This window comes from Tetrahymena thermophila (genome assembly GCF_000189635.1).
Source record: "Tetrahymena thermophila SB210 genomic scaffold scf_8254786, whole genome shotgun sequence".
NCBI lineage: Eukaryota > Ciliophora > Oligohymenophorea > Hymenostomatida > Tetrahymenidae > Tetrahymena > Tetrahymena thermophila.
In genome coordinates, this window is record NW_002476542.1 from 1 (window position 1) to 144,179 (window position 144,179).

The following is a 144,179-nucleotide window of genomic DNA, read 5'->3' on the forward strand; positions in this document are numbered from 1 at the left end:
TTTCTATTAAATCTTATTAGAAATAGCACAAATTAAAACAAAACAATTGGCTAAAAATAAAAAAAATCCGAACTCCCGGGTTCGAACCGGGGACCACCGGATGACTACAAACTTTACAGTCCGATGCTCTTCCAACTGAGCTAAGTTCGGTTCGTTAACTTTTTTTTTATTAAATTCTTTTTATTTTGAATTAATTAAATATTTTAGCTGAATAAATATTTATTAACAGAAAAATTATTCAAAATCTAATTTTATTAACAAAACCAACTAAAATTATAAAAATAAATCAAAAATTTTCAATTTGGTAAAATATTTTTTAAAACACAAACAAAAGGCAATAATAAAATTGAAACTTTCAAATTTCACACGCTTTAACTTATTAATAAAATATTTTGAATTATTTTATCATTTAATGCTATAAATTAAATTAAGTTAAAAATTCTATTCAACTTTTGTTCTAAATTTTTAGCGAATATCTTATTAACTTTAAAAATATCAATTATAGTCTTAATTACAGAATTGATTTTCATTTAAAACAATCTTTATTGAAAACTAAATAGATTATTAAGTAAATAAATGTTTTTTATTGGATTAATATATTTTTTTTTAAAATAAAATTACACTTTTAATATATTTATTAGAAGACTTTGAAATAAAAGAGCTTGTTGATGTATATTTTCCACATTTATTCTCAATTAAATACTTTTTAGAATTTTTTAAATTAATTTTAGTTTTTTAATTTTAGCTTAAATTACTTATTTCTTTCTTTCATGTAGATTTCTAATAAATAATACGTTTAACATTTTCAAGATTTTATTGAATTCAAATTGTCAAAATATGAATTAAAAAAATAATTTAGACTAAATCATAATAAAGGAAATGTGAAATCTTCCTTGCATATTATTGTGAAAGAAAAAAAGAAATATTATTCAGAAAATGAAAGAAGAGATAAGGAAAGAATTTAATTTTAATTTATCATAAATTTCTTATCCAGAACTGGACAAAATGAAAAAGGAGTGTTTGTTTAAATAAATACTTTTTTACACTACAATTGAAATTTCTTAGATTAATTCAGAGGAGGAAGCAGAGTGTTAAAAATAGTTCTACATAAATATAAATTTATTTAAATTAATGTAGAGTCTTAGCGTATCTTTTTAATTTTATAAAATATCTGATGGGACTAAGATATTTTTATTTTTTACCAAGTAAACCAAGTAAAAAAGCTTTAACAAAAAAATTCAAATAGATCTCAAAAGTTTAAGAAAGCGGGGAGAAAAGTACTTAAAAACATAATGCTGGAATTATTTTATTATCATTATCAAAATATTTTAGTTTTAGAAAAATGATTGTAGCTTACTGCAAAGACTTTTAAAAAGAAGAACAAGGATCAAGCAACTGTAAAAAATGTGTTATAGTGGCAAAAAACAAAATTAATTTTTTGCAGATAGCTCGCCTTGAAGGATTTTCTGATATGTCGCTTAATGGAAATAAGAAATAAGACAACAAGAAAATGAAAAGTTAAAAAAGAAAGAATTAAACAACTAATATGAAAAATGAAGCTAGATGAAAAAATAAGATTTTTTTACATTTAAAAGGTTAAAAATAAATAGGGTAAATTATACATATAATTTTTAAGATGGATAATTATTAATTAGAGCAGATATGAATAAGAATAAGAGAGAGCTGGATATTTAAAGTACGCCAAATATTTGGTGAAAGGATAATAAAAAAATTAAAAAAACAAAAATTAAAAAATAACAAGTAAGAGTTAGCTTTCAAAATAAAAAGAGCTAAAACAAATATAAATTAAACAATATACATACATCTATAATAAGAAATGGCTGAGCAATTAGTTCAAATTATTCAAAATTTAATTGGTGATATTGACCAAACCGTCCAAAAGCAAGCTGAAGCAGCTTTGATTACCTTGAGTGAACAAGATCCTAACACTTTCAGCATCAATCTCCTTTAAATTGGTAATTATTTTGTTTGAATCACTACCTTCTCTTTTATTCATATCACTAGAAGTCGAATTCTTGAGAAAAAATTTATCTTTTGAATCAATTAACTCATCTTTTCTTTAAAAACTCATGTGCACAAAGCTCATTTACTTGATAAAATTTATGATTATTGAATTTGTTCATGATTCTCTTTAAAGCTTTCATAGAACTTCTTCTTATCTTTTTGGTTCTCGCCTTCAATTAACTTGGCGGAATTTTTGAATTTAGCAAAGGAATAGAAGATCTTAAAGTAAAGAAGAAGTTATGGACAAAGAGTTAAGGTAGTTTGAGCAGCTTATGTGAAACATAGTTTAAAAGAGAAAAGATTTAGTTATTGATTTGATAAGAAAGAGTAATAGTGAGCATATGTAATACTTTATGGTAGTTCTTTATTGCAACTATGTTTTAAATAAATATCTCACTCACTCTACTTAATCGATCTTTGTTGATCTAACATTCATTTTTAGAAATCATATGATAATCCTAAATTGTTTATTAACTTATTGACTTTTTAAATAAAATAGCTATCCAACATACTCAAGATAATATTAGAATCTTTGCTATCAGTCACTTAAGAAAGAGAATTAGTAAGTTCTCTGAAAAATCTTTCTCTCTTATTTGGGATAAGCTTGCTCCTTAAAACTAAAATACAATTAAGACAGCTTTATTCGAAATGTTAACTAATGAAAAGAATAATACTGTCCGTGGCTTGATTTGTGATTGTATTGGTGAATTGGGTGGTTCTTTACTCGAAGATAAGGATGCTGGTAACCAATGGCCTGAATTGATCAGCATCGTCTGGTCTCTTTTCATGAAGGAAAGCGTTGAATTATTGGAATCTGGTTTCAAGATTCTTACTAACTTACTTACATATGCTCCTGACTCTTTCGATGGTCACAAGTAAGAATTAGCCACTCTCTTCCAAAATGGTGTCAAAAACGTTAACGCTAAGATTCAAGTTGCTTGTATCTAATCTATTGGTGCTTACATTTCTATGCTCGACCCCAAATAAGCTAAGTTATTCCAACCTTTAGTTCCTCTTATGCTCGAAAGTTTCTATACTCAAATCAAGTAAAGCCCTGATGATGCTGAAGAAATTTTGATTGTCTTCACTGATATTGCTGAAACTGAACCTAAATTCTTCAAGGAACACTTCGAATACCTCTTCTCCACCATCTGGAAAGTCAATATGGAACACGAAGATGTCGAAACAGATGTTAAGCACATGGGTACTGAAACTATTATCTCTTTGATTCAACGTCTCCCCTAAATTGTAAGAAAGAACCCTGCCTATATTAGCAGACTTATTGAAATGATCTTCAAGCACATGATCGAAATTGATGAAGAAATTACTGATGAATGGAAAAAGCCTGCTGAAGGTTTCAATGAAGATATCGAAGAAGATGCTGATTTCGAAACTACTCGTTTTGGTATGAATGCTATTGATAGAATCATTGACTCAGTTGGTGACGCTGAAACTCTTCCTATCCTCTCTGCTACTGTTGAAAAGCTTCTTTAACACAACGACTGGAGATACAATTTCTCTGCTATCATGGCTCTTTCATAGGTAAAGATATTAAATGATTATATATTTAAAAAGTTAGTTTGGCACCTTATTGAAAAATAAACATAAAACAAGTATGGATTAATATGTATAGATTTATTTATTGGGGAAAAATTAACAAAAAAAGAGAAGCAAATAGATGAAGAATAGCACAAATATGTTTATCAAAATATTCTTTAGGAACAAAATAAAAAAGAATCAGTCAAGCAATAAAGCGGAGTTGCGCGAATTATTTAAAAAAAAAAGACCAATAATTAAAGGATATTAGATAAAAAATCATAGATAAGAAAAATAAAAATTAAAAAGTGTTTGCTTCTTGCTTCTTGCTATTTGTTTATATGAAATGTATAAATAAAGCATAAATAAATAAGAAATAAAAAGTGATGAACGACAATACAAATACAACCAAACAGCTAATTCAATATAGCAAGCAAAGATTTTAGAAAGAATTAAACTAATAAATAAATAAATTGGCTGAGTTAATTAATTAATTAAGTAATTCCCCCACTTCAAGCAATTTATTTAATAATTTTTTCTTTCTATTTTTTACTGAGAATCTATTCAATTATTATTAGATATAATAATGAACATTCTATTGAACATAGAATGTTTAATTAATAATTTCTTATTCTAAAATTAAAAAGTCTAAAATTTCATTCATATTCATTAATCATAATAAGTGCCAAACTAAAATCAATTAAAATTTTATAATTAAAAATATTCTAAATTAAATTATTTTAATAAAAGGTCGGTGAATACATCGATGATGTTGCTACTGTTCAACCTATTGTTGACACTGTTCTTAAATTCTTGAACAATGAAAATCCCATGCTCAGATATGCTGTCTTCCACGCTATTGGTCAAATTTCTGATGACATGAAACCCGACTTCTAAGTTAAATACAAGGATAACATTATGCCCATTCTTTTGAAATACTTAGATGACCCTGTTCCCAGAGTCGTTTCTCATGCTGCTGCTGCTTTAACTAACTTCGTTGAAGGTTTCTCTGATGATGATATTACTCCCTACTTGTAATAAACTTTACAAAAACTCTTCACTTTAGTTAACACTGGATGCTCTATTGTCAAGGAAAATTGTATGACTGCCATCGCTTCTACAGCTGAATCTGCCAAGGCTAAATTCCACGACTACTTCAATGAATGCATTCCTATCCTCTTCAACGTCTTTGAAACCTACACTAGCAAAGAATACAAGCAATTGAGAGGTTAAACCATTGAATGTATCACTTTGATTGCTCATTCCATCAACAAGGAAGTTTTCTTACCCCACTTATAGAAAATCACCTAAATCATTGTCACTGTCCAAAACTCCAACTTAGACAACTAAGATCCTCAAAAGAGCTACGTTCTTTCTGGATGGTAACGTCTCTGCCTCAACTACTCTAACGAATTGGTTCCTTACTTACCCGAAATCGTCCCCGGTGTCTTCAGATTAGTTGAATAAATCACTAAGAAAGACGGTGAAGATGGTTATGATGTTGATGAAGCTGAAATTGCTCTTGCTATGTTAGAAGTTTTCATCGATTAATTCAACAAAAACTTCGCTCCTTACGTTGAAAGCACCACTAGACTCATTTCTCCTCTTTTGGACTTCAAGTATGCTGAATCCATCAGAGAATCAGCTTCTAAGTGTGTCCCTGGTCTCGTTAAGTGTGCTGGAGATAACCACGAAATCTAAAAGAACATGGTCAGATACTTCCTCTAACTCTTACTCGATGCCACAAGCACCGAATTCGATTCCACCATCATGATTACCCAAATCAGTGCTATCAGAGACTGTATTGACTCTGCTGGTAAGTTCATGACCCAAGAAGAACTCCAAAGTCTCTCCAACAAGGTTATCAAGCTTCTTCTCGATTCTGATAAGAGAAAGGCTGAAAATGAAAAGTGGAAGAATGACGAAGAAGTCGAAGAAGATGAAAAGGAAATTCTTGAAGATGATCTTGAAATGGAAGAAGAATTATAAGTCGCTATTGCTGAATTAATCGGAATACTCTTCAAGACCCACAAAGAACAAACTCTTCAACTTGCTGATCTCATTTACACCCAAGTCCTCCCCAAGGTTTTGGATCCTACTGTTTCTGACAGAATGCACAAGTTTGGTCTCTTCTTGATTGACGATATGGTTGAATTCCTTGGATTCGAACTTATGTCAGTTAGATGGAATGAATTAGCCACTGCTTTGAAGATGTTCGCCCAAGACAAGTCTTGCCAAGTCAGATAAGCTGCCGTTTACGGTATTGGTATATTTGCTTAAAACACTCCTAATGCCTCTTTCACTCCTTACGCTTAAGACCTTATCTCAACTTTGATCCAATCTTCTAACATCCCTCAAGGAGAAGAAAAGGAAAAGCAATACGGTCATGCTCGTGACAATGCCATCGCCTCTATTGGTAAAATCATCAAGTCTTAAAGCATTGTTGCTCCTGAAGTCATTACCTACTGGATTTCTAACCTTCCTCTTAAATATGACAAGCCCGAAGCACATATCCAACATTAATTATTAGCAGAAATCTGTATCTCTAGACCTGATCTCCTCTCCACTGATCTTATCACTAAGACTATTCAAATTTTCGGTTAAATCTTAGAAACCAAGTATTTAGATCAACAAAAGGGAGCTCCTCTTGTCTCTCAAGCCCTCAAAGTTTTGGCCCAAAATCCTCACGTCACTGCCGAATACAACAAAATTATCTCTGTATTGACTGAATAACAATAAGAAAAACTTAAAAAGGCCTTCTAAGCTTGAGAAATAAGTATTCAAGAAGACATTCTTCGATGAGAAATGATTTAAAACAAAAATCGAATAGTTCTTCTTTGGAAAAATGTTAGTTAAATAAACTTCACTCATCATCTCTTATTAATATTAATCTTAAAAATATATACTAAAACATCCATCATTCATACATTCATTAATTATTTCCTATCATTAATACCATAATGGAAAACCATAAATTAATTTCTTTAAAAACAAATTTGATCACAATTAAACATTATTTTCTCGTCGTTTCAAATATCTACATATTATTGTTAATATAAACAATCTTTTATTGTTATTATGATTTCATTTTTCTCACATTATTTTTTAATTAAAAAATATCTTCAGTTTAATAATTAATATTATTTTTCTTTTTATAAAAACTCTTTTTTTCTTAAAATAATAAATTTATATTAAAATAAATTAAATTCATTTAATATTCAATAAATTTATTTATTTATAATCAACAAATATCAATTCAAATTTAACATATCAAATATTTTGAAATAACTACTACTTTTTGAATTTTTCTATAAAGTTATTACTGAAATCAAAATAATTAGGCAACACAAAATATGAAAAATACTTTAAATTATTTTTGAATTAATTTATTTTTAAAGATATGGAAAACGAAAATTCTTTTAGTTACTTTAAATCCTGTCTATTTGATATTTAAAACAAATATTTAAATATTTAAAATATTGAAATACAAACTTTGATATTTTTAAGCCAACCTTATTATTAAGTAATTAAATATTTTAAAAAATACTACATGATATATTTTATGAAATATTTATATCAACTTTTAAATTGTATTTTTAATATTTAATTATTGCTATCAAAGTATATTTGATATTTAAAATACTATTTTCCTTTTTAAACTTAAATATTCCTTAAATGCTATTGAAAGTAGATTAATTTATTGTTCTAAGGTTTTTGTATTAATATGAACATTCATCAATATAATTTTTCCTTTTTGATTATGGCATATTTTCAGTTAAAAATAAATTTAAAATAACTTGTCCAGTTAACTTTTTACGAAAAAATTAAATCTTATAAATACATTTAAGTGAATAAGTAAATCAAAGAGATAAAATTTATTTATTTCAACTATAAATAAAATTTAATTTACTCTTTACTGGTTTTTTGATCAATTGATAAAAATAAATAAAATTACATATTGATTTTTAGTTTCTTGTATCACTTTTATAATAAATTATAAGAAAAACATAAATAATTCGAAGGGTTGATGTTAAAAAGCATATTAAATTAGCTTTATTTGTTGTGGTTCTGTCTTTCCTTTTAGCAATTAATAAAGTAAAATTAATTAAGGAATAAAAATTCTATAAAAATTATACCAAATATTATATGAAAATTCAATGAAAGATTAAATAAGTAATATTTTAAAGATTAATAAGGGCTTTGAAAGTAAAAACGCGATCTATTCCCAACGCCTATATTAATAATTAATTAATTTTTTTTATTGAGACAGAAGTCGCTAAAATCTTGAGAAAAACTAAAGATAAATTTTTAAATTACAAAAAGACTTGAATTGATTGATTTAAAATCGCATACATACATTTTTTATTAAAATCAAAGCTAACAAAAAAGTAAAAATTAGCTAATTATGTAAGATAATAAAATTGAAACAGATAGAGATACTTCTCCATTCTAAAAATCTTGTTCGAGCTTAGACAGCTAAAACGAGATGAATACTAGCAGAACTAACTTTAAAGAGCCATTAAGTAATAGAAATGAGTAAAATGAGAATGAAGTAAGCATTATGAAGAAAAGATTGTCAGAAAAGTAGAATAATCGATGTGGACCATCTCACTTTCAAAGATTCAGTCTAGGATCAGTGGACTTAGCAAATGTTGAATTCAAAGAAACTAAGCTCTAATAATATAATGCTCATATGTAGGAAGTTTAAGAATTATTGAATTAAGAAAGACTTTATTTAAGTCAGCCTGCAGTGTAGCAAGTATTCTAAACGAATTTTTTTTTCTTTGGTTTTATATACAATAAAAAAAATAGTAGTTCGCGCTATACAAGTATATTATTAATTATTATATAGATGGCTATAAAAATTTTCAAAAAGCAATTGAAGTCAAAGTTAGAAGTCCAATTCATTTACAAGCTCATGCAAAATCTAGAAATATTTGAGCAAAACACTGAAATTATGAGCTCTGAAATAGTGACAAGAGATTTAGTAAAATACTTCTAAATTTCATTCTATAAGAAACACCACAAGCTATTTGATGTTGGTAAATTAATTACTATCTTAAGGTGATTATTTAATAAGGATAATTTAACATATAACTAGACTAGTATGGAGACAAGTTTTACATCATCTTATAAGGTAAGTATTTCAAAAAGATTCTTTTTAGAGAGCATTTAGTTTCATCATATGACTTAAATTAAAGCATCTCATCTATTTCATCAATCAAGCAAATATAAAAAATAATACTAAAATTAATTAAGATCTAAATAGACTTTTTATTTAGTTTTCAAATATATTTCTTGATTTTTCAAAATCTCAAAGAAATTAATTAATAAATTAATTAGCTGTTATTTTCAAAATATTTCATAAAAAATCTTTTGAAAACCAGTATTTATTTTCCTTACAATAGAAAATATTTCTTTTGTAATTCAGCTCTTCAAATTTATAGCTTAATTTACTTAAATAAAAATTTCTTTTATATTATAAATAAAGGTTCAGTTTACTGTCTTGTTCCAGATGCTGAAAAAAGCAAAGCTTATTAAAAATAAATAAACAATCAAGCTAATGACTAAGAAAATGGTATTAAAACAAAAAATTAAGCTATTATAAAAATTGTAAAATCCTAAACAGAGCGCTAGTAATTTATATAAAAATTATACATTTTTAATTAATTTTTTCATTTAATTTAGGAGAAGAAATTCAGGAACTATATCTGCAATGAACTCTATCATTGATTTGGATTCCTCCCGATTTGATAATAACGATGAATAAGAATAATAATTTATTGAATAGAATTATCCTTAGTTCAAGCTAGCTAAAATAATGAAATCTGGAGAAGCCTTTGGTGAGATAGCTCTGCTGTCAGAAGAAAGCAAAAGGTAAAGAAATGTTTTAAATGCATAAAATTAATTTAATGTTTTTGAATTTTTAAATAGGACAGCAACTGTTGTTTTTAAGGAAGATAGTTGGGTACTTTCTTTGACAAAGTCTTCATTTGAATAAATTATGGGCAATTACAAGACTAATATTATACAAGATAATTTAGAATTTTTAAAGACTTTTGAATTCTTTAGTAGTATTCCAAACTAAAGACTTTTAGGTCTGCTTCATTCAATGGCTAACCACTAATATAATAAAAAGACAGTTATTTATACAGAAAAAGACCCAAGTTCTCATATTTTTTTCATTAAAAACGGATCTGTAGAAATTAGCTAACAACAAAATACATTTGAATAAGGACCTGCTACTTCTTCTACTACTAATATTAATCAAAAAATTAAAATAAGAAGAAAAACTAATTCCTAAAGTATTCACATAGCAGAAAACCTCAAGCAAGGAAGAAATAAAAATAGTAATGGAAATAAAAGTAATAATAGCACAATGATAAAAGCAATAAATACTGAAAGCTCAGATTCAGAAAGCAGCAATTCTCTAAACAACTCAATCAAGGAAAGAGAGTAGCAAATTATTTACTTTATTAATAAAGATAAAAGCAAGTCTCAAAAAAGAATTGCAATTGCTTCACTCGGAAAAGGATCTTATTTTGGTGAAGATGAAATACTTATTCACATTTCATAAAAAAGAAAATCTCAAGCAGTATGCCAATCAGGAAAAACTGAAATCTTCTCAATTGAAAAAAAGGTAAGATTATTTTAATAATTCATTAATATAATTTGAAAGTTACTAAAATTTCATTCTAAATTTATCAATCATATAAATGACATTTAAAAAAATTAAAACAAATATTGAATTTTTAAGAAAAATATTTTTTAAGAATTTTAAAATTTTTCAAAAAAATTAATTTTTTAAATATTTTATTTGAGATACTTCATTTTTGATACAAGCTATTTTTATTTATATTAAGATTAAACATTTTAAAAATCATAATTTATTTGCTGGTATATAAAAAAAACTTATTTATCTCAAATTTGAAAAATAAAACAATAAATAAATTAATTAATTGATTATTTTATTTATTTTGAAAAAGAAATATTTCATTCAAAAAGTATATTTTAATTTTATCATTGATTTAATTATTTTTTTACTTAAAAAAAATAATAAATTTTATTATTTTTAGAATATTTATTTCTTTTTAAGAAAATATAGAGCTAAAATTATTTTAGCATTTTTGATATTTAAGTGAATGTTTAATATTAAAATAGAAATTATTTGATATACTGAAGGAATACGGATAGAAATAAAAGTTTATATAGGATGCTCAAGTACGTAATGAAATGAGAAATAGTAGAATTAATAAGATGCTTGATAATGAGAGGGATTAAAAACTTTATAGTACAAGTGTAAAATATTACTAGAAAAACTATGAGTAGATGGAATAAGAAAAGTTTATTAATCTTCCAGTTCACAATAGATAACAAGAACAATCTCTTTATTATTCCTCTAAAAATATATCAACTTAGGCTATAAGCTCTTCTTAGTCATCTATCTAACAGATTAAATCAACACTTCATATTCCAAGTAGTACAAATATACCTCAAAATTCTTCTAGTAATATCAATGGAAGCTCTTATTAGAACAATGTTTCAAACAACTCTTCGAACTAGGTTTTTCATCCTTATCGTAGACCTTCGTTGACTTTTGTGCTAGATGAAGTTGAGAAAAGCGAAGAATTTTAAAAGATATATCAAAAGAAAAAAAAAATTATGGAAACAAAGAATAATGTGAAACTCTTTACTATGAAAAATGATCAATACGTCTTTACCATCAATAAAATATTGAAAGATGGAAATTTTAATTTAAGAAATGGCTCTCTGCCTCATTTTTAAGAGAAATTCTAGTTTTAGCATACTGATCACACCAAAAAGAGTGGTAAGATGAATAAATACAATATCCCATTCAATTCAGTTCTGAAGGATAGCTAAAAGGAAAATAATAATTCTATATTACCTTTAGGTTCTACTTCTCCTAATATTACTTCAAGATATCTCTCACCAAATTCAAATCATTCCAAAATGTCGTTTTTGTAGTAAAGCAACAATAAATCCACTTCTGTTCACATGTCTCAACTTACTTCGCCAAAAAACAACAAAAACAATTATCTCTTTTTGTCTAAACAGAAGATTGATTCTTCTTAAATTTTCAATTCCCTTCTGAAAACCAAGTAGCAAAAATTCGAAGAGCAATTTGCAAAAAGCTCAAATAAAAACGAAGCAGGAAACAAAAATGCCTTTAAAGTAATAATTACACCAAGCCAGTAGAAATAGCAGTAGTAAGAATTGCAATAACAACAACCATAAGAAAACAATAAGATAAATATCTTCACAAAAAGTGTTTACAACATTTCTTCAAGATTAGTGCAACCTTTGCTTCCTTCTTCGAATAAGCATATAAATATTTGAAAAAAAGTAAACTACAAAATAAATAAATAACTTTACATTATTCTTTTATATTATCTCATAAAAATAAGCTATTTATAAAATTCAATATTTAATATTCAATGTAAATAAATATATGCATAAAATACAGTAAAAAAATCTAATCGATAAATTTAAATTATTTGAATAATTCATCAATAATCAAATAATAATAATAATAAAAGAAAAAACCTCAATTTCTTTTTTATCATCAAAATTACATTTGTTTTTTTGTTAGTATTTTTACCGTATATAATCGACACAAATACAGTCCATCTATAAAATAGAGTAAAAGCAAAAAATTCAAAATCCATTAAGAAGGCTTCGTAGTATTTAGAAGTTGTCACTAAATAATTTATTCCATTTTCTAGTTGTTTCTAAATATTAATAGAGATTTATATAGGTCACAAATTTATGAAATATGTATATTATAAAATTTTGTTGTCTGTTTTGCGCTATAGGTGTTTTAGCTTTAAAATTATTTAACAAAATGCAATTTTTGATGTAGTTTTTGTGAGTTTTACTAGGCTTTTTTTGAAAATTTTTAACAAAAGGGCTCTGTATTAACAAAAGAAGTTGAAAAAATAATTTAACGTTTATTAAAAAAAGGTAATTGTATGTAATTATATAAGTTAAGTAGAGAATACGAAAAATAAAGAATAATAAGCGTTATCCTAATTAAAAAATGACAGTATATATTTATGTTGCTTAAATCAAAGGTGATTTAAAGATTCTTTTATATAAGTTTAATATAATAGTCAGATAGGTTGTTGAATGAATTATTTATTGATAGAACGAGTGATTGAACTTGAGTGCGCGTATATGCATATATTTGTATGTATATATGTATCATTGGACTCTTTCTGCTTTTCTAGAATTTTTATATCTACTATCTTAAATATAATTCAAGTTTCTTCTAATTATTGCATAAATTAAGATGATTCTCCATCTAATCAGTAATTCCAGCTCATTTCTACTATTTCCTTTACTCTACGAATATATTCTTTGCGATCTTCTTAATACAATTTGGCTGCTTCGCTATTGGCAGGACTATTTGGATTTGGATCACAAAGAAGTGAACGTATAGATGTGAGGATGGCCCAAACATCGTAAATAGGACTCCATTAGTTTTAAAGAATGTCTAAACATATAGATCCATCGTTGTATACATTAGGGTGGAATATGGTAGTTTTAAATCTAACAGTAGGTGGCTTATTGGGATAATCCTCAGTGAACTCTAATGTTAATCTGAATGTTGCACCTTCCCAAGGTGTGTCTTCTGGACCAAAAATTACTGCATCCCAGTTCATTATATTATCTTCCATAGGAGTAGCAGTTAATCCATTTGGTGGATCATCTTGCAATTTCTTGAAATCTCTAAGTAATCTTCTCTTAGCAGCTGTTGTCATTTTATATAATTTATTTAAACCTTATTATTTTGCTTCTTACTTTTTTTTCTTTTTTTTACAAAATTTGATTTTTTTTATTATTTTCACTATTTTCTGACACTTTTTCTCCTATTTAAACAAACCCGCAATTAGTTCATTAATTAATAATTCACTAATTTTTTTTTTTTTTGCTTGTTTGTTTGATTGTATTTTTCGCGATCTTACTTGATAATATATCACCCTGATATCAATTATTTTGCTTATCCCTATATTATTTTTTTTGTTTTTATTCCTAATTTGTATAAAATTCAATAGACCCAACTATGTTCACAACCTAATATGAAATGATTAAAACAAGTCTAATCGTTCAAAAATTGAGATTTTACTAAATTCAAACATTTCTCAAATAGAAAAAAGAAAAACTATTTAGAAAAAGAATAAAGAAAAAAGAAACACAGCTATTTTCTCTATTCCTAATCTAATTTTTGCTAGAGAATCTTATGAGCCTACTTATAGTTAATGTAAATTGAATTTTTTTTTACTTTAAAACATAGAATTAAATTAAATCTGGACTTATTAAAAAAAATGAAATATATTTTTGCATTTATTTCCTACATGAAGCATCTACATATATTTTAAAATAATTAGCTGAATCAAATTTAAATTATAATTTCACTAATATTTTGTTTGCAAAATAGTTGGATTTTAATCATTATTTAAGATTTTAAAGTATATTGTGTTAGTAAAATGAAAAAACAATACTTTTATTTTGATATTTGGTTAGTTTTATAATAAAAGCTTTTAAATTAATATTTTATTTAAATTAATCTATCTATTATTTATATTTTTTTTTACAATATTTTATTGATAGACATAAGTAAGTTTAATTCAATTTAATTTTTGGAACCTTAATAGACACATAAATCATTTTTAAATTATTTAATTGAAAGAGGAAGTTAATTTTTTAATGCAATGTAAAAATATGTAAAAACTAAAAATTAATATTTTATTTTCAAATTAAAATTTTAAAAAATAAAATATTTATTAAAATTTGCTGTTTTGATATTTAATTCTAATTTAAAATCTTTATTAAAATTAAATTTAAAAATAAAAATTAAACATAGATCTTTTATTTTATTTATTTATATTTATTTTGGATTTAAACAATTAAACTATAAATATTGATTGAAAAATGTACAAATATTATTACCTTTAATTAAATTCAAAAGCAAAAGTGAATATCTAATTCATTGATATAAAATACCCTTTATGTTAAGAATTTTCTTAATTATTTTCTATGATAAATATATTATTCTTGGTAAATAAATATTTAGATTTTGTGGGATGCCTCTCAGCTTACAACGTAGTCAAAATTGAGGTTTTAGGGTATTATTAATTTACATACTTTATTTTAATTTGATATTTATTTCATGATTCTAGTATATGTTAATTAAATTGAATCAACTTGTATTTTTTTGATAATAAATTATTTAGCATATTTTTATTTCTATATGAGAGTTATTAATTTTATTCACTATATCTATTTGTAAACAAGAGAAATTTATATTATTGAGTTTGATTTACATTTTTAATTATTTAAGAAAAAAAAACTTAATATGTAAAAAAATTGAAAAATTAGAAAGAACTTTTAAGAAATAGTTCATGCAATAGATATTATATTAAAGATAAAAGTATTGAATACGAAAAGGATTATAAATATTAATTATATAAGTATGTACAATTGATCAGCTGTTTTAATATTATATACTTTTTTTAGTTAATTTAAATATACTATTATTTTTTTAGATTGTTAATCTTAATTTCTTATTATTAGAAAAAAAAGTGTTTTAAAGTTAAAATATATTTTTAATACTCTACCTTGGTTACAAAATTGTTAATTTTTTAAATTGATTTTATTGAATTGGTGTGTTAAATTGGTTTTATTTATTTATTTTATATCATTTGATATGCTTTTAAAAGTAATACTCTAAATTTTTTAATCCTACTAGCACAACTGTTACGTTGTCATAACTTTTTTTCATCATACTTTACCTCATAGTATTTTCTATTGCTCTTCCTACAAATTCATGTTAATTTTTACATTAATCTGTAATTTACCAACAACATTAAATAGCTTCTTTACTAGTCATCTTATCAAAAATACCATCACCTAAATTTATAAACAAATATTAATTTAATAATTGTGATATTCTTTTTGAAATTTACATCCAAGAAATACAAAATCATGATTATCTTGTATTTCAAAAACTTGAATTTCAGGTTCTGCTGAAATAACTCCTTTTATTCCACCATATTTAGGTAGTTTTGCTTCTGCATCACCAATAGTTCTTGATACCTGAAATTTTTATCAGAAATAAAGCTTTTTAAATATTATTTTTCCTTTTAAAATACTGCTAGTCTGCCAGGAAAAGCTCTATGGGGTCCTTTTATGACATCTTAAATTTGTTAAATATTATTTCCATTAACTGATCCATAAATAGGAATGACCGACCTTATTAATATTTATTATTTTAAAATAAATTGTTTTTAATTAAAAATGACCTATGTTTACTAGTAAATATGCCCACCAAGAGATGTTATTCTTTATTCTTCACTTGGAAGAGAAGGTTTGTGATCCTCAGATAAATCCTATTAGTTTTTTCCAAAATTGCTGCTCAAAATAGCTCTACTATCTCCTACATTAGCAATGTACACGGTCTTTTCTTTTGTAAAAAAAATATAATAAATTTTATTATAAAATTTAAGTAGGGTAAAATAAATAAGTAATTATTGCTGTTCAAAAAAACTTAAACTTTTTTTAATATTTTAATATTTAAAAAAATCAAAATAAAAAATTTTTGATTACCATAAAATAAAAATATTTAATTTATTTTAATTTAAAATAATAGTAAATAAAAAATTAAACTAGTTTAGTTTAAATAATTTTAATTTATTTAGAAAAATTACCAACAAAAAGAGCTACAACTGCACAACTACCAGATTTGTCTAAAAATGGACCAGAATCAGCTTTTTCTATGTAAGTATCTTCTATTTTTTCAAAACCTTTTTAAATTGCGAGTTTAGGATTAGAAGGAAAATTTTCATCTCTTATAATCTATTGAATTATATTAGAATAGTATTAATTATAAACCTAAATTTTGATTTATTAGTTACATAATAATGAAGATTATCTCTTAAAAATTCAGCACAAGAGCTTCCTCCGTGACCATCGTATACTGCAAAAAAAGAAACATTTGGCCATACTAAATCTTCTGGTTTATCCTTAGGCTTGGCCATGTTCAAAATTATACTTACTCTATCTTCATTATAATTTCTTACAATTCCTTAATGAGTATTTGCACCATAAGCAGTAATGATACCTAATGACTTTTAAGAAGTTTTGGAAGGATCAATATTAGGTATTTGGTTAAATTCTAAATATTCTTCAACAGAATCATCCATTATATTTTAAATACCTGTCGTTTGGTTTTATGCAGATTCTTAATTAGTATTATCATTTTATGGAATGCTAGATGTACTTTATTTACGCGAATTTAAGATTGGATAGTAACTGCTTACATTCTGATTAAATGTATTTGATGGATTTTAATTATTATTTATAACTCCATTTGTATTAGAATTACTTAATGCGGATACTCCCTAATTGATTGATTTATTTTCTACACTTTAAATTTTGAATACGTTTTAACTTTTATTTTTTGTTGGGCTTAATACTTTTGGCTGCTCTGCTTTTTGAATATTTGTGTTGTTGTATATATTCTTAACTATATTATTTAAGGAGTTTTTTTTAGAATTTTTTCTCATTTAAGAAGAAGCTTAAGAAGAGTTGAAACTTAACCCGTTCTAAGATGTATTCATATTGGTTTGTCTCTCGTTTGTTACTGATTTATCAGCATCATTATTATTTTTATTCAAATTGCTTTAATTATTCATACTTTATCTTGAAAGACTTCTAGTTTAAACTTTATTACTTAAATTACTTCTTGAATTAGATTAACTCCTTGGTTAACTAACACTATTACTAAAATGGTTAAAAGGAACATTATTTTCAGAATCAGTAGTATTAGTATTATTTTATGGTATGAATGAGCTCTAAGCTTGTTCATCTAATTAATTATTTACAAAGTTCTATTCCTAATGATTTTTTTCATTACTCTAATCTATTAAAGGAGGTAAAAAAGCTTATTGATCTGCTTTCAAACCATTGAAATGAGTCATTTGAGATGATCCAAGAAGTACTTTTCTAGCTGATTTAGGAAATTGCATTCCTTCTATTTATTATATATTTATCGAGGACGATAAGTTATTGAAAAATTTCTTTTATCCTTCTGGTATTTAAAATGATTCATTCTGAAATAATTTATTTACTTATAATACTCGAGAAGAGTTATTTTATTATTGCTACTAACCTTATGATTATTATTATTAAGAAGAAGATTAGGGCTTTTGATATATTCTATTCATAGACCTACGGAACATATTAAGATCACCACTATTATTATTATTATTAGAGTTATTAAAAGAAGTATGTTTACCATTAGAAGAGTAATGAGAATGCTGCTTTGACAATTGATTATGAGTCTTATCATTTAAATTATTTTAGCTATTCCTGCTAGTTGATGCAGATTATCTATAATTATTTACATTGCTAACCTATATCTGTTAGTTAGTATTGTTAATATTATTATTTACATTCTATATATTTTAACTACCATTATTGGATTGAATATTTTCTGTATTTTCATCAGAAAAGCTGTTGTTATTTGTATTATTTAAACTAAACGAATAAAAATTGTTTATATTTTTCGATTTTACATTATTTTAGTTTGTTTATTAATGTTAATTGTTAGAATTATTATGAATTTGTTAAATATGATAATTTCTTTAGGTATTAGATAATCTAGAACTCATTATCCCATTTTGAAGAGCATTAACCAAAGCCATATTATGCTAATTTATCATATTACTATTATTACTGCTATTAAAACTACTACCTTAAATTTGCTATTAATTCTATGAATACACATTATTCTAACCATTTGGTTATGCTGCAGAGATAATTTATTTCTATGTTTATTACGATCTCATTCTTTGTAGTCCTATTAGCTTCCCTTGCGATTTTAATCTATGACTCAAATTGCTAGAAAATAACTCCTCACTGAATTATTATAATTGCTGATTTTATTGTTATACCGAATCAGCCTAGATTTAGTATGTATCATCAATCTAATGATGGCTATTGATCTAGCCATTAAAACTTTTATTATTATTATTCAAATTGTACATCTACTAAGGCCTAGCATTTTCATCTTATTTTTACCTAATATCCCCTTTTAAATTTTAATTTATTGAAATAGCAGGTCGGTAATTTCTTAACTATGAAAGACTCCTATTTTTTTTACTTTTTTTTTACTATAACTTCTCAGAGGCTATAAATGATTCCTTTTAATTTTATGTAGCCATTAGTAATTCCTGCTTTTCATCAGCATGCAGATGCTGTTAATCCTAAGAATGAATTTAATTTTAATTCTATTAAAAAGGACCGACCTAATAGTTATTCATAATCAAGTTGACTAAATGTATAATTAATTAATTATTAAACAAAAATTGTTTTGAGAAATCTTTAATAACAATCTTCTGTTATTCATTAAATAGAAGCTTAATGAATTAAGATAATAACTAAAAAAATATTCAAAAAAGGTATAATTAATAAATGATAAATATTTCATAAACCACAAATCAAAAAAAGCTAAATAACCACTATATTCGTATTTACAAATGTTATGGTTATCTATCTGAATTTACAAATTGATTAAAAATCTTTATTTTAACTTCTTAGATATAATTGATTTGTGTTAAAAATGTCATTTAAAAAAATTTATTGACAATTTAATTTTTATTGAGGTTTGCCATTCAAAAAAAGGTTTTATAAAACATTTTGTTATTTTTTATTATATATAGGTAAACATATAGTTGAAGTATTAAAAGATTAAATATTATTGAAATATATGAATTGATTCAACATGTCTAAATTTTAATTTTCATAAATTAATTTCAATTTCAATTTCATTTTGCAAGTTAGTTAGAATAAACTTAATATAAAAATTACATACTTTATGAAAATACATAATTCATTTTTATTTACTTGATTATATGTAATTTATGAAAAGTTAAATATATGCACACTCACCTATTTAAATGAAATAATAAATATTAGTGTATTATATTAATTTAAATAAAAATTTTTTTCTTCTACTTTTAAGCTTATTAAGTAAAATATGCTTTTCTAATAAATATTTTTATTTATATTTACTATTACTTTGCAATAACAGTAAAACAATCATGTTTTTTTATTGATTTTTTGCAATTATGAAGATTGGAGAGAATTATTATTTACATAAATTTTATATAAATTGTAATAAATATTTAGGAATAAATATAAAATATTTAATGCATCAAAAGAGAACCATTCAAAGTACAATTAATTAATTATAATAATTGTGTTACTAAAATTTGTATTAATTTTATAAAAATAGAATCTTATAAGGCAATTAAACTATTATCTAAGTAATTTTCATTTACAGACATAACAAAATTTCAATTTAAAGCGGTCTTAGCATTTAACCTAATGAGTATTCCTCAAGAAATTTAACAAAAACTACCAACTATGCCAATATATATTTAGCAAACTAAAAAATCAAAACAGAAAAATGTAGAATCTGATAGATACAGCTTTTATGATCCATAACAATCACAAGAAAGTTAATAATTTTATGACATTCAACCAAAAAGGGCACTTCGATCTAGGGATGTTTCTGCAGGAAGTAATGATTTTACTAAATCTAAGCAAAGTAGTTCATATAGATCAATATCAATTGATAATAAATTTCCTGGACCTGGAACTTATATGCCTAATTATGATTCTATTTTTCCAAATTCCTCAAGATCTACTATCCCTAGATCTCCTAGAGAATTATCAAAGCATGAGAAAAAGCCAGACCCTTGTGAATATAATCCTAACTAGGCAGATATTTATAGAAGGAAAAATTCTGGAAACACTAAGTTCTCTCTAGATAAAAGAAAATTCTTTACAATTAAAACAGAATATGATCTAGGTCCAGGCTAATACAATTTAGATAGTAGTTTTACACCAAATAAAAGCTTGTCAAGTGTTAAATAAATATCTTTCACTAAATCAGATAGAAATTTAACAAATTTACCATTATCAGAAGAGCCTGGACCTGGTTAATATAATCCATAAAAATAGTAACTATATAAAAACACAGTTTTTAGTTAAGCTAGGTTAGATGATAAAACTAGCATGTATGCAATTCATTAAGTTAATCCTGGAGTAGGAACTTATAATGTTGAATTAAACTAATAGTAAAAATAAAGTCCTAGAGCTGTATTTTCATCTGAAAAAAGATTTTATGTCTAAGAAAAAGCTATCCCAGCTCCTAATGCTTATCATATACCTTCTAAATTTGACTCTTACATTAGAAGGGAAAATAGTTTTCACCATAAATTAAATTCAAGTAAAGATAATCTAAATGATTTTTAAATTCAAGAGGATCAAATAAATTTATAAGATAAAACTAAATAATAAAAATTATTTTAAATTAAAAGCATAGCTTTAAAACATAAGAAAAAGTAATAATTGAGTTATGAAGCAACCAAGAATTGATTTAAATATACCAATTTATTTTTTATAAATGTAGATTAATACCTTACTAAATTTTATTATGTATTTAGATTGTAAAATTTTTATTATTAAATATATTACTTTTGATAGTTTAATATATATTTTTTAAGATTTTATATAAATTAATCAGCTATCTTTTTAGATGATAAATAAACATAATTTTTTATTTCATTGATATTTATTTTCATAGATAGGTAATTAGGTTTTTAGATTTTTGGTGAAATATGCTATTTTTCTAAAATTTTAGATTTTTTAATGAAATTTTTTACTTAAAAATTTAATTAGTAAATTTCCTTCAACCTTTTTTTTGAATTATTATTAGATTTTTGATTGAATAATAAAATTATATATGATTTAATAAAAGGTTTTCAAATTTTTCTTTAAATTTAATTATATATTTTTTTAATGAACAGAAACTATATTAAAATCAAATTATTAATTTTAGAAAATTAATTTTTTATGATTTATTAACAATTTTTTTTAGCCAAAATTTGCTTATTAGAAATAAATTTAATTTATTTTAGTAACAGCTAAGTATTTCTCAAAATTAAGATAGAATTTCTTACTTTTATTAATAAATACTATAAATCCTCATTTGATTTAGACCTATTCTTTTGAAATGAAATTTGGTGCTATTTAAATAAATTATTTTAATTCTCAATGTTAATGTAATTGAATAGGGTATTTATACACTAAAATTTATAGCATATTTATATTTAATTATAATTAAAATACTTACTAACTTAAATAGAGAAAAGATCATTTAATATGTATTTTTTTATATAAATTTTAACAATGATAGGAAAAAAAAATTTTTAAATTTAAAAAATAAATAAATTAAATGATATTAATAACTAATATTTTTCTAATTGATAAAAGAAGTAAACCTGTTCAGTCAATATTATATCTATTTTTTGGGAAATTAATTCCTTTTCTCATTCCTACTCCATAAGAAAGATATGTAGGCTTGTATACATCTATATTAAAATCTTATGGAATGATTTTGATTTATCCTGAGTGTAAATTAAACGTTGAAGCTTTATTCTGATCTGCTAATAAAATATTTAAACGACGCTGTTTTTGGGTTAATTTTTACTTTTTTAATCTCTTTTATTCTGATTAAATACTTTTTAACTTGTTTATTACTTTATCAAAATTGTTATGAGGGAAAAATTTTTTAAAATTGAACATTTTGTCAAAAAACTCCATAGATTAATTGTTGTTGATTGTATTTATATCTTTAAAACTTAAACCAGATGTATACTAAAGAAGTAGAGGTAAATTTCCTGATTAAATTAAACGAGAAAATCTATCAAGCTACAATTCATCAGTCTTTTATTAAAGAATTTCTACTTATTAATTTTTAGTAGCTGCATTTGAAAAAGATCTACTATTCTAATTAGTATTATTACTGTTAATTTAACCGCTAGAGCTACTTCCTTAAACACAATTAAGATTTGACAAATTTTTAATAGATTTCTCCTCTTTTTGATCTTTTATTAACTTAATTGAGCTTTATTTTTTTTTTTTACCACCTTCATTCTCTACATCTTTCATATTTTCATTTTTAGATTTTTAATTATAATTTTTTTCTAAAATATCCTAAAAAATATTTGAATGAACACTTCCTTTTTTTGATGTGATTTAAGATTGTCTGTGAGCCTATAAAATTGAATTTGCAATCATACCTTAAAGTAAAATTTAATCGATAGAGCATCTAATATCATTACTTTCAAAATTAATAGTCCTAGAACTATTTTACGTATTCATTTTTTTTGAGTTATTATATGACGATTAAAATTGTTAACTCATAACCTAACTAAATCTTTCAGAGCTATTCTACTATAATTAATTATCAGTAGCTTGTATATCATTATCTTCAAATAGTTTTTTTGATACCCTACTGATATTGTACATGTATTATAAATTATTGTTTGAATTTTTTTTTTGTGACAAATATTTTTAAGATTTTCTATTTGTTTGATTTATTTATTCTAATTCTTCTTAAATTTGTTTCTGCTAAATCTCAGTAAAATTCGTATTCAATGATTCAGAATCTTATTTTAAAGTTTGTTTGCATTCTCCAGATATATTATTATTTGAATAATTAATTTTATTACTTGATTCACTGTTTAAATGGTTACTTTAACCTTCACTAATTTCTACAGATTTAAGCTTATTTTATGAGAGATTAATCATCTAGCTTTTAGGAGAATCCTGCCTTTCTAATTACTAGTTCCCTCCTGGTTTATTTGTTATTTATATTTCTTAACCACAATTTTAATCGCTTTCGATATGATTATTGATGATGTTATGTTTTAAAGCAATATCTTTTTTTTAATTTTTATTTGATTTTTTAATTAGAAAAGAATTTTTTTTATTAGAAACAGTAGAGCCTTCCTAAGATTTATTATCTGCTGCATACTATGATTCTGATTAAGAGTCTTCTTCATCTTCTTCTTCTTATTCTTAATCTTCTGAGCTAGTATATTCAGATCCATTAACATTTTCTTCTGAATTAAACATTAGATATACTTCGCTATTAAAATTTTATATATTTTCTTTTAGCATTTTGGACAAATCAGAATTTTTTTAAATTTGTGTGCTAATTTATTTAAATAATTTATAAAAAAGAAGGTTAGTAATATTTTTATTGTTTTACCATGCTTTTTATTTAACTCTAATCTGACATCTTTCTTTATCTTCTCTTTCTTAAAAAAAGGAAATTGAATTTTTTAAAATTGTAAACTGTTTGTCGAATTATTAATGTGTCCTTGGACAGGATTTTGCAAGGTGACCTGACTATTTACATGTATAGCATTCTGTATATAATATAGATAACTCATTCTAAAAAATTAATTGCTCTTGCATCATTTTAAATCTTTAATAGTCTTCATCATTTTCATTCAAAACATCTATAAAATCTTCTCTGCTTATTTTGTATAAGGTAGATAAGTTTACGCTTCTTGCTGAAGCTTTCCTTGAAAGACCTGAAAAAAATGAAATTTCTCCAAATAATTGGTTATCTGATAATGTTTAAATCACAGTAACTTATCCTTATTTTATTGCTGATTGTTGATAAATTTCTATAATACCATTTTGGATGAAATAAATTGATAGATCATCATATTATTCATCACTAAAAATAATTTCATTTGGACTTACTAGTACTTCTTTCATTCGAAAAACAAGTTTTTTTAATGTTGTTTATGAAAAATTAGAACTGAATATATGATAATTGCTTAGAATTCTTGAATTAATTTCAATAGTTATCTCATCTCGAAGCTTATTTGATAGGATTGATATAATTTAATCCTCTTATTCTTTATCTCTATCTTTCTATTCCTGAGCTAAAAATGATAAGTAATGTCTAACTCTACTTTTTAGTGATACATTGACATTTTTTCTATTAAGATATCTATAAAATTAAAAATAAACAGTTCATTAGGATTATTTATTTTCTCAAGTTAATTAATTACCGCTGAATTGTAGTTATATTATCGTTTAATTATTTTGAAGATTTCTCTATTTCCTAGAGTATGAAACCAATGTTATTAATTGAATAGGCAAATACACAACTAAACAATATCATATTGATCGCTATGAAAAGTGCTTCAATATAATTTGTTGCTGCAATATCACCATATCCCACTTTAAATATAAGTCATAAATAAATCTCTTATTTAAATTTATTCTCAAAAATAATTTACCAGTTGTCATTGTTGTTATTGACCAATAAATTGAATAAATGTATTTCTCATAGTACAACTATGAAGATATACCAAGTTTATCAAGCCAATTAGTAGGATAATTGTTCACTATTTCTTGAATTCCAATAAAATACCAACCTATAGCAGCTTTTTATTAAATTAAATACATTAGTTTTATTCTATTTTAAAATAGTTTTATAACATACCAATGTGAGCAACAGTTATGACACTTATCAATTGATTTATGAGCTTTATTATGTGCTTTTAACTATCTTTAAGAGTAAAAACATAGTAAAACCGCTTCTACTTTGGCGACATCCCATTCATTTTAAGAAATATTAGTATATTAAAACCATATACCATTAGATTATGATTTGGGTTATAAACTATAGAAGAGCTTTTGTAAATAACTTTAGAAGCTTAAACCATTAAACTAGTGCAGTCAGTAATAAAAAGAGTAGAAAAAATATACTACTTTGCTATAAATTTTCGTTTCTAAACGATGGTATCCTTATCAAAATAAGCAGTATTGAAATTAATTAAAATATCTAACAAAAATAGGAAAAATGCATAGAAGAAAAATGTCTCGATAAACTACGAGTCAGGGTTATCTTAATTGAAAAACATAAGTATTGAGTAGAAATAAAGAAAAATATAAGTAAATATTACTTGGAATACATCCCACATTACTCTGATTGTTCCTGTGGGCATGAAAATTGGTATAGATTGAGTAAATTTAAATACCAAATTCAAATGCTTTTAAAAAAAGCTATTCTACTTTTTTTTTTAATGCTGTTTGTAGAAGAAACACAAATCATTTATAGCTGTATAATCTTTAATTGACAAATTATCAACTTTTTTATTTGGCATTCTAGATTTGAGGATAGCAACAAAATTTTAGACATGTTGCCTTATTCTCATAATCCTATTCATAGAATTATTTAGTAATTTATTAATTATGTTAGTAGCTTTTTGAAAGTTCTACTAATGCTTATCTAAATTTAAAGTAGCATTTTTTTATATTTTCATAACAGCTAAAGTCATTTTTCGATTTAATTGCTTTATATTTTTTTCATAAATCATATCTTCTTAAATCCAAGTCTCTTCTTTTTAGTAAATTTTACTTTAATTTTCTTTTACCTTGTAGTTTGTTCCTCTTTTATTGGGACTACATTACATTTTTTTATTCAATGAAATATCAGAATAATCCTTTTAAATTTAACTGCTTTCAGTTTTAAAATTTATACATTAGTTATAACCCATTGTTGCTATAGGAAAGCTTATTTCTTGGACTGAGCTGTCACCTTAGTTTTTTATTTAGGAAGTATAAGTTTAATTATTATTATTATTTGTTGAAGTATCTAGCTTAGAATTTAATATTCTCTTTGACTAAGGTTATTTAAGAGGATTTGATTCAATTTAGTTGTAATTTTCAGTTTACATTTATTGCGATTAAATAGTTTGATCATCTTTTACATTAGGAATTGATACATAATAACTATTTTAAGAGCATTCAGATACATCTTAATCCCCTTAATGTCCTTGTTCTAATTGATTTTGCTTTTATTCAAATAAATATCTTTAGCATGATCTATCTATTTTTTCATCACTTTAGAATTATAAGTTCCCATTATCATCTTCTTGCTATCTACTTTCCTAAGAAAAATAAGATTTTTATCTTTTCATTTTACTTCTACTTCTATTTTCATGCAAACTACTCATCTATTATTCAATTTACTTTAATTAAACTTGTTTTTATATATAGTAATTAGTTAATAAATAAATAATAAAAAACTAATCAATTTACGTATGAAACATATTTATTTGTATGTATAATGTAATTAATTATTAAAATAAATATTAATAATTCAAAAGAAAAATGAATTCTTAATGGTAATTTAAATATATTGTATTATATTAATTGTTTAAATTTAAGGATTGATAATTCATATATATATTAAGTTAATTACTTTTAATATAAAAATGACTTAAAGAATATTCTCAAGTTTAAATTACTGCAAGTTAGTTGTAGTAGTATAGTTGAAATAAGAAATTATTTTAATTAATTATTTATCATATAATATACACAGATTACCAAAATTTTAAAACAGTTAGTTTATTATTAAATGTATTTTAATGATAAGGATAAAAATAAAATGATCAAATCAACATTAAAATTTATTAATAAAAGTTTTTTTATTATTTAATATATAAGACTATTTAATCAAATAAAAATTATTAAAATTTTAAAATTACTAAACAAAGGTTAAATATTATTATAGCTGAGATAAAAAATTTAATTTAAATCACTCTTGAAATTGTATTTGTTTATATAGTTTAATATATATAAATATATGTAAAGTACCCTAGGGTACTACTGCCTTTTTCAAGTCTATATACACTAATAATAACGAGTTATTTTATTCTTTTTCTTCAATATGAAAAATTTAATTAAAATATAATCCTACTTAAATTTCTGATAAATTTTCAATTATTCTAAATAAAAAAAGTAAATATAATTTTTTGTTAAAATATATCTTTAAAATCGGCTTTAATTGTGGAAGTTTTAATCTTGTGAAATAATTAAATTTATGAAAATAAATTATAATTATATTTTATTTCCCTAATATTTTCTTTGATTAAATTAATTTTCATTAAATTTATAGAAATTTTTCTGAAGTAAAAAATTCAATTTAGCAAACATTAATTAATACAACTTTATTAACTTAGTAAAATAATTTTAACACTAATGTTAGTTTTTTACAGCAAATGAGGATGATTTGCAAATGTTTAAATTTTTGATTATGTATTTTATATAATTTTTATATATTTTCAAAACAACAAACAAAATCTTAAAATTTAATAGAGAGAGATTTTATTTCAATTAAAGTTATTTTTAGGATAAGTCATGCCATTTCTCATTGATACACCATATGATAAATAAGTTGGTTTGTATTTGTCTATATTGAAATCTAATAAACCAAACTTAATTTAACCAGAATTTAAATTAAAACTAGAAATTCTAGTTTAATTTTATGGCATTACAATATTTTAACGTCTAGATTTCTAACATAATTTTTATTTTTTTATTTTTTTTTATTCTTGTTGAATAAATTTGAGCTAATTTATTACTTTTTCAAAGTTATTTTTTGGAAAAAACTTCTTAAAATTTTACATTTTTTCAAAATAATCCATAGAATTAATGTTGCTCATAGAGTGCATCTCTTTAAGACTTAATCCTGATGTATATTATAATAGTAATGGTAGTTGAGTTGTTTGCATTAATCTTGAAAATCTTTCTACAAATTTCATATCTTCTATGATTTAATTGTTTTCACTTAATTTCTTTTTATTATTGTTATTATTTCCGTTATTTATATTAATATTGCTGTTAGGGATGTTGCTATTGTTATTATTATTGTTATTTATATTTGAAGAATTGCTTCTAGATATTGGGTTCAGATTTGATAAATTTTTGATTGATTTTTCCTCTCTGTGATCTATTATTGATCTATTGGATCCTTATCTTTTATTTGTATTATTATCAGCTTCACATATTTCATTCCTCGATTTTTAATAGGAACACTTCTCTAAAACATCTTATAAAATATTTTATTAATTATTAGATTTTTTTTAGATAAGAGACTATCTTTATGCCTATATGATTGTATTTGCTATCATACCTTATAGCAGAATTTAGTCAATAGAGGTCCTAAATTCTGTGTTTTCAATATTTAGCGTTTTGGTGCTGTTTTGTGAGAACAATCTTTTTGAGTTGTTAAACGATGATTAGTATTGACTTATAACCTAACTTATTTTATCTGATCCAGGTTATTATTTTTAAAAATCAATACTTTAATTTTCTTAGTTAACATCCTCAATAAATTTGTTAGATACCTTGTTAATATTAAAGGAATATTAAAAATTATTAGACCCAACTTTATTTCTATTTGGTAGATTTTTTTATTTCTTATTTCTTCCTGGGCTCCGAGAACCTTAATCAATACTATCATTACTTTTTATTTGCTAAATATCTGTAGGATTTGAATTTTATGATATTGAATCTCTTTTTTGGGATTGTTTATTTTCTTGTTAGGGTGAATTATTTAAATTTGAGCTATCATTACTTTATTCTGTAATTAAATGGTTAGTATTATTTTCTTTTATTTCCATAGAGTTTAGTTTATTTTATGAATAAGAAATATTTTTGCTAGAATCTTAATGTTCGTTTGGTATGTTTGAAGTTTGCTTATCTTTTTACTATGCTTCCTGTGGCTGTTCATTTTCGTTAAAAAAGGTATTTTTATTTATTTTTTATGGACTTATGTTAACATTTTTAGTGCCTTTTATTGTTTTTTTTTTCATCAATTAATTCTTTTATGATGCAGATGCACTTTTTTATGATTTAAATGTTTATTAAGATTTAACGTCTGACTCATCGTCATCTTCCTCCTCCTCCTCATCTTCTTCTTAATCTTCTGAGATAGTAAATTCTGAACCATTTAGATTTTCTTCTGTATTAAACAAGAAATATATTTCTGTATTTAAATTTTCCAAATTTTCTTTAAGCATGTTACAAATATTTGAGTTTTACTTAACTAGAAAACTAGTATTTAATAAAATAATTTTTTAAATCAAAAAAAAAATTTTTAACAATTTACGATGCCTTTTATTTAAGCCTGATTTATCTTCTTTCATAATAGACTCTATCTTAGAAAAATGAAATATTACTTTTTAACATTATAAATTATTTATCAAATAGATGATGTGTTTTTGGGCAATTTTTAGCAATATGACCTACTTATTTACAGGTGTAGCATTCTGTATACAAAATTTATAATTCATTTTAAAAATTTATTTGCTCTTGCATCATCTTAAATCTTTCAAAATCCTCATCATTTTCTTTTAATACTTCTAAAAAGTCCTCTCTGCTTATTTTATAAAGAGTTGATAAATTTACACTCCTTGCTGAAGCTTTCCTTGAAAGCCCTGAAAAAAATGATATCTCACCAAATAATTGATTTTCTGTTAATGTTTAAATCACACTAACTTTTCCTTGTTTTACAATTGATTGCTGATATATTTCTATGACACCATTTTAGATGAAATAAATTGATAAATCATCAAATTACTCATCACTGAAAATAACTTCGTTTGGGCTTACTAATACTTCTTTCATTCTGAACACTAGCTTTTTCAAAGTTGTTTATGAAAAATTAGAGCTAAAAATGTGGTAGTTGCTGAGTATCTTTGAGTTAATTTCTATTGTTATTTCATCTCGAAGTTTATTTGAAAGAATTGACATTATTTAATCCTCTTATTCTTTATTTCTATCTTTCTATTCTTGAGCTAAAAACGACAGATAGTGTCTTACTCTGCTTTTAAGTGAAATATTAACATTTTTTCTATTAAGATATCTAATTTACAAATTTCAAATATTTCTATTAATTCTGTATTTTAAATTATTTATTTACCTTTATATTGTTGTAATGTTATCATTTAACTGCTTAGAGGATTTCTCAATTTCCTAGAGAATAAAACCAATATTGTTGATAGAGTAAGCGAATACACAACTAAATAAAATCATGCTTATTGCTATAAAAAGAGCTTCAATATAATTAGAAGCTGCAATATCGCCATACCCCACTAAAAATTAATTAGTTTATGAAATAAGTTTCTTTTTAATTTTCTTCTAAAAATTTATTACCTGTTGTCATAGTAGTTATTGACCAATATATTGAATAAATATATTTCTCATAATATAAATATGAAGATATACCAAGTTTATCAAGCCAGTTAGTAGGATAATTATTCACAATTTCCTGTACTCCAATAAAGTACCAGCCTATGGCAGCTTTTTTTTTGTAAATTAAATTAAGTAATAATCAGATTAATAATTAAACATCAAACTATTTTACCAATATGAGCGACAGTAATAACGCTTATTAATTGATTAATAAGCTTAATTATGTGCTTTTAATTTTCTTTTAGAGTGAAAACATAATAAAATCGCTTCTACTTAGGAGACATTCCATTTATTTTTAGAAATATTAATATATTAAAACCATACACTAATAGATTATGATTTGGATTATAGACTATTGATGAACTTTTATAGATAACTTTGGAAGCTTAAACCATTAAGCTTGCACAATCAGTTAGAAAAAGTGTAGAAAATATATATTACTTAGCTATTAATTTTCGCTTCTAAACGATTGTGTCTTTATCAAAGTAAGCAGTATTGAAATTAATTAAAATATCAACTAAAAATAAGAAAAAAGCATAAAAGAAAAATGTTTCAATAAACTATGAATCAGGATTTTCTTAGTTGAAAAACATAAGTATAGAATAAAAGTAGAGAAAAATATATGTGAATATCACTTGGAATACATCCCATATAACTCTGACAGTATCTGTAGGCATGAAAATTGGAATAGATTTACTAAACTTAAATATCAATTGAAGATTCTTTTGCATAAAGCCATTCTACTTTTTTTTTAGTGCTGTTTATAGTAAAAGCACAAATCATTGATAGTTGTATAATCTTTGAAAGTGAGATTTGTAGCCTCTTTAAGTAGCAATCTTTATTTAAGTAGAATTATAAAATATTATACATGCTATTTTACTCTCATTACTCTATTCATTGAATTATTTAATAAATGATTTATTATATTAGTAGCCTTTTGATACCTCTACTATTATTTATTTTGTGTTTTAGTTGTTTTTTATTACATTTTATTAACAGCGCTAGTCATTTTCTTACTTAAATTATCTATATTTTTCTCAAAAATAAAATCTTCATAAATTAAACCTTCATTTTTTTGGTATTTTATGAGGCTTTAATCTTTTTCTTTGTTCTCTTTTTCATTTTTTTTTATTTGGCTTGGACTGCTAACAATATTTTGGTTAATTGATATATTAGTATGAAGTCTTTAAGCTTAATATTTATCTGTTTTATCATTTGGTATTTCTTAATCCTTTGTGTTTAGTTCATGAAAAAGTATTTCTTATGGTGTATTTTACTCTTTATTTTATTCAATTAATGACGGCTAGTTATTAAATGACATATCTAGTTTAGATACCATTAGTTTTTTTGATTGATCTTAGCTAAAAGGAATAGCCTCACTAATGTTGATTTTTTGGTTTATAGTAGGTATTTCTTATTTTAATTGATTTTAGATCTGCTATCCTTAGTTAATTTATATTAATACATTTTAATCGGCCACTGAACCATTATCTGATATATCTTAATCACCCTGGTGACCTTACTCAAGTTAGTAAGATTTTATTTCAAATAAATATCTTTAGCAAGATCTGTCTATCTTGCTATCACAGCTTTATTAACAATCACTATTATCATCTTCAAGTTGCCTACTCTGCTATGAAAATATAGATTTTTATTTTCTAAATTTGCCTTTTTTGTTACTTTCAAAAGAGGTATTCATTTCAATAATCTTTTATTTATTTTACTTGTTTTATTAAATTTTAATTTATTATTTATGAAGTTCAATTAAATGCATTAGAAAATTAATAAACAGTAAATTCTTTCTGAACAATATTGCTATATTGAATTATTTACAAATTTTTTAATAAGACCGTAATATAATTGATCTAACCTAAATATAAACATTTTTGATTCAATTATTTGCAACTCATAAATTATTTATTTATTTAATTGTAATTTATATTAATTAGTTAAGAATAATATTTTCTATAAAATAAAATTAAACAAAGTTAAAAATATAAATCATATTTTTATTGCTAAAGGCATTTATTTTCTTTGCCTTCATTTAACAAATATGCTAAACAATACAAAAATAGCATCACCATCAAATATACTTATATAAAAGAGTGTGATCATAAAATAAAAAACATGAAGAAATAGATATCCCATTTTAGTGATAAAAATAGGAGGTTATTCTAGCTCTGAGTCAAAACATCTTAGTTAATACAACTACAGTAAATACAACACTAGTATCACAATAAACATCATCAGTAAAAATAATTATGTAGAGTAGCTTATACTACCCAAAACACTGAGGTCACATTAAACATCATCAGAAAACATATCCATATAAAATATATCTACTTCAAAAAAATCTAAATCAAATATAACAAACATAATCATAACACTTATCATTATTCATATTGATAGAATTACAATAAAAAATCATTTATATTGATACAATAATATCTAATATCAATATATACAAAAAGGGCGCAGATGCTCTATTTTAGATACAAAAATAGGATTATCTAGCTCTGAGTCTATGTATCAAAAATAACAAATTTTTATTTTATTTCTTTAAATAAAAGAGATAAGAGATGAAAACAGCATAATCTTTACACATAAATAAACAATGGGTCATAATACACAATTAAACTATAAACACAAAGTAAAAAAAGCTTTATTTTATTTCAAAGGAAAAATACTATTTACTTTTTGAAATTAAATTTAATTATAGTTTTTCTTTTTATCATTATATAAATTTATATTTTATATATATTAAAGTTAATATTTTTATTGTTTTACTATAAACATTTTTAATGAAGAATACATTGTACATCTTTCTAATTAATAATTAAGAAGAAATTCTTCTTCTAAAAATTTGATAAAATCTAAAAGTGTTACAAATCTGATTTTCTAAAAATCCAAAATCAAAAATTTATAAAAAATAAAAATAACAATAATAATAATTTAGATAATAGACTTTGTAATTTAGAAGTTTATCAACCAAAAATTAATAATAAATCCATTGGATATAACATTATACATTGCTATTTTATACAAATATCAACCTTCCATCAAATTAAGTTTTGATATAAATTTAAAATATATAAAAGTAACTATCATTCAATTTGAAATTTATTTTTTGGAAATACTACACCATTTCTAATTCCTACTCCATAAGAAAGATAAGTTGGTTTATATAGTTCAGAATTTAAATCAAATTTCAATTTACCAGAATTTATTTTACGATTGGAAGTAATCGTTTGGTTGGCAGGAAAAATTATATTCTAACGCCTCGACTTTTAACTTAACCGTTTTTTCTTTATTCTTTTTTATTCCTGCTACATAAATCTAAGCTTATTTATTACTTTATCAAAGTTGTTTTAAGGAAAGAATTTCTTAAAATTACACATTTTATCAAAAAAATCCATAGAATTACTATTACTCATAGTTTGGATGTCTTTAAGACTTAATCCAGACGTATACTAAAAAAGTAAAGGAAGCTGAGTAGTTTGCATTAATCTAGATATTCTTTCAATAAATTAAATATCTTCATTTATTTATTTACTTTCATTTAGTTTCTTTTGATTTACAGCATTATTGTTACTTCCATTATTATTGTTGATATTATCATTGGTATTGCTATTTAAATTTTCAGAGTTGTTCATAGAAATTTGGTTTAAGTTTGGTAAATTATTAAATGATTTTTCCTCTCTTAAATCTGTAATTGATTTGTTTGAGCCCACTTTTTTGTTTGGATTGTTTTCTGCTTCATTGAATTCATTTTTAGATCTAGAGTAGGAATTTTTCTAAATAATATCTTGTACAATACTTTATGGAGCACTATATTTTTTTTACATAATGGATTGTCTATGTGCTTATAGAACAGTGTTTGCAATCATGTTTTAGAGTAGCATTTAATCAATAGAACATCTAAATTCGGTGTTATCAAAATTTATTGTTTTTGAGCTAGTTTATGATAATAATCTTTTGGAATTGTTAAATGATTATTAATATTGGTTTATTGCTTAACTCATCTTTTCTTATATAGTCGGTTATTTTTTAAAGTCTTAGATTTTATTATCTAAAATTTTTTCATCTACAGCTTTATTTGTTGTTTTGTTCAAATTAAATAAATATAAATTAGATAATCTTCGATTCTTTTATATTTAATTTTTTAAACCCTTAGACTGTACTGGACTATGTGTGTTTTATTCAAAATTTTCATTATTTTATACTTATTAGATTTCTATTATATTTTAATTAGAAGACTAAAAGCCTCTCATTGAAGATTGTTGTTATTCTCTTTCTTGTTGTGTTTAATTATTTGAAGTTCCATTACTATTACTATTTTCTGATACTAAATTATTTATTTAGTTTTCTTTTAATTCAATTGAATTAAATTTATTTTAAGAGTATTAATTTTTTTTATAATTTAGATCTTATTATTATCTATTTTATGCATTTGAAACTTGCTTATTATTTTATTACATCTCTTAACTTTGATAATATTCATTTTAGTTAAAAAAATTATTTGAATTTAATTTCTATGGACTCATGTTACTGCTTTTATCTCCCCTTAAAGTTTTCTTTTATGATAAGCTTATACTTTTAGATAAAGATTAGCTTTTTTACATTGTTTTTTATGACTGAACCATTGACTCATCTTCTTTATATTCTTCTCCTTCTTCACTTTCTGAGCTAGTAAACTCTGAACTATTTAGATTTTCTTCAGTATTAAACATGAAGTAAACTTCTGTATTTAAATTTTCTAAGTTTTCTTTTAGAATTTAACACAAATTCACATTTTTTCTAATTTAAGACCTAACAATAAAATATAAATTTATATTATTTAATTCATGCATTGAATTTTTTTTATTAAAAAAATGATTTAATATAAATTAAAAACTTTTTAATTAACCAATTACATTGAATTTAGTTTGAACCTCTTTATATTTCTCAAGTTATCTGCTCTCTCTTAAAAAAATGAAATATTATTTTTTAAAACAATAAATTATCTATCAAATTATTGATGAGTCTTTGGACATGTTTTAGCAATATGACCTATTTATTTACATAAGTAGCATTCTGTGTACATAATAGATAGTTCGTTCTGAAATATTATTTACTCTTACATCATCTTAAATTTTTAATAATCTTCATCATTTTCACTTAACACTTTTAAGAAATCCTCTCTGCTTATTTTATATAGAGTTGATAAGTTTGTGCTTCTTGCTGATGCTTTCCTAGAAAGACCTGAAAAGAATGATATCTCACCAAATAATTGATTTTCTGATAATCTTTATATTACGGTAGTCTATCCTTATTTTATTACTGATTATTAGTATATTTCTATAACACCATTTTAGATGAAATAAATTGATAAATCATCATACTAATCATCACTAAAAATAACTTCATTTGGACTTACTAAAACCTCTTACATTCTAAAAACTAACTTTCTTAAAGTTGCTTAGGAAAAATTAGAGGTAAAAACATGATAGTTATTCAAAATTCTTGAATTAATTTCAATAGTTATCTCATCCCGAAGTTTATTTGATAGAATAGATATAATTTAATCTTCAGATTCTTTATCTCTGTCTTTCTATTCTTGTGCTAAAAATGACAAATAATGTCTTACCCTGCTTTTAAGAGAGATATTAACATTTTTTCTATTTAAATATCTTGTTTAAAAAGTTTATTTGAAATTTAAACTTAATTTATTAAAATTTACCTTTGTATTGTAGTTATATTATCATTTAACTATTTTGAAGACTTTTCGATTTCCTAAAGTATAAAACCAATATTATTGATTGAATAAGCAAATACACAGCTAAATAATATCATGAATATTGCTATAAAAAATGCTTCAATGCTATTTGTAGCTACTATATCGCCATACCCAACTAAAAATAAATAAAAATTTACTAATAGTGATATCTTTTAAATAATTACCTGTTGTCATAGTTGTTATTGACCAGTAAATAGAATAAATATATTTATCATAATAATGTTGTTGAGATATCCCATTTTTATCCAGCCAATTTGTAGGATAATTATTTACTATTTCTTGAATTCCAATAAAATACCAGCAAATTGCAGCTATTTTTTTATTTTAATATATTAGTATATTTGCCTTTATTATTTATTTACCAATATGAGCTACTGTAATGACACTTATCAATTAATTTATGAGTTTAATTATGTGTTTTTGACTATCTTTAAGAGTGAAGACATAATAAAAGCGCTTTTATTTTGGAGATATTCCATTTATTTTAAGAAACAAAAGTATATTAAATCCATATACTAATAGATTGTGGTTTGGGTTGTAAACAATAGAAGTGTGCTTTTATATAACTTATAACCCTTAAACAAATAGACTAATGCAATCAGTTATAAAGAGAGTAGAAAATATATACTGCTTGGCTATCAACTTTCGCTTCTAAACAATAGTATCCTTATCAAAATAAGCAGTATTAAAATTAATTAATATATCAACTAAAAATAAGAAAAATGCATAAAAGAAAAACTTTTAAATAAACTCTGAGTCAGGGCTATCTTAGTCGAAAAACATAAGAATGGAATAGAAATAAAGAAATATGTAGGTAAATATGACTTAGAATACATCCCATGTAACTCGTAGTGTATCTGTGGGCATGAAAATTGGAATTAATTATGTAAATTTAAATATCAAATGTAAACGCTTTTGTAAAAAACTATTTGATTTTGTTTTTTAGTTTTTTTTGTAGAAAAAACATAAGTCATTGATAGCAGAATAGTCTTTAAGGGTAAGACTACTTACTTTTTTATGGGGTAATCTCTACTTCAATAAATTAACAAAATTTTAAACATGCTGCTTAATTCTTAAAATTCTATTCATAGAGGAATTTAGTAATCTATTTATTATGCTTGTACCTTTTTGAAAGTTCTACTCATATTTTTACTCAGTAATTATTGCTCTTTATTACAATTTATTTATTGCTCCTGTTTTCCCACGATTTAAGTTATCAAATTTGTTTTCATAAATTATATTTTCATTTATTTATCTATCATTTTTCATAAATACTTTACAACTTTATGACTTATCTCTGCTAGCTTTTCCACTTATTTTATATTTATTTTGGCAGATTTAGATATTTTTGTTAACTACAATATTAGTTTAATTTTATGATATCTCTGTTTTTTTAATTTTAGTATTAGTAGCATCTTAATTTTGTATATTTTCCCTAAAAAAACTCATTTCTTAAGGATCTATTTCTCCATACTCTTTATTTTTAATAATTTATGATGATCCAGAATTAGATGACATATCTAATTTAGAATTTATTTTTTTCGAATAAGATAAACTGCAAGGAAAAGCCTCTCTGGCCTCTATGACACTACTTCTTTGATCTGAAATAGGTAATTCTGTTTATAGCTATCTATTTGTTTCTTCTCCTTTAATATTTTATATTGATACACTATATCCATCTAAAGAATTAGTATCTGATACATCTTAATCACCTTAGTGCCCTTATTCAAGTTAATGTTGCTTGATTTCAAATAGATATCTTTAGCAAGATCTATCTATCCTTTCATTATAACTTTATGAACAATCATCATTATCTTATTCTAGATGTTTGCTATGCTGTGAAAATATGGATTTTTATTTTTAAGTTTTGCTTTTATTTATTGAATCAAAAGACACTTCCATTTTAAATATGATAATAACAATCTTTAATATAACTGACTTATTTTAATTAATTTTATTTATTTTTATAAAAAGAGCTGATACTTAATTTATAAATAGCTGATTCTAGTTTGATTAATATAGTTCATTAAAAATTCACTATTTTATTATATCAAAGTAATCATCAACCAATAATTTATGTATTATTATCATTTTATGTTAATATTAATATCAATTGGAAATTTAATATTAAAATCAAAAAATTATATAATGTTTATCACTAATAAATAAAGGAAAGTTTTGATAAATATATAAACAGAAAATTTAAAATATATCAATCAATATATTCTTTTCATAAACTACTTTTAATTTAGACATGGGAAATTTTTAAGATATTTTAGATTTTTATTATTTTATTTAAAATTCTTAAAGTATTAAAAGGCAAGGCTTGTAAAAAATGTGTGGTATTTAAGTATAGGATATCCAATACACCTTAATCTTTCCTTATAAATCTAAAAAAACATAAGAACGAAAATAAGATGGAAAACTAGGAGTTTAATTGAAAATATATTGTAATTTTATAGGAATTAATAATTATTTACTATATTTATTTATTATCTAATAATGCTACATTTAAAATAAATATTTTTATTGATAGAAAACTAAGGTTATATAGATAATATGTGGTTTAAATATTTAATAAAACTAAAATTAAAATGAATATTTTGAATTTAAGAATATTAAATAGTTTAATACATAATATTATCAATATTGATAAATTTATATTTATCAAACAAAGTTAAAATTATTAATAGGAAAGGTTACTCCTTTTTGCATACGAACTCCATAAGAGAGATAAGTAGGTTTATATGAGTCTATATTTACATCTTTAGGAATAGTTTTTATGGCATTAGAAGTTCCTTAAATTACAGAAAATCTTGTTTAATACATAACAATATTTTGGCGACGTACCTTTTATGTGATTTTACGCTTTTTTTATCTTTTAAACTCTTGCTAAATATTTTTAAGTTTGCTCATAATTTAGTCAAAATTATTGTGAGGGAAAAACTTCTTGAAGAATTGAATTCTATCAAAGTAATCCATAGAGTTAGCTGGGTTTAGAGTAGTTGTATCCCTAAAGCTCATTCCAGATGCATACTATAAAAGTAAAGGTATCTAGCTATTTTATAAAAGACGTGAAAATCTATCAACTAATTTTTCTTCTTCTTATGCTTAAAGACTTTTACAATCAGTTTGAGTTTAGTTCTATTGTTATTAGTTTTAGTTGCTATTAGGTTCTAAAGCTTTCTAAGTATTAGAAATATTTTCAACGATTTTTAATGTTTCCATTACAGAAGTATTTGCTATCCTTTAAGATCCTGCATCTTTACTACTTATATTATGAGAAGTCTTTGAATTTTCATTTATACAACTCACTTTTCTTATTTCATTTATAGATTTATTTAGACTTTTCTCAAAAATTTCTTAAATATTTGATAAACTACCTTATACTTAGTTTTTGTTAAACTAGTGTGATAATCTATTTGTTTAAGAAATAAAATTGTTAGAAATAATTCCTTATAATAATATTTATTCAATTGAGCTTCTCTATTCAATCATTTTTTATTGAGAATTTTTATCGAGGATGAATTAATTTATATTTTTTATTGAGTTTTTTTAATCAAATTTCCCACCTTTATGGTGATCTAATTTAGGTGATGCTTAATGTGATTGTCTTTTTACTCCTGAAATTGATTTTTTATTTGAGGAATAGTTATTCTTATTGGAGCTGTTTTACCTTGGTCTATTTACTATATCTCTTTACTAATCATTGTCAACTGTTATTACTTCTGAATTTATTATATTTGATTTTTTATCGAAGATTTTTTTAGAGACGGGTTCATAAGATTATTGGAAAGTATCTTCATCTAAAAATCTATCATAATTGTCACCTTAGTTGTTATTCATAGATCCATTTTCTTTAGGTTACATTTATTTTAATTATTTATCAGATTATTTACTACTACCTTATCTAGAAATACTACTTGAGTCTTATTTTACAAAGTCATTTTCGTTATCAGTTGTTTTTAATGAGTTTGATTTCCCTTAAGAAATTTTAGCCTATGATTTTAGAAGATCTTAATTATCATATACTAAATTTTATTGTTAAGTATCGTTTTGTTACTATGATTAATTTTTCCACATTTCATGCTCTTCTCTATCAAAAATTTAATTTTCAGGATTTTATTTATTAATACTTTTTAGCATCTTGCTTTATTTTTTACTTTTCATTTGTTTTATTTCAGTTTTTTGAGAACTAGTATTGCTAGAAATATCACTTTATGAAGCAGATTAAGATTAATCTTCATCTTCATCATCATCGTTATCATAATCATTTTCGCTAGAACAGCTGCTATAATCTGAATCTAAGATATTATCATTTGTATTGAACATAAAGTAAATTTGTGAGTTTAAATTTTCAAGATTTTCTTTTAAAATATTACACAATTATCCATTATTAGATATAAATTTACTATATTAATAGAAAAAAAATAATTTTTTTTTTTCAAAAAATATTTATTTACTAAGCTTTGATCTAGCGGCGGCGAGTATTTTTCCTCTCTTGGGAATTCCTTTCTTAAAATAATGAGAAGTTTTATTTTAAAATGATAAATTATTTATCAAAATGTTAATGAATTTTTGGGCATTACTTCGAAATATGCCCACTTTATTTACACACATAGCATTCAGTATGAAGAATAGATATTTCATTTTGCAATGAAATCTAGTCCTACATCATTTTGAATCTTTCGAAATCTTCATCATTTTCTTTAACTACTTCAATAAAATCCTTTCTTTTAATTCTGTATAGAGTTGATAAATTAACACTTCTCGCAGATGCTGTTCTAGCATTTCCAGAAAAAAAAGAGAGTTCACCAAAAGATTAATTATCGGTTAATGTTTAAATGACATGAACCTACCCTTATTTAGCTAAGTGTTATTGATAGATCTCAATTATTCCATTTGAAATAAAATATATTGATAAATCTTCATATTATTCATCTGTAAAAATAATTTCATTAGGGCTAACTAGAACTTCTTCCATTTTAAATACTAATTTCTTTAAAGTATTTGAAGAAAAGTTTGAGCTAAATATATTGTAATTGTTAAGAATCTTAGTATTTATTTCAACAGTTATTTCATCTCTTAACTTATTTGATAAAATGGAAATGATTTAGTCTTCAGCTTTTTTATCTCTATCTTTTGATTCCTGAGCCAAGAATGATAAATAGTGTCTTACTCTGCTTTTTAAAAAGATATTTACATTTTTTCTCTGCAAATATCTTGTTTTCATAAAAAAATTAAATTATTTAATATTTAAATAAATAAAAAAAACCTTTATATAGTAGTGATATTATCATTAAGCTGTTTAGAAGATTTTTCTATTTCCTATAGTATAAATCCTATATTATTGATTGAGTACGCAAAAACACAACTAAATAAAATCATGTTTACAGCAATAAAAAGCGCCTCTACCCAATTCGTAGCGGCTATATCTCCATACCCCACTATACAAAAAATTAAAAAAAGTTAATAATAAAATATTCAATAAATAAATAGTTTTAATTAAAATTATTTTTGGAGTTTTTACCTGTAGTCATAGTTGTGATAGACCAATAAATTGAATAAACATACCTTTCATAATATGGTCTATTAGAGATTCCAAGCTTATCTATCCAATTAGTATCATATCCACTTAGCTGTTCTTAAATTGCAATAAAGTTCCACCCTATTGCAGCTAAATAAACAATTAAATTATTAATATTACTAATAAGTATTTTTCTCCAAAAAAACTACATATTAAGGCTTTATTTTTTTTAAGATTTAAAAGTCTTTAAAATAAATAGAACCTATTAAAATACTTTTAGAAAATGATTTATTTTGGAGAAATTAATTTGTAAATAAATATTTATTAAGATTATAATCTTTACCAATATGTGCAACGGTGATAACACTAGCTAATTGATTTACTAGCTTTATTATGTGTTTTTAATTTTCTTTTAATGTAAAGACATAATGAAAGCGTTGCTATTTTGGAGACATACCATTTGCTTTCAAAAAAATAAGAATATTGAAGGCATATCTTAACAAATCATGATTAGGGTTATACACAATAGTTTGGCTTTAATATATCACTTTTGCTGAAAGGACAGTTAGACTTGTACAATCTGTTATAAACATTGGAGAAAAAATATATTGCTTAGCTATCAATTTACGATTAGTGATTATAGTATCTTTATCAAAATAAGCTGTATTAAAATTAACTACAATGTCAGCCAAAAAAACAAAAAATGCATAGTAAAAAAATTTTTTGATAAATCCCGAATCAGGATTGTCTTAATCAAAAAAGATGAGCAAGGAGTAAAAATAGAGAAATAAGTAAGTAAAAACTACTTAAAACAAGTCCCAAACAACTCTAATCATACCAATAGGCATAAAAACAGGTATATGCTTTCCATACTTAATAAGCTAATTTAAATGCCTTAGAATAAAGTTGTTGGATTTTTTTTTCATTTTCTGCTTATAAAAATAAGATAAATCGTTAATAACTAAATATTCTTTCTCATTAAGATCTTTAATGCTTCTGTTATTTTGTCTATTTTTGAGTAATTCCACAAAATTTTTTGTATGTTGCCTTATTCTCATAACCCTATTCAGAGATGTATTCAACAGTCTGTTAACAATGTTAGCAGCTTTCTAAAAATTCTACTAGATTTTTGATTAGACTGTAGAATTACCTTATTAAACAATTTGATTTTTAACAGCTATTGTTACTTGCCTATTCAATTCTTTTAAATTTTTTTCAAAAATAAGTCCTTCATTAAGCCATGATTCCTTATTACTTTTTTCTAATTTGCTTTCTTATTTTAAGACTGTGTTTTATTAGCTTTCTTAATGTTGATGTTGTGATTAACTTCTACTTTTCTAAAAAAATTAGTTCTAAAAATCTTATTAAGCCCTATTACTAGTACTGAATCTAGTCAAAAAAAGCTATGATTAATTTTAGTTTTCTAAATTTACTTTTTGATAATCATCTTAATAAATCTATTCTAAATTCTCATCTTAATTATATTTTTTTACTTCATAGTTGGATTTTGCATTATCTATTAATGGATAAATAAAAAATAGAATGATTTGAAAGTCAATATTTATCAAAAAATTTTTATTTTGCTATTATAAATCCTAATTACGATGATCAATGTTTGAAATATGATTTTAAAATTCTAAATTAGAACTATTTCCCATATTTTAGAAGCTACTTTCTGATATCTCTTCATCTCCAAGGTGCACTTGATTTATACCATCATTATATTACTTTTCAAACATTTGTTTCTAACAGGACCTATCCAACTAAATTTCACTTAGTATCTTTTGGGGTAAGCTTTCCTCAGCGATATGACTTTTAGAAAACATAGATTACTTTTTAACTCTAGCCTAGATGTTGGATTACTGAATCATGAAATTAATAAGTTTAATGCCTCCTAAAATATTATAAAGAGCTTATTTTATATTATTAAAATAAATAAATAATTAAAAAGTCTATTTTGAACTCTCTTTCTAATTAAAAGTTAATTTTTTTGTTAATCTTAATATATTTATTTGTTGGTAATTGATTGATAATAATTAATTAAATTCAAATTAATTTATCAATTCTTTTATTTTAATATTTTATTTTTTAGAGCTATTTCCTTCTAATTTTACAAATTTCATAACCTGTTATAATAAACATTTTTTTTAAAGATAAATTATATTAAATCTTCATTTTATAGTTTTTAATACAATTTAAGTTTTTATTGAACTAATATAATCATTATTTATTTATTTGTTTTTAAATATTTATTTTAGCAAGTAGAAAATACATACATATTTAGTAAAATAATAATCTTTTTGAAAAATAAAATGAAGATTTAAAAGAAATAAAAAAGAGGTTTTGAAGCAGTAAATGACAAAATAAAAAAATAAAAAAGTTTCAAACAAAATAGATTATATTTAAATATTTTTATTATTCTAACATATAAATAGCAGTTATTGATAAATATATCCTATCTTATATTTTTTTTTATTTTATTGTTATTAATTTTAAAAATTAATTAATTAAGTTATTTACTCTTTTTTAAGAGAGAGCTTTTACTATTTTCAATCTCATAAATTTCTATGAATACTATTTAAATTGAATAAATATCTGTTTATTTATATAAAATGGTTGGTTGATTGATTGATTGACTTTTATTATAAAACTTGAAAGAACAAGAGTATTTAACAAGATATAAAAAAATATCTGTTAACATGTTGATTATCAACAAAAGTCTTAATACTTTACCAAAAAAAAATTAGAGTATTTAAAATTTACAAAAAATATTAAAAAGCTATGTATTCATTCAATATTTCTTTTTAAAAATTCAGAAAAATTTCAAAAAATTAAAGCAAATTTAAAAAATTTCTCAATCACAAAAATTTTGCCCTTATTATCTCATACCAACTTTGATTGGTTATACTATATTTAGTTCAGTTTTTATTTAATAGATTAGTTCAATTTTTAATTAGTTTTCTACCTTGAAAGTTTAAGTTGTACTATCTAATAGGGATATTGTTTCCTTCTTTAAAGCCCACCCCATATAAAAGATGAGAAGGTTTATTATATTAATTTAAGTGATTATCTAAAGCTAAGCTTTTTTGAAAAATTACTTTTCCACCAGATTAAAGTGTGTGAAATGTCTAAATCCTAAATGCTATATTTTAACGGCGAGGTTTTAAAGCTTTTTTCTGTTTTTTTTACCTTTTTTATTCTTGTTGTATAGTCTTTAAATTAGCAATCACTTTATCAAAGTTATTGTTGGTAAAAAATTTCTTGAAAATTTACATTTTGTCAAAGAAGTCCATAGATAAATTAGGGTTTAATATGTCAGGATTTCTAAAACTCGTGCCAGGAGTAGTAAGCTATAAAAGTAGAGGTATATTAGAATTTTAGATAAGCTGAGAAACTCTCTATAATATTTATGGATCAAATTAATCTTTTATGTTGTATTAATTTTATATATTCCTTTAGCTATCTCTAGTATTTTTATTTTAAGGATCATTGATAAAGCTACATGATTTTGTATTAATAGATTTTTATGAAGATTCTCTTTTAATTTAATTTAATTAGTTTAGTAAATCCAATGATAGCAAACTTGGCTCTTTTTATTGCTACTCAGATGGGCTTATTTAGTTATTATTTATTTTTATCTACTAATGAGATAGTTTATTAATCTGTGTTAAAGTATTTGATAGAATAGCTTGCAATACCATTTATTCTATAGAGCAGCGAGCAACTTTTTCAAATTGATCATTGCATTAATACTAAAAAGAATTTTTTTACGTTGTTTTAATTTGATTATCATTTGCTTGTTAAATTTACTGACTTTAATATTCTTGATAATTATTTTAATCTTCTTTACTTGATATTCTCGTATAGCTTTTGCCTTTCTATATAGCAGGGTTTATGGAATGAAAAGACATTTTATTTTTTTATTTGCTTTTCTCTATATCTTAATTAGAGTTTTAAAATTAATTTAACTAAGATTAAATATTCTTTGTTAAATTCTTTTTTACAATCATTTATTATTTTGCTTCTTCTGATTCATTATTATTTTAAAGATGATGATTTAATTCACTTGTGCTAAAAACTAAAACTGAATCGTTTTTGTCAACAACTTTATTTAATTAATCTAATTGCTAAACATTAGATTAAGAAACAATATTATTTTGATCTAAATTACTACTATTGTTATTACAATTATCATCAGATTAAGTTTTAGCTTAGGAACTTGTTGTAATTTTAGAATTATTTACTTTTGTTTCTTTAACTTCATACACAAAATTTGAATTTTATGAATAAACTTTGAATTCTTAGCTGTTTTATTATTCTTTTTCTTTATTACTTTGTTTGTTTGCAAGAGTTTTTCTTTTGCTAATCTTAATTGTTTTTAATGATTTTTAAACATTTTTTATTTGACTTTATTCTTCTGATAAAACTTATGAACCTGAGCTACAATCATCGTCATTTTCATTTTCTTAATCTTCAGAGCTACTAAATTCTGAATCTTAAAAATCTTCATAACTATTAAACATTTTGAAAATATAACTATTTAAATTTTCAAGTCTTTCCTTTAATTATATTTTCAAGTTCTTATTATTCTTCACAAAATGGCTTTGATTTATAAATTTTTAAGATTAAAATAATAAAAAAATAAATATATTTACTAAGCTCTCTGCTTAAGACTGCATCTCTCTTTATGAAACCTTTCCTAAAACTAAGAAAAATTTTGCTTTAAAGCAATAAACTGCTTATCGAAATACTGATGAGTTTTGTGGCAATCCCTTGCTACATGGCCAATTTGTTTACAATTATAGCACTCACTATGAAGAACAGACAAATCATTTTAAAAGATAATTTATTCTTGTATCATCTTAAATCGTTCAAAGTCCTCGTTATTTTCCTTGATTGTTTAGATAAAATCTTCCCTTTTAATTTTATAAAGAGTTGATAGATTTACACTCCTTGCTGAAGCTTTTCTTTAAGTTCCAGAAAAGAAAGACAACTCTCCAAACATTTGATTATCTGAAAGTGTTTAAATAGCATTCATCTTTCCCTGCTTAACTAAATTCTTCTAATTTATTTCAATAATCCCATTTTATATAAAATAAATTGATAAATCTTCATATTCTTCATCTGTAAAAATAATCTCATTTGGACTAACTAAAACTTCTTCCATTTTAAATATGAGCTTGTTTAAAGTTGATTATGAAAAATTAGAGCTAAAAATTTGATATTCGTTTAGAATTTTAGTATTAATTTCAATAGCTATTTCCTCTCTAAGCTTATTTGAAAGAATTGACATAATTTGATCTTCTGCCTTTTTATCTCTGTCTTTTTATTCAGATTCTAGAAAAGATAAATAGTGTCTCACTCTACTTTTTAATGAAATACTCACTTTTTTCCTATGGAGATACCTACATATTTTGAATTAAGACTATTTTAGATAATCTATGATTTGAGAGTAATTAATTAATTAATACCTTTATATAGTAGATAAATTGTCATTGAGTTATTTAGATGATTTCTCTATTTCTTACAATATAATTCCAATGTTATTAATCGAATAAGCAAATATGCAACTGAATATTATCATTATAATAGCTATATAAAGAGCTTCAACATAATTTGTAGCAGCTATATCTCCATATCCAACTATATATAATCAATTTTTTTTTAACCATTTTAATGTTATTAGAAAATATGTATTTATTTACCTGTGGTCATTGTTGTGATAGACCAGTAAATCGAGTAAATGTATTTCTCATAATATAAATTTGAAGAAATTCCTGCTTTATCAAGCCAGTTATTAGGATAGCCACTAATTTTTTCTTATAAAGAAACAAAATACCATCCAATAGCAGCTATTTCATAATAATAAAATATAAAATCTAAAATGTAAATAAAATTTTTTTTACCTATATGAGCAGCTGTAATAACACTAGCCAATTAATTAAAAAGTCTGATTAAATGCTTTTAATATTCTTTTAAAACAAAGACATAGTGAAATCGCTGCTGTTTTGAAGACAAACCGTTTAGTTTTAGGAAAAGAAGAATGTTTAAGCCATATTAAAACAAATTATGATTAGGATTGTAAATAAATGATTCTTAATATAAAATTTTGATTGCCAAAACAAAAAGACTCACTTAGTCTGTTACAAATTTAGTAGAAAAAATATAATACCTAGCAATCAATTTCCTTTTGGTTATGATGCTATCTCTATCAAAGTAAGCTGTATTTAAACTTATTAAAAAGTCTATTAAAAATAAAAAGAAAGCACATGAAGAAATTCTTATGATGAATTAAGAATCAGGATTTTCTTAATCAAAAAATATGAAAATAGAATAAATATATAGGTAGAGATATGTAAATGCGACCTAGCTCAAATCCCAAATAACTCTGGCTGTGTCAGTAGGCAAAAATATAGGAATGATTTTAGTGAACATAAAAATGTAGTTTAAGCATTTATAAAGCTAGTTATTTTTTTTGCTTTTAATTTACTTTTTGTAAAAATAGCTTAAATCATTAATCAAAATAAAATCTTTCTCATTTAATTCATTTATGTCCTTGTTACTTTTTCTCAGCTTTAAGAATTTCACAAAGTTTTAAACATGCTACTTGATTCTCATCACTCTGTTTATGGAATTATTTAACAGCTTATTTATTATGTTAGCAGCCTTTTAGAAATTATTTTCGAAAATATTTTATTTATTAAAAGCAAGCGTCATTTTTTTGCTTAAACATTTATTATCTTTTTCATAAATAAGCTCTTCGTTAAACCAAATTTAATTACTTCTACTTTCTATTTTTTATTTTTGTTCCCAATTATCATTTTCATTTTCATTCTCATTTAGTTAAATAGTATTTTTTTGGGAATTTTAATTGCTGTTTACTTACTAAAGCTAGCTCTCATTGATTATTGACTAAGAAACCTATTTTGATTAATTTTTATTGTCAGTATTACTTTAAAATATTTGTAAATCATTTCTCATAATTTATTTCTACTGGTCATCGTTAGACTTACTTTCCAATGAATAATTCAAACACTAGACTTTAATTTCTTAATTATTGTCATTTACTAAAGATTAATTGTTAGTACTTTAGTTTTTTAATTCCTATACCGAGCAATACATATTCATTTGAAAGCTATTTTCTGATAATCCTTAATCTCCTTCATGTAGTTATTATGATTTATTATCTTTTATTGTAAAATATTACCTTTAGTTAGATTTATTGTCATACTCATTTTCAATAGCATCTTAATCATAAGAGTTGGAATCGTTAATATTTCTATTAGAAGACTATAAAGGCGAGTTAAACATGGAAGATGGCTCTCCATTATCTATATATTTATTCATTATCATTATCTATTTTAATAATACGCTAGTAATTTAAGTATGTTTATTATAATAAAAGAATAACTTTATAACCTTTATTAAATAATAAATTTTACTGAAAATTTAAATAAAGGAGTTAATTAAAAAGGAGTGAATCTATGATTTTAAATGTTTAAGTCAATAAAATATAAATTTCTATAAAAGTTATGCCCACTCAAATAAATCTGTAAAAATATATATTATGAGCAATTCAAAATAGTAATATTACTTGTTTAAAATTACTAAAAATAACACAGTAAATTTTTTTATGAAGCTATAATGTTTTAATCTGACTTTTAGTCAACATTTTTGAGCTAATCTAAACATTTATGTTGAATAAATAAACTTTAAAATATCTAAATTTATATTGTGTGTTTAAAAACTGTTAAAAAATTTTTTTATCTTCTGTAGTAAATTTATTTGAATCAACCTATTAATAATTTTTTATTCTGTAGATATTTTTGAGCAAATATTAATTATAGAATTATAAAATTTGTTTTTACATAATGATCTTATTGTCTAATATTAAATTTATCATTATTTAATAATATTAATGTGTCATTTATTTATTGTTAATCTATATATATAAATAAATAAATACATAAAACTAATTTAACTTTGTTTGCTGTTAAATTCACTTAAAATAATTTAAGAAAAATTCAAACTCGTTTTTAAAATTAATTTAAATTCAAAGATTTATTTTTAAATATATATATTATTTACAAAAAATTGAACTAAATTATCATAAATTGTTGTTTATTTAATTATTAATAATATTTACGGATTATATAGGATTTAAAAACAATTTAAAATTAACTTTTTTAATTAAAATTAAAAAAAATAATTTTATTTCGATTAGTTTGTTTGATTTAAAATAAAAAATATTAGATATACATTTTGAATATAATAATTAAGGAAGTAAATTACTACCAATACTTGATATATTTGATAAAAAATATATATAATAATTATGATTGCTTTTTTTACCTCTAATATTTTTTAAAGTATAATTATAAAAAATTTTGTTTAATGATAATATATTTTTTTATTCTTATTTTTTGAAGTAAGGAAAGAGTAGATGTTATTTGTATTCATTTTGAATGCCATAATGAAAGACTTTTGTTAATATTATGCATTCATTCGCAAATAAAAAATGAATAATTTATAAAATATGAATACAAAAAGAATGTGTTAAATACAAAATTTAAGATATCACAGAATGAAAAAGTGCCAAAGAGGAAAGAAAAAAGAGAGAGTACAAACAAGCTCGCATAGCATGATTTGAAAGGAATTTAGATATTGACAAATTTCATTAATAAAAAAAAAAAGTATAAAAAGAAATAAGAAAACAAATATCAAGCAAGTGCAAAGCAAATAAAAAGAATATAAAGGTACGTATAAGCATCAATTAATTGAATATTAAACAATTTTAGGAACAAAATAGCTCTGTAGATGATCTCTCTAAGTCATCCTTATTAGATGAGGATAGACATAGACTGATTTTCTAGAGAATTAAGAAGAAAATATAGCCTTACAAAAAATAATTATTTATTTTTAAATATAGCTTAAGCCACTATAGTTCGATACAAAAAGAGATCAATTCATCCATAATTAATTAGGAGTAGAGAATTCAAAGCATAAATAGTTAATTTATAAAAGTTTGAAAAATGTTAAGAGTTGTTCACAATTTAGGAAAAAGCATTAAGATCAATTTAACTTCCAAGAATATACTACGTGTAAGCTTCTCTTCTGATCAAAAGGTCTCCACAGAGCCTGAATCAGGATTGACTTTCGAATAAAAGGCTGAGATTTTCGAAAGATTTTCTAATAGTTTTGTTGGTATTGACAGATTTAAAGAGACTTAATAAACCTTAAAAAAGATAGTTGAAGCTAATTACAGCTAGTCTGCAATTAAAGAAGAACTCATTTAGGAACTAAAGGAAGTTTATGGAAAAAATTATGAAAAGATTCTCAATTTACGTTTTGCCGTCGAATACGATGGTCACAAGGATGGTGTTGCAGTTGGTGAATTCGAGTTATTCCCTAAAAATTTACAAGATGTTAATAAATTTGAGAATTATTCAAAGAATGGCGATTTGATCAAGCAATTATAGCAAACAACCTACATTTCAGTAGATCCAAAGGAAACTCATAAATATGTAGTCCCTAAAGACTCCCATTTCTCTCTTTTGTTGGATGAATACATTGCTGATGAGTATGTCTCTGAGCTTAATGACAACTAAGTTTGTCTTTTCGGATTCCCTTTAACATGCGATGAATCAGATATCACAAATCTTTTAAATAATGAATTCAAAGGAAATTTTACAAGCAGCGTAATTGGTGAAGACATATTATCTCTACCTGCATACGTAGTTTTGACCTTCTCTTCACCCAAGGAGGCAGCTGAATATAAGCAAAAAGTAAATGCTCTCTAATACACAATAGAAAAAAGACCCATTTACGCTACTACTTTTGAAGATTCTAGAAGAGAACATTCTACCAACCGTACTCTTCTTGTTACAGGATTTAAAAAAAATGAATATATCAATGTAAGGCATTAATTTTTTTTTTTCATTAGCATAGCAAGTCAATAAACAATTGGATAAAATAAGTGGGATTTAATAAACTAAATAAGTAGAATGGAAAAAACATATACAATCGTATAAAGAAAGTGTAGATATGAACATAGTTTTGTTAGTGAGTGAGTGAGCAGATAATTTAATTAAAAATTTATAACTAAATTTAGATAGAGCTAACAAATCCAAATAAACACAAGATATCTTTTTAATTGTAAAAATATAAAAAATTAAAATCAAAAAATCTCTACGTTTCGCTCTTATTCTTTTTTTTTCTAAAATTTATTAAGCCCTAGCAAGTCAGCTATTTATTTTTCACTAATTTAATTTTTAAATCTTAATTTAAAAATCTAACATATCTTATCAAATGTGCACCTAACCTTTAAATTATCAACAAATCTAATTCTTCTTGCTTTTTAATTATTTTCTACTAGAATTATTTTAAATTAAATTTTTTTCTAATTTATTTAAGGACATGTTGAACTTATTCTCCAGCTTTGGTAGTGTCATGCATTTCGAAATTGTAGAAGATCCTGTCCACTCTAAGTTACCTACAACTGAACAAGTTATTGAATATCTCAAGAAAACCATTAAGGAAGGAGATGATTCCGTAATTTATGAAATCACTGATTTCTCTGACGGTGCTCCAAGCATCACCGAATATCCTCCCTTCAATCCTAACACCGAACTTAGTAATTTTTAAATTTATTAAAAAGAATTATCTTAATAAATTATTAAATTCAATCAAGATAAACAGCTATAATAAATACCTCACTTTGGTTTCTATCCATAAAAATTAACATAATAAATCTAATATAATATAGTTGCTGTTTTTTATGATAATATTTAAAATTATTTGATAAATTAAAATTAAAATAGCTATTTTTAAGAAACACAAAAAAATTTTACAACAGCAATTTTTTGTTAAAATTGATAAAAATTCATCCCTAATTTATTAATTAAATCAATAAAATCTGTTTAATATGATTTTATAATAATTTAATGTTTAAAAACTTTTAAATTGATTTAAATTAAAATTAAATTAAAGTGAGAGACGCTAAGAAAGTTCATGAAGTTAAGGATGAAATTGAATTAGAAAAAGAAAGACAATAATAACTTGCTAAGAGATAGCTCATTCCTAGAATTGTGCTTTACAGCTGGGATTCTGAATCTCGTGTTCCTGAGGAATATAGAATGAAGAATGCCTCTGAGGAATAAAAAAAAATTATATAAAGTATTGAAAATGATTTGAGAACATAATATTAGAATAAATAATATTTATTTGTAACATACGCATGCACTCAATAAGCTCAAATTGCCTTTCATGCTTTGAACAATTTAAGAAACTATGAAGTTACTCTTAAAAAGTCTATTGAACATTACCACTGCGATACTATTCATCAAACTTCTGTGTAATTACAAAATGGAAAAAATATAATTTTTATTTATTTATTAATTTAATTAAAAATAGCTTCAAGGAAATTAAACAAATTAAAGGTGACTTTAAGATTAAGTTTAATGAATAAAGTCTCGTTAAGACTGAAGAAGAAAAAGTTTTAGCTCAAACTCATTAGGAAATGAGAGAAAAATTACTTGAATAAGCCAACAGTTAGCAATTCACTTAAGAGCTTAGTAAATAACTTGAAAATGAAATTATTGGAAAAACTAAGTACGGAGTTGAACATTAATTACACTTAAAATCAGACAAGCTTGGTAGAGACTTCAACTCTAGAGTTACCTAAGATGATCTCAATTAACTTGCTTCCTAATTCTAAGAAAATTAAAAGAAGAATTTGCAAACTTTGGAAGAAGTCAGAAAAGATGAAGAAGAACTTCTTAATTTATACAAAGCAAAGGTTATGTACAGCGATATCAATAAGATCACACATCCTTACATCGAAGCAGACAAAGAAACAATCTAAAAAGTTGAAGAAAATTACTATCAACAACAATTAAAAGAATACAAGCTCAAATAAAAAGAATACATGAAGGAATAACAAATTAGAGAAAAATGGCTAGAAGAAAGTAAAGAAATGCTTGAGAAAAAGTTTGTTTTCGGACGTAATTACAAGAAGAAGGTTATCGCAGATAAGGCAGGAGTCGATGATGTTCCTGATATCAAGGAACCTAAAGAAGAAGAAGCCGATTAATATTATGCTCCTTATAATGATTACATCCAATAAAAAAGGTATTAAAAATATCTATATTTTTCTAATTCAATCTATCAATTAAGCAATTCATTATTTCAATTTATCATTTTTATACTTTGAATGAGAATTAAAGTTTTTTTTGACCATTTTTTGTGAAATAAATAAAGCTCATAAATATCTTTATTTTCATTTCAAATCAATTCTTTAATTAACATTTCAAGTTAACTAGTTTTATTTAAAAAGAATCTAGAAATTTTTAAAGCTTTTATTACTATTTTTCAATCATATTCTCAATAAAAAATTATATTTATTTAGCTATTTAAAAATGGAATGAAGCAATTTATATTGAATTAATTTATTTTTAAAAAGATATAAAAAGTATTTGAGATACGTAGATGAAATGTAAAGATTATATGATGGTGAATATAGTGAGGCCATGAAGAATAAAATATTTGTCGAAGGAGGAAAGAAAACATGTGATTCTGATGGTAATTAATTCGTCACTCAAAATTAAGGAGAAGTTTTTAATAAGATTCTTCTTTCTGATGAATAATTTGAAATGCTCAAGTACTACACCTCAATTGCTGATGTTTTACCTAACAAAAGAGTGTAAGAATTATCCACAATGTTAGAAGAAACCCCTGAAGAAACTATTTACATGATGAAATAACTCAAATATCCCACAAAGGTCTTTGATAGAAGCAAGATTCCTGAGCTTGATGAAAACTCTATTCCTATTTCTAACGAAGACTTCGTTAACGATTTAAATAAATATGTTTCTGGACTTGGCTAACGTTATGCAGTTTAGAAGGATGCTCGTGGAGATGAGAAAATTGTTATGTATGAAAATACTCCTCATCCTGTTCCCCTCTAAGCATTAAATGTTGATGAAATTTAATTACTCAGAGATTGCCTCACAACATACGGTTTCGACGCAGAAGCTACTGAAAGAGAAATCTAATACTTCATCAAGCACGGTGATTACTCTGAAGAAGTTCTTAAAATCGTCGGAAACGAATAAACTATTGATGAAGAAAGCGAATTAGAAGCTCTCATTAATGCCACTGGTCTTACTAAGGCTGGTAATAATTTATTTATGATTTAAATCCAAAAAAATAAATTAAAAAATTTACTTTTGAATTAAATTTGTTTTAAATATTTTAATAATATATTTCTTACTCATAATTAATTGTGTTGTACACTAATGAATTTACCTTTTTATTAAAAATTAGAACTCGAAAGCATTATGAAGTTAGATCTTGAAAAGGAAGGTTCTAATGTACTTCTTTCCCTTCAATAATAAAGAGAAGAACTCAGTTTAGAATTATCCAGAGCTACTCCTCAACCTAAAGATTTAATTAAAAGTATAGATTTATTATATTATTATTATGAAGAAGATTTTATTTATATGTTTTACTTTAACCAAATTAATAGCTAATAACACTAAGCTTAGAAACAAAGATAAGCAAGGTAGATATAAAACTAGCTCTTTCAAGTTATTCTGAGAAAATAATTGTATTTAAGCTAAAATTAAAAGACTTAATAGGAAAATGCTCCTCTAAATTTTATATCCGAAGATAATAAATGCTTACATTCAAACAAAATAACAAAACCTTTTCAAAATTTATTTAAATTCTTAATCTTAAATATTTTATTTAGATTAGCTGATCCTCTAAAAGTCTAATTAACCTTTCTGTTAATATCTCCATTATGTTTGTTATTGTTAACTAATGTATAAATCAATTTTGTTTATTCTAAATAGCTTCACAATATTTTGTTTTCAATATGATTTAAAATAAAAAAACAAAATTTATCATTCAAAAATATAATTAAAAATAGTATCTAATATTAATTTTAAATATGAATATGTAAAAATCATTAAAATAAATTAGATTTTACATTATTTAAATGAATTTTGTTCTCAAAAATTACTCTACAGTAAATAATATTTTTCTATTATTTATTTATTAAATATCTTTTTTAAATAAATTTTCAATTCATAACATAAAACATCATCATTATCATAAAAATAAATATTGATAATTAAATAAAATTATTTTTATTACACTATTTCAAAATTTTACATTTAATTTAAATCAGATAATTAGAGTATTTTTAGATAATAAAATTTAAAAATATTTAAACGGTTTTCATTAAAGCAGAAGAAATTATATATTTATTTATTAACAAAATCGTTTTCTTTAAATTAATTAAATTTCTTAGCAGGAATAGTAAAATATGATTTTTATGAAAAATATTTTAGCACTTTTGTAATTAGAATCGATTTAAAATTATAACTTATAAATTTTAATTGTTTTTTGATGTAGATCTATCTTTAAATTTTAAAACTGACTAAAATATCATTTAATAAATTTCATTCAACTTTTTTGATTTTGAGTAAATCGATTTTCAAAAGAAAAATATCATTTATTTTCAATAAAATAAATAGATTGGTGTTTAACTTTTTATACAAATAAACAAATATCATTCTTTCTTTTTTTAAGTAGATTTATCAAAAAAAATAAATAATATTTAATTCGTTATGGATCAAGAGAGCTTTGAAAAAAGGGAAAGCTCACCTATTGCTTAGAGAATAGATTAGTCTCATAATCAAAGCGCAATAGAAAACAGTTAGTTAGTTAAAAATTTAACCTAGGGGGAAACTTAGGAAGAAATAAATATTTCTCTTGTTATCAATTAAGGTTATGTATTTATAGTGAATAATGATTAAACTCCATTTGCATAAATTGCTTTTGTAGATGATTGCTATCCAAAATATAATGGAAAAATGGGAATTGAAAATTTTATGTAACAGAAAAATATTTAATCTGTCGCATGGACATCTTCATCAGATTTCATAGAAAAAATATACCCAACTCATGAAGAAAGAGAGTTGGCATTAACTTATTTGAAATAAAATATGAGAGATTCCAGATAGCTTTAGACTATATATGCGATTCTAAATGAAACAGTTGATAAAGATTGGCATGAGTCAGTTGTTGAAAATCCCCTTAGCATGAATCTTCGAGGCATAGAGATGATCCAAGAAATGCTCCTAGAAGAATTAATTTTCCTTTCTTTAAGATTGTTTTTGTAGTAGGGATTTGACTAATCATTTGATGGTCTTTCAGTTTTCCTAAAACTATAACCACTATAACTCATTTTAGCATTTGTTGACTGCTTTCCTTCATATTCAGATTTAGTCTACTCTTTAGTAATGAAATAGGGTATTATATAAAGGAGTATTCCAAAATCAAAAAATGATAGTAATAAAATTTCTAATTTAAGCTAAATAAGTTAAATGAAGTCTTCATAGTTAAATAGTGGATAACAAACACCTCTTCCGATGACTCACTATGAAGCTGAAAATATTTCAAATAACAATTAGTTAGATTTAAATAATGTTTAAAATTATTATAACAATACCTAAAATTTTAATCCAGATTAAAATTTTGCTGCTTATATTCAATCATTTATAAGGTTTGCTTAAGTAAAAAGAGAAGGAGATAATAAATATGATTTTACAACTCTCATAGATGCATAAGGAAGAATCGATTTGTTAAAAGAAATTATTTCTGAGTTAGATTGTTCCTTGCCAAATGTTTTAAAATAACTTGGGGTTAAAGAAAGATAGTCTAACGATTTTCTAAAAAAATAGTTTATATAGCAAATTAAAAACATCAGAACTTGCATAAATAACTCCGCCATGAAAAATGCAGTCGAAGTAAATGAAGATGAAGGAGCTATTGTTGATAGAATATAAACCGAATCAGACCTTGATGAATACTCTTATGAGAAGTCTCATCAAGATTATTTATTTTATGCAGATAGAGAGGATGAAATCAATTACTAACAATAGCAAACCCTCTATCAAGTTGCACCAAAAATTAATTTTGAATAGCATCGCTTAGAAGCATGGAACTAGCTCTATGATAAGATTAAATAAGGAGTTCCTCTCTCTAAATATGAAGAAGATTAATGGAGATATTTCGCTTTTGAGGTAATTTTAAAATTAATAAAAATGATTTCTATCACTTTAAATATTTATTTTAATTTATATCTAATTTAATTAGGTATTTTATCAATTATTTGATTCTTAATTAAGGGGGGGAGTAAAGTTAAATAAAAGGAACTCCATTTTTCTTCCCTATAAATTACCATAAATAGAAATATTATTGGTTTTGTTCTAAAATCCTACATACCCCCCTTTACTAATAAGAAAATTTAAAACTTTTTCAATTTTACAAAATTAATTAAAAAGTATTTTTCTTTAAAATTAAAATTAAATTTAAGATAACATTTTAACAAATTTAAATTAAAGAATATATTTTCATTGAATATTTAATTGAATATAAATAGGATAATTTTTAAAATGCATTGATTACTCTCGGAGAAAAAGTGCTTATCCAAGATTAAGACATAAAATCTGCATTAAAATGCTATCAAATATTGTTCTGTCTTGGTCATCGATAAAGTTCAACAATTTTATATAGTTTATTATGTTTGACTTAAGAATTTAGCTAAGCATAAGCATTAATTATGAACACTAACTTAAATGTACAAAAATCATACATATTAATGAAACTTAATCAGCATAAAGAAGCAATAGATTTAATAAATAGAAACTTTAAAACATCAACTTAAATAGGAAGTAAAATATAGTTCTGCTATATCCTTTCTAATATGCTATAAAAACAGAGCAAATATCTAGCAGCATTGACAGCCTTTTAAATTTTGAACAAAAGTTCAAGCTCAAGCTAAGATTTGAGCTTAATTTTTAAGCTTTTTTTGATTGGTAAGCTTGTATAAAAAGGACTTTATTTTTAGCAATAAGAATCTGCAGCAATAAAGATTTACAACTACATATTAAATAATTTAAAGCCAGCTTATATGTATGAATTTATCACTTTTTTCTTCATTAAGCAATCAAAAGATGAGATAAAATAATCAAAAAATAATTTTGCTCAATAAGTTATTGTAGGAGCTTCTAAGAATTCTAATGTAAAGGGTAGTATTTCTAATTAAATGAAAGGAAGTTCTTTACTCAGACAAGAAAGTAGTCACCTATCTAGTAAAAGCTAAAACTCAACCATGAAAATTTAAAGCGATTACTAATCAACTTTTTAAAATAAACCATCAGCTGAAAAAGCAGAAAAAACTTAACCAATTCCTTGGGACTAATTAATTTCTAATACACTTAACATTTGTAAAATTAATTTTAAAGAAGTTTAGCTAAAATATATTTTTTTAAATAGAAATTTAAGACATTAGAATTTTCCTAGAAAAAGAACATCAGCGATTCTATAATATAATTCATAATATAAACACTGACCACGAAACAAGACGTGATTATCTCATAGCTCACACTCTAGGAAACTCAATTTTATTTAAGTATTTTCTTTATTTGTATGTATGTCATTTAAAATATTTTTTAGATCTGAAAAAGAGTATAATAGAAGCTATTTCGATGAAAATAAATCAGGAATTCTAAGGTAAAACCAAAGATTTTGTAAAATTCTTAGCGATTTTTCAAACCCAACAATGATGTGGCCTCTAACTTTAGTCAAACCTTATGAAGATAATTAATCATTTAATTAAAGTAATTTTTTCTATCATTTTAAATAGCTGATTAAAATAATATCGCAAAAATAAAGAAAATCGTAACGAAGAAAGTTAAACTAAACAGTAGTAATAGTCTACTGAAGATGGAGATGTAAAAAAAGAAAAAAATAACAACCTTCCATTGATAAAATAAAACTTTTTGAATAATGGGAATTATTAATTTGAAGGAAGACTTGTTCAAAATCTACCTCCAAGACTGAATTAAGATGAAATTATTATGCATTCCGATGAAAGAGATGTTAAAAGATAATTAGGACATTTTACAATTAATAATTAAATATTTTCAAAGTGGGTTGTTAAATCTAAATACCTTTTTGAAGATAATGGCGATACTAATTTCTTGAATTTAGCATTTAATGTTTCTCCTTATTTTTTAAATATTTATGCTATTTCACATTAAGACTCTTCCATATTAACTGAGCCTTACTTGTGCACTTTCGAAGAGCTTTGTTAAAATAAATTATCTGATTATAACATAGACGAATAGCTAAGTGGTAAACTAATTAAAGAAATATCTGGGCTTTTCTAAATAGTTTCTCTGTGTGTTTCACTTCATAATAGCGAGCTTTATGGATATATTTCCTTCTTTGGCAAAAATATTCTCCTAGTTGACAATGAAGGATTTATAAAAACTCCAAATTTCTTAGTTTTAGTGGATGGAAGCTTTTAGCTAGATTGGAATACAATCCCTCATGAACTGCTTTTAGAAGAAGGACCTCAGTAATAACTATCTAAATGTGATATTTGGGGCATTGGTAGTCTCCTACTGTATTTATTTTACGGAAAAAGCATAGTTAATGAAACTAATTCCTAAAAATAAGTTGATAAATATCTTTAGGATGTGAACAAATTCAAGACATAGGAATACCTAGATGATTTATTTGCATAATTTAATATTAAATCTGAGAAAAACACTAAAAATTAGTAAGATTAAAAAGAACATTAAAACGAAGAATCTAATCAACCTGGTAGGTATTTTGAAGTCTCTAGCATGAGTTATGAGTTTAGATGGCTTTTAGAAAGCATAATTAGAAAATGTTTGAGATACGAAGCTGTCTCAAGACCAAGTGCTCTTGAATTACTCTTAGAAATTCATGAATTTATAAAAAAATCAAATCCTGAAGGTATTTTTACTCTCTATAACATTGACAGTGTTTCAACCAAAATTAAATCATTAAAAAGAATCTAATATTGTACAAAATAAGAAGGGCAAAAACAGGAAGGTAATTTTAATCTTTAAATTATTTCTATTTTCAATAGCTATTTTAAAAATATATTATTGAGTAACATCAAAATAACTAAATAAATAAATCAATTTTTTGTAAATTATAATTTTTTATTTAAAAAAATTAATATTTTTGTAAAATTTGTTATTTTTTTAATTTATAACTTGATCATTTTTAATGAGAATTTAATAATTTTTTTATTATTCAAGAGTTTAATAATTTTTAAAAATAAAAAATAAATGTAATTTTTGTAAAGTGGTTATTCACTTTTTGTTTAATTGAATAAAATAGTTAACTGTTTTAAAAATATAATAGATAAATACTTTAAATAGAGCAGTTTAAACTAAGATTCTGTTTAATAAGCTAAAAATAAATCAGAAGAACAAGAGGGAAGAAAAGAATAAAGCTAGTAGTTAAATACAATAAAAGAAGACAATAATGAGAGTTTCTCCAAAGAGCAAGAAAAAAATACCCTTAATTAAAATTAGAATGACAAAGTATTTATCTAAGAAAATGGATAGCCTTAAAAGCAATTAATCGATATGTCATAAAGAAAATCACATCCTGATTTAATATTTTCTGAAACACCTACACCTTAAAATAGTTAAAATAGCGAGTTTAATTCTAAATTAAATGGTGGGGAATAAAGTGATTCTTAATACTTTAAAAACAAAGAAAATAGACCTATCTCAGCAATTAAAAAAATAGGATCATTTCCAAAGAACTACATTTTAGATTCAATAAAAGAAAACGATTTTGAGGCAAGTAATGAATTTAATAGTTCTTCTTAATTTTATTTTATTCCTGGAGGTTCAGTTCTTCTTAAATAAGGAAATAAATCTTATTACTTCACTCCTTATAAAACAGAATATCATATTAATAGTAAACCAAAAGTAATAATTTAATTATTTTAAAAGTATTATAAAATATATTTAAAATTAAAGAAACAAGATGAAACTAGCTTAAAAGAAATTCTTACAGGGGAAGGTAAAATGCTCATGTAAGATGATAGAGTCTTCTAAGGATATTTTGGAAATTTCGGTTTGCCTCACAGTGGATTTTTGTTGAACTAGTTTACAAAAAAAACTTCAGTTTTAGGTTTTGAAGAATCTACAAGAATGCCAAGATCAGATGCTACAAAAACATTTATTGATGATACAAAGGATAAATAAGAGCTATTCAAGGAATAGTAGCAACTAAATAAAGTTATACAGTAGATTAATGGTCTTTTTAATTCAACTAAAAAATTCTTGGATTTCTTTGGCAATTGGATTTCTTGTGATTTTCTAGGAAGCAATTGCACACCTTCAATAAATAATAAGACTAGTCCTTTATTATTCATTACTGAGAATAAAACACTTTATATCCATGGTTAACAAGCTAAAGCCTTTTTATTTGATTATTCAATTATGACATATTCTATATTTGAAGAAATACCAACCCAAGGAATCGTTTCTGCATCTAGCCTGTAGCAAGAAGAAAAAATTTTAAGCATGTTAGATTTGATCAAATCTCTATCAAATAGTTGGCATGTTGTATAGCATTTACTTGAAGGCTGTAAATATAATGGTATTATTTATTTATTAAAATTTCTCTCAGCTATTTTTTTAATCAATTGATAGTATTTCACTATTATTAACTATTAATTATTTTTATTAATTATTTTTTGAATATTTATATTTTCTCTTTCTATTTAATCAATCTGATATTAAAAAAATTAATAATTTTATCATGTTTATCTAAATAAATTATTTTTTTTTAATTAATTAATTTATAATTATTTTATTATAATTTTTTAAATGATGTTTATTGTTGGAGTAAATTGTATTAAATTTAATAAATTTATTTTAGACTTTTTAAAAAATGAATGATTGAATTCTTAATAAATATTTCTAGACATTTATTGAGCTATATTATATAAATAAAGAGAAAATACAAAACTAAATAATAGTTGGATTGCTTCTTTTTGAGTTTATTTATTTATCTACTATTTTATTAAAAAGGTGGTTTATCTAACTGGGATCCTATAGATGGAAAATTGTCTTTTTATGATACAGAAATTTAAGTAAATGGAAGTGCATAAAAAAGTTTAATTTATTAAACTGTTTTAACTTTCCCTACTGGAGATTGCTATAAAGGTGGTCTTTTGAATGGCAAGTATTGGGATTACGGTAGACTTTATAGTAATAACAGATTAGTTCTAGAAGGAAAGTTTGTTGATAATTCTATGATTTATGGAACTTTGTATTACACTGATGATAAAATTAAATATGTTGGAGAAGTGTTTTTTGATGAATCAGATGATAGTTACAAGAAGCATGGCAAAGGAACGCTTTATATGAGAAATGGAGATATTTATGAAGGTGACTTTTCGCTAGATTTATATCATGGTTTTGGAAAGATTTTATATGATGGTGGAAAAAAAGGTTACTTCGAAGGTAAAACTTTTATGGATAGTTAGTTTAGACTCACTAAAATTTTTTTAATAAAATATAGGAGTATTCAATGAGGGTCTAAAGCATGGTGTTGGAGTTTATTGCGATAAAATTAAAGGTATTGAATTTAATGGAGAATACGAGTATAATAAAAGATCTAAGTATGGGATAGAAAAGGTAGAAAATAAGCATGAGTATTAAGGAAACTTTAAAGAGGGTAAAAAACATGGTCATGGAGTAATCTACTATAAAAAAGGTAAAATAAAATACTATGATGGTACATTTGAGGATGATAAAAAGCATGGAGGAGGAATTGAAATTGATGAGAATGATAATAAGTATTTAGTTAAATACTGGAAAGATGGTTTAATTAGCTCTAATTTAATGAAGAAGAACATTAAAACACAGTAAACTCCACAATCTAAATAATAAGAAGATGAAAATACTTTCTATAAGTTTATTTGAAGTTAAAAAATATATTTATTATAATTTAATTAATTTTCAAAGTTAATAACATATTAATCTTACAAATAAAACAATATGTATTTATATATATATACATTTTCTTAGGAATTTACATAATAAAAATATTTTTCGATTTTATAAATAAAATTAGTCTAATAATTATTATTTAACTATTAAATAAAATTAAAGCATTACTGCTGATACTTTAAAAAAATTTTAAATTTATTAAATAAACTAATTCTAAAATTTAAATATATTATTTCTTATTGAAGAGTAAAAGAGTAATTAAAATTAACAATTTTGATTTTCATTTTATCTTAAATACCAAAACATAGGTGTGTATGTGTATGTTTAAAGGAAAATTCTGAATGATAAAATAGTGTTAAATGTTTTAAATAAGTATATTTAAAAATTATTGTTAGATATAAAAATATTCATAAAAAGTGATAAGTTATATTAAATTAGTGCAATATATACTTTTGAATATAGAGGCTAAAGACAAGAAAGATAATTTAAAATGACTATAATTTAAGTATTAATTATTTATTTATTTATTTATTTATTTATTTTTGTTAATTATTTTTTATTTTTAATAAATATTGAATTTTGGAAAAATCTATTTTTAGATTAAAAACAATTTGCTATCAATTTATTTAATTTTATACATATTTATTTAATTGAGGATAATAATTTCATTTTTCTTTTGACAATTAGTATTTTTTGAATGAGATAAAATAAAATTTTTATATTTATTTATGAGTTTTTTTATAAATATGAATTAGCTTTTATATCAAACGGTGTTTTATTGAATTCTTATTATTTTAAAATATTGACTGACTTATTGGCTTTTTAAAAATATGGTTCATTTTTTAAGAAATTGCTTAGTTATTATATAGGTTAATTAATTAAATTTTAGAAATCATTCAATCTATGCTATCAAGAATTATTATTTCTTATATTTTTAACAAAATAATCAAACATTAGATTGATTAATAATTTCATGTTAATTGGCTTTTCAATAAAGCCTTCCATACCTTACTATATACATATTTATTTTTCGTTTGCAAAAGCTGTAACAGCAAATACAGGACTATGCTCAATAAACTTTTTTTTCATTAGTTTTTTTAACTCGCTATGCGTTTTATATCCATCCATAATCTAAATTTAATTTAAAAAAAAAATAATTAAAAATTAATTGAATAAAAAGATAATTGAAAATTAATTGAATAATTACAGGCATTTAAATATCCAATAAGAAGACTTTGTAGTAAGCATTTTAGCTATTTTTTAATTCTTTTACTTTCTAAAGTGCTTCTTCACCATTACCAGCTTTATGAAAAATGACATTGCTGCACTTTTTAAACACCATTTCTAAAATATTTAAGTTAAAAATGTTATCATCAACACCAAGCACATAGCTTTTTTCTGGAAATGTATGGTAAAGCATTGAATCATAATCATCTATTTTAAGTGTTTGACATATTAAAGTAGAGTTTTTAGTTTCTTTTCTTTCTAGTTTCACTCTCTTAAATGGAGAACTTGGCTGATATTATTAAATCTGAGAAACTTACTGCTGATTATTTTAAGGAGATTACTGCTGCAATATTTGTTGTTATTGTTATTATTATTATTAAATTAAGGACTAGACTTTATATCCAAGTTTTGGATGAGGGCTAATTTAATCTATATAAATACTCTCGTGCTTATTTTATATACCTGGTGAACCGTGTTCTAATAAAGATTATTCAGGAGGAGGTTCTTAATTTTCGAAATCATCAACCACATTATTTTTATTAACTACTTAATTAATTTCTATCCTTTAGTGAGAGATTGTATTAAAGTTAAACAAGTTAGGCTTTTAAAGATGTAAATTAAAGTATTATTACTAATTTTACTGATGTTCTTAATTCTAAGGAAATCTCTGCATAAATATGGAAGGACCTAATTATTTTAAATTATTAGGTTTAGTTGAAGTCGAATTGTAAACACGTTTTGGAAACTGACCACTTTAATCTACTGATTGTGATTGATGAAGAAAATTATTTATAGCTCCAACTGTGATACAAGAATCATCAGAAACATTTTGCGAATGATTTAATCTTTGTGATTAAATATGGGGAGACTCATGAATATTTTAAAAGTAGGAATTGATATGAACTTAGACAATATTATCTTATTCTTTTATTTCGTGATTGAAAGGTGTAACAAAAGATTATCTATGGTGCATGTTAAAATTTAAATTATTTGAATTCTAGTTTTAAGCTGTAGAATCGTCAATATTTCTAGTCGAATAATTATTCTAGTCTATTTTATGCGATTTATTCTGAGAGTCTTAGCTGTGATTTTATTTATATCCTTTATTCAAATTCAATGATTTAAGATTTGAATCCATATCTCCCTCCCCACCATTATATTTTTATTCAATATCTTCATTAATATCAATACATGGTATCCTTTAATCGCTTATCATTTTTTTATTATCAGATATTATTTATCCTATTCTTTGCTGCTGAACCTGTAAAGCATGTTGAGAATTTAAATGTTAGCCTTTACTCTAATTCTTTTTTTTCTTTTTGTTGTTTAATCCTCCACCAATTGCAGAGGAAAGAGCACCTTCATGATCAAATGTAGATACCTGATTTAGTTAAGCAGATTAAGGAAATCTATATTTCTAATTAGTATCATATTCTAAAGACATATATTTTTCCATTTTAGGTTAAGAATATTTAAGGTAGGAGAGATTCGATTTATCTCCATTGAAGCCATTAAAATTTTATGTCTAATTTTCTATATCTTTTTTTGTAGTGTTTTAAACAATTTTGTTATTTGATTGAAATTCACCTTCAACTACATCTGATACAGCCCCGTTAAAATCATTGATATCATAAATCCTACTGTTATTTGTATTTGGTATTTAATTTTGAACCAAATTATTAGATCCTCTTTTAATGTGTTTTTGAAACGTTGACTGAGGATGCTGCTAATTTTCATTTATTTTCTTCATTAGCATTTAATTGCTGCTTTGAGCATGAGCCTACTAACTTATATTTGCTGTTTGATTATTTTAAGAAAAAAAATTTATTTCATTTTTTTAGGGATGCAAAATATCTGGTGTGAATATTCCTCCTCCGAGCTCATTTTAAATCTACAACTTTTATAAGCGCTACTTTAATTCATGTATATCTACTTTATTTTTTATTTTGTAATCACTGTAGAGTAAAAACTTAAAGGCGCTCCCTACTCCCTCAGAGGATTTGATAAATATTTCATGAAAAGGACCAAGGATGCCTACAACTTTTCTAGAGAAATCAAGACCTAAGCCTGCACTATTTTTTTTACTAAAATCTCTTTCTCTGCTATAATACTAAATAAGTTTATTGCTAAATAGACTGTGCTTTTAGCTTTCGGACATACCTTAACCACTATCTTAAACTTTAACCCAAATCAACCCTTTTTCTTACTCCTTAATCTTGACTTAAATAAATCCATTATTAGTATATTTTATTGCATTCCCAATTATTTCAAATAAAACCTGCAAAACACGTTTTTTATCAGAGAAAACATTATCTAAATTTTGTGGGATATAGAATTAAAATGTGAGTTTCTTTTCTTAAATTTAATGAAGGTAAAGATCATAAATTTCTTCTATTACATTTTGTAAGCTGAAACTTTCAGGATCAATATTAAGTTTACCCTAATTTGTCTAAAAATATGACAAATCTGTCACAGTATTTATAGTATGTAGCAGTATTAATCCATTATTTTTAATGATATGCAGGTTCTGTACAACAGATTCTAATTCGTTAAGCTACTACTCTTGAAGTGAAAATATAGCGTTAGCATTATTATTTGTTAATTATGTAGCTATTTTTTAAGGGCTGTTAGAGTTAGGATTGCTTATGAAATTATTTAAGGGCTGATTTAAATTATTTTGCTATTAACTCTCTAATTATTATTAAGGATTTACACTAGAAAAATGTTAATTTAAGCTGGGATAATTATTAATTACACTTGGAGTGTTATTATTTTAGTTATTCAATACTATATTAATTTAAGAATTTGTACTTGCTTGTCTTAAATATTAGTTGCTATTTATGTTTGTATTATTATTGTTAATAGAAACAGCATTGATTTGCTGATGATTATTTGCATTATTTGCAATTTAATTATTGCTTTACAAAATAGAGTGGATATTCATAATCTATCTTTAACTGCTTGTTATTCGATACTGCCTCGAATATTCATTTAACATAATATCTGAGAGATTGATGATGCTATTTAAAGGAGTACGAGAAATATGCTGCATTGTATAAAGCAATTCTTCTTTGTACATTTCTAACTCTCTAAGTTTTTCATTAACAAGTTTTTCTGTTGTCTCAGTAACCAATATTATAAGAGCAGGTGAATTATCCCATTCAATTAAATTTATTTTAAAATCAAATTGCTGAAAACTAATTTCGGAAGTCGGTAATTGTACTTAAATTGTACTATTTGCAAACATATTTTTGTCTTTTGTTGCATTTTCTTCGCTCTTACAGCTGCTGCTGCTGCTACTACTGCTTTCTTGGGATTCATTTTCATCATCTTCATTTTATTTCGAATTATTTCTTTCCTTATTATTCGTTTTACGTAATTTACAAGTATTGTTAGATCCCAAATGCACAGTCTTAATATTTTAATCAATTGATTACATTTATTCATCTCTGATGTTGCAACTTTCATCTTCAAATTGATTGTCTTTAACTTTTTAATGATATTTTGATTATTTTGGAGTCGAACTTATCCTATTCTTGCTTGAGGGCTTCTCTTTCTAATTTGAAATCTGCTCTTTCAACACTTATTGATTTAATTCGCTTTTTTATTGGCTGTCTTAATTACTTGACTTTAGCACTCCATAAATAAGTTATCCAAATGAACTTTTTTCGTTTTTTTTATCTGCAGCTTTTCTGCGATCAGGAGAATTATTATTTGAAAAGGCACTTTATAAAATTTTAATTTTAGTATTGCTACTTCCTCTGTTTTAAGAATCGTAGTAAGCCTCATCCCCACTTGGAGTTGACTTTCCAATATTTCCTCCACGGATAGGAGAAGCACCATTAAAAGCTGCATTTTAAGGAGTATATGAACTGACAACTGCATTTATATTAATAAAACTGGTCTTTTTTTTAAGCTTTAAATCTGGGTTATTTTCTATCTTAATATTTGATATATTTTAATTAGTTTTTTGGTTTTATTCTTAAAGATTTGAAAAATTCTTCTGTTTGATAGAAATTTCTGATTAAATTTATTTCAAATTACTTGCTTAAATCAGATTGCTGCTATAATTAGCCTTAATTAAGGTACTATGATTATTAGGAGTTTAAATCTTATTTTTACTGTTAAAAGGTGTTGAGCTATTTTATCTCTTCTAAATTCGCTAAGTTGATTTGCCTAGTTAAATCATGCTGTTTGTTTTCTTACTTTAATCAGTCTTTAATTTATTAATGATGCTAGGCTGATAAACTTAATGTTTCTGATTCTTTATAGAATGGATACTCATCATATTATTTTATTCATTTAGCTACTTTTGTTGCTCTTACTGAGCTTTGAGAATATCTTCAATATATTGAACTAACTTATCATACAACGTTTAGTTAGAATTATTACTAGAATTTCGCTTTGTATCTCCTTTCTAATTCTCTAATTAATCATCCTTATTGTCTTTCGAGTTTAGGTCAAACGAAGACGTGTCTCCTTAGCTTTTATTATCTCCCACAGACTTATTCATTTCTGATTTAACTGAAATTTCTTTAAATTTTTGTAATATATTACTCTCATTACTGCATTAGAGCTGTTCAATAGATATTTTATTAGCAAATTTTAGTTAAAGTAGCTCGTTACTACCTTCAGAATAGTTGCGAGCTACGACAATTAAGCCAGAAGATATCTACTCGTGGATCATGTTGTAGAGACTTGGAGAATTCTAGTCTTAGTGAGAGTAGATCTCAGCAAACATAATTCTACTCTTCTTCTCTTCGTAATAATAGTAGTAATTAAATACAATAGTTAAAATAATCAGAGAAGTCAAAAATAACCAAAATGAGTTTTCGTGATATAAGATAATACCAAAAGTGCAAGTGAGCATTAAACTAAAAAGCAATCTGAAATTCCAGCCAACCATATTTTTAATAAACAAAAAGCAACCAATCATGATAACAAAAGATTTGATTAATTCATATCTTAATTCCATATATGTATCCAAATTATCAGATGACTCAAGAGAACATGAGTCATTTGTGGCAGAATTAGAGGAAGAAGTGTTAGTAAAACTGTCATATAAATAATCGTTAATATCTCCAAATAATAATCTATCTAAGTTAACCAATTCAGCCAGTTAACATAGAATAAGAATACCTCTTACAGTAAGCTTATCGCTTTTGCTGATACAAATTAATCCCAAATTCAATATTGCTATGATTAATTGCCATATAACTTCAATGAGAGAGTTATGAAATTTATATTATAAAGAGTTACCAGGTTGTGAAGAAGAATTTTACTAAGTAGAGTTCGCCTAATTACTAAACTCACCTTTTGAAATGTTAATTATAAATAAAGCAAGATAACTTAAAATTAAACAGGACTAAATACAGATAAAGCTATCAAAAGTATTCTCTAGCCTAGTTTGTATATATTTAGTTTCCATATCTTTATTTTAAAATTGCTACACCTAATTAGTGATCAAATTAAATATCGAAAAAGAAGCATTTTTTAAGTATTAAATTATTTTCTGGCTAACTTCAAACTACTCCTCAGCTTATTCATTGACTTCATCATTCAAGTCTTCGTGCTTGCTATTAATTTTATCCTCTTCTTCCTATCTCATAGTAGCCACTGCAGCGGCAGATTGTATTTATTCTTAAAACTATCTAGAAAAAGTAGATTTACGCTCTCTCTAAACCTAAAAAGGTGAGGTACTTATTTCTTTAATGCTGCTTCGAATGTTAGAAATTTAAGGTTAATTTATTGTATTTCTTTATTGCAATGAGGCTTGATCTTGAACACACCTCATTACAGGAGTATTGTATTCCTACGCTTCTTCTTGTACAATGTTCTCCTAATTTTAAATGTTCTGATTGCTACCTATAAAGTGAGTCTAATTTTCTACTAATTGACTCTCTCTTTTCATTATTAGATTCTCTTAATTTACTGTTTTTTTAAATATCTCACAATGAATTAATAACAATCAAAGCTATCAAAATAATAAATCCCCAAAACCAAATAAAAAATCAAAAGAATAGGAATGCATTGAAATCAATAATTAAAGTGTACAAAGTTATTAATAATCAAAATGCATGCAGCGAATTTAGTAAACAAACAAAATGAATAAATTGGTTAGTAAGTGCATATCACTCATGCAAAAATTGTAATTAGAAAAAGATAAAAAAGTAGCAATAAATTTTCTACCTCTTCAAACATTCTTAATAATTTTTTTTTTTTTTAATATCTTGAAAAATTTAATCAAAATTTAAAATACAAAACTTAATCAAGAAACTCATTGATTCATAAATAATTCAAGACTTAATACATATTTTCTTTATTTTAATCATTCTGTTTGAATCTTTTGCATATTTTTTAACCTGTATGTGAATTATTTTAAAAATATTATTCTTGATATTTATTCACTTTACTATTCATTTCGCTTGTAAATACTTCTAGAATTAATTGCTTTATTAATTTTCTGCTATTATCAAAGCATAATTTGATTAAAAGATTTTTTTTTAATATTTATTTACATTAATTTGAAAAATAGCCTTACTCTCCAACTTAATAATTTAGTAAGTTTGTTGTATTTTATTGCTTTTTCTTATTTAGAATTAAATATTTTGCGGAAGTTGATAAATTTTTAGTACCTTAAAGAATTAAAATTCATAAAAAATGAAAATGAATTTAGCTTCAATAAAATGTAATATGATTATTTTCTTCTATATTTATATCCTATTAAATTATTAATTAAGTAAAAGATTTTTAATTAACTAAAAGCTGAAATATATTCCTTTTTGCACTTACAAACCTATTAAAAAATTTAATATTTGCATGTTAATAAAAATACTATTTTTTTATTTATTTTTTTACTTAATCTTTTTATCTAAAATCTCAAAAAAAATAATAAATAAATAAATAAATAGCTAAAAAATCTCCCAAAATTTTAAATTAGCTTGTTTGTGTATTTTTATTTTGAAATTGTTTAATTATGCATTTTTAAAATTAAATAAAGAACTTCAATCATTTCAATTTATTTTAATCGAAAAAGATATTTTTTGAAAACGAAATAAACTGATAGCATAATTAAGCTAGAAAAACTAATATGATATTTAACAAAATTCTACTCATTCTTTAAAAATATTAAAGAATATATCTGGTAAAGTTTGTTAGAAATCATATTTAATGAAATTATATTGATTATTTTACAATTTATTTCATTAAATTTTTTCTATATTTTAATTAAGTTCTTTACAGCAAGTAAGTATTATTTATTTTTATTGGTTATCGTGTTTAGCTTTAAATCTTTCATATTTATTTGTATTTCTTTTTAAAAACTATAAACCTATCTTAACCTTGAAATAACTTTCAAAAATCAAATCGAAATTTAAAAATCTAATAGCAGTAATTTATCTACGTTAAAAAATTAAGTTTTAAATCGATGAATGTGTTAATTAAAATAAAAGATTTGTATTAAACGTAATTACTACTGATAATGTCTTTATTGAAATAAAAGAATTATTAATAGAAACTAAAATTTGCTTTTAGCATTTACTTTTATTAATAAGTTTGAATGTTTATCATGCTTTAAGTATTTCTTGCAAATTTCATAACTCAATTCTTTAAAATACTTAAAGATTTTTAATCATTAGAAGATATTTAATGAAAAATCAATGTAAAAGTAAGATAAAAAGCATAATAAATCACTAATAAAATATGATTCCTCTATTAATTGAATTAAAGTAATCTCTATACAATAAATATTAATTTTTGATTGATTTATTTATTAACTGACAATTAAGTATTTTTTCTGATTTATAGCAAAAATTGATAATAATCTTATATAATAAGCAAATTTCCTATTTTGCTTTTTAAATATATCCAATTTATTATTTGTGGTAGCAAAAAATAAGTTACATTCAGGAATATATTAATCTATTTTAGATTAACGATAGACTTGCTAATTAAATTTCTTACAAATATATTTATATAGTAAATATCAATTACTTTTTTATTTTTGGAGCAAAGTATCAGAGTTAGTTCCATAACTAACTAACTAACTAACTAACTAATTTTTAAAAATTTTAAATTTATGTTTTTAATAATTTATGCACACCAATGAGCAAATTAATATTTTTTCGTTCATTAAAATAATGAAAATGCTAATTAATAATATGCTTTAAATTATGTTTTTACTAATAAATTTAAAAGTATATTCCTCACTTGGTAAGAAGAGCTATTAATAACATTTTTTAAAAATATTTCAAAACACAATTTATAAAATATTTAAATGTGTTAAGTTTAATAAAAAATTAATTAGAGATCAGTGCAATAAATTATTAAACATAGATTTTTAAAATTTTTTAAATAAATAATAAATTTATATAATTAAATAATTTAAATTATTTATTTGAATGTATATTTTTATACCAAAAATAAAAATATTTTAACTTTGTTTTATTTTCAAAAATTTTTTACTCTCTTTGAAATATTAAGTTTGTTTGAATAATACAAAATAAACACTGTATAAGATAAAGGATCAATAAGCAAAAACCAGCAAATAAATCTAATAAAAGAAATTTAAATTAATAGTGAAAAAAACTGTAGAGCAACTAACCAATTAATGAATTAAAAATAGCTTAATTTAAAAAATAAAATAAAATAAATTCTATTTATTATCTATAATTTAAAAAAATTACAAATTAAATCCTTCATATAAATTATATTTTTTAAATTCTAAAAAATAGGTAATAATCTTTAATTAGCAACAATAAGAAATCAGTTAACAATTTCTTTGGACCATTTATAATATTGAGCACTTTAAAAATCTAATTATTAATAATGAATTAATTATTTTATTAATAATAAAATTCTCATAGTTTCTAATTTTTTTAGATATTTATAATTTTACTCAATAATAAATTAACTTTACATCAGAACATTTTTTTTCAGTTTTGATAAGTGAATTTAATGATTATTATAATTCCTTCACTTATTTTTAAGTTTAGATTCTGTAAAGATCATATTTACTTTTAAGATCGATTTCTTAGTTATTGTTATTTTTTAATATTTTTTAGATATTAAATAAGTTGTTAGATTCTTCAATTAATTATTTTTCTAACATACTTAGTTTATGTTTTAATTCTTTTTGTTCATATTTCAAAATAGTTGATCTTTAGTTATTTTACTCAAAGTATCTAAGTGGTATTAAATAAAGATAAAATATCTTAGCTTTAAGTAATACATTTAGAGAAGGAATTATGAATGATTACATCTCTTCTTCTAAATCATCATCATTTTTGAAAACTATTTCAATTCTTTCTTAGATTTATTCAATATTTTCATAAAAATTTTTTTTGTTTTGTTAAACTTAGTGTTTCAAGAGCGAGAATTTTTTAAACAGTCTATCCTTACTGTCATCATTACAGTTTTAAGTATGAGAGGAGTCTTTGGTTATTTTCAAACAAGCCTAACAAAAATTAGTTTGGCAGATAGTGCATAGCATGCTACCACAGTCTCCATTTTTATAATTTTTCTAATGCTACAAAATTTATAAAGTTTTGATATCATAGCTCGGATCTAAACAGTCCCATTAGAATTTTTGCTCACAAGTCAAAGGTAGATGTGCTTCTTGTAAGCAAGAATCACAATCAAGCTATAATCCACAATCACATCTTTAGCTACACCTATTCTCCTAATCTATTTCTAATTACTTTTCACAATAAAGTAAATGACATTCTTTGAAATTTAGCTTCTTTTAAAATTCGCTTTCAAAGGATACATCTTAATAGTCTTAATAGTTTTCGTAGTCATATTAAGCATCAGATAAGCTATCATCTTCAGTATCAGTTGAGACACTTTAAGTATTTTTTAAAGTATTAGTTGAGTCACTTTAAGTATTTTTTAAAGTATCAGTTGAGTCACTTTAAATATTTTTTAAAATCAGTACACTTGCCATTTTTTTAATTATTTTATTAATTTATTATTATTATTATTATTATATTATATTATTTTGAAAAAATGATAAGTTAATATTTAAATTATAATAATAAAATAATAAAAATAAAAAATAATTTAATTTAATTTAATTTATTACTTTTATTTTTTAAGAAAACAAAAATTAATCTGGATAAAATTAAATCTAAAATTCTAACTTTAAATTATTAATTCTAAAATTCTAATTTTAAATAAAAAATTCTAATACAAACAATCAATCCTCAAACAAATATTTCTGCCAGCTATAAATATTATTTAATAACAAATAAATTATAACTTAATAGTACTCTGATTCCTAAAACCTTAAAATTCTCTAACTCTTTGCTTAAATTTTATACATTTTTTTATTTTAAAAAATGATTAATATATAGATAGAATATAGTTTTATTTAATAATATTAAAATATTTATAATAAAATACTTTTTTAATAAACATATTTATAATTAATTACTTTTAATAATTAAAATATAATGTAATTGATCTTTTAAATATTCTAAGTTATTTTCTTTAGAAAACTACCAAGAATTTGAATTATATTCTTCGTTCTATTAAATTTTTAGTATTTTATATTTTAAAATTTATAGATTTATTAGAATATTTAAGTGCTTTTTATATATTAAATTTAATAAAATTTATATTTTATTCTTCTTTATATTACATTTTTAATAATTCTAAAGATAATTAAGAATATATCGATTTTTTTAGAATAATTAAACATATTTTTGTTTCAACAAATTCTAATATCTTTTATCATTTATTTTTAAAAAATAGCAATAATAAATTATTAATTCAGTAAAATAAAGTATTTAAATAGATAGATCTTTCTTTGTATTTTAACAATTTTATTCTAATAAAATTAATATTATATACAAAAAAATATTTTTGATAATTCAAAACTATAATGGTTTATTAAATTTCTGGAGATTACTTATTATTTTAAATAACAACAAAATTAAACTTTAAAGTCCCAAAACTATTTTATTAAACTAATTATTAAGTTCTTTTTTATTTATTTATGCTTAAGTATTTTATCAGATTATATTAATTATTTATGCAAATCAATATATTATTTTAGATGAATTTTATCAATAAAATATTTCTTTCAATTAAAATATTGCTTTTCTATTAATATTTAACACAAATTTAGACAGAAATGATGAAGCTTATAAATATTTTTATTTTAAAACTAAATGATAAAAATCTAATTTTAATCATAGTTTAGTATAAAATAAACTCATTTCATCAAAATTAATCAATATATTTATTTATTTACTTACATTTTATTTTTTAATCTTAGATTAATTTATTATTAAAATTAATACTTTAAATTCTAATAAATTAAGATTAAAAGAAATTAAGTTATTAAAAAAATATAATTACTCCAATCTTCATAAATCTTTACTGATTATGCTTAGTTATGATAAAGATGCAAACATTTTATAATTATATATTTTATAATTATCTTTTTACTTTATTTTAGAAGAGTCATTAGTTAGTTTTTTTTCCAAAATTTATGGACCTTAATTAAAAAATCTATCCACCTTAATTGATAACAAACATTATTTTTATGTAATTCATATATAGTGATCACATAATTTAAACATTATAAAAATTCTAAATTCTATTCATTCTTAAAATTCTAAATTCTACCTAATTCTAAAATCTAAATTTAATATTTTTAAAGAAAAAAACTTCAAATTTAATTCTTTCAATTAATAAATAAAGTAATAAATAAATAAATAAGGCAGGTTTATAAATACATTTTATAAAAAATGTTGATACTTTTAAAATTTTAAAAAAAATATCTTTTATTAACTCAGTGAAATCAATAATTTCTAAAATGGCAATAGCTGAAATAATAGTATATATTTTAATAAGTTATTTAAAATTTATAATTATAATAAAAATAAAAAACAATTATGTAAAAATGTAAATTTCATTTTTTATTATTTATAATCAAAATTATTTTAGAAGTACTTCAACCTTTGATAAAATTAGTTGCCTAAGTTTTCAGCTAAAACCTTTTTGTTTCTATTAATGTATAATACTTTAAGTTCATCTATAACTTGTTTAACCTACTCATAATAGAATTATATTAGCCTTGATTTAATATATTGTAGACCTAAAAGTACAGCAGGGTCCTTCTATACGACTAGTTGTAATATTTCAATTTACAAATATGCCTTCAGTGTGTAGTGAATAAAAGTGTATAAAATTAAGCTAATTCATAACATTGAATTACTAAGCTAAGCTTGGTCTGTATAAAATTGAGTTTTCTTTTTTAGGTAACGGTGCACTGTCTCATTAAAGATTTGAAAAAATACACTCTATATATTATTCAATGTTCATAAATTTGAATTCTTTAAAAAAGATGAAATTTAAAATTGTTTACCCAATTAATTACCTAAAATAATAAAATTCATAATCTGAACTAATTAACTTACTCAAAAGGCATGGGTTAATTCAAGCAAATTATGGATTATGTATGTAATAGTATTAATTAAGTATAAATTTAATCATATATTTATGCTTTAAGCAATGAATAAATTGAGATTTCTATTATGATTTTGTTGAAAAATTAATAAGTGTAAATTTTTTTTGAATTTTCTGCTTTTGTTTCAATTAAGAATTTAATCTTTTAATCATATTAATAATAATCCTTAAAATAAAAATTCGATAGTTTACGATAATAATAATAATATTTATCTTAATTAGACTAATAAATATTGTCTTTGTTAGTCTTATTTGAATTTAAATATTTTGGGATGGATAGATAAATTATTTTTTTATTTGTTAATATCTTTGCATTTAAATATTTTTATTTTTCCGTTGAATTTTACGTCAATAATTTATTATTTAATATATTTTAGAGTATTATAAAATAATTAAATAGGGTTAATTTTATTTAATACTCATAATTAGTTCTACTTTCTATTCATTTTTAAATTATTTACTGAATTTATAATAGAAATTTATATTTGATTATATTTATATAACTTTAAATAATTATCAAATTTATATAATTTTTAAATATCGTAGAAATAGCTCTTTTAGAAATTTATCTTAAAATAGACAAAAATTTTAGACTCTCTAATTATTTTATTAAATTATTATCCAACCCAAAAATAAAGAAAAAATAATATTAAATAAAACAATTTTTAGTTGGAATTATTTGTTAAATTATTTATTTATCTTTAACTTCTAGAATTTAAGTATATTTCTACTATATATTATAAAATTAATATTATAGAGCAATTCATAAATACTTATAAATATTTTAAGTATAGAGCTAATTTTTTCAGTGAAATTTAATTTGAAATATAAAATTAATTTAAAAAATCAATGTTACTAAAGTAGTTTGAAAATTTTATTGCTATTTACCCATTTTATAATATAACATTTACACTTGTAAAAAGATAAAATTTAAGGAGAGGGAATTACACACACTAAAAATTTTAAGATAGTTTCTAAATAACAAATAGAGTAATTAAAAAGCTAAGCAACTAATCTATATATTTCAAACTTTACAATAAATGTTTGCTCAGATTGATAAAAATAAACCTGAAATTTAATTAATTACTTGTAATAAAATTCATGACTATCAGATATTGAAATTAAAAAAAATTTATATTTATTAATTTCCTTTATGTTCAAAAGAGAATTGATAAAAAAGCATTATCAAAAACTCCAAAAATCAATATATATATGTATTCATTTTTATGATATTTGTATGTTTTAAAAATAGACATTTATTCAACTTTGTATTCACTTGTAAAATTTAGTGAGAGAATTAGAAAGATCAGCAATTTGTTTTATGATTGTTTTTAAAAGCAAATAGTGTAATTAAAAAACAAAGCAATTGGAACTTACAAATTTTACAAAAAAATTAGCTCAATTGATAAAAATATACCTGAAACTAAATTAATTTCTTGTAATTTAATTCAAGATTGTCAGAAATTAAAAGTATAAAAATTTAAAAAAATTTTTTAACTCATATTTGAAAATTCAAAATAGAACAGATACAAAAATAATAGTAAAAGCTGACAAAATTTATGTATGCATTAATTTTTATTTGTTTCGGAGAACTGTACAAACAAGTACAGTAAAAATTTGTAATAATTTTAAATAATATTATACAAAGTCATGTTTTATATGAATTTATGAAATCACTTGCATGAGCAATGACTATTATCTTAAATGCTCATTTATTGACATGTCTTTTGATGATCTAGAGGGCTAAATAAACTATGTTATGCATATGGATAGTTCTCTCCATATATTAAATGTTTAAAAAAGTGATGCAAATTGTATATTGTAACTAAGTTTTATTAGTTTTGAGCAATTTAATTGCCGTATTTTTCATTAATTTCAGGGGGAATGTTGATAAATAATCCTGGAAGATTAATCTCAATGAACACGCTTTAGAGTTTTAGGATGTAGAACAGCCCTTACATATGTAATCCATGATCATTAAACATGATAACGGTTGTGTCTTTTAATAATCCACTTTTAGACATATCATTTAAGAATTGGGAAAGATATTGATCCAAATGGTTTATCACTTCACCACTTCCCTCATGACCATACAAAAATTCTAAATGAAACACTTTTTAATTATCTTAGTACTTTTACCAAAAGTTTTTAGCATACTCCAAAGGATACTCTGCCAAAGCTTTTCCATATAGGCATCTTCTTACCAATGAATAAGGACCTTTAGTTAGAGAAAAGGTACTATCTGGATCGTAATAGTTAGGATCGCAAGCATAGGACTAGGTTTCATGGTCATATCTCACAGATTTCATTTAATTCATTGATTCTTCGTCTATTCCTAATGAAATAGTTTGGCAATAATCGCTAGTGTGGCCTGTTACATAACCTTATTTTTTTGCATTTTCAATTAAAGGAACTAATTTTTCATTTTCTGGTAAAATAACATCTCTAAGACTTTTTCCATAAAAGAAGGTTTAGAGATTATCAAATGTGAAAGGCTTTAAGGAATTGAATCTATAGAATTCAAAAGACTAGCTTTTATTCTCTTCTGCAAACTTGGTTTAATTACTCTTTTTGTAGCTGTGTTGTTATGCATTTTATTCAAACCATTTCACAGTTTTTGGCATTTTTAAATGCATTGATTATCTGCTTACTGCATCAATAAAAATTAATAAAATATTCTTAGTCATAGGCTTTTCATTCAATTCTTCGGCAATTTTCTTCCTTTCATTCGATAGAGTTTTATTAAATTGTACATTTATCAAATACTTTTGTTCCTATCTATCAAAGATAACATCATGTTTATCTATTTCTGCCTCCAAAGCTGTATTATAACCTTTAGCAGAGTTAAATACAGTTTACTGCATTCTTTCATCAGTTCTATCTAGCTCTGAGTGTTAATTTAAATTTGTAAAACCAATGTATCTGCTATCGCCTACAGAGGTAGAGAAGAATTTAGTTGTTACTTCTTGTGTTTCTTTAGTTCCAGGCTCTGAATCACAACCATCTAAAAGTAGTGAGAAATCTTACCAGTGATGAGTTATTTTATACCAGCATAATGAAGGTACAGGCACTGAGCATACTCCTTCTATCTCTTCTATTTATCCATTTATTCCTTGAGACCAATAATCACAAGAAGAAGAAAGTTTGTTGAAATAAAAGTGAGATACTAAAATCAGGAAAAAGGCCAAAGAAAAAATTACCCATTTCTTTTTAAGTCTCCTATACATTTCAAGCCATCCTCTAACAAAAAAGTATACTATAGAAAAAATTATTGAAAATACTATGTGAAGGGCATTCATTGCTCCTATATAAATATGCAAGTTGATAGTATGGTCATTAAAGCAAAAGAGATAAATTGATTATAACATACCATAAATTGTTACAATTCTGGTAGTAGTACTTCTTTCAATAAACATGTGCATCTAAGCTATATAAACACAGCAGTTAAACAAAATCATAGGAACCCATATAGGTAAACTAGGGATTAAGAATTACTTACCACACTTATCATCTGTCGAATAAGGGCATCTTTGTGATTTCAAGTTAAAATAGAATATTAACTGAATTATACTTAATGTAATAGAGAGTCCAGTGCATACATATAATTTATGTTTTTTTATTAGTTCATGAAAATCTTTAAACTTTGACTTAACTTTACTGCATAATCCTTATTCAGAAGGCAGTGATATATTTTCTTAATCATTTATTGTGTCAATATTTACTGCTTTTTAGTCATCTATCTTCATCAGAGACTCTTCTACTAGCTAATATTGAGTTAATCCTTTTTATTTCATTTTTGTTTTCTCTTTTTAAATCTTCTTTAAAAATATGTTAATTTTTAAATAATAAATTATAAAAAGTATGCTTCAATCTCAGAATTTAAATGAAAAAGATTTACCTTTTTGTACTAAGAGTAGCTTTCTATTTATAGAGACTTACAACAAAATTTAAAAAAGAAAAGTTTTTATATCTTGAATCGCTTATCCGGGGTAGAAACAATTCTTACAAATCAATTGTTGGTAAAACATACAAAATTATTTAAATATCAACTTTTGTAAAAGAACACTAATCTATGAAAAGAAAAATAGTCTAAAGAAAAAATCAAAAGCTAATTCTCTCTGAATAAAAATAATTAATTAATTTTTAAAAAGAAATATTGATTTTTTCCTTATGACAAATAATTTCAAATGCAGATAAATTTTCTAAATTATTTTTAAATAAAATAATTAGCTGCTTGCTGCTCGCTGAAATAAGAACTTATTAGTGGAACATCTTTAACCTAAATTCAACTATTTGAAGTAAATATTATGAAATCAAATGTTATAAAGCATAAAAACAAAGAATCTTAGATTTATTTTCCAAGTATTTAATTTTCAAATAGCAAGAAAAATTTACAGATTCTAAGAAGTAATCTCTAAAGAAATTTAAATACAAAATTTGATAAATTATTTGGAATTTGGTTGCTCTATTATCATTTAAAAACTGTAAATTAATTTTTAATAAATTAGAACAAAATTAATTTTTGAAAAACAAGCACTCAATATTTGAGTATTCAGGATTATCTTAGATAGATTAAAAATGATAAATCTATTAATTTTTTAAAAACCAAATTTCAAAATTTAGCAAAATTAAAAAAATTTTCCTATTTATTTTTTATAATTTACTATATAATCTCATTTTTAACTTTTTTTTCGATTTTTTGTATAAAAATCAAAATCTTTAATAGCTAGAGTTGTAAAAAAGCTCAGAATTTGGGTATAATTTATTCAAATTTTGAAGATTAGAGGTATATTATATATATTTTTATTTTATTAAATTTAAAATATTTAATTTAAATGAAAGTTTCTTTTTAAGGTTTGACTCAAGTAAATTCGAAAATGTTGTTTAAACAATCAAAATATTTTTTTTTAAAATATTTCCCTTTTAATTCACTCAAAAAAAGAGATTTTAAAATAATTAGCTCTTTTTAGTTAATTTAAGGAATGCAAATAATAGAAGAAGAAGTAGTAATTTAGATAAATAAAAGAATAGAAGAAAAAAAAAATTAATTAAAAAAAAGTTATATTGCTCAAGATTTTCTTGCTAATTTTAATATTAAACATGTGTCAAACAGAATAATTCATTAATTAATTAAGGGTTTAAAATGGCTTTCTGATATTAATTTATATATTTATCTATTTTTTTAAGCCCTACAAAAGTAAAGAAAAATATTTTTTAAGAAATCATTTACATGAGCAATCGTCTGACTCAAAAACTCCAATATCATGACATTATTTTTAAAATTGTAGAGGATTGGTTAAACTTAATTGATGGTTTTCATATTTTTCTCCTTCAATCAATTATTTTATGAAATGATGAAGGTTTTTTATTGAAACTAGGTTTTATTAGTTAAGGGCTATTTAATCTCCATATTTTTCATTCAACTCAGGAGGTACGTTAATGAATAATCCAGGAAGGTTTATTTCAATAAAAACGTTTCTGAGTTATAGAAGATAAAATATTCCTTACATGTGTAGACCATGATCACTAAAGAGAATTACTGTAGTGTCTTTCAATAATCCTTCATCAGACATCTCCTCTAAGAAATTAGAAAGAGGATCATCTAAGTAGTTAATAACCTCTCCTGTTCCCTCATGACCATAACTGAATTCTAGATGCATAAACTTCTAATTATCTTTGTACTTTCTAAAAAAAGACTTAGCGTATTCTGTTGGATATTCAGCCATAGTTTTACCATATAAACATCTTCTAGTAATTGAATATGGCCCCTAAAAAAGACCAAATTTGCTTTCAGGGTCTTGGAAATTAGGATCGCATGCATAAGATTAAGTCTCGTGATCGTATCTTGACGAATTAATGAGTCCTGCAGTTTCATAATCAAAACTTAGTGATAGTGTTTGACATTAATCACTACTATGACCTGTTACATATCCTTTTTATTTAATATCTTCTAGTATACTAATCAATTTTTCTTCTTCAGTAACTTCTACATTTCTAATCATTGAACCATATATCAGATTTTAGAGATTATCGTATGTATAAGGCTTGAGGGAGTTGTATTTGTAGAACTCAAACGATTAGCTATTTTTTTTATCTTCCTCAGATTATCTATTTTCAGGGACATAACTGTGCATTCTTGACCTTTTTTAAAACCACTCTATAGTTTTTGGAAGTTTTAAGTGCATTGATTGGCGGCTAACAGCATCAATGAAAATGAGCAGAATATTTTTTGAGAGAGGTTTTGAAGAACTTTCGCTTGCTATCTTGCTTCTTTATTCAGAAAGAGTCTAGTTGAATTGCACGTCAATGTGATATTTTTACTCTTTTCTATCAAAAACAACATCATATTTATCATTGAATGCTTCTTCCAAAGAAGAATATCCTTTAGATAATCTAAATGTAGTTGCTTAAATTTGTTCATCTGTTCTATTTTACTCAGGCACTGAATTTAAATTAGAAAAGGCTATAAATTGTGAATCCTTCACATACGGAGAATAGAATTAATCTATTTTTTGCTTAGAATCAGATGAAATAGAAGTATTTTCACAAGAGGGAAAGAGCAAAGAAAGATCTTGCCACTAATGGGTGATTTTATACCAACAAAGTTTGGGTACAATAATATTGCAAGAGGATTATTCTCTTTCAATTTGGCCATTGATTCCTTAGGTCCAATAATCACACCCGTGCGCAATTGATTGGTAATAAAAGATAATTATAACAGTTAAAATCAACAATATGTTACCAAAAAAACATATCCATTTGTATTTTTTGAAGCAAGCAACCCATACCCTAATTAAAGCATATATTAAAAGAAGAAAAAATAAGATTATTATATGAATAGCATTAATTCCTCCCATGTAATATTGCAAATTGATAGTATTGTCATTAAATATAAAGAGATACATAGACTGAAGAAAACCGAACGCAGGTATCAAAGTATAAGTGCTTTTTGAAACGAGAAAATGAAATTAGATAACAGTTGCTAAGCTGTTAAATAAAACTTTAGATATCCACACAAATAGTTTTGGAAAAATAAATTCTTTTAAGCATGTATGATCTGATTCATAAGGACATCTTTCTTTCAAACTGAAATAGCTAGCTAAAACTAAAATGCTTAATATTATGCTAATAAATCCAACTGTTTATTTACTATACATTTTTAGAAAGTCTTAAGCAGTGCGATATACTTTTTTAATTTAAAAGTATATTCCTTAGTCCTAATCATCATATCCTTTGGAAATTAAAATAATTTAATCCCCTCCTTATTCATTTTCAGGCACTTATATGTACTAAGATTCGTCTACTTAATTCTTCTGCTAGTTGCATTTTTTTACATCAACCAACTGAAGTGCTATCTAATCATTATCTTCTAAAGACTTAGACATGTAAAAAGAGCTAAATTCCTATAAATCTTTCGATATTTAAGTTACCTTTAACTAAATTTTATGTTCTTACAATTAGTTATTTTTAACAATTTTAATATTGTTTAAATTTTATAATTAAAAAATTAAAAATTCTTCTTCTTAAAATCATCTGTAGTCAAATTATTTGAAGTTTTCTGAGTAAAGAGAGAATATAACACATTTGATAAAAATTGTTACTATATTTGATTACTTTTCAAGATAAAAAAAATATTACTAAATGAACGTAATAGATTATCTGAATAAAAGTCAGAAAAATTAAAGTAATAAAAACCAAAATTAAAAATTATTTTATGTATAAAAAAATATTATTTAGTTAAGTAATATTTCTATTTTTAAACTATCTTATTGTGTTTTCAATTTTTTAATTTTTTTGTATTTTTTCTTATTTCTACTAATAATATTTCTTACCAATAAAAAATCAAATTTTTTTGAATTCATAAAGAATAAATGTAATTCGAGAGTAATTATTTTAAGTAAAATTGATTATTTTCAATATAATTTAATAATTATTTTTAATAATTTTCATCGAATTCAACATTTTATTAAGTATATGTAGCTACTTAAAATTTTATTATTATATTTTAAGATAAACAAAATAATATTTCTTTATTCATTCAGTAAATAGTTTTTAAAAAATATATGATGAAATATATAAAATTATTCATTAAACCTATTTATTAATTTTTTATATCTTAATTATTTTATTTATAACAGAGGAGAGAATAAGAGAGATAAATTATAATTTAAAATAATTTCTCATTTATTTTAAAATTTGCAATTTGTTAAAAATAATTTATTCATTTTTAGTTTAGTATTAATAAATATCCAAACATGTTTTTATTTTAAAGGTGTTTCATTTATAGTAAAATTTGAACTCTAACTCTGTTAAAAAAATAAAAAAATTTATATATCTTATAGTCCCAGCATGTTATTTAAAAAATTTTTAAATTTATTATTTATTGAGTGGGATCATATTCTTATTATCTATTATTTAATATTTGATGATTTTAATTTAGCTTTAATTTAAAAAAATATAAATTTAAAATTAATTTGCAAGTAATCTTTTTTAGTTTTATTAACTAGATGTTTATTTTTGATTTTATATTTATAAATATCAAATTTTTATTTTTTTCTTCTATACAATCAAAAATCAAGCAAAGACTAAAATAATCTTAATAATTACAATAATTTGATTGGAAAACTATTCAAATTGTTTTAAATTTACGCTAAGAGATTTTGCTATTTCAATTTACTTAACTTAAATTTATCAGAATTAATACATATTAAAGCTTAACTTTATTCAAGAAATATTCAATTTCTATCATTTTTTCTACTTTAAAAGTTTTATTTATATAAAACATTTTAGTTAAAAAATGCAAAAAAAAAATTTGGCTAAGTTATGAAAGAATTTACAATCAAAATTATTTAATTGTAATCTCTGATTTCTCGTAAAAAATATCATTATTATTGTAATCTATCAGTTTGTGATTTTTATGTAAAATACTTATTTAGAGATTCAGATAAAACTCTTTTTTTTAAGTAATTATTCGTAATTAATATTAAACAAATTAATATTTATAGAGATAATATCTGCAAAAGTCGAAAAAAAGTTTTCAAATAAGGAACAGTTTACAGGGATTTCTAATTGCTTGTTGGTATTGAAGAGTTTTAAAGAATTTTAAGCATCATATCAACTAATTAAACTGTCAAAATTATAAATAATTTTATCTGAAAATCATTTAGTTGAAGTAGAAAAAAAGAATATAATTTAGTCTGTAAATATAGCAATGAAGTTCGGAAAGTTGCTACTTCACGATAGGGTTCCAGAGTGGGCAGAGGCATATATAGAGTATAACACTCTGAAGAAGCTTCTTGCTCCTGCAAAGATTTTACAGAAGAAGTTTGTGACAGCAATTTATAAGGAAGGGAATTTGGTTTTTCATATTACCAACAGAAAGAACTTAAGAGTTGAAGAAGTAGTTTATTGTATTCGCACTTTCGAAGATCTCATAAAAAGTGAAATTGTCAAAATTGATAAATTTTTTATGTATAAACTGTTAGATGTGTTGAAGAGGTATAAATATCTGATGATAAATTCCTCTTTTGTTGGGAAATCACTACATAATTAGCAGAGAGTAAAGAACGAATAGAGATTAAAATATTCCTTCAAAATTTATTATAAGGAGCTAAATATGCTAAAAGATTACATTAAGTTAAATGAAATGGGACTCCAAAAAATTTTAAAAAAGTATTCCAAAGTTGTAAAGTCGCTAACTTAAACAGAGCATCAAGATTTTAATCTTGCAAAAAGGGTTAACTCAGGTCAGTATAATACTTATCTAGCTAGAAATAAGGACAAGCTCATGGATATAATTAAAAAAACAGAAGAAAATTACATAAACTTATTTTATCCAGACATTTCACAATAGAAAATGGGCAGAGTTGACTTCAGACTATATACAACTCCTAAACCTCTTTCTCCAAATTAAATTCTTTTCTATGGCGTTTTTTGTGGAATTTCACTCATATTACTTTTATTTATAGTTCTTAAGTTCGTTTAAGTTTATAGTGAAAACCCTTCAGCAGTGCAAAAGACACGACTGAGCACTATCTTCCCTCTATTTAGAGGAAATGGTTTGTTTATAACTAACATTTGGTTGATTGCCTGGAATGTTCATGGTTGGTAAAACAACCATATTAACTACAAGTTAATATTTAAATTTAATCATCATTTTAGTTAGATGTATTAAATTCTTAAGAGAGCCTCTTTCTTTACTTTCTTCTATTTTGTTTGCTTTGTTTGGTATATATTTTTGAATACTCCTCATTAAGATGTAGCAAGCTCTGGAGGTGGTGTTGATTTATATTTTCTGATTGATTGGATAGACATGGAACTTCTTCCACTTATTGGCTGGCTTATGCTTTTTGGATATTATTTCTTTCCATTCTTTAATGTTTCGTTTTTTAACCCTCAAGGTAGATTGTATTTCTTCCGTCTCCTTGCTGATTGTCTTAAATCTCCGTTTGTTAAAATGGAGTTTAGAATCTCTTGGATGACAGATATGCTCGTTTCTTTAGCAGGTCCATTGAAGGACTTGGGAATTACAATTTGCTTCTACTTAAGTAAATTTCATATCATATCCGATTAGTGTAATTAATTATTTTTCTTCTTTTATTGCAAGATAATTTTGATATTGTCTATTTCATCATCCATGTGAAATGGCTAACTTGGTTCTACAAAATTACAGTTTAAAGATATTTTTTGAAAATAAAAATCAGGATAGACAAAAACATAAATTTAATTTTTCTCAAAGTTGTAGGTTTATTTAAATGTTAATTTTATTTTATAAATAGGTTCAAATAGCAGCGTAATGCCATTTTTACTGAATATTATACCAACACTATATAGAATGCTTTAATGTATTAGATAGGGATATGACAATAAGAAATTTTGGAGAACTTGGCCTTTCTATAACTGCATTAAATATATTTTTTCTTTGTTGACTTCAATATTATCTTACTAATATACTGTTAATAGTGAGAAAAAATACTTAATATCTTGGTTGTTGGTAGGATCTTTTAGTACTTTAATTTCTTTTTATTGGGATATTTCTTAAGATTGGGGATTATTGAAAATAGGCAAGACTTGGAAAGAAACACGTTTACTTGGAAGATAGCTTTATTACAGCAACTAAAATATATATCTTTTTGCGATTTTTTCCAATCTCATTCTCAGAATAGTATGGGCAATGAATATTTCTTTGGGATTAACAGCAATAATAGACAATGCCATAAATATTCCAGGCATGTTCACTTTTATTGTATATTTCCTTGAACTTTATAGGAGATGTTAGTGGAATTTTTTCCGTGTTGAGCTAGAGCATATTAACAATTGCAATAAATACAAAGCTGTTGTTGACTTAGAATTACCAATTCAAGTCGATACTTCTTCAGTCACTCGTATAAATCCTATATAAAATAATTATGCAACAACTCTCCTAACTGAAAATGCTGGGCTAAGAGGAACAAATAGTAATTTACCAGAAATGGATGTAGAATCAAATAATATAAAGATTCAAAATAATGAACTCCTCTCTCCAAAAGATAATGAATACATCGTATCTGAGTAATTATCTCCTATCCATATACTAAAACATAAGGATAATTAAATGATAGAATCAAATGGATTTAATCAATAATTCACTGATGCTTACAACAGAAATAACTTGCTTTCTATAAATGTTGGAACAATAGATCAGATGAAGCTATCTAGCGTAGGAGCAATGAATGAAATAAAACTTAATATTTTGGGAGATGGGGCTAATATTTAAGAAAGCAAAAGATTAAAAAGGAAAAATTTAGAGGATGAAGATATTAAAAAAATTGAATCAAATAGTACAAAAAGGAAGGAAGATAAAAATGATACATTTATAAATTAATTTAAAAGAGAGGAAATAAAAATTTAGGCTGCCTTAAAATAATTTTAAGATCAACTATAATTAGGAGTGTCCTCTAAGTAAATAAAACAAGCCTTGAAAGTCTTGAAAAGTATAAAGCCATTCCTCAAGCATGAATAATTAAATTAGGTCTAAATTTAAAGCGAGATGCTAAATTATGTTGATGAAGAATCAATCCGTTTACAAATCTGAATGAATAAATATAAGATCTTAATCAAACAAATTAGCTACTTATTTATCCAACTAACTAACTAAAGATATTACATATTTAAACAAATAACTTTATTCAATCTAAACATTTTTAAAAATAAATTTTTAAGTATGTATTAAGCTATCATTCTTCAATAATAAGGGAAACAGTTTTATAAATAAATACTTAAGAAAATAAAACTTTAATTATATAAATAAATAAATATCAAACTAGTGAAATAGGTTGATACTATAAATAAATTATACAATTACCTTTAACCAATTTATGTATTTATTTCAAAGTAATAAATATAATCAAAACTTTAAATTTATTAATATTTTTAATACAAATATTAAATATGTAAAAAATATTGTAGCCAAAATTAAATCATTTGTTATTTTTAAAAATATGTTGGCTCTTTATTAAAATTTTATAAATCAAATCTGTTCATAAATATAATGTGATATCATTAATTTATAGGAATTTAAAAAAAATCTTTTAATCATTATGGTATTAATTTTCCCTTAAAAGTTTTTTGGGTGAACATTTGTTAGGGCTAGATAATGTGATAGTTTACACTATTTAGAATAATAATGAACAAAAAAATCTTTTTTATTATTTTTTACAGATTTTCATAGAGTAAATGTGATTATGAATTGAAATTTCTAAAATAAATATGAAAATTTTTTATTAATAATGAAAAGATACCTGAAAAATGAGTGGTTTTTGTTTTCATAAGCAATTTACTTTAATAATATAGGGTAAACTTAAAAGCTAAGTAAAATTTATTAGCTTACAGTTTGATTAGTATTTAGTTATCTAAAGATAAGAGTCTTGTAAAAATGAATAAAATTCAATGTAAATGGAGATTTAAATTTTTAAATAATACTTTACTAGATTAGTTTGCTGTGTTTTTTTTTTTGAATCTGAATTTTACATGCCATTTAAATTTACTATAGAGATTAAAATGATTCATTTTTTAATAAAGTATAAATGCATTTTTTACTAATGAATAGAGTACAAATACTCTGCAGATAGTATAATCATGTTCAATAGTTTGTTAAAGTATTTTTGCTTGTAATTTAAAGAATAAGTTCATTTTATTTACTCAATTTCTCTCAAATTCTTATTTATTTTTAAAAAGTAAATCATTTCTGATAAAATTCGGCCTTTCTAATTTAATTTAATTGTGCGAGTAATCTGGTTATTTGCTTTTATGATTCATTTTTAGTTTCGTAGGTGGTCACCTTTTTCAAATATTTATTATTATTTATATTGTATTTGACTTTAATTAAAGTGAGATATTCTTTTACAAAAAATACTATTGATTTTTTTATAAAGTATCTAATTAAAAGGACAAATTAGATTTTATTTTGTTATTAATACCATAATAGGACAATTTGTAATTTAGTTATTTTTTATTTAAAAAGTTTAGTATTTTCCTTTTTTAAAGCTGAATTTAGTTTAATTTGATATTGATAATGCATGTAAAAACTAAAAAATTCACTCACATCAAATTCATTATCTATTTTATTTTTAATATTCGTCTCATCAAAATAGTTTATTTATAAAAACCATTAAGAGAAATAAAAAAAATGCAAATTTCTGTGAGAGTGGCAGATTCTAAGAAAAATACAAATTAAATAGAACTCAAAAAGACTACAAAAAGAAATAGATAAAACTTATTTGTAATTATTTATTTCTACAGTGAAATTTAAGCGATGAGTGAAGGGTTTACTCTTAAAATAGAAAAATAAACCAAAAAATGCTTATTTTAGTGAAATTGATTGCTCTTCAAAAAGCTAAAAATGTACTTAGAACTAATTGCTTAAAAACAAACATCCTAGAATGCAAAGAGAATAAACTAATTATACATTTGATTAGAAAATAAATGAAATTTAAAGTAATTCTTTAGAATTTTAGAATGGAATATAAAATGATGTTAATCTACTGTCGATTTTAAAATAAATCTAGCCAGCAATCAAAAAGTTTATGATTGCAGGCAAAAGATAGCGCAAAATAATCTTTTTTATTTAATATTTTATATATTTTTGATAAAGAGTAAAATATACACTTGATAACCAAAACAAGGAATTCAATTTTAAACGAAACCTCGAAATACTAAGCGAATAATAATTTAATTACAAGAGATTCTTAAAATCCTCAAAAAAAGTAAAAAAAAAAAGTAAAAGCAGAAATTCTTTAAAAAAAACAAATTTGTTAACCAGAAATTAAATAGAAAAATAAATAGCTATAATGTAATAGTAGTAGCAATACGATTCTGGTGCGACTAGCAACGTTGGTGAAATAATTAGCGTTGTTGTCGTAGAATAGGAAACTTATTTTTTCAGATATACTTTTCCTATCTACAGAGCACTAGCTGTGTTTGTGCTCTATGTTGGAATTTTAGGTATCAATGAATTAATCTTCAACGAATATAAAATCAATTACCAGAAACTACTAAACATAGATTTTTCAATCAAGCCCAAGAGAGTTATAAGGAAGGTTCTTGTATTTTTGTTTATATTTTTTGTGTTTTTTATATGGTACTAACTGGAGATCGATATTCTAGACGAGTCTGATTAAATTTCCAAAGTATTCGATGCTATCGAAAAGGAATACTTAGGCATTGTGCTTTGGATTCTCTGCATAGCTTATTTTTTGTTTGTTGGAAGGCAAACTTGCCTCTGGGCTGCTCATACTTTTCTACAGAGTCTACTTAGTCCTTTCCGTCCCTCTACTGTTCCATTCCAACTAGGATTTGCTACAGATCAAATTGTATCATTAGTAGGACCTTTAAAAGATGCTGAATATACTCTTTGTTACTACTCATCAGATTATCAAAGTGTTGATTAGCTCAATTAATGTGAGAACTTTAAATATAAAATAATAAAAAACAAAATAATTTTCTTAATTTTTTGCTCCTACGTCATTCTCACTCACCTATCTATCTATCAATAAATTAATCTATCTATTATTTCCCCCTTCTTTTTTTCTTCTTCCTCTTTAGCTCAAAACAATAATTATGAAAAAACGCCTCTTATTTTAAGCTAGGCCAAAACCTAAAATACAGCATAATAAATGTATAAAAAATCCTCAAAATATCAACAAGTACTTTTAATTTTGCATAAATTGAAATTTTTTACTATTTATCTCACTTTAAATCCCTTTTTTATCCAAAAGACTAAAGAATACAAAATTTATTTTTTAGTTTTTTTACTATTTTAGCTATTTTTAAAAATATGGTTAGGCAGTCAATTAATATAAGTAATAAATAAGCAACTAATTTAATAATAAGTAGAAATTACTTATAAAAATTAATTAGATATAAATATGTGATATGTTTTATTAGCTAATAGTTATTTCAGGTGTTTTATTGCCCCAACCTTTTATCAAAAAGAAAGAAAATAGTGTAGGTAGACTATTAGCGTAAAATTCATTTTGTCATATATGATTTCATGTTTCTCCTTAGAAACAAAGAAAACATATTAAAGAATCTCTTTTTTTTGCAAAAATATCTATCTACTTTATCTAAAAAAAATTTAAATATATATAGTTACTATATTTTTAATATAAAGTAAAGCATTTAGTTATTTAATCATCTTAGTCTTTTGATTGAATAAATAAATAAATACCTAACTAGCAAACAAACAAATAATTGATGGATTACTCATTCATTAATGATATATCTTTACATACTAAACTGAAGTCAATCTTAACCCAAATTTTATTAAATTTAATTTCTATAACTTTTAAAATAAAGTAGTTAGCACTTTTAGCATACTTATTTAATTATTCCTTTTAAATTAATGCCTTTTTGAAGTGAGGGTTGATAGGGTTTTTTCTTTTTTAACAAACATATTTATTAATTAAATAGTTATTTATAAACAACTTTTTGTTTAATATGAATACATTTTTTTTAAGTAATTAATTTACTTTGTAAATGGTCTCACATTATTTGCATGACTATTCGTTGTTTTTAAATTTTGAGATGAAGAGGGATGAATGAAAGGATGGATGGATGAGGTAGAGTGTGGGTGAAAATATTGATTCTTGGAGTACTTAAGAGTACAAACTAAACTAATGATTAATTTACATAATAAGCAAACAGCACTAAACTAGTAAATTTACACATTTTTTAACTAGGAGCAAACAAATTTTAGAATAGATAAAAATAAAATTTCTAAATTTTAATAAAAATTTTTATTTTATAATAGGTAAAAAAACTCCTGTTTTACTCTACATCGCATTCTTTCCATTGTTATTACGTATGGGATAGTGCTTGAGGAATTGCTATTAAAAAAGAGACTATAAAGGACCTGATATGCTTAATATGATTAAGTATTTTTTATCAGTCTTAGTAGTTTATTATTCTCACGTTGCAGCAGGAAATCAAAAATATTTAGATATTTGGATCTTCTTCGCTGTTATCAGTACAGTTTATTCTTATGCATGGGATATCAAAAAAGATTGGAATCTTGGAGATACTCGCCATGGCTTTTTACGTGAAAAAATTATATACAAAAAACCCCACCTTTATTATAGTGCAATGGCTTTGAATTTTGGATTGCGTTGTATGTGGGTATTCACTATTTCAGGTGGTGTTGTAAATCATTTTGACATAAAAAGAGAATCTTTCAAATTTCTAATTTATCTGCTGGAAGTTATCAGACGTTGCATTTGGAATCTTCTGAGAATGGAAAATGAATAAATTAATTAAAAGTTAGATTAGCATTTTAATTTTATCTTTACTCCAGGAAATAAATCAGTTAACCATGAAAGCATAAGATCATCTATCGAAATGAGTTTGTTGAATTTCCATTCGAAAACAAGCTCTATGAAATCAAGTCTTCTTTTGCAGTAATTTCTTTTCAAATTTTATTATTCAATTAATTTATTAATAAACATTTTTTAAAAAAAGGAGTGATATCTGTTGAAGATAACTTAGTATTAAAATTTTCAATTCAATATAGCTACATTTAAATTGTTCATACAGTCAATCAAATAATAATTAATTATGAGATTTAGCTTTAATAAAAACATAGTAGAAAATCTAAGCATGTATGTAAAAATACACATAGCCATACAAATAAATAATTAATTAATTAAATAAATAAGCAAATAGACATAATTAATTACTTTAAAATAAAAAAATTGTTTATAAAAGTAATAAAATTACAGACAAACTAAATGCCAAATTCTAATATTTCAATTATTTAAAATTTTAAAGCCTATATTTCTAGAACTTAAAAACAGTAGCTTTTTACTTATTTATAAAATAGATATTAAAAAGAAATAAGTTAGTAAAAGATCATGTGGTTAATCAAAAATAACCATTTATTTAAAATTATATTATTATTTTACCTTTCAATTATTGTAAATAAACAAAATTTTTAAAATAATAACCAGAATATCTAAATGCCTTATATAAAATTAATCGAAAACACTATTTATTGTTCCTATGAAAAGAAACACAAGGCATTAAAATATAAAACTCTTTTAAATCATATTTAATCAATTCTATCTTAAGTAAAACCTATTCATATATTTAGTTATTTAGCTTTATATATATATATATATATTATTTAAAGCATATTTCATCTTATAGTCTATTTTCTTCTTTAATTCATAAATCTTCAAAGAGTATTTAATCAATTAAAATTCATTCGAATTAGATTATAATTTACATGTTTTCATTAAAATTTAGAAAAATAAATAAACAGTTTTTTTTTTAAATATAGCTAAGTATATAAATATTTTTTCTTTTAGATTTATTAAATTTTTTTAAAACATAATTCTTATTTTAAAAATTAGATGTAAATTTTTAAAAAATAAATAAAATTAATTAGAAAGTGTTTATAAAAATTTATTATACATACGAATAAATATTTTTATGATTTAGCTATTTTTAATTCATTTTTTATTAATTTTTAAAAATATTTAAAAGACTTTATGAAAAATAAAAAGAATTTTGTATGAAATTAATATTTAAAAATAAAAATATTTTTTTTATTTTCATAAAATAAATAAACATTTTTTCAGGGTTAATTATAATTAAGTTTTAAGGAGATAAATTATTTTAATTATTCATAAAAGATTTAATTATTTTTAATCTTATTTTAATAATTTAACAAAAAAAAAACAAAAAAATTAAAATTGTTTAAATTAAAATATATTTTAAAAAAGAATTTAAAATAATAAGTTTAATCAAAAAAAAAACAAAATAATAAATGCAAATAAAAATTGGTATAATTTAATTTCATAAAACATATTTTTTTGATTTTGGTTAAATTATTATAAATTTAATCCTAAATATTATAAACGAGTTTATATTTTTGTATTTTGTTTATATATCTATTATTTTGGAGATGATTAAATTTAAAATACTTTTAGGTTTTAAAAACTTATTAAAACAATATCTAAATCAAAATACTTTTGATCTTTACTTTTTGTGACTTTTATTTTACATTAAAAAAAGATAAAAATAACAACTTAATTTTTAAGTGAGTTTTGTTGGTAGTGTTGGTTTGGAAAGTATTTAGAAAATTAATAAGGATTTATCAAAAATTATGAGAAAAAATTTGCAAATAGAAAAAAGAGTAAATGGAGTCATAGTGAAAATTAAATATCATCAATTTGCAAGGATATAATCAAATAGGTTTATATTCCATTATAATAAGTTAAAGTGTGGAAAAAATTATGTTTTATGATTATATTAAGCGAAAGAGGATTATTAATCGAATATTAATTACTTCAATAAAGCAACAAACAAAATAACAAGAGATAATTTTTGATTTCTCAATTAATAGATTTTATAGGTGAGATTAATCTTTTACTTTATTAAACTATATTGTCAAGAATCTTTATAAAAAACAAGCAAGCTAAGAGTACTTAATTTAGTAAAATAAGTACATATTTATTTTTAAAATATCAGAAAAATTTATAAGCTACAAAAAAGAGAAATTAACATATAGATGGAATTTACTGAAGCTTAGGAGGTTGACTATATTGTAGCTTAATCTGTAAGCAAAAATATTTTTGGAAATGCAAACGGTTAGGTTAATAATAGGTAGAAATCTGCAAAATTTGAATAACTCTCAGATTCTTCAGATGAGGATGACAGATAAACATAATTTCAATCAAAACAAGGAAATGGAATGAGCTAAAATAATAGGCAAAAAGAAAATCAAACTTCTCTAATCAGCAATTTATTAAAAAGTGATGGAGATACTGAATCTATGGATGATATGATTAATTAAATTAATTCAATTGTGTCATCTCAATATGAGTAAAAGAAAAAATAAGTAAACACTCAATTCTTTAAAAATTTCCAAGAAATTACATTGATAATGCCATTAACAAAATGTTGAAATGACTATTTTAATATGATTTTCATATTTTTCATAAGGTATTTTCTACATAAAATACCTCTCATTAAATAATTACATGCCTAGTATTAACTTTTATGCCATAATTTATTTAGTTTGAAGAAGAGTAAGAAAGAATCAAAATGCTTAAAGAAATCATGTAGTAGGAAAATGAAGAGCAGAAAAAAATGGAAATCTCTAAGACTAATTCAATTATTGTTTACAAGAATAGTAAATTAAAATATAACTAAAGAATCTAAAAATTAAGTCAAAATATTAAACTGATTAGACTCTGGAGAAAAGATAGATGAGAATGCTTAGCAGAGTGAGTAAAATGGAATGGAAAAATCAAACGGTTATAAAAGTAAAGAAAAATAGAATAACAACTAAGACTACGATGATAGCGACGAAGAAGAAGATGATGAAGATGAAGATTATGATGATGATGATGAATAGCATAGATACAACAATCGCTAAAACAGAAACGGGAATAATAGCGATAACAACGAAGACAAATTTGAATAAGTGCCTGAAGATTGTATAATATAAAGCTTTAATAACGTAGTTTTAAAATAGGTTTCACTACTAAAAAACACAACTCAGGTATTAAAATCTTAAAAATATATAAAATAGGCATTAAATATTCAAAATATTTGTTTATTTATTTTAGAATAATTAAATATATTGATATAGCTAATAGAGTAGATAAAACATAACACAATAATTAAACAGCTAGTTATTTATTTGTAAGTCTAGCTGATTTTTTGGTATTGTAGAAGCTTAATTTTCAAATATCAGAGTTTTTCCTTGTTTATTTTACTTATTTAACATATTTTTTATAAATCAGTAAAAAAATAGCCTCGCTAAGCTCGCTAGCAACCCAAGAGCATAAAAATTAGATGTAATTTTTAATTGTAGAAAAATAATTAAGATGAATTATTCATATTTTAAAAGGTATATTTCTTCGGAACAAGCTTTAATATGAAAGTACCTTACGATGACAATACGACAATATAAGATTTCATCAAAATTATAATTGATTTTTATATGGCAGACCCTAATACTGATAAATCATTAATGAGATATCCTAAATATCCTCAAGGTAAAATTAAATAAACTCATTAGTATTGTGTTTAGATTTCTTTGTTAATAAAAGCTTACAATTTAAGAATGAAAGATGATGATGGTTACAAGCCAGATTCAAATCTTGGTCCTATTGAACCCAAATATCCTGTTTAAAATTTTAGTAAAGAATAAATTGTAAAAAATTTGTTAATTAAATATGAATGGCATAGTCATATTTTTAAAAAAAGGTAATAATGGAAATAGATAGATTTATGCCTCCTGCTGAAGATTTTTAAGACTCAATAGCAAGAAAAATCAAATAAAAAACAATATAAAAAGGTTTGGATTTGCTAAATGTTACTATTGAAGAGCTAGGAGCTCAATTGAACATCGAGTAGAGCCCACAATCAACAATTAAATAAGTTTTAGAATACTTAAGAGATAAAAAGAATGCAAAAATTTCGATTAAAGATTGTATTGTTTTTTATTATGATTATTAAGAAGAAAAATACATTGAATTAGATTTAAATACATCTATTAGTTAGCTCCCTTCTTAAGATAAAAAGATTAGAGTAATAAAAATAACTCTTAAACAAAAAAAAATATTTATTTTACATTTTATAAATATTACAGATTAAGAAAAAAGAATGGGCAGACACACCAAGAATTACTAATCAATAAGTCTAATATGCTCCTAATTTACCTGCTTAAATTCTATAAAGCGAGCCAATTAGCAACATGAATCTTGTAAAATATGAAGAATTTAATGTCATTAAAATAAACGATAAGAAAAAGAGATAAGAAAGAGTGCTTGGAATAGATTAGCACAAGATACTAAACATCAATAAGCGCATACAACAACAAGACATAGGTATTAATAAAAATATTACAAGTTTAATTATTTTCCATCCTTTTCATATATTAAAATTTACATTAAATGAATTAATCATAATAATAAATCATTATCGATTGTATCCAACTTTAACATTTTTTATCAAAAAATTTATTTTAGGATTCCTTAATAAAATATTCGTAAATCCTTAGACAGGCACAAAAAATCCCTCACGCAAGATAGAGGATATTTAGTTTATTTAAGAATTAGAAAATAATATAGTAATAATGAAAGTCAAAGATCCTGATTAATAATATGAAAAGACTCTAAAATATGAAATTGCAAATTCTGAAGATAGAAGAAAAATAATTAAAAAGATAGAAGGCCTTATGTAATTAATTTTTGGTTAGATATTTTTTAAATAAAATTATGTATGATAAATTCAACAGGGAATTGTATAGAAAAGACACATTAAAAAAGTTTAATATGAATATTATGAATATAAATAACATGCATAACATGCATAACTTGAATTATATGAACAATATGACTAATGTTCCTAACATGATGACTTATTCAAATTATAATGGAGGTACTACTAGCTTGAGATGAAAAATCAATCTAAACTTACTAATTTTAATATTTTATTCTCACAATAACAAAAGAAAATAACTAACAAATTGAAAAAAAGAATACTTGATTTATTACTGAAAAAATTATAATATAGCGTGAATAGATGATTAACAACAGTTGCATTCAAAATTAATGATAATAAATGATTTCTATTAATTACTTTTTAATTTATAAAACTTAAATTTGTATTTCAAATATCTCCAAAAATTATCAAATTTAGGACAAAGCCTCTACATATTTTTTGAAATCTATTGTTATATCATATTTGATAAAAATAATAATCCTATTTACTAAGTAGAAATATGTTTTTATTGAATTAATTGTTGTTTATCATTAACTTTCATATCAAAAGTTTGAATTATAAAATTAAAATTGTATTTAGTCATTAATTGGTTCTTATTTATTTATGTGAAATAGTTACATTTTCAATAATATTTGTTTTGTAAAAATATTGTTTGAATTTTAATTCAAGACTATTCAAATTTATATAATTTTTAATAAAATTCTAATTTAAATTTTCCTTCAATTACATAAATATTTAAAAATAAACATTAATGGTGTATTACTATTAATTAATTTCAAAGCATATTAAATTAATATTCAGAAATTATTTACTTTGCTTTGCTTTAAAATTTTATAATATACATTGTCTAGAAAAATTATAACTCTATTTTATTTGTTGGATATTTAATGTATTTTAAATTATTATTTTTTCCTATTGATAGTTTAATTGAATTTAAATTAATATAAAAAATAAATATGTTTTGATTGTTGAAAATATATTTAAATAAATAAAAGTAATATTGCTAGCTCATCATGAATTCAAATATTTGATTATATAATATGGTTAAAGCCTCATTTTTATTTTTTTATGCTTTGTTTTATTTTATTAAAAAGTGTCTTTTATTGTACTAAATATATATTATCCTTCTAATGGAATAATATTTAAAAAATATCAATAACATTTAATCAATATTAATCTAAATAATTATTTAACTATACTTATTCGAATATGCTTGCTTTTACTAAAATAATATACCATATTTATGGTATTATCAAAAAATAATTCAAATAGTCTTTAATTGTTTACAAAATTTGTCTTTTTATTAAAATAGCTTTATTTATTTTGAGAAAATATCTAAATTAAAATGTCTATTATTTAATTTGAAAATATAATTTGATAAATAAAATCGCAGAGATAGGTTAAATTATTTTATTTCTATAAGCAAGAATGCCAACCTAATTGATAGATATTAAATTTTCTTATTGTTTAAAATAAGCGTGATTTTTAAAAACTGAAAGTAACTTAGAATATCTAATAAGCGATATTATAAATAATTTGGAAGATTTCCAGATTGTTTTGCTAGATATTGAATATATTATTGTAAAAATAGATAAATGCATCTACTTTATGAGACAATAGATACAAATAAACTCCTATCAGAAGAAAAAGAGAATGAATTATATTATATGCTGATATTTTAATTAACAAGTTAAGCACATTTGAAGTATATATGCAATTTAGAATTGATAATTTATAAATCATTTATAGCAACTAATTCATTCAATTAAAAAGTTAACCAAGTAAGTATACAAAATAAGTTAAAATACTCTAAAATGAGTGATAAAAAGAAGGAAAACAAAGAAATAAATATGAGTCTTCTTCCAAACGAAGACCTACAATCATCATAAGTATCAACAGCTCGTTCATCATTTGTCTCATCAAATGGAAAGGAAACCACTTAAGGAGGAGAGAAGAGCAAAGAACATACCATAATAAATTTTTCAAAATTTCAAAAATTTAATGAAGAAAAAACTGAAATGGATGTTGTTGAAGAAGATGCCTTTGAAAAATATAATAAAATAGATAAGAATAAAGTTTTTTAGAAAGAAATTAAAATTGAATATAGAGAAAAAGACGAAGATAAGAAGGGCCCTAATGGAGGTAAATAAAAAAAGTAAAAATTTGAATGGAAATTGTATAAGAAACTACTTGAATATGTTATGAGAGAAAAGTGGCTTGTATTTATAATTTATTCAACTCTTTTCATTTCAACAGCAAGTTAAACATTCATTCCTTACATGGTAGGCTAACTTCTCAACGAAGTTACTAAAACAGGCTCTGACACTAGCGTTTAATCTACAAGTCTTATATTTTTAGGTTTGATTTTGATTACTTGCTTTTTTGGTTTCTTTAGAGCAATGTATACCAATCTTTTGGGAAATAAAGTTACTATGTATTTGAAAAGAGATATCTTTGATAAATTTGTGGGCTATGATGTAGCTTTCTTTGAAAAAAATAAAACAGGAGATTTAATGAGTCGTTTAGGCAGAGATGTTTCTACTGCAAGAGCTGCTGTCAGCTTCAATTCTACCATGCTCTTGCGTAATTTCCTCCTTTGTATTAGTAATATAATTATGCTTTTTGTATTGAGTTGGAAGGTAACTCTTTCTATTATTCCAATCATACCTAGTTATTACTTGGTAACAAAGTACTATTCCTACAAAAGTAAATAAATAGAAAAAAGAATCAGTGATATTAATGCTGCCTCCAGTGAGCTTGCTGAAGAAGTTTTTTCTGGAATTATGACAGTGAAGTCATTTGGCTAAGAAGAATATGAAAAGAAACGCTTTGAAAAAATATTATAGGACGAATATGTTGAAAATAGATGGTCAGGAATTCTAAATGCTGCATTTTTCACAATTAATAATAACTTTTTAGCTAATATCGGTATTTTAATTGTATTATGGTATGGAGGTTATATCGTCGTTAATAGTTAAGATGATCTTTCATCTGGTGATTTAGCTTCGTTTATTTTATATTCTACTTCGCTTGCTACTAATTCATCAGCCATATCTTATGGACTAGGTGCAATCATCTCAGCTACAGGAGCTTTAGAGCGTATTTTTGAAATGATGCAATATAATCCTAGCATTAAAAACGATTCAGGCTAAGAAGTCGCTACTATTACAGGATCAGTATAGTTCAAAGATGTTACTTTTAGCTATCCTTCTAATAAAGTTTAAGTCTTACATGGTATTAATGTATCTATCTCTCCAGGTGACTGTGTGGCATTTGTTGGTACTTCTGGAAGTGGTAAGAGCACAATAATTAAATTAATTGAGAGATTCTATGATGCAACAACTGGAGAGGTTCAACTAGATGATCGTAACGTAAAGGATATCAAAATTTCAAGTTTGAGAAAGCATATTGGTTTAGTTAGCTAAGAACCTATGCTTTTCAGTGGATCTGTAATTGATAATATTGTTTATGGAGTAGAAAAATACACAATAGAAGAAGTCGACAAGGCTTGTGCTATGGCTGGAGTTGATGAATTCTTAAAAGATAGAACTCTATTCCCAAAAGGTTATGATACAATTGTTGGTGAAAGAGGTACAAAACTTTCTGGAGGACAAAAGTAGAGAGTAGCAATAGCTAGAGCATTAATTAAACACCCTTAAATTCTCATTTTTGATGAAGCCACCAGCGCTCTAGATGCTGAAAGTGAATATCTTGTGTAACAATCAATAGACTCGTTGATATAAAATAGAACTATGACTATTGTAGTAATTGCACATAGATTATCAACAATTAAAAACTGCTCAAAAATCATAGTAATGTAGCAAGGTAAAATAGTAGAATCAGGAACTCATAATGAACTTATTTCTCATGAAGGACCCTACAAAGCATTGGTTGAAAGATAACTTTCTCACAAAATCTGAATATTAATGAAGAAAGTAGATTTAATGAAAATAATATATATTTATTAATTAATTAATTATTGTAATTTGGTTAATCTGAATAATTTATTTTAAAAGTTTGTTTAAAGTAGTATTTATAGTATCATTCTTTTCAAAAAAATAATTTTGATCATAAATAGAATATTGTTAAAAATATATCTTTTTTAATTATATGTACAATTTAGAAAGGTAAATATTTTATGGAAATTAAAATATCTTAATTATGATTGTTTTTTTATTTATTTTAGTTGATTGAATATGATTGTTAAGATAGATTTATCTTTATTTATCATTATATTTAAATTAATTTACTAAGAAATTTAATTTAAGTTAAAAAAATAAATTTAATATGATGAACACTGGATCAATTAACTGAATAATATTGTTAACTATTATCAATTTTTAAATATACAATTCAATTTCTCAATATTTGGGCTATTAAAAAAAGGGTTTTCTTCAAAACTATTTCTCGGTTAATGTATATTTAATATATTTTTCTTAAGTATATTCAACGAGAATTAAATATTTTTTAAGGTAAATTTTTTTAATTTTATGAATATTTGTAGATTTAATAAACGAAATTAATTATTTTAAAAATATTTATTTTTATTTTATTTATTGATAAATTAATATAATTTTGAGTTAATAATTATTTTAAAATAATCTAAGATTTAGTATTTTGACAATTAAATTTATATTTTAATAAATATTTATATAATATTATCTTTTAACGCTTAATTAATCTAAATTAACAATTAGAGATAATAAAATGTATTTAAATTTTAAAACTTATACCTATTATATTATTAATTTAAAAAATAGTTAAAAATTGCTTGAAAAATGAAAATAAAGGAATAAAAAAAAATATAAAACTAATCCTCATATCTAAAATAAATAGTAAATTATTATCAAAAATAAAATGCTAAAGAAACTATAAATATGTTCTAAAAGTCAAAGTATAATTAATTAATAAATTATAATGTAGAAATAGATTGTTTGAAATTAGTAGAATTTGATAAGAAAAATGCTTAAAAGTAAATTAAAATTTAATACAGAGAGAGCTTACTCGCAAAGTATGAATAAATTATTTTATGAATAATTTAAAATTAATTAAAAATACAAATTTGAATTATTAAAATCTACCAAACACAATTAATTTTTAATATTTTTTAAAGTAAATGTAATTAAGGTTTGGATATTTTTATATTTTAATTATTAGTAGTAAATATTTCATCTTTATATTCTTGCTTTAAATTAATTTTAGTTATATTAATTTATTAAGTATTTTTAACTATTTTTGATTATAAATTATTAATATTTAGAAACTTGGCATATGATGTTAATTTAAAATTAATTTTTATTATTTTAAATAATATTTAGTAATACCTATAAAAATTACGGAGGGGGTTTTTAACTAGTACTTAGAGATTTTATTGTATATCTAGAACTAATAAATTTATTTTTACCATTAAAAAATTTTTGTCTTTTGATATGTTTGACCCATAAAAAATGAATCATAATAATTTAATGATAGTATAAATTAATATAAACTTCTTTATTAATACTATGCTATCTTTTAAATAATAAATTTAATTTAAAAGATTTTAATAATTTAAAAAATAAATCATATTACTTTAAATGAGTGAGAAAAAGAACAAAACCAAAGAAATTAGCATGGGTATTCTTTAAGAGGAAGATTTTTATTCTCTAAATACTTAAAAGACTGGATCATTATTCTTAAATTTGAATAGTTAGGATACCACAGATGTAGAAGAAAAGAACAATTACCATACTATAATTAACTATTCAAACATAAATGAAAAAAATTATTTTAATAATGTTGTTGAAGAGTATACCTTTGAAAGAAACAATAATATTGAATATCAAAAAGTTATATAAAAAGAAATTAAAATAGATTACAAAGAAAAAGATGAAGAAAAGTATGGTTATATTGGGAAAAAGTAAAATGAGTAGAAATTTGATTGGAAATAGTATAAGAAGCTACTAGACTATATTTTGAGAGAAAAATGGCTAGTTTTTATTATTTATGCACCCTTTTTAATTTCAACAGCAAGTTAAGCTTTAATTCCTTATATGATCGGTAAATTACTCAAAGAAGTTACTAAATCAGGCTCTGACTCAAATGTCAAATCTACAAGCCTTATACTTTTAGGTTTGATTTTTATTACTTGCTTCTTTGGTTTCTTTAGGGCTTTATATACTAACCTTTTAGGAAGTAAAGTTTATATGTATTTGAAAAGAGATATCTTCAATAAATTTATTGGTTATGATATTGCTTTCTTTGAAAAAAATAAAACTGGTGGTTTAATTAGCCGTTTAAGCAGAGATGTTCAAACTGTGAAAGCTTTAGTCAGCCTTAATTCTAACATGCTACTGCGTAATTTTTTGCTTTGCATAGGTAATATAATTATGCTTTTTGTATTAAGTTGGAAAGTAACTCTATCTATTATTCCCTTAATCCCAAGTTACTATTTTATTACATAGTATTATTCTTTTAAGAGCAAGTAAATTGAAAAGAAAATCAGTGATATAAATGCCATATCAAGTGAGCTTGCTGAAGAAGTCTTTACTGGAATTATGACTGTGAAATCATTCGGTTAAGAGGAATATGAAAAAAAACGTTTTGAAAAACTGTTAGAAGATGAATATGCTGAAAATAAATCACAAGGAATGCTTAGTGCTATATTTTTTACTGTTAGCAATTATTTCTTATCAAATATTGGTATTTTGATTGTTTTATGGTATGGAGGTTATGTTGTAGTTAATCATTAAGATGATCTTTCATCTGGTGATTTAGCTTCATTTATCTTATATACAACTTCACTTGCTAGTAACTCATCTTCTATATCCTATGGACTAGGAGCAATTATATCTGCAACAGGGGCACTAGAACGTATTTTTGAATTAATGTAATATGATTCTAGTATTAAAAATGATTCTGGCTAAGAAGTAGTCGCTATTAAGGGATCAGTCTAATTTGAAAATATTTCATTTAACTATCCTTCAAATCAAGTATAAGTATTAAATGGTATTAATCTATCAATTACTCCAGGTGAATGTGTGGCTTTTGTTGGTACTTCTGGAAGTGGTAAGAGTACAATAATAAAGTTAATTGAAAGATTTTATGATACTTCCATAGGATAAGTTTTAATTGATGATCTCAATGTAAAAGATATCAAAATTTCAAGTTTAAGAAAACATATTGGTCTAGTTAGCTAAGAACCTATGCTCTTTAGTGGGTCAATAATTGATAATATTGTATATGGAGTTGAAAAATATACTATTGAAGAAGTTGATAGAGCTTGTGCTATGGCTGGAGTTGATGAATTCCTAAAAGATAGAACTTTATTCCCAAAAGGCTATGATACATTTGTTGGAGAAAAAGGTACAAAACTGTCTGGAGGTTAAAAGCAGAGAGTAGCTATAGCAAGAGCATTAATAAAACACCCTTAGATTTTAATTTTTGACGAAGCTACAAGTGCTTTAGATGCAGAAAGTGAATATCTAGTACAACAATCAATAGATTCACTTATATAAAACAGGACTATGACTATCATAGTTATTGCACATAGATTATCAACAATTAAAAACTGCTCGAAAATAATAATGATGCAACAAGGAAAAATAGTAGAGTCAGGAACTCACGCTTAACTTATTCTTAACAATGGCCTCTACAAAGCTTTGGTTGAGAGATAGCTTTCTCATAAAATTTGAACAATAAACTAATAATAATAATTTAACAATCCATTTTGTAATTATATTAATAAGTCTGTTTATAAAATTAACATTAATGAATTATATAACAAATATTTTTGTTTAAATTTAAATTGTTAAACTTCATATTGTAAGAATATATTTATAGCTATCCTAAACTAACTAATTTAATCATGATTAATTTTATCAATGATTGAAGGTTTTTTTGATCATTTTTTTTCAGTAATATTTTTAGCATGAATGCTTTTGACCTTATTTAAAACTTTTTGCTTAAATTAAAAGAAAATATTTTATATTATTTATTAAAGTCAATTAAAGCTTTTTAACATAAAGCTTTTTATTTGATTAATAAATATTTACATTTGAAAAACGAATTTCTATAATAAATTAGACAAATTTATTATTCTTATATGTCAGTTATTTCTATCGCAACTGGCAAATGTGGAATTTCGATTTAAGAAAAAGCGTGGATTACTCTTCTAAAAGAGTAGGGAATAAATGAAGAGGGATTTATAGAATGCTAAAATACTCACTAAGGAATAAATGTTTATTTTGAAGAAGTTAAGTAAGATGTTTATAAACCTAGATCAATAATTGCAGATTTGGATGACTAAGAAATTAATAGAGTTTAAAATGGATTTTTAAAGAGGTTATTTTAAAGCAATACAAGCTTTTCAAAATAGGAAAGTAGCCAAAACATTTTTCCTAGAGGTTACTATAGTCATGGAGCAGAATTAAAAGAAGAAATAGAATATGAGATATAAAAATAAGTAGAGGTTTGTGATAAAGTAGATTCTATATAGGTATAGAGGTCTTTATGTGGAGGAGCAGGCTCAGGTTTAGGAAATGTGATTTCTGATATTATTATGGACAATTATTTTTCATAGATAATACATAATACTTTGGTACAGCTTCCAGATATTAAGGATGAAAATAGTTGGAATACTTTAGAGATATACAACACAATTTTATCTCTTCATTCTTTAGTGATATCAGATATTGTTATACCTTTTTGCAATTCGAATATTTCTAATATGAATTAAAATTCTTTCTAATTGCAAAAATAATTTAATTTTGATACAATAAATAATGTAGTTTCTCAAATACAGCCAAATTTTACTTGTGGAATTAGATATCCTGGATCAATTAATGCAAGTTCAAGAAAGATATGTACTAACTTGGTTCCATTTGCAAGAGTTAAAATGATGACAGCAACATTTCTTCCATTCAATTATTTTCGATAGAATTAGATAAGTTAACTAGAATTGACTGATATGATTCCTTAGACGTTGAATGAGAAGAATTTTTTTTTTGGGTATGGAAATCCTAGCATTATTACTTCACGTCATATTTTTAGAAGTTCTAATATATTTGAAGAGGAATTAGAATTATAATTAGTGAAACTATATTAAAAATAAGAAATTCCTGCATGGCTGCCTAATTCATATTCTTTTTAGTACTGCAAAGTTTCTTCTGCTTTGAACAAAAATTAAATTCTAACCCTAATTCTGAATAGGAATATATATATTTAACTGCAAATCTATAAAAAAAAATTCGATGAAATGCTTAAAAAAAGAGCATTTATTCATCATTATCTTCAAGAAGGAATGGATGAAATGGAATTTTAAGAAGCAAAATATAACACTGCTGATTTAATAACGGAATACTAAATCCTTAGCTCATTTGATGGAGGTTAAGAAGAATGAAATCGATATTGAATTATTTAAAAAATATTTATTTTTTAAATACATTTATAAAATCTATTGGCATTTACTCATGACCAAGCTAACTAGCTATTCAGAAAAAATGATTTAAACTTTACATAAAACAAAATTATCTTATTAATTGTTTATTTTCATATTTTAAATACGAAAAAATTGAATTTATATATCTCTTAAATTAAATAAAGGTCTATATTCTCAATAGTAACTAATTAGTATTAAATTTTCCATAAAAGATTTAATTTAAAATAATTGTTAACATTTATTTTTTAATTTTGGTAAACTTTTTAAATATTAAAATTGATTAAAATTAAATAACTCTTCTACAGTAAAATACTCTATTCATTTGAGAAAAAGCAAAATTATTTCTAAATAAAACAATTAATTTAAATTTTTAGTTTAATTAACCATCAATAATAATTTTAAAAAGATATATATATTTTAACGAATCATTATAAAGTTATATTTATTTATAAAATGCTGTGATATTTTCAAAAATAAAGCATATAAAATCAATATTTTATTTAATTATCTATATAGGTAAGTAGATAGATGTAAATAGAAATAATTTTTTTAAGAGTAAAAAACTAATCAGATTTATGAATTATGCTTTTATATCAAAATATATATTTTTTGCTAAGGTGTTCATTAATCTACATAAGGTTAGTAGCTGTTTTACTATAATCTTGAGTTTTCATTGACTGTTTATGTGTTAGGATTTTAGATAGCTCCAGAAGAAGTTCTACCCTTTCTTGAAGTAAAAGCAACATAGATTATTACTATAACAAGAACAATATATCCAACAGCAAGATAACCACGCACTTAATCTGTTAGATTACCGCATTTTTCATTGTAATTAAGGCATATTTGTAAAGCAATAGTCATACCTAAAATACAAATACCAAATATAGAATTAAACAAATTATAGTATTTAGGCAAGTCTTGTTAGAAATAATAGCATTTCCAGTGATCAGAACCAAAAGCAAGTGTAAGAAAGTAGAATTGCAAGAACATTCCATAATACCACACATATTCATTAATTTTGGAAGCAACGTATAGTTTCTTACACTCATCATAGTCATCGAATCTGTCAGTTATTTGTTAAAAATAGATGAAAAGCCCAAGAGAAATTAAAAGCAAAATCAATGCGAATACTTTTCCTTCTGATTTATATTAATTCGACTGCTATGATTAGCTTGAATAAGGGTTACCTTAACTTCCTTAACTAGCTCTTATTTATGAAGGCTATTAATTAGTAGTGACTGTTGTTATAGTAGATTATCTGACAACTTAGCTTTATCCTATGTTTTGATTGATCATTTATTACAAAAAAATTATTTTTTGTCAATTAATTTAGCAATTATTCAAATATGTCTTTGAGGGAAGAGTTGAATTTTTCTCTTAATAGGTTAATTTACTAAAATTGCTCTCTATATTTTAAAATAAATGTAAAATATTTAACTTTTGATGTTAATCATACTTTAATAATATTATAAATAAAATGCTTTTTTACCTTCAAAATAGCTGATCTATTAAACTTTCCTTTATAATATCAACTTCTAATTTATTTCTAATCACTATTTTTTTGTTGCAATTAACTTTTTTCCTTTAAAAACGAAAGAGACCAAGCAAACAATATTTTTTTTCTCCAATTATTAATCAATCAATAGATCTCTTGATTTTGCTGTTTTTTATAATACCAAAGGTAAATTAGTCGTTTTTACATATTGCTAAGACATTCATTTTTATAATCATAATTTCAAATCCATAAAATATTAAGATAAATATTAAGTAGCCAATTTAAAACCTTTGATTTAATTTTTAAATAAGTAATTAAATATCTTAATTATTTTATTTTAATAAATAATTCGAAACAATATTTAAAATTATACATAACTGCATATAATTTGGTAAAATACCATGTAATCCGAGATAGTATAGTGGTTAGTATTCCTGCCTGTCACGCAGGAGACCCGGGTTCAATTCCCGGTCTCGGAGCTTTTTTTTTATTTTTTTTACTTGTTAAATGAAAAAAAATAAAATTATTTAATAATATTTTTTAATTATTTTAAAACCACTAATTTAAATATTTTATCTATTGAAAAAAATAAAAAACAAATATTTTGTTTATTTTTCTATTTTATGAAGTAATAAAATGAAAGTAAATTAGTGTAAGATTCACAAATTATTAATTGGCATTTTTATATTGAAATATTTTATAAAACTCTTAAATATTATTAAATTTGAAAATGAATTATCATAAATGACAAGATGAAAAATATATAATTTATATATCATAAATATTTTATTTTGGTTCAAACTCTTAAATATTATTAAATTTGAAAATGAATTATCATAAATGATAGGGTGAAGAATATATAATTTATTTATCATAAATATTTTATAAAACTCTTAAATATTATTAAATTTGAAAATGAATTATCATATGGCAGGATGAATGAAACATGTATATAATTTATATATAATAATTATTATACTTTGGTTCAAATTTATTTTTCTGCTTATTTTTTTAATTATTTGAATAATAAAAATATAAAAAGCCCCATTATTACTAAAATTAGTGATACTGTCAACAAGAATAAAATTATTTTTTTCTACTTTTGATTTTCAGAGACTATTTTTCTTTTACTCAATAAATATTAAGGTATTTATATTACTTGGCTAATTGGAAAAGCTTACTGAGTTAAATTTGATTTTAGGTATATTCTTATAAGATAATTAGATTTAAAGAGTAAAAATTAATTAGGTAATTCTATTTCGTAGGTAGTTGATTTATTTTAACTATCGTATTTTAATTTAATTATTTTACAGTTCAGAACTAAATTTGAACTCTTCATCTAATTTAATAAAAGATTTTTTTAAATAAAAGATATAAAAAATTAAAGTATTTACTATAGTATTTGATCTTTTATAATACGAAAACTATTAAAACTAATACAATTAGTCTGAAATAAAAACAATTGCTTCAGGCTGTTATTCTTGTTTAAAAATTTGATCAAAATCGAAGATTGAAAAGTTGCTAACAGGGTAGTTAAATACTTATATATTGAGCTCATAAATGCTTTTTTGATTTATCTAATAATCTATTTATTAATCATTATCATTTTGTAATATGTTCATATTTTAGTCTAAGTATTCAAATAATTCGATATATTAAACCTACATTTTAAGATTTGTTGTATTTTAAAATTGTAAAATGTAACCTGAATTTAATTTAGATAACTGATTACTAATTTCAGTTATGCTTATGCTTATATCTTAATTACATATTAATAGGTCTTTGTCTCTTAATTTTTGAATTTATTTATTTGATGAATTTTACTCTTCTTGTACTTCTATAATAATATAAGACCCTTTAAGATTTTAAATTAAAACTAAAAGTTAGTTCTAAATATTTAACAATTTTGATTCTCTGATAATTTTGTCAATTGGTTCTTTAACTAAAATTATATTTGTATATGTTATATTCTTATAAATATCAACTTCTATAAACTATGCATTACCAATTTTGATTTCCATTTGCTACTGATTTTCATAAAACTCAAAAATTTAATATTCATAATTTATGAATAATCTAAAGCTAAATACTAATTCTTATTTATAAGTAAAGATTGAGTTGTTTTTAGTAATAAATAGAATGCTTTCATTTTAATAATTATTTATTTTTATCAAAAAATAATTGCTTGATTTATTTTATCCATTTTACATTTCATCTACATCTAATAAGCTATTATAATTCAAATCTATTGTTTGATTTTTATTTTCCATATAATAAAAATAGCTATCTTTTTCTCGTTTTTCATAATCAGTTTATCTTTACTCAACCCACAAGCATTTCTTGTCAAATATATAATTTTCCTATATTAATCACATATTTGAGCATTTTATATAAAATAAAAAACTTTTACAAAATTAATTTAAAAAAATAAAATGAAAATTAATTAAAATATCCAAATTAATTAATTTTTGAGTACAATTTGATTGATATTTTTACAAAATTTAATTTTTATGGAAATTATTTCTAATAAATTTTTTTATTAAAATCAATGATCTGTTTGTTTAATTAAAGCTTAGATATATATATTTATTTAAAATAATAAAATATATATTTTTTTGAAATGAAGTGGAATTAAAAAACTAATTAAAAAAATTACCTTTTTAGATGAATAAATTGATTATAGCAATTTTTTTTCAAATCTTAAAATATTATTGATATGCAAAGTTACTTCAAATTTTTAAGTTTTATAAGCACCATTGAATAACTTGTAAACTGCTTTTTGAGTGAAGGGTTAATCTATATAACTCAAACTTTAGAAGCAAGGAATAATATATAAATCTTAATTCCTAATGTTTATTTAGATAAATAGGCTTTAAGACTAATTTTATTCAAAAAAGATAAACATTCTCTATTTATCAAGAATATTTTTTTTATTTACTTAAGCTTCTATGAACTCATATAAAAATTTCAATTAAATCGAAAAATTACCCATAAAATCATTTTTAAGCTTTAGATAGCAATAATAATCTTAATCTTCTGTTGATATAACAGAATTTTCTAAGGAAATTAATTTTTTTTCTTAAAAATCATAATTAATAGGAATGATATGATTCTTAAAAATTGTAATTTTATCAAACCAATAGGTCATTGTTGGCTTATTTTATTAACTAAAATCTAAAAATTCCACTTAGTATCTTTAATAAGGAGAAATATTAAATTTAAATATTTAGAATGAATTAAATACTTATACCAGCTTAAAATATGTTATTATTTCAATATATATTGGCATGAAGCTTATTTTAAAATTTTATTTAAAGAGCTATTAATTATTTTTCTTTAATTCGAGTATCTCATTATTAGTTTAAATCATAAAACTTTAAAAATTATTTTAAACATAATGACTGTTCATATAGTAATCCGCTATAGGATCAAAGACCTAAATAGTGCATATTGAAAAATGATTTTAATAAAATCTTACATCAAATTAAATTTTTGAACAAATATTAAAATAATCGTAAGTAACTTTCTATTCACCTATTAAAAAAAAATAAATTTCAATTTATTTGATTTTGAATTAAGAATTTTACCTATTAACAAAACATATGCAAAGTTATTTTAAGGCTGCAACTCTTTTTATATCTTAATCGCTTATGAGTCATTTCTCTTAATTCCATCGCACTTAAGTTTATGTATCTATTCTGAAATATTCATTTAGTCTAAAAGATAAGTATTTTTATCTTTTTAAAAGTTTACATACTAAAAAGTAAATGATAATTCTTAAGCAAAAATATTTTAATCTTCTTACCAAAAATAATAGATTTCGGATTATTATTATATTTATTTTTCTAAATCTCCTAGAATATAAGAATATGGAACATAAGGAGTAATTTCAAAGTAAAAGATAATTTCTTAGTTAATATTAAATTAATCACAAAATATTATTTCAATCATTATATCTTTACTCACATTTAATTTTGTATGAAATTAATCTAAGCCCTTATTAAAGATACTAATTCCATCAATGCTTGCTACTTGATTTTTATGTTAAGATATAAAATAGAGGTTACTTGATTAGTATTTAAACCATTATTTATTGACAATTAAGAATGGTTAAGTTATTTGATATATTCTAATATGATTAGATTATAAATAAAAAGCCATTTAAATGAGACTTAAATCATATTGATCATTTTAACTAAATAAGATATAAAATCTCTTCCTTTATTCATTACCTAATAATATACTAGATTAGAGGAAAGCTTAGCAATTTTATTGAATTTTTCCAACTATAATTAGAGAATTTACTTTATCAGCTATTAACAAATATCCTTAACATTTAAAAGAACTTTTAAATTGTAATACAGACTCTTTAAAATCGTTTATATCTTATATATCTATTTTTGCTAATTAAAAATATTCACTTTTTATAAGATTTGAATCAATTTTTATTTCTTCATCTATAACATTGTTTGAGTAATATGCCTAAAACATAATTCTTGAATTTTTATAATTCTTGTTGTTATTTACATAAATATCAAGTAATTAAAATTAATAATTCGGATCAACGTAACATTTTTCTCTAGTGTTTAATATTTATTTTTGACTATTGTAAAAATGTATATTTAGCTATTTATTACAAGTAATAATAAATTTAAATATTTTATTAAATTAAAAAAATTTACATCATCTTAGTCATTTTCTGCTAAAAAACATATTTTAATTTTCTTAAATTGATATTTTAAATATTGTTGTTATATTACTATTTGCTATAAACCTCTTTTAATAGGAATAAAATATTTAAAAGCCTGTTAATCAAATCTAATATCAAATTCTGTGATTAATTCTTCTATGTAATGCATAAAAATATCTCCTTGGCTTCTACCTATTTTTATTGTTATAAATTATTTTAAATGTAAAAAATATTTTAAAATTATTTATTTACTGAAAACAAAATAGCGAATTTATTTATTATTATTAATTTATTCAAAGCATATATATTTTTTAGCTTCTAGATTAATCTTTTCTAAATTGATTTCTTTTTTAATATCTTAAGGAGTTTTTGATTTAATGTCTAAAGTCTATCCAGACTTTATATTTTATTAATATAGCTCGAAATTCTCTGAAAAAAAATAAAAGCATGTTTGAAATTAAATTATTTCTTGTTTTTGAATTTTCTCTATTTAGTGAAATTACTCATTTTCAGAATTTTAAATATATATTTTTTTTAAGAAATATTAATCAAAATGAGATCCATCTAGAATTGATGTTCTTTAATTGCATTAAATTGATATTTTTATGTTATTGTCAGTTTAAATTTCATATAAGTTTTTTTATTATAAATCTAAGTTATCATTTTAGTTAAATTTCATTAGACAGGATTCCATAATAAAAAATGTACTTAATCCAATATCTTAAAAATTATATTCTAAGTAAGGCTCTAGTGTAAATGATTTGTTGATTTTTGTGAACCAAAATTAGTTATAAAGTTCTGTATACACAAAAACTAGTTCTACTTATTCTAGACATTCAACACTAAGGAGTTAAAACTCATAATAAAATTTAACTTAATTAAAGCAAGAATGATCTTCTCCTGCAATAGTAATAATCTTTTCAAGATTCCATTAGCTATTAGTGATGTAATACTTAAATTCTAAAGTTTCTGGCAGTTAAATCTTATTGATTATCCTTCCATTTATATACTACTCTTCTTACTTATCTATTTTTAAAAATTAGTTAAATTAGCTATTATAATATCTTAAGCAATTAAATACTCTGAATTTTCTTAGGCCAAAGAAGGAAATATTGCCTTGTCCTACAAATAGTTGACATGCATTTCAATTTCACATTATAAATTGCTTTAACTAAATTTTCAAACTAATCTAGTTGATCAATACATAATTTATTTGATTGAAAAACTTTTTGCTGACATATTACTCTTTTTTATGGAAAAAACAAAGAAGTAGTCATTTCAAACTCACTTTCAATCACATCATCAGAAGCAAAAACTATTAATTCGTAATTTTGATAAAAACCATCCAGCAGAGATATTTTTATTTCATATTCTATTTATTCACCTAAATTATATTCTTAAGATAATTCTATCCTTTAGTCTAAATAACTATGTTCAGTAATCCTTGTCTGTAATTGTATTATTTCTATGCATTTAACCATATGAATCAAAAAATATATTTTGATGTAAGGATTCATTTTTATTGTTATAAAAATAAATAAAATGGGCAATCTATTCTTTTACTGTAATAGTCTTTGTAAACAATATATATTAAATAGAGATAAATCTTATGATAAAGTAAATAATATACTAATAAAATCTTCTTAAATCATAAAAATCATAAATATTATGAAATTTGGATGAAACTAGTAACAAATTTTAATCTTCCAAAAAGTATATACATATCCATTCATTTAAGCACTTTTAAGTAATCCTTATTCTCAACATATTTTAAAGTTTAATAAAGAAATTAAAAATTAAAATTCTGAATATTATATTTTTTTTTTAATTAATTTCAATAAAATATTTTCTTAAAATTTAAATTTTTAATTTTTAAAAAGCGAATAAAATAATTTATTTTATTATATCATAATAAAAATATAATTAATATTGTTAAATAATTAATATTAATTAAAAAAAAGAAGGATAAAAAAAGTATGCAATCAAATAAAAAAGGAAATAAAAGACTTTTTTACTCTTTAAATAAAGAAGATTATCATTAAGAATAATCTTGCCTCAAATATTGGCAATATATTGAATTAAGCTAACAAAGTACTGACTCATCAAAATCTTTATTGAAGAAGATATTATAGAAGAGTTAAGTTTCTTTAAAAAATAATAAATTCAAGAATATATGAGTGAATGAGTTGATAAATAATATGGATCGACAGTATGAACATTTTTTTTCATTCAGCCATATAACCATATAATACAGTAATCAATTTATAAATTATACCGAATACCATATTTTCCTTAAAATAAAAAACAGATACAGAATATATACTGTAAAAAATTGTATTATACGGCCGAATAACCGAATGTTAATTTTTAATTAGATTATTTTAATTAAAAAAATTCAGTAGTTATTATTAGGGAAGGCTATTTTAAGCTAAAGTACTTTTTATGGTATATAAGATAGTAAGTAAATATTTCACTGATACTTTAAGATAACTCAAATATATTACCAGATAAATCATTTATTTTAGTATTTTTTTAAATTCATATAAAATGTAGTTTTAATAAAGGTTTTAAAATCTGAACATCTAAAGTAAAATAAAAATTGACAGCTGGATTTATTAAAATAGCAATAAAAGAAATAAATTAGTAAATTAAATTAGAATCATAATATATTGTTTAATGACGAAATTGGGTTAGACATTATTTAATTAATAATAATGTACCCAAATGAAATAAAATACGCTTAATATTATGTATTAAATTAAGATATTGTATACTAATTTGATTATTGTTTACATAATTAAGAAAATAAGTATTAATTAATTATATTATTGTCAATATTTGACCAAAAAAATTAAATTATGGATGTAACTTTCAAATTCAAGTGAAGTTACTCAGTTACATTTAAAAAAAAATAAATAGTTAAAATCTTAAATTCTAATTTTAGTTTGAATCAGACTTAAAAGCTATTCATTAAATGAAATAAAAAGGTTTTTATAAAACTTTTTATTTTCTTCTATAAATTAATACCAATTTAATTTCTTTGATCAAATCAAAATTAACTTTAAATGAAAATAAATTTATTTAAATTATATTTTCTTTCAAGTCCTTATATTTTGATTACTTTATTAATTTACTTCTTGAATTTTCTTGGATACAATGTTGAAGAAAATTAAAAAAGAAAAATAAATTAATAAAAAAAGTAAGCTAAATCAATAAAAGAAAAAAAAAAATTTTCCCAAAATTAACCTTATATAACTTTTTCATTTGTAATTTAACAAATAAAAAAGTGTAATATCTTAATAGTTTATTCATACCATCGATCAAATTTAGAAATCTAGAAATTTTAAAGAATATTTCTTTTTTCAAGTTCAAATTGAATAAAAAATAAAAATAAATTAGTCATACTTACTTTATCATTTCCTCAATGAATAAATTTACTTCTTTTTTATAATATTTTACTCATTTTTTATTTTAACATTTCATTTTTTAAAAAAAAAATCTTTAAATTACAAAGTGCTTATTACAATAATTAGAATCAAAGAGAACAAAAATTCTTACATTATTAATAATTTTTAATAAGTAAGATAAATTAAATAACAAACAACCTTTTAATTGTAATTTATTTGGATTCTATATAATTAATCTAATTGAATAACGCAATCTATCTATTCAATATTTATTTTTCATAACATAAACTAATTTAAAATTTCGTAGATTAAACAATTAATTTATATAATACAAAAACCTGCTCAAACATGTTAAAAAATAGCTTTCTAAAAAGAAATGTCTTAAATTTTAGCAAAATTATTTTTGTTCTTAGTCTTTATAAAGTATATTTCCGCAGAAGTGAATTTTAAGTGGCTTAATTATGATTAAACACTTAAATAGTAAAAAATTTTAAATACCCATTAAATCTTTTATGGAAATTACTTGTTTGATTAGTCCTCAGATTCGTCATCTACAATTACTCAATTTGCTTTGTCAGGATGGTTTTGGCCAAGAATAGAGCTTAATAATTATTATACTTTCTTTACTTTGATGCAAAATAGTGATGAATTACTGAGTATTTAATTTAACCCATCATAAAAATATTTAAGGCAGAAAACTTTGGGGACGTACAACTAAATTAGACCCTCTAACAGTATTGTGAAAGATAACTGGATTTTAATAGTAACATAACTCTCTTTTGATGGAACATAAATAAATGTATAAACTTCTCTTCATCAGGATTTGCAATATTAAATATTTAAAATTGGTCCTAATTCATATCCATACAATAAACTTGTATACAAGTAAAATATTATTTTGCAAATAGGTAACTCATTTAACATAGATGGATACTATGAATCTCTCGCATATATAAATAATTTATTTATTTATTGGAACAATAATAATTTGTCTGATGATTATTCCTACTCTAATGACCTGACTGCTTAATAGACTCAATTGATATGGAATTTAGATTTTTTTTACACAAAAGCTAATCCAAATCAATACTTTAACGTTGCAAATTAAATGAACATTTATACTAACGGTTATCTAAGCACCTCTCCAGTTTTATCTGTGCAAATAAATTCAGTATTTAAAGCAGACTATGTTAATCTCTAAGATTCAGGAGGCTTCACTATTAGTTTTCACTTCAAAGTTTCCTCTCCCTTACCTCCGAGTGCTATTTTACTGACTATTTTTAATTCAAGTTAATAACTTTAAGTAACAATTAATAGCATTCAAAACAGCATATGCTTGAATGGTCAACCAATAAACGGAGTTTCTTTGGCTAGCTGGAATCAAGTTACATTAATTTTGAAAACATAAATAACTTATAAAGCTTACCTAATTGTTTATGGGTATGAAAGCCAAATTTTGATGCTGTAGCTGAATAAATTTTTATAAGGATAGGCGCAATTTGGAGATCAATCAAATACATAATCAATTCAATTCAGTCATATCAGATACTACAAAGGAACTTTTCTTGTTTCTAATTAGTAAAACTGCTTTCTTTAAGCTTCAAATGATAATCAATGCATTATATGCAAATCAGGCTATTTTATAAATTATTAAAGTACCTTAGGGTGTGAAAACCAAAATTTACCATCAATAAATGTAAATAAGGATAACATTATTGATTGGAATGAAAATTTTTCAAATTGTCCATAAAACATGGTTTACGATGAAAATACTTTATAGTGTGTTTGCATGAAATAATTTTATTTAAGATAAGATAACACATGTTAAAAATGTCCAAATTACTGTAATCAATGTACAAACGAATAAACATGTAAAATTCAAGATATTAACCGAAATAAAAATGGATTTTGCCCAGCTGGTTACTTTGATGATGGGTATTCTTGCATTATTTAAAAGCTAAACATTTATAGACAAAATAATTTAGTTAGCTAAATATCATCTTGCAATTTTAATCTTAATAATAGTCAAATGAAATTGAGTCAATAAGGTCCTTACTCTTTCTACTTTAGTTTCTCTGTTGAATTTTTAATTCAAAATGCATACGGAAAATTCGCTGTCCTTAAAGATTCTAATTCAGAAATATTTACTTTTTCTTATATTTTACAAAACGGCTTACCCTCAATATAGCTTTTAATTTAAGGAAATCCTGTATATACAGCAACTATAAGAGTTGAATAGCCAGTTTGGATATCTCTTTGGACTAATCTCTAATAATTTTTTTTATTATCAAACACTTTTTCTAAATTTTTTTAAGTATCTAAAGCTATAAACACCAATTTAAAATTGACTAATCCAAAAATTTGCCTTGGAAACTGCGGACCTGGATACTTATGCAGCTAATTTACTGACAAGCCTTTTATATTTATCAGCAATATGACTAATCCTGTTAATGATCCTATTTCCCTATAAACTTTTTTATCAGAACCAGTTATAAATCTGGCTAAGTTTGAAGTTCATTTATATTCAGACATCTCTAAAATTTTTAATAACTTACTTACTCAATAGGCTAGTTTGAAATTGTAATTTTAGCAACCACCATAGTTTGATAAATTAAAAGGCTACAAATTTAACAACTAATTATATGCAAGCATTTCAAACATTAACAATAATAATTATTATTGGATTTCATTTTACTGCACAATATTTCCTGTAGTTATAAATTAGCAAGTCTCACTTTTATCTTATGCTTTGAACTCAGCAAACAATTTATTAGGATAAAAAGTAGAATATTTTTTAGTCCCATTTGGATAAAAATTGTTGTTGAGAATTTGCTATCTTACTAAATGCACTGACTCAAAGTATTCTATGTTAAACGTAAATGAAAGTAATAGTTTATTTATTTTTATGAGAACATAGAGTCCCTTTTCTTAATCATTTAATTTTATAGAATTTGATGTAGTTTGCAATTATTAAAGAGAATAAATTTAATTTGTTAACACAATTGTAAGTTTTACCTTAAGCTCAATAAATTTAAACATAGGCTTGTAGTTGCTTAATACAGCTGATTATCTGTTTTATCTAAATTTGATTAACATCGACAAAGGTGATGGATTGTATTATTTTGATTATAATCTTGAAGAACCTTGCTTTATTTTCAGTGATATACAATCTATGACTTGCCTATATTACAAAAACAGAACGGTAACTTATAACAACAATTAAATTAGTGAAGCTGAATGTCTTAATTTAACATAGCAGTTAGGATAAACGTTTTTAGTTAATTAGTAAACAAGAGAATGCTTAAACATAAATAAACTATTTTAAAATTGCTAAATTGTCGATTATATAAATAATACATTTTAATGTTTACAATGTGCAAGCTTATATTCAGATCTTTAAAACAATTGTCAATGTATTGATGGCTATTATATGGATAGTGACACTAAGACTTGTCATAAATGTCTTCCATAATGTAAAACTTGCTCTGGAAAAAGAGATAATTGTACATAATGTCATAGTTCAAACTAGCTAACTCCTTCTTGCTAGTGTGCTGATTCTAGCTATTTCTTAAACTAGCAATATTAGTGCTAAAAATGCTCAGAAAAATGTAACTCTTGTGTCATGAATGAAAACTATTGCACCACTTGTTCTTAAAATAGAAAAAATCCTCCTTAATGTGAATGCGATTACTAAAATTATTAAGAAATATAAAATACTTGTGTTAAGTTGCAATGTGATCCAAATTGCGATTAATGCATATTTGACACTTCCTTGAGCTAAATTGTATGTATAAAATGCAAATCAGGAAGAACTGATCCACCATTTTGCAGCTGTATGCCCAGTTATAAAGATAACAAAGATGGTACTTGCTCTGAGTGCCCTTTATAATCCTATTATGATTAAAAAATAGGTGATTGTATTCGTTGCTCTTTCCCATGCTTATAATGTAAAAACTCTAAAGACAATTGTACTTAATGTATAGATGGACTTTAAATGGTAGAAAACACTTGTAGTTGCTAAAATGGATTAGAAATTTAATATATTTAAGGAAATAGTGGCAATTAAAAGTATGCTTGCAGGCAATCGATGCAAGTCAAATTATCAACAAAGCTTTAAAACTCAATTTACTATCTTATTTTTACTTTCGACTACCCCCTAAAATCAATAGATTTTGAAAATGAAAATATCAAAAATCTAATTTATATTTCTCTCTCAGAAATCCCATAAGCATTTTACTCAATAACTAACCCAATAATAAAAGAAAATTAATTAATTTTATAGCTAAATGTGCTATAAAATATTAATGTAATCAACGGACAAGCTCTTTTTCTCGAAACAAACAAATTTCTTAGTGATGATAATAGTTATATCTTAAGCTCGTATTATTAGAAACATCCCATTTAATTCTAAATTGGTCCAATTTTATTTCAAGAAAACATTTTCAATATAAATTTTAGCATGATTCTTAGTGAAATAAAAATGGAGTCTAACTAAAACATAGTAAATGCAATTCAATCAACTCAATTTATCTTTTATTTATTGAATACAGTTCAGCCGATGAATCTTTTTCTACTTCTCAATTTAAATTTTCCTCCAAACTTATATATGTTCTATTAAATAGCTGGTACTTTCACATACCCAGATGTAGTGGATTATTCATCTACTGATTATAAATAATCCTATTCTCTATTTGGATATAAATTCAATTAGACAGAAGTCCACATAATAAACGATTAACTCTATAAAAGAATAGGAATATCAAATAGTTTTTTAGTAAATGCACCTATAATTATCCTAAAGTACGCAATAATTTTAACTCTAATTTGTATCTCTAAGATAACATTAATATTAATAAACAAAGTTTCATAAAAAGGAATAGATAGATTATAATCATTTTAGAAAATTTTACTACAAAGAATAAATGCTGAAAATGAAATAAATTTACTTTATTCATTTGTTTGTATATTTCTTTAATTTACAACTTATGAATAAGAAAATTGGTCTGTTAGATATGGTTATTACTTGGCTATCTGCCTCACAATAATTATTTTATACTCTTTCTATAAAAATATTATTGAAATTAACTTTAGTAAAAATCCTAATTCTAAAATGTTCTCTTTCTAATTTATAGATAGAATATAAGATTTTGAAAAAATTAGCTCACTAATGCTAAGAAACTATTTTTTGATATAAAATTTTAGAAAGTACCTAGTGATAATAATTCTATTAAGTTTTAAAAATAATCCTTTAATATCTTGTATAATAATAGGTACTATTTTTTTAATTTCGTCAATTGCTACGTTAATTAACAAACCATATTTAAGCAAAATAAATCGAATAGTTAAATCATTAGGAGAAATTGTATTTTCAATAGTATGGTTCTTGCATATTCTAATTTATAAAATAGAAGATTCATTAAAAAGATAAATATAATTAGAATAAGAAACTGTTAATTCTTATCTAATAACAGGAAATATAGTAATAATTTTACTATTAGTATATAATGTAATATATTTGATTTAATATGTTATATAAATAATTACTATTTTAAAAAATAAATATATTAAAAATTAATCAAAAAAGAAACATAAAGCTTAAAAGATAGCTACAGTATCAAAAGTTTATGAAATAAAAAGCCATTAATAGCTAAATAAGTAACAAAATTCTTAAATAAATAATATAAAGCTTTTTAAAATATTCAGAGATAAATACAATTGATAATGACCAAATATTATGTATGAGTCATTAGTGAATCATAATTAATAAAAATAGTTCTTTTCATCTATTTTATCATAATTAATTATTTTTTATTTAATCCATTTATGTTAATATTAACTGTAAACCTATCCTAGAATAATTATTAAAAACTAAATTTAAAATAGCTATTTTAAAATGATAATAAATTATTTAATTTATGTATAAATATTTTTTTTATAATTTTATTTTAGTTAATCATATAACATTAAAAACTATTTCTTATTTTCATTAATATTATTTAGAATAAACAAATTACTGTCATTTATTTTAAATTTAATTATTATTTGTGCACTATTTGGAGTTTATTTTAACTTGTAAATTTATTTTCTCAACTATCACTTTTTTGTATATCTGCTATTATGAATATTTTTAGACTAAAAAGAAGTAAACTTTAGAAAAATAAATATGTTTTATTTTGGATTTATTAAATAAAATATGAATTAAGATATAATTTGTTAAAAAATTATTTTTTTTATTTAATAATTTGAAATTAAGTTTCACAATTTGGAGTTAAGTAAATTTTGATTAATTAACTTAATAAATTAAATATATTTAAATGATATTTAATACTTATAATAATTTACCTTGTTTCTTTTACTATTAAGAATATATATCATATTTTAAGATTGGAAAGAAATAATATTATTGTGAAAAAGAAACAATATTTTAATTATATAATTTCAAGTAATCCGAGATAGTATAGTGGTTAGTATTCCTGCCTGTCACGCAGGAGACCCGGGTTCAATTCCCGGTCTCGGAGCTTTTTTTGTTAAATAGTCAATAGATCAAAATTTTGATTTGGCAAATGTTTTATTAGATTTATTCAAAGAAAGCTATAAATAAATACTTTAATTCTTATATTTTTATTTTATCCTAGTAAATTAATTTTCTTTAAATGCTAATTAAAAGATATTTATTTATTATTAAATAAATAAAGAAGAGGGGTGTAATAAATGTTATTTATTATGGTCTGTATAGAAAACAACATATACTTTATTTAAATTTTTTAATTTTATAAAATTACAATATAAAATATTTCATCTTATCTAATTAATTAGTAAAACTTTATTAATTTTAACTATTATATTGTTTAAGTTTTTCTTTTATTTTGATTCAAATCTAAATATTTCTTAGTTTTTTAATTAAAATAGCTAATAAGGTTACAATTATTAGCAAAAGTAAAATAATTATTGAAAAAATAATTATTTTATTTTATTATTCTTTGATTTATGCATTAATTTGCCTTTTTATGAAGTAGTTCTTTGGTATTGCTATTATTTTACTTATCGCTAAAATAAATTCACTCTTATTCTATTTTATGTATAATCTCATGTATTTATAGCTTTCGAAAATTAGATTTTAATTTGATGATTCAATCTCATAGCTAACTGTGTTATCATCTTTGAGAAAATCTAATTTTTTAATCAACCCATTAATTAACAAAACTTGCTGTACTAAGTTCTTTTAAATAAATAAATTAATGAATATAAATATACTTTTATAGTTAAAATTTACATTTGGAAAAACTCTTTAATATTTAATTTCTCTTTAAAATAAATAATAATTATTAGAAATTACAATTAAGACTTCTAATTTTAAAATTTGAGAGTAGAATTACTATTTAAGTATGTTTAAAACATCATTTTCTAGGACTTAATTAAATATTTTAATATTAAACTCATCTCGGTTTGCTTAATTTATTTCATAATCTTTACCAAATTCAGGAGTTGTATTTTGATTCTATAAAATATGAATATAATCAATTTATAATGTGGTTTATGTTGAATTTAAATATTATAAGATGTATCCAGCATCTTGATTCGATTCATAATATTTAACTTATATTATATTTAGTTAGATATTTTCACAAGAGACCAATAGATATTGATAATTAAATTGTTATTTTTACTATAGGTAGTAGCTTTTTCTATCATATAAATGTATTATGGTATTATTATCTTTCATTTTTTAAATAAAAATTAAATCCGTGCTATGTAGATCTATTAATTTTGGGTATCTAACAGCATTACTCAATTAATTTTACAGAAATATTATACTGGTTTAAGTAATATCTTTAAATGTATCAACCTCAACATACTAAGCATTACCTATATTTATTTATTTTATTTCCTCCTAACCATGTACCATATATTAAAAATATTATCCTTAACTAAAAAACCTAAATCTAATTACTATTTAATTATCAGAAATTAATGAATTACTATTAAATAATAAGAGAATTTTATATTCAGAGAAATTATCTACTTTAATTACGAAATAATTTGATTTGTATTTACTTAATACTTCATCTACCTATAATAAAGCATAGTCATTTAAACTTAAAATTAAATTTTCATTATTTTTGAGATAAAAATAGCTCTTTTCATCTCCTTTTTCATAATCCATTTTTTTTTACTCGATCCATAAACATTTTTTATTCATATTAACTGAAAGCCTATCCTAAGAATAATTTTTAAAAATAAATTTTAATAGTTCATACAAAATAAAAATAAATAATAAATTGATAAAATAAATATTTGCTTGATTAAATTTATGGCCAATCAGATTATTTCAAATAATTATTGGATTAAATTTATAATAAATATTTTAAACCTAACTTCATAAAAAAATATTAATTATGATATGTAGTTTTTCTAAATAGGGTTAAGCTGAAAAAATTTTGGAGAACAAAAAACTTTATAAAAAATTTCACAATTTTATGATTAAAAAGATTGTGGGGGTTAGTGAGAATTAATGAGGAACTCAAGTATTTAGAAATTTTTAAAAATTTATTTAATTTAATATTTTACCTTTTAATTCATTTAATTATTAAAGTCTTTTTCTGAAAATCTAAGAATTTCATTAGCATGAATAATAATATCAAATTAACTACTGTAATGATCAATTTTATTATATATTTTCATACTTGATTTCAAATTTTCATATTATTCTGTAAAACTAATATTTTTAAAGCATGGTATAATATAAATATCTTAATTTTTAATATTAATATAGATAAATTAATTAAATTATTCTCCATTATCCAAGATAATAAACATTCTTTATTTGGTTATTAAATTTTAACCATTCTATGCTTATAAATAATCATAAATTAAACTTATTTAAAAAGAAAATTATTATTATCCATTAATAATAGATTTAATTAAGCAGTAATTATATTAGTTCTCTGTAAATATTATTAAGTTTCTTTGCGTAATTTGTTAACTTTCCTCAATATCGTAATTACTAAATATAAAATTATTATGACCCTACACATTTTCAAACCAATAGCTCATAACTGGTACTTCTTAGGTAAAATTAGAAAAACTAATAAGATACCTTTGATATGGAATTATTCTAAATTAAAAGACCTGTTTGAAATTCTAGACCTATTAAGTTTAGTAAACTGTAATTTATTGAATATTAATTGGTATAAATGTAATTTAAAATTCCCAGCCTTCATTAGCATCTTATTCTATTGATTAGACACAGACAGAATTATTATTTATCTAGCTTAACTCAAATAAAAATACCTAATTCTTAGAAATCATAAGACCATAATTAGTGTATATGAAAGCATTTTCATACTTATTCTAAATAAATAGTAATAGGTGCTGAAATTAATCTTATTTTAATATCTCAAAATAATAATACTGGCACTAACTAATTATAGAAAATGTCTATTTCTGATATATTTTTTCTAATTTATTTAATAATAATTTTAAAAATTAGTAATAATGTTAAAATTTACCTAAATCTATTATTTAATTATCTTACATGTTTTATTATCTAGGTAAGTGTATTAATATTCCTTGAGATTCATTTTTTCTAATAACATCGCATATATATTTTCTCTTTAAATTTGAATAACTAAAGTTTCTTATATCTTGAATTTTATTTTTACTGTCTTCAGAGTAATAAATATACTAATATTCAAAATTCAATAATTAGTAAAATTTATCTGTTGAATCCCAAAAGTAAAAAATATCTTTGCCATTTAGAAAAGGTTATGTTAAATCTGAGAGAGGGTTAAAATATGTAAATGTCATATGTTCAAAGCAGAACTACACCTTAGAATTTAAAAATTAATTATAAAAAACTATCTCAATAGAGTCGCTTTATTAGTTGTTGAAATTTCTTTCAATAATTTATTCAGTTTAGTTTTCAACACTTTCTCCATTCACATAAGAAATAATCCCATTTTTTTCAGAAACAATATAAAATTTATTTGAAATCAATAAGAAATTGGATATATCTAGATAAGCAAAAGGCTAGAATATTAGAAACATTACACAATTAAAACGATATAAAAGCTAAGTTTATGGTTAAAAGGAGATTTATTTATTTAATAAATATACATTCACTTTTAAATACTCTTCATTTGTTTAAAAAAAACTTTATGGTAGATAAAGTATGCAATTTTATTAAATTTTTCCTATATTTATTAAACTATATGTATATTTATCTGGTATGTAAAAAAAGCCTTTACATCCTTATCCTTCACTAACTTTTATGAAAGCTTAATAATAATTTTTCTCAAATAAATTTCTCATTGAAAAACTCTTTCTATCACCTATAAAATCTACAAAACTATTATAATTAAATATACTCTCTGAATAATAAACTTAAAAAATAATTCTCGAGTTTAATTCAATCTGGCAATTAAGAACACTCAACTAATAACTACCTTTTTATAATAATTAGAGTTATTTGCATTTATTATTGATATCTATCACTACTTATTAGTTTTCATTATCTTGAATTTATATTATGAGCTATATATTTATAAGTTAAAACTTAAATATTTAAAAATTATTTAATGTAAAAAATTAACCTAATTATTGTTAGTTTCAATACAAATTTACAAAGTTGCTGTATAATCAATACTGTAATCTATATTTTATATACTTTTTTTTAAAGGAACAAAGTATTTCAAAGCTTAATTATCTTATTAGAAATTAATTTAGTAAAATCTTGGTTCTTTATAGTAAACAAAAATATCTCTTTGACTTTTAGCTTTTAAATTATGAAAAAATATACTTAAACTTATTTTTTTTTCAAAATTTATTTACTGAATATAAAGTAGTGTCTTGGCTGTGAAACTTCTTCAAAAATACATATTTCTTTTTTTGCTTTAAAATGTATTTATTCAACTTTAATTTGATACTCAAGCTCTTAAGGTGTTATTGATTACAAATTTAAAGGTTCTTTAGAATCTTGAACAGTTTTATAAAAAACAAAATTGGTGGATGAAAAAAGAAAGCAATTAGAGTATTAATTATTGTATTCATAAGTACTATTAAGGAATATAGTATTCATTTAGTAACCATCAGAAAAAGGAACATAAAACTTTTAAACCAAAATTTAATCAAAATAACCTCCATCTATGATTGAAGTACTTTAGTTGCACTTGATAAATAATTTTGTTGATAGCTTTTCAATTTAAGTTATCTCATATAGACTTTATGAATTCATTTCTAAAAATAATGCTTCGTCTTAAAACATAATACATGAATCCAATATAAAAAATCTATTAAATCCTAAATCTGTAAAATCATAAGATTTTTAGGGTAAAAGCAAAATCTATTTATCTATTTCCTTCAAATCAAATTAATGATAAAAATCTGAAAATACAAAAACTAATTCTACTTCTTCTTAGCAATTAATTATTAGGAGTTAAAATTAATAAATTAGCTATGTTTTTTAAAAGCAAGGATGTGTTTCTTCAGCTATAGTAATGACCTTATCAATACTTTATTTTGTATCAATAAAATAAAATTTTTACTGTGAATTTGTTTTTGGAAACAGAATCTTTGTGAGCATTCTTTCATTAATATATTTCTCTTCATCTTTATCTTTGTTTAAATAGTAGAAAATAAAATATAAGTAATATATGAAAATATTTCAATAATTTAATCTTACTCTGGTAAAGTTTAGGTTGAAGTAAGAATATCTATCTTGTCCTACACACACTAGATAAGCACTTTAATTTAAGCTTATATATTGCTTTGAACTAATTAACAAATTTATCAAGTTTATCAATGCATAGTTTATTTGTTTAGAATGTAATTTATTAACACACTTCCTAAGAAAATGGAAATTCTATTGAAGTAATCATCTCAAATTAGCTAAAAAAAATATCATCTTAAACAAAAATAATAAATTCGTAGTTTTGATATTGATCTTTAATCAAAGATATTTTTATTTCGTATTCTATTTCTTCTCCTTCTAAATACTCATAAGATAAATCTATTATTTCATCTAAATAACTTTGTTCTGTTATCATTGTTAGAAGCTAAATTTCTAACATACAACCAATGAATTAACTTAATATAAAAAATCTTAATAAATATAATATATTATTCATCTTTAAATTTTCAAAAATGGATTCTTATTCCTTTTGAAATCTTTCTATAAATACAAACTCCTATTAAATAAAACCTTTAATTAACTAAAAATCAAAATCTATCTTAAGATTATTTTAATATCTTTTTTCTCAAATTTGTAAATCAAATTAATTAAAAAAATATATACCGTATAGACTCTATCTTAAGTCGATTCTAATTTAAGACTGTGCTCTAATTTAAGCACGCTAATCTTAAGACATGAAATTAAATAAAAGTTTTTTTATCTTTAATTGAGGAAGATTTACTATATATAATTAAACTATCAAAATAATATTTTGGTATTTATGAATGAAAAAACAATATTCACAACGTAAAATTAATTGCTAATAATAAAAATTTATTAATTATGAATACTTAAAAAATAACAAATAAAAAAGCATAATAGCTTATTGTAAGTGTTTATTAGTTTTGACTAAAATATAAACATTTTTATTATAACAAATAATTATTTATGTATCTACATATAAATTTAGTTTCTATATAGTAAATTAAATGAGTATCAGTCTAAAAAATAAGGTTGTCTGTTAGTGCTAGTAAATTTTACTATTCTCTGTAATTTATAGATTATATTCATCAAGCAATCATATCTCAGATTCTTATTAGCTCTATTTAAATTTTTGTAGTAATTACTAAATATGAATAAAATATTTACGTTAGATTTAAGTTCAAAGAATTAAGTCTGGAAAGCTTAGATAATACATTTAAAAATTTAGATGCACCATCATAATTAATATTATTATTTCTATTTTTAAATAAGTTGAAGTAAATTATTGTAAGTTGTAAGTATAGCTTTAATTTAAATAAGTAATTGAATGTTCAATTTTTATAAAATAAATTTTTACATCAATCCCAACGAAAAACTTTATAAGTTATGACACTCAGCTATTTTTTTACCTAATTAAGAAACTCCTTCAGAGCCTATTTAACAACCTCTTAAAAAATTAAGATAATATTTACTTATTCATCGATTAAATAATTTTTAGGATTATTTTACGTCAACAGTAATTTAAATTAAATGAGGTTAGGCATAAGAGTAAAAATATCAGCTAACTTTAAAGCTCCTTCTTAGTCAAACTAATTACAACTATTTAATTTTAAATTAAAATTTTCAATATTTTTAATAAAATGACTATATTATACGATAAATTAAGAGTAAATTATGTCAGATTAGTGCATACTTCCATACCCTCTAGGAATTTAGTTATTTTTTAAGAATCTAATTACTTGTTTCTTTAAGAATGAATAATTCAAATTATATAAAACTAAAATAATAATTTAACCTTAAAGCTAAGTTAAAAGATTAAATATTTTAGGAACTACAAATAGCCTATCCTATACTTAGCATAATATCTTCATTCAACTAAAAACAGCTAAAAATATTATTAAATACATTATTACTTAATTTATGTATTAGTTTTACTTGAAAACAAGAGAAAGGTTTGAAACACAGCAATATTTTTATAAAGATTTAACTAAATTCTCAACTTCTGAAGTGGTAACTTCATTTTTGCTAATATTTTTATTTGCTTTAAAAATAAAATTTTAATAAAGATATTACGGTAAACTGATATTTAGTGTATATAACTAATTCCAATTATCTAGTGAATCTGCTATTATTTGTAGAGCATTTGGTATATTGAAGATGCTTTTTATTAAAAAATAAATTTATTTTTGAATTATTAATTAATTAAATTTTAATTTAATTTGAATAATCAAGTTGATATAATATCTTCATTTTACCTTAAATCAATCTCTAATTCATTAGGTGTCTTCTTTCTATTATTTTTTTTAATTTTAGATTTTTTTTTTAAAAATAATTACTTGATTTCTTATAGCTTTTCTTTTAGCCATTTTTCTAGGGGTGAAATTTAATCAACTTTTTTTTAAAAAAAGATTGAAATTATGAGTTTATATTTGGTTAATTTTAATTCTAATTTAATTTGAAAAAAATCTAAAATATATTTAATATCATACTTTTTGTTTTTTGCATTTTAATATTTATTTATTTATCAGTAAATTTAATAGATTACTCTATATTATTACCTGTTTTTGCTTTTATTATTTATATTAACCTAATTTCTTTAAATTTCTTATCATTTTCTGATACCTTCATAATTAAATTGCTAATTATAAAAGATTTACACTTATCTAATTTGTTTTCTGATGTAACCTAAAAAACATATATCTTTTCTATATAAATAAAAATTACCTAATTTATAAGTTAACATTGTTTTAATTTTATTTTATTTTAGTTAATCATTAGATATAAAAAATATTTTTATTTCCTATTTTTTCATATATTATTAATAACAAAATAATTTCTTTTAATTTGAATTTAATTATTAACTGTGTACTATTTGAATTTTCTCAAGAATCAATTATCATTTATTTTACCTATTTGATATTTGGGATACTTATATATATTTTTAGACTAAAAAGATAGAAATAAACTTTAGAATTATCTTTTAATTGATTAAAATAAAAAATGAATTCCAATATAATTTGTTAACAAAACTATTTTTTATATTTAATAATTTGATATTCAATTTTTATTTTTCTTTAATCATACATACTAATTTTCATTCTTAAAATATCTTAAATATTCCTAATAGCAAGAAAAACAAGGGAAATTATCATAAATGCTAAATGTTATTTAAAATTATTTAATTGATTAAGCTAGTTTTAAAAAAATTATTAAATACAAAATTGAGATAGTATTTTTAATATATTATATTATAATTATTAATATATAATCTTTATTAAGAAATAATTCTATAATAGATATATTTTTTAAAATATAATTATTAGGTATAAAATCTGTAATAAAGTCTCATAAATTTGAGTTTATATTGTAAAGTATTGCCATTTGTATAAGCAATTAATAATTTTCAAATAAATTTACTTAAAAAACTGGTAATTTAAGTAATTTAATTTCAAGTAATCCGAGATAGTATAGTGGTTAGTATTCCTGCCTGTCACGCAGGAGACCCGGGTTCAATTCCCGGTCTCGGAGCTTTTTTTGTTTAGCAGTTCATATATAAAAATTAATTTGACAAATGTTTTATTAGATTTACTCAAAGAAAGTAATAAATACTTTTATTCTTAGATATTTATTTTAAAGTAAAAATAATTTGCTTAACTAAGTTATTGTTTTATTTATTATTGAATAAATAATGAAGAGGGTGTAATAATATATTAGTTTTATGAATCATACAGAAAATCATAAATAAATCTCCCATTTTCGCCCTACCTCAGTTGAACGGTCGGTGGGTCTTTTCGAGGCAATAAGGTAAATTAATAAAGAAAAGTTAACTTGGTAAAATCAATCTAATAACTTTATAGAAATAATTAAAATTAAATTATTTAAGTTTAAATAAATATAAAAATTATAAAATTACCAACTTTAATTATTAAGTTAAACTTCAGATTGTGGATTTATATTTTATATGTTTGTTTAATATGATCAATATTATGAAAGTAAATAATAATTTTTTAAATTAATTAAAATAATTTTAAGATTTAAATATAATAGGAGAATATAAATTAAATTAAAAATTCAAATTTTAAAATAAATCTAAGAAGAATTTAATTTTAATTATTAGAATTTCTTTCAATTCAAATTCAGAATAAATAGTATAATATTATATGCAACTATTAAAATATGAATCTATAATTTCAATTATAGAATTATTAAGGATATTTAAATATATCGAATGTTTAATTACCTGTTTGCATAATGAGTCTATCTTTTGAAGATTAACCAGGGATGGTTTTATATTATACATTAATACCAAGTACTTTCTTTACCTGATTTTAGTATTAAAACCTTGATTTTTAAAATAAAATTACATCTATCTTAACTGGATTTATTAACAGAGATAGTGAAACAAGGATTATCTAAACGAACTGTAAATTCACATGGTCTGAAGAAGGGATTCTTGAAATCTGTAGGATCTGGTTTAGCAACACCTACTTTGTAAGTCCCTTTTGGTTGAGGAGGAGATGAAACACTTACTATTAAATGTGCACTACTTTGGTTCTCTTTAAAAATATAAATTTATTTATCTCAATTATAATTTTTTTTACCTATCTGCTATTTCGAATATTTTTAGACCAAAAGAAATAAAATAAAATTTATTAACAAAATTTTTTTATATTTAATAATTTGATTTTTTTTAATATTATTTCTTTCCAATCTTAAAATATCATGAATATTCCTAACAGTAAGATGAACAAGGAGATAAATCATCATAAATATTAGATATTATTTGAAAAGATTTAATAAACAAAAAATTTTATTAAATATAAACTCAAAATTGAGAAACTAACTTTTAATATAGTATATTATAATTATTAAGATAGAATCTTAATAATGAAATAATTTTATTACAGATATGATTTTTTTAATATAATTATTTGGTATTAAATTTGTAAAAAATCTCAAAATTTTGAGTTTATATTTAGTAAATTATTGGCAATTTGCATAAGCGATTAATTAATTATTTTCAAATAAATTTGTGAAAATAACCAATCTTTTAAGTAAAATAAATTCAAGTAATCCGAGATAGTATAGTGGTTAGTATTCCTGCCTGTCACGCAGGAGACCCGGGTTCAATTCCCGGTCTCGGAGCTTTTTTTATTTCATAGTTCATAGATAAAAAAATTATTAGGCATATTTTTATTAGATTTATTCAAAAAAAGTTATAAATACATACTTTTATCGTTAGATATTTATTTTATCCAAGTAAAATTAATTTAATTTAAATGCTAAGTAAAACATATTTATTTATAATTGAATAAATGAAGAAGAGAGAGGAGTGTCATAAAATATTAATTAGTTTTTAATGAATTGTATAGAAAATAATTGTATATTATATAAATTCCAAATATTTTGCAAATTTATTTTGCTAAAATATCTAATTTCCAAATATTAATCAATAAATATTTTTTAAAAATAAAATTATTTAATTAAAATTTTACAAAAATCTACAAAAAATATACTGTGAATACTCTAATTTATTAATTTATGAAGGAAATAAAATTAAAAATTTTTATTTTAAATTTAAAAAAGTGTTTCTAATTGGCTTTATTTCAACTTTTAAAAATTAACAAGTTAAAATAAGTACGGTAATAAATTTCTATTATTAATAATTTCTTTAATCTATTCAATACAACTTTCATTAAATTTTAACTCCTACATTTCTAATTAAAAAATATCTTTAAATGAATAAATAAATATCAGTATTTAACTTAGGTAGGTTTTAAATGTAAATTAAGGAATTTTATTTAATTAAGGCAGTGAAGTGAGGTGTCTAAACAGAAACAGAGGTAGCATTAATATATGCATCTTTACCATATTTGTAAATTAAAAAAAAAAATGAAATATAGATGCCACTATAGTTTGAATTTGCATATTTTAAAGAATAATGAATAAATTATAAATAAAATTTATTATAAAAAAATAGATTTATTTTAATTTGAATAAATAATGCTTATTTACTTCAACATTTAGGGGTAAATTTTATAATTTCTTCAGATTTTTCAAGATTTCTTCATTATAAATAATGAATAAGCAATTAAAAATAATCTATATTAATGCAGTAATTTAAATTTGAAAGCTAGAATAATTCGTTTTTTCTATTAAGTTTTTGTAAGAAGAATAGTTATTATGAGCAGATTTTATTTATAATATAAAAAATTATATTAAATTAATAGTTATATAAAGATATTCTTTATAATATTTACTTTCAACATAAATGCAATCTAACTTCAAGGAAATTAAAAATTATTTTTATTTAATTTATCTCTTTAGCAGGTTCTCACTGAATTGATTATTTCACGTATTATAAATGTTCTACATGCATAAATAACCTAATTGCTTTAAGTCAGATTTTAATTCAGTAATAGCGGGTCAATTAATATTTTTTATCAACAGCTTCTAATAATTATCTAATCTGGAAAAATATGTTATTTTTTAATTTACAAATTAATAAAAAATTATTTAGTTATGTTAATGTAGATAATTATAAGAATTTAATTCCTTGATGAATTTATTTTTAATTAAAACACAATAATTAACTTTTCTTTTTCTTGTTTAAATCCTATATCGGTTGAACAGAAAAAGTTTAAGTCAAAATACAAATAATTAATTGTATTTTTTTATGTGGTGACTCATTTCAAATCAAATGCATTTTTTAGTTTACTTAAAGTTTATATTACACTTTTTTCTCTTAGAAATAATAAAATTTTTATTAAAGAAAAAGTTGATATAAATTTTATATGGTACAATCTTTTTTATTTTAATGTAACAATTAACTTAAATAAATATTTTTAGATACTTTTTAGCATAAAAATGTATTTTAGAATAAGTTGAGTTTTCATATATTATTTGCAAATATGAAAATCAATTTATTTAATGCTATTTTATTATCTTATTACTCCTTATTATATTATTTTGCTTTTTATTTCAAATTTACATGGTTGAAATAATATTGAATAAAAATGTAAATACTTGAATATTCTTTAAAAAATAAAAATTATGTTTTTTATCTTTTTGTTTTGAATGGATTTTCTTTCTATGAAAATTAATTCAGTAAATAAATCCCGAAATGAAATGATGGATTATATTTGATCAATAAATTTTAGATTTCTCCTTTTAAAAATGTGTATTTATGTAATATATATCTTTTAACTCTAATATATAAAAGCAATACGCAGTTTTTAATTTATTATTTTGTAAACATAAAAAAATCCAAATATGGATATAATTTTAAAACAGAATTGGAATAATTTAAATGGAATTTAGATATTTTTTCATTTTTTTCTTCTTATTTGAATAAATAAAAAAAAAATTATTCTGCACTAACTAATTATTATTAGCTCATACTGATTGAACAAAGCAGTATTACTGTTTTGTTCTAAAATTGTTAAGTAAATGTTAAAATTTTTCTTACTAATTAATTTTGATGAATATTTTTTTGGATATTTTTTTGTTAAATAAGTTAATCAAATTTTAAGTCTTTTTTTGAAATAAGATATTTGAATTTTCCTTTTATATAAATTAAATTAATTATGAATGAAGATTGAGAGCTTTACCACAAATATTACTTTGAATTTGACTTTTCTTATAAAAGAAACTTAAAAAGTCTAAATTTTTTTTAATTAAATGGATCATTTAAATTGCATTTTAAAAGCTCCTTTGTTAGAAATTCTGAAATATTTCTTAATAACTATGATGTGTTAAAAAAGTTTAGTTTGTTAAATATTATGAAAATATATAAATTTTTAATTTTGAGACAGCGGAGAATATCTGACTGATGTTTGACGAGTATTTGTATATGAAAAAATAGCTATATATGCAATTAAATCAATAATATCTTTCCAGAAAATAAATCTTCACCAGCGAATAATGGACAAATTATATTGATTTACAGATATGATGCTGATAAGTATATTTTTTAAAGTGTATTAAATTCATAGTTATATTGATAAAAAATTTCACTGACTTTGCTTATAGCAACCACCCTTGTAATAGCTATATAAAAATAGTAAGAGTAGAATCTATTATGAAATTTATTAATTTATGAAAGTAAGATGTAAATAGATAGCCAAAGAGAGATTAGTAATATTGATTTGCTTGGTTATGAAAATAGAAGTGATATTAGTAGAAAAAATTAATTAGATGTAATCTATTTAGCGAAATTGAGTATAAACCTTAATTACATAAAAATGTATTAATTAATTAACTTTATAGTTGATTACTAATCTATTGTTTATATTCATCTCAATTATTATTTAAGCAATTGGTGGATTTCCTGGTAAAGATGATACGAGACAAATTAATTAATTAATCAATCAATCAATAAAATGGAGAAAAAAAATAATTGCTTGATTATTTTCAATGCAACCATTAAATCACTATGGGAAAAGAAAGTAAATTTGTTAAAATAAATAGGAGAATCAATTAATAAATGAATTAGTAAAAATAAGGAAATTTTTTTTGAGAATCATTCAAAAATAAAAGGAAAAGAAAGTACCTTAGAGATTGAATAGTAAATTGAATAATCTTAATTTAATTAGAAAATCATCAAATAAATAAATACAAGGAAAAGAGTTTGTTCATTGAAATAATAAAAAACAATTTCAAAAAAAGAAATAATAATTAAAAAAAAGATTAATAAAAGTTAACTCTAATATATACGGGCAAGCAAGCAACACAGAAACTAAGCTATTTATACTCAAATATTTATACATAAAATGTAAAGACAAACAAAAAGTTACTTCAATTCTACTTTGTATGACTTAGATTTCTAAGTACCAGTGACTCACAAGCTCTAAAACCTTTCTCGTTAAGGCTCTCGTTCATGGAATAAATTCAATCCATCTCAATAATGCGCACTTAGTCTTTTAGAGGTCTCAAGACTTAGGAGCATGTAGACAGACACAGATAAATCCTTCAGTGACTATAGCATGAGTGACAATAACATAAGAACTCCTTACTCTACCCAGAAAGACTTCTTGACATCTGAAGAAGATTCTGACGAAGTAATAATTTGTTAACTCTTACCTTATAATATTTATATCGCTTTTTGCTTTTCTTATTATTTGGTTTTAAAGCAAGATATATTTAAATTATGAATGAAATTTAATTAAATTTAACTTTACTTTTGATTAAATAGGAAGTAGTGATGTTTGAAGTGTAATGAAAATACTTGGTATCAAATAAGATACATACATACATATATCAATCAATTGATTTATTTTATTCATAGAAAAAAAGAAATCAATAATTTAGTTAAGATTTAATTAATATGCAATATAAAATTTGTCTAATAATAATTCCTCACTTTTTTACTAAATTGCTTAAAATATTTATTCTTTAATAAATTAACTAAAATAATACATTAATAATCAATAAAATAATAATTTTTAATAATCACAAAAACTCCTTTTGATAACACTAATAATAATAATGATTTACAATTATAATATGATTATGTTAACTATAGATAAAACAAAAGGTTTTGATTTATTTAGCTTAAAATTCTTAGAACCACCAGCTCGCTCGTCTATTACACCTAATTGTTTGCTCGCTTACAAACTTATTTTAAAAAGTTAAAATTATAATTTTTATAATAATATTCTTTAACTTTAGTTCTTAAGTGAGACCAGATAACTCAGTAATTATATAGTTTTCAATCTTGCATATGCTAATTAATTGATAAAACTAGCTAGATACTAACCATTTATTAATATCTACTCAAATTCATATTCTTTTACTAATTTACTATTATTAGCTCTATTAAAAATTCTCCCTTAAATTTACTAAATTTTAATAGGAACCTAACATTACTAACCAATTTGATAATAGAATTTTGTTAAAAATAAATTTTAATTCATTAATTTTTGTAAATAGAATCAAATATGTATATATTTTTGTCAGTCCACTTTCTTATAAAAATAATTAGCTTATTTTTTACAGATTTATATTAAATAAATAAATAAATAATTACTTTCTCTTTTAAGCAATATTAATTACACGAAATTATTCTTAATTTTCAGCAAAATTTTCCTTTTAAAAATAGTATTGAAAGATTTTGTTGAATTTATCAAAAAAATTATTAGAAAAGTTGGTCAGTAAATTATAATTGTAATATTTATAGCAGCAGCAGAAGCTGTCTCTATTTTAGTTCTAAAAATATTTATTTTTTAATTTTTTTAGCAAATTATATATCAATTACACATAAATTATATGGTTTCATAATAAACTCTACTTTGCTAAAAGCCATATCCTTAAATAAAGCTTTAGTTTACATTTTTTATAATAAAAAAAAATTCAAATTTTTTTAAATGATCAAATTGCTAGAAAAAATTAATCTTAATAATTTCCAATTTATAAAATATATTGGCTCATTTAAATTTGCTAAAAAACTAATCTATTACATATTAAGTAAAAATAATTAATCAAATATTAAAAATTTACGCAGTACTTTCTTTTGAAATGTCGAAATTCACCTCCGAGCCTTTAATATTTTATCCTGTTAATTATTGTTTAAATATTTTTTGTATATGGAATACAGTAATATATTTTGTTTAAGCAAGTAAAATAAATAATTAAATAAAATATAAAATATAGATATTTAAATATAAGATCACTAAAGTAGTATGTAATAGTGTTCATTTATCGAAATTGTCTTTATTGTTATTCTTGGATAATTATTTCTCTAGTAGGAAATAAATATTTAGTAGAATAATAAATATTATTTTAAAAATTTAAAATAATAAAAAGGTATCGAAATAGGTTTCGAACCTGGACAAACAAACAAAAAAAATAAAAAATTTTTAATCAAAGATTTAATTTGTTTTTAATAAAGAAATCTAAATTTTTAATCAAATATTTAATTTTTATAGTTAAGCATTTTTTTCATTCATTTTAAATTAAAAAAAAAATTAATTCAAGATTAAATATTTGATTTTTGATAAAAAATTATAATTTCTTCATCAAAAAATTAAATCTTTGATTAAATATTTATTATTTTTTTATTCTATCAGTTTGCTTCTAAACCTGCTTCAAAAACTTTTTTTTATTTCTTTTAATTTTTTATTTATTTTAATAAATAATATATTTTAATCTATTAAATGTATAATTCTTACTCAAGAAATAATTATCCAAAAATAGCTGAAAGAAAGAATAAAGCAGGATATTCATATAGGATTAAAAATATTATTTGCTTTTAAGTAAACTGTGGTATTAAAAGAAGCATATTTATTTAGCTTTTTTAATTAAATTATTTATATATTTGGCATTTGTATTATTTTTTTATTTAATTGGTATTAATAAAAAGAAAATTTTATTTCATAATTTTATATAAAATATTATTTAAAATTAATACATTTTTATCTAAAAACTTATTTAAAACTAAATTATTTATAAAAAAAATAAAGATAAAAATATAAAAATATCTCAAAAAGCTTTATATTAAATTTTAAAAGTCAAATATTAAAGATAAAAAAATTAATTTTCTAAAAGTAGTTTCTAATAGCTTATAAAAATAATATAGTAATTATATAAATTTATCTTTTTTTCTCATATTTATAATAATAAATAAATAATCATTTCTTTATGTAAAGTAACTTCTACCTACAAGTGATATCTTAAATACTTTTTAAAAACAAACACAAATAAATGTTATTTTGGAACTTTTACATTTAAAATTATATTCTTTATTCGAATAGCTAACATTCAGAATTCTGATTTTTTATGTTTTCTTCTCTAATTTTAGTTTTTATGATAATAAAAAAAGAAAGATATCTATAAATATATGTTAAAAATGAATAAGATTAATTTAAATATAAATAAATTTTAAGTAACTTTATAGATTTTATTTATTTATTTATGATTTTTTAATATTTTTTGGTTGAGTTTTTATTTAGACTTCAGCTTTTGATTTTTGATAAATTCTTATAATTAAAGTGTAAATCAATTTTTTTATTTTGTAAGTTAGCTAATTTTAATTATTTTTATGTAATTTCTTAAATACTATTATCAAAGTTTAGAATATAATATATTTATTGCTTTCTTTTTGCTATTTTTGTTGAGATTTATAACATATGAAATTTATTTTCCTCTTATTTTTTTTATCTGCATGTACTTTTAGGAAATTGTTAAGCTATAAAAGAATAGTTATACTTAATTTATTGCCAAAAATATCCAGAATTTACAGATTTTGCTTTTCTACTTACAAAAATTAATTAATATAGATAATATATACTTTTAAGCAATTCTAACTCAATTTCAATCTAATATACTTGTTACTTTGAGAAATTAATTAGAGTTTATAATTTTAGTTAATTTTTTTAAGAAAATTTGTTTAACACAAAATAAAATTAGCTTTTAAGCTATTTTTACTTTTAGTAAATATTTCAAAAATTAAGATATATAAAAATAATTGCGAAATTATTTGTTATAATTTGTAAGGAATATCTTTCTTTTATTTTAATTAACTTTCTTTTATAAATAACCTTAGGAATAATAGGAATTTTAGTGATAGAAAAATATTGATTTTTATATTTTTCTATCTTTATTTTGAGTACGATTATTTTATTGGAATAAGAATAACTTCTTTTATAGTTTAAATATCACTTATACAAAAACAATCCCAATCTATTAAAATAAGATGTAATATTATTTGGTAAATTCTGTAAAGTTAAGGAAGCGCTTAGCATTATTGGCCTGATCATTCTGAATTTGATTACATATTTTGTAAAAAAAATTAATTTTTGAGTAAAATTTATAACAATAAATAGAGAAAGATAGTGATCTAAAAATTATGACAAAGATTTTCAAATATCTGCTTTTTTTGATTACGGTTTTATAATCCGCATATTCAAAAAGCTCTAGGTAGCTGAATTTGGACAACTTATCCTATTAAAAATATATTTTAGGCAATTTTAAAACATATTAAGACGAAAGTTTATTTGGCTCAAGCCAATCATAATCATTTACTCATCTCTATATTTCAATGTGGGTTTTGTTTAAATTTTAAGATTTCCCAGCAACTGATTACAATTTTCTTACAATTAAATAGGGCTCTACTGATTTATTGATAGTTAAAATCAACCCTTCAATTTATTTTCTTTAATTAATTGTGTTAGGAAATATTTAAAGAGCAGTTGCCTCCAATATTATAGAAAACAAATGGTTATTAGTGACTATCACACTAATTACTGATGGGAATTATATTAATGGTTCAATTGCTTTTAAAAATTATGAAACCCCAGCTTAAACGACATCAATATCTTCTACTGGACCATATAATAGTTTATTATAATAGCAAAGTATTCAATTATAAATAGGTAATTTTGCTTACATGCAAAAAAAAGGATGTCTATAATCGTTAGGATTTATAGATAATCTAAATATTTATTGGGGTTCTGATACTGATACTGTTAACATGAATAATGGAGCTTCCTACTCAGATGATTATACTGCTCAAACAACTGAACTTATTTGGGATTACGATTTCTTTTACACAAAAGCAAATCCTAACAAGTACTTCAATATAGCTTAATCTATGCACAAATATATAAATGGATTTTAGAGTACTTCAAACACTTTAATTTTAAATGGGGGTTAAACATTTAAAACAGATTATATAAATTCATTATAAAACAAAGGTATTATTATAAGCTTTCACTTTAAAATATCCTCAGTACCTCCAGCTTCTTAAAATTTAATTCTTATGAGTATCTCTAATTCAGATATTAGTATTTATATTGATAGCTTTGGTAGTTTAAGATTATTAGGTGAGTCAGTAAATGGTTAGATTGGAAGTGATTGGTATTAAATTGTTTTGATCATAAAAAATGCTTAGTTAAATGATATCTACTTATTTTTAAGTAGAACATAAAAAATTAAAACATATTATTAAAAGCTTTCAATTGGTTAGCTGCAGTTTGGAGATCCAAGTAATAAAATTACTATTGAATTTAATCATATTAGGTATTATAAAGGTGCTTAAGTTTTTCTAGATTAGGGGTATTGCTTTTTATCTAATTAAGATTTAAAAACTTGTTTAATGTGCTAAGATTCATATCCAATTAACTACAAAGATAATTTAAGCTGTTCTAATATTCCAGGAGCGTTAAAATTCATTGATTGGAACAAGGACTCTCCTGATTGCCCATATGATATGATTTATGATTCATCAGCTAATTGTGTTTGCATGAAATAGTTTTTTAAGACTACGGATAACAGATGCTCTAAATGTCCAGATTATTGTGATGAGTGTACTGATAAGAATACTTGCGTTAAGCAAGATCCTATGAGAAAAGTAGATGGAAGATGTCCTGATCAATATTTT

The 144,179-nt window shown here is 22.7% G+C and overlaps 38 protein-coding genes across 38 annotated transcripts in view; 18 read left to right on the forward strand and 20 right to left on the reverse strand. All coding sequences in view use genetic code 6, as the record gives it.

The window, feature by feature from the left end:
* Positions 1 to 936: 936 nt before the first annotated feature.
* On the forward strand, positions 937 to 1,458 carry TTHERM_000550699 (hypothetical protein; the record flags this gene model as incomplete). The annotated part of the gene is made up of 1 exon (XM_012795919.1): positions 937 to 1,458. One exon carries the CDS (start codon positions 937 to 939, stop codon positions 1,456 to 1,458), a length of 522 nt encoding a protein of 173 aa, XP_012651373.1.
* A 379-nt stretch (positions 1,459 to 1,837) lies between these two features.
* TTHERM_00550700 (importin protein) lies at positions 1,838 to 6,330 on the forward strand (the record flags this gene model as incomplete). Its single annotated transcript, XM_001009161.3, has 3 exons — positions 1,838 to 1,976; positions 2,525 to 3,567; positions 4,312 to 6,330. 3 exons carry the CDS (start codon positions 1,838 to 1,840, stop codon positions 6,328 to 6,330), a joined length of 3,201 nt encoding a protein of 1,066 aa, XP_001009161.3.
* A 1,636-nt stretch (positions 6,331 to 7,966) lies between these two features.
* Positions 7,967 to 11,919, forward strand: TTHERM_00550710 (cyclic nucleotide-binding domain protein; the record flags this gene model as incomplete). Its single annotated transcript, XM_001009162.2, has 7 exons — positions 7,967 to 8,320; positions 8,414 to 8,603; positions 8,663 to 8,698; positions 9,053 to 9,197; positions 9,250 to 9,438; positions 9,496 to 10,201; positions 10,723 to 11,919. The coding sequence occupies 7 exons, from the start codon at positions 7,967 to 7,969 to the stop codon at positions 11,917 to 11,919; spliced, it is 2,817 nt and encodes a 938-aa protein (XP_001009162.2).
* Positions 11,920 to 12,277: 358 nt separating this feature from the next.
* Positions 12,278 to 12,883, reverse strand: TTHERM_000550712 (transmembrane protein, putative; the record flags this gene model as incomplete). The annotated part of the gene is made up of 1 exon (XM_012795920.1): positions 12,278 to 12,883. The coding sequence occupies one exon, from the start codon at positions 12,881 to 12,883 to the stop codon at positions 12,278 to 12,280; it is 606 nt and encodes a 201-aa protein (XP_012651374.1).
* Positions 12,884 to 12,887: 4 nt separating this feature from the next.
* TTHERM_00550720 (ubiquitin-conjugating enzyme) lies at positions 12,888 to 13,343 on the reverse strand (the record flags this gene model as incomplete). The annotated part of the gene is made up of 1 exon (XM_001009163.3): positions 12,888 to 13,343. One exon carries the CDS (start codon positions 13,341 to 13,343, stop codon positions 12,888 to 12,890), a length of 456 nt encoding a protein of 151 aa, XP_001009163.1.
* A 1,937-nt stretch (positions 13,344 to 15,280) lies between these two features.
* On the reverse strand, positions 15,281 to 18,905 carry TTHERM_00550730 (protein phosphatase 2c; the record flags this gene model as incomplete). Its single annotated transcript, XM_001009164.2, has 6 exons — positions 15,281 to 15,492; positions 15,549 to 15,678; positions 15,735 to 15,834; positions 15,895 to 16,045; positions 16,290 to 16,437; positions 16,497 to 18,905. 6 exons carry the CDS (start codon positions 18,903 to 18,905, stop codon positions 15,281 to 15,283), a joined length of 3,150 nt encoding a protein of 1,049 aa, XP_001009164.2.
* Positions 18,906 to 19,851: 946 nt separating this feature from the next.
* On the forward strand, positions 19,852 to 21,027 carry TTHERM_00550740 (sperm-tail PG-rich repeat protein; the record flags this gene model as incomplete). Its single annotated transcript, XM_001009165.2, has 1 exon — positions 19,852 to 21,027. Exon 1 carries the CDS (start codon positions 19,972 to 19,974, stop codon positions 21,025 to 21,027), a length of 1,056 nt encoding a protein of 351 aa, XP_001009165.2. The 5' UTR covers positions 19,852 to 19,971.
* A 909-nt stretch (positions 21,028 to 21,936) lies between these two features.
* TTHERM_000550741 (cation channel family protein) lies at positions 21,937 to 25,184 on the reverse strand (the record flags this gene model as incomplete). The annotated part of the gene is made up of 5 exons (XM_012795921.1): positions 21,937 to 23,650; positions 23,708 to 24,463; positions 24,525 to 24,696; positions 24,756 to 24,902; positions 24,962 to 25,184. The coding sequence occupies 5 exons, from the start codon at positions 25,182 to 25,184 to the stop codon at positions 21,937 to 21,939; spliced, it is 3,012 nt and encodes a 1,003-aa protein (XP_012651375.1).
* Positions 25,185 to 25,356: 172 nt separating this feature from the next.
* TTHERM_00550750 (cation channel family protein) lies at positions 25,357 to 26,573 on the reverse strand (the record flags this gene model as incomplete). The annotated part of the gene is made up of 2 exons (XM_001009166.2): positions 25,357 to 25,366; positions 25,441 to 26,573. The coding sequence occupies 2 exons, from the start codon at positions 26,571 to 26,573 to the stop codon at positions 25,357 to 25,359; spliced, it is 1,143 nt and encodes a 380-aa protein (XP_001009166.2).
* A 1,062-nt stretch (positions 26,574 to 27,635) lies between these two features.
* Positions 27,636 to 30,785, reverse strand: TTHERM_00550760 (cyclic nucleotide-binding domain protein; the record flags this gene model as incomplete). Its single annotated transcript, XM_001009167.3, has 6 exons — positions 27,636 to 27,813; positions 27,931 to 29,361; positions 29,417 to 30,172; positions 30,230 to 30,401; positions 30,463 to 30,609; positions 30,674 to 30,785. 6 exons carry the CDS (start codon positions 30,783 to 30,785, stop codon positions 27,636 to 27,638), a joined length of 2,796 nt encoding a protein of 931 aa, XP_001009167.3.
* A 425-nt stretch (positions 30,786 to 31,210) lies between these two features.
* Positions 31,211 to 32,200, reverse strand: TTHERM_000550763 (cation channel family protein, putative; the record flags this gene model as incomplete). Its single annotated transcript, XM_012795922.1, has 2 exons — positions 31,211 to 31,337; positions 31,488 to 32,200. The coding sequence occupies 2 exons, from the start codon at positions 32,198 to 32,200 to the stop codon at positions 31,211 to 31,213; spliced, it is 840 nt and encodes a 279-aa protein (XP_012651376.1).
* Positions 32,201 to 33,605: 1,405 nt separating this feature from the next.
* TTHERM_000550767 (cation channel family protein) lies at positions 33,606 to 43,675 on the reverse strand (the record flags this gene model as incomplete). The annotated part of the gene is made up of 11 exons (XM_012795923.1): positions 33,606 to 35,310; positions 35,415 to 36,170; positions 36,221 to 36,392; positions 36,442 to 36,588; positions 37,402 to 38,113; positions 38,981 to 40,688; positions 40,741 to 41,499; positions 41,553 to 41,724; positions 41,808 to 41,954; positions 42,148 to 43,320; positions 43,408 to 43,675. The coding sequence occupies 11 exons, from the start codon at positions 43,673 to 43,675 to the stop codon at positions 33,606 to 33,608; spliced, it is 7,719 nt and encodes a 2,572-aa protein (XP_012651377.1).
* A 1,355-nt stretch (positions 43,676 to 45,030) lies between these two features.
* Positions 45,031 to 45,597, reverse strand: TTHERM_000550771 (transmembrane protein, putative; the record flags this gene model as incomplete). The annotated part of the gene is made up of 1 exon (XM_012795924.1): positions 45,031 to 45,597. One exon carries the CDS (start codon positions 45,595 to 45,597, stop codon positions 45,031 to 45,033), a length of 567 nt encoding a protein of 188 aa, XP_012651378.1.
* A 2,520-nt stretch (positions 45,598 to 48,117) lies between these two features.
* TTHERM_000550775 (cation channel family protein) lies at positions 48,118 to 49,115 on the reverse strand (the record flags this gene model as incomplete). The annotated part of the gene is made up of 2 exons (XM_012795925.1): positions 48,118 to 48,196; positions 48,295 to 49,115. 2 exons carry the CDS (start codon positions 49,113 to 49,115, stop codon positions 48,118 to 48,120), a joined length of 900 nt encoding a protein of 299 aa, XP_012651379.1.
* A 1,721-nt stretch (positions 49,116 to 50,836) lies between these two features.
* Positions 50,837 to 55,400, forward strand: TTHERM_00550810 (hypothetical protein; the record flags this gene model as incomplete). The annotated part of the gene is made up of 7 exons (XM_001009172.1): positions 50,837 to 51,718; positions 52,218 to 52,437; positions 52,794 to 53,157; positions 53,217 to 53,933; positions 54,265 to 54,977; positions 55,128 to 55,259; positions 55,330 to 55,400. 7 exons carry the CDS (start codon positions 50,837 to 50,839, stop codon positions 55,398 to 55,400), a joined length of 3,099 nt encoding a protein of 1,032 aa, XP_001009172.1.
* Positions 55,401 to 56,437: 1,037 nt separating this feature from the next.
* TTHERM_00550820 (MORN motif protein) lies at positions 56,438 to 63,643 on the forward strand (the record flags this gene model as incomplete). The annotated part of the gene is made up of 9 exons (XM_001009173.2): positions 56,438 to 57,895; positions 58,255 to 59,101; positions 59,151 to 59,286; positions 59,331 to 59,494; positions 59,550 to 60,740; positions 61,059 to 61,636; positions 61,688 to 62,312; positions 62,747 to 63,181; positions 63,240 to 63,643. The coding sequence occupies 9 exons, from the start codon at positions 56,438 to 56,440 to the stop codon at positions 63,641 to 63,643; spliced, it is 5,838 nt and encodes a 1,945-aa protein (XP_001009173.2).
* A 936-nt stretch (positions 63,644 to 64,579) lies between these two features.
* On the reverse strand, positions 64,580 to 70,856 carry TTHERM_00550830 (ATPase, histidine kinase-, DNA gyrase B; the record flags this gene model as incomplete). Its single annotated transcript, XM_001009174.2, has 2 exons — positions 64,878 to 70,856; positions 64,580 to 64,801 (listed from the first exon to the last, which is right to left on the reverse strand). Exons 1-2 carry the CDS (start codon positions 70,806 to 70,808, stop codon positions 64,580 to 64,582), a joined length of 6,153 nt encoding a protein of 2,050 aa, XP_001009174.2. The 5' UTR covers positions 70,809 to 70,856.
* Positions 70,857 to 73,660: 2,804 nt separating this feature from the next.
* On the reverse strand, positions 73,661 to 74,840 carry TTHERM_000550837 (ATPase, histidine kinase-, DNA gyrase B; the record flags this gene model as incomplete). The annotated part of the gene is made up of 3 exons (XM_012795926.1): positions 73,661 to 73,710; positions 73,913 to 74,079; positions 74,155 to 74,840. The coding sequence occupies 3 exons, from the start codon at positions 74,838 to 74,840 to the stop codon at positions 73,661 to 73,663; spliced, it is 903 nt and encodes a 300-aa protein (XP_012651380.1).
* Positions 74,841 to 76,445: 1,605 nt separating this feature from the next.
* On the forward strand, positions 76,446 to 76,867 carry TTHERM_000550838 (hypothetical protein; the record flags this gene model as incomplete). Its single annotated transcript, XM_012795927.1, has 2 exons — positions 76,446 to 76,739; positions 76,850 to 76,867. The coding sequence occupies 2 exons, from the start codon at positions 76,446 to 76,448 to the stop codon at positions 76,865 to 76,867; spliced, it is 312 nt and encodes a 103-aa protein (XP_012651381.1).
* Positions 76,868 to 77,057: 190 nt separating this feature from the next.
* Positions 77,058 to 77,420, forward strand: TTHERM_000550839 (hypothetical protein; the record flags this gene model as incomplete). Its single annotated transcript, XM_012795928.1, has 1 exon — positions 77,058 to 77,420. One exon carries the CDS (start codon positions 77,058 to 77,060, stop codon positions 77,418 to 77,420), a length of 363 nt encoding a protein of 120 aa, XP_012651382.1.
* Positions 77,421 to 79,044: 1,624 nt separating this feature from the next.
* TTHERM_00550840 (sulfatase) lies at positions 79,045 to 81,165 on the reverse strand (the record flags this gene model as incomplete). Its single annotated transcript, XM_001009175.2, has 1 exon — positions 79,045 to 81,165. The coding sequence occupies one exon, from the start codon at positions 81,163 to 81,165 to the stop codon at positions 79,045 to 79,047; it is 2,121 nt and encodes a 706-aa protein (XP_001009175.2).
* Positions 81,166 to 82,593: 1,428 nt separating this feature from the next.
* On the reverse strand, positions 82,594 to 84,756 carry TTHERM_00550849 (type I phosphodiesterase/nucleotide pyrophosphatase; the record flags this gene model as incomplete). Its single annotated transcript, XM_001471105.2, has 1 exon — positions 82,594 to 84,756. One exon carries the CDS (start codon positions 84,754 to 84,756, stop codon positions 82,594 to 82,596), a length of 2,163 nt encoding a protein of 720 aa, XP_001471155.1.
* A 1,438-nt stretch (positions 84,757 to 86,194) lies between these two features.
* Positions 86,195 to 89,444, forward strand: TTHERM_00550850 (EXS family protein; the record flags this gene model as incomplete). Its single annotated transcript, XM_001009176.2, has 3 exons — positions 86,195 to 86,243; positions 86,377 to 87,945; positions 88,150 to 89,444. 3 exons carry the CDS (start codon positions 86,195 to 86,197, stop codon positions 89,442 to 89,444), a joined length of 2,913 nt encoding a protein of 970 aa, XP_001009176.2.
* A 2,254-nt stretch (positions 89,445 to 91,698) lies between these two features.
* Positions 91,699 to 94,379, forward strand: TTHERM_00550870 (EXS family protein; the record flags this gene model as incomplete). Its single annotated transcript, XM_001009178.2, has 3 exons — positions 91,699 to 92,308; positions 93,660 to 94,302; positions 94,364 to 94,379. The coding sequence occupies 3 exons, from the start codon at positions 91,699 to 91,701 to the stop codon at positions 94,377 to 94,379; spliced, it is 1,269 nt and encodes a 422-aa protein (XP_001009178.2).
* A 2,037-nt stretch (positions 94,380 to 96,416) lies between these two features.
* On the forward strand, positions 96,417 to 99,318 carry TTHERM_00550880 (hypothetical protein; the record flags this gene model as incomplete). Its single annotated transcript, XM_001009179.3, has 10 exons — positions 96,417 to 96,746; positions 96,926 to 97,040; positions 97,099 to 97,412; positions 97,657 to 97,710; positions 97,764 to 97,911; positions 97,966 to 98,069; positions 98,123 to 98,446; positions 98,508 to 98,745; positions 98,887 to 99,097; positions 99,156 to 99,318. The coding sequence occupies 10 exons, from the start codon at positions 96,417 to 96,419 to the stop codon at positions 99,316 to 99,318; spliced, it is 2,001 nt and encodes a 666-aa protein (XP_001009179.2).
* Positions 99,319 to 100,794: 1,476 nt separating this feature from the next.
* Positions 100,795 to 103,229, forward strand: TTHERM_00550890 (ABC-type multidrug transport system, ATPase and permease component). Its single transcript, XM_001009180.2, has one exon. The coding sequence runs from the start codon at positions 100,810 to 100,812 to the stop codon at positions 103,060 to 103,062; it is 2,253 nt and encodes a 750-aa protein (XP_001009180.2). The 5' UTR covers positions 100,795 to 100,809; the 3' UTR covers positions 103,063 to 103,229.
* Positions 103,230 to 104,718: 1,489 nt separating this feature from the next.
* Positions 104,719 to 106,815, forward strand: TTHERM_00550900 (ABC-type multidrug transport system, ATPase and permease component; the record flags this gene model as incomplete). Its single annotated transcript, XM_001009181.1, has 1 exon — positions 104,719 to 106,815. One exon carries the CDS (start codon positions 104,719 to 104,721, stop codon positions 106,813 to 106,815), a length of 2,097 nt encoding a protein of 698 aa, XP_001009181.1.
* Positions 106,816 to 107,225: 410 nt separating this feature from the next.
* TTHERM_00550910 (tubulin/FtsZ family, GTPase domain protein) lies at positions 107,226 to 108,521 on the forward strand (the record flags this gene model as incomplete). Its single annotated transcript, XM_001009182.1, has 1 exon — positions 107,226 to 108,521. One exon carries the CDS (start codon positions 107,226 to 107,228, stop codon positions 108,519 to 108,521), a length of 1,296 nt encoding a protein of 431 aa, XP_001009182.1.
* A 660-nt stretch (positions 108,522 to 109,181) lies between these two features.
* Positions 109,182 to 109,856, reverse strand: TTHERM_00550920 (transmembrane protein, putative; the record flags this gene model as incomplete). Its single annotated transcript, XM_001009183.3, has 1 exon — positions 109,182 to 109,856. One exon carries the CDS (start codon positions 109,854 to 109,856, stop codon positions 109,182 to 109,184), a length of 675 nt encoding a protein of 224 aa, XP_001009183.1.
* A 1,184-nt stretch (positions 109,857 to 111,040) lies between these two features.
* TTHERM_000550939 (transmembrane protein, putative) lies at positions 111,041 to 112,076 on the reverse strand (the record flags this gene model as incomplete). The annotated part of the gene is made up of 2 exons (XM_012795929.1): positions 111,041 to 111,394; positions 111,450 to 112,076. The coding sequence occupies 2 exons, from the start codon at positions 112,074 to 112,076 to the stop codon at positions 111,041 to 111,043; spliced, it is 981 nt and encodes a 326-aa protein (XP_012651383.1).
* A 3,589-nt stretch (positions 112,077 to 115,665) lies between these two features.
* Positions 115,666 to 115,888, reverse strand: TTHERM_00550940 (hypothetical protein; the record flags this gene model as incomplete). The annotated part of the gene is made up of 2 exons (XM_001009184.2): positions 115,666 to 115,771; positions 115,827 to 115,888. The coding sequence occupies 2 exons, from the start codon at positions 115,886 to 115,888 to the stop codon at positions 115,666 to 115,668; spliced, it is 168 nt and encodes a 55-aa protein (XP_001009184.2).
* Positions 115,889 to 118,528: 2,640 nt separating this feature from the next.
* On the forward strand, positions 118,529 to 123,081 carry TTHERM_00550950 (bowman-birk serine protease inhibitor family protein; the record flags this gene model as incomplete). Its single annotated transcript, XM_001009185.2, has 2 exons — positions 118,529 to 122,952; positions 123,015 to 123,081. 2 exons carry the CDS (start codon positions 118,529 to 118,531, stop codon positions 123,079 to 123,081), a joined length of 4,491 nt encoding a protein of 1,496 aa, XP_001009185.2.
* Positions 123,082 to 125,023: 1,942 nt separating this feature from the next.
* Positions 125,024 to 126,834, reverse strand: TTHERM_000550969 (transmembrane protein, putative; the record flags this gene model as incomplete). The annotated part of the gene is made up of 2 exons (XM_012795930.1): positions 125,024 to 126,370; positions 126,721 to 126,834. The coding sequence occupies 2 exons, from the start codon at positions 126,832 to 126,834 to the stop codon at positions 125,024 to 125,026; spliced, it is 1,461 nt and encodes a 486-aa protein (XP_012651384.1).
* Positions 126,835 to 130,700: 3,866 nt separating this feature from the next.
* Positions 130,701 to 132,356, reverse strand: TTHERM_00550970 (hypothetical protein). Its single transcript, XM_001009186.2, has 11 exons — positions 132,292 to 132,356; positions 132,139 to 132,193; positions 132,058 to 132,093; positions 131,876 to 131,962; positions 131,738 to 131,827; positions 131,598 to 131,687; positions 131,458 to 131,547; positions 131,312 to 131,401; positions 131,160 to 131,249; positions 130,970 to 131,059; positions 130,701 to 130,922 (listed from the first exon to the last, which is right to left on the reverse strand). The coding sequence occupies exons 1-11, from the start codon at positions 132,305 to 132,307 to the stop codon at positions 130,817 to 130,819; spliced, it is 840 nt and encodes a 279-aa protein (XP_001009186.2). The 5' UTR covers positions 132,308 to 132,356; the 3' UTR covers positions 130,701 to 130,816.
* A 1,582-nt stretch (positions 132,357 to 133,938) lies between these two features.
* TTHERM_000550971 (hypothetical protein) lies at positions 133,939 to 134,962 on the reverse strand (the record flags this gene model as incomplete). The annotated part of the gene is made up of 3 exons (XM_012795931.1): positions 133,939 to 133,984; positions 134,043 to 134,356; positions 134,708 to 134,962. The coding sequence occupies 3 exons, from the start codon at positions 134,960 to 134,962 to the stop codon at positions 133,939 to 133,941; spliced, it is 615 nt and encodes a 204-aa protein (XP_012651385.1).
* Positions 134,963 to 138,573: 3,611 nt separating this feature from the next.
* TTHERM_00551010 (hypothetical protein) lies at positions 138,574 to 139,022 on the forward strand (the record flags this gene model as incomplete). Its single annotated transcript, XM_001009188.3, has 2 exons — positions 138,574 to 138,861; positions 138,996 to 139,022. The coding sequence occupies 2 exons, from the start codon at positions 138,574 to 138,576 to the stop codon at positions 139,020 to 139,022; spliced, it is 315 nt and encodes a 104-aa protein (XP_001009188.2).
* A 1,295-nt stretch (positions 139,023 to 140,317) lies between these two features.
* On the forward strand, positions 140,318 to 141,467 carry TTHERM_000551029 (transmembrane protein, putative; the record flags this gene model as incomplete). Its single annotated transcript, XM_012795932.1, has 2 exons — positions 140,318 to 141,125; positions 141,262 to 141,467. The coding sequence occupies 2 exons, from the start codon at positions 140,318 to 140,320 to the stop codon at positions 141,465 to 141,467; spliced, it is 1,014 nt and encodes a 337-aa protein (XP_012651386.1).
* Positions 141,468 to 142,838: 1,371 nt separating this feature from the next.
* The window catches only part of TTHERM_00551030 (bowman-birk serine protease inhibitor family protein), a gene marked incomplete at both ends in the record, with an annotated part of 4,468 nt that continues 3,127 nt past the window's right edge, over positions 142,839 to 144,179 (forward strand). The window contains one exon of the mRNA XM_001009190.2: positions 142,839 to 144,179. This exon is cut by the window's right edge and continues 3,004 nt beyond it. Within this exon, the coding sequence (XP_001009190.2) occupies positions 142,839 to 144,179 (1,341 nt within the window).